The sequence below is a fragment of the Canis lupus genome, chromosome 21, assembly GCF_048164855.1.
Source record: "Canis lupus baileyi chromosome 21, mCanLup2.hap1, whole genome shotgun sequence".
In the NCBI taxonomy this organism is placed as follows: Eukaryota; Metazoa; Chordata; class Mammalia; order Carnivora; family Canidae; genus Canis; species Canis lupus.
The window spans coordinates 11,506,572-11,648,025 of NC_132858.1; the positions used below are offsets into that span (position 1 = coordinate 11,506,572).

Sequence of the window (141,454 nt, forward strand, 5' to 3'; positions counted from 1 at the left end):
GGCCGAGCAGGGAAAGGCTGGGCTGGATGGGGAGGGGGCGGAGGCCTTTGGGACCGTGTTCTGGCGTCACAGGAGCCCGGCCAGGCCAGCCCGGCTGGTGGAATGTCATGGGCCACACTCTCCACTGGGTGCTTGGAGGCCTGGAAATCGGAAGGTCAGGTCCTTCTCCTGAATGGAGACCTTGGTCAAGTCAGTTTCCTTTTCTGCCTCAACAGTCTTGGTAAAATGAGGCACCTGCTCTAGCTCCTTGCGTTAGTCAATAATTAAGCCTGTAGTGTGTGCTACTTTTTGTTTAGTCTTGGGAGACGCAGGGGGATGAAAAGCATGTCTCTCTGCTCTTGTAGAGTACCTATTCCAGTGGGAAGGAGCAGTGAGTCCCACATAAACACACAAAGAAGCAAATTACTCAGACCATGAGAAACGAGATGGTGCGGCCAAGAAAACCTTAGGGGAAGGACCTTCAAGAGGAAGGTGATCAGGTCTGAAGAGGGGATGTTTGAGTGGAGCCAATGGCCAGAGGAACAGCATCCTAAGCTCAAGGAACAGCAAATGCAAAGTCCCCAAGTGGGAACAAGTTTGGCGCATCAGAGGAACAGAAAAACCACTAATGCTGGCATAGGGTGAGGGACAGGGGTAGGAGGTGAGGACAGATGGATAGTCACAGGGGTCAGATTCTCTAATCTTAAGACTAGGTCAGGTGCATGGCAAAGTCTAGAGGTATGTAGTTTGGGGCTGGCGTGGCTCTACGCAGCGTCACGTCCCCAGCTCCTTCCACGTTGCTACTCCACATTCTCAGCACGTGACTTCTCTCCTCATGATCCAATGTGGCTGCTGGAACTCTAGGCATCAAGTCCAGTTCCCAGTTACACAGAAGGATGAATTAAACACAAAGGCAGGCAGCCTTTCTCCTGTTTGGGGCACTGTCTAGTAGTCAACACAACATTTCTGCTCTTATTAGCAGGAATTCTGGGAAATATACTCTTTATTTCAGGTGGTTACGTATCAGCTAAGAATCAAGGGAGGAAGAGGAGACTGGGTATTGGCTTAGACAACAGGCAACCCTGCCACCTGCCTACAAGGTAGAGAGTTCTCATCTAGAGCCCCCCATCCCTGCTGCTTGCACCTCTCCAGCCCACATCCAGTAATACACGACTTACCCCATAAACTTAGTCTTCCCCGTCTTAGAAATTGGTACCATCCCTCTGTTGCCCAAGACATGAATTTGACAACTGTTCCCCCAGCCCTCACAAAGACCCACATCCAACATATCACCAAGGTCCTCCCATTCAGCCCTCAAAATACGTCCTGAATCCATCCTCTTCTCTCCATCCCCCCTGTCACCACCTTAATCAAAGGCCCAGCTCTCCCTTGGCTCACTCCAGCCACAGTGGCCTCCAGATGGTCTTCCTGCTTCGTCACTATCAGTTCTCCACGGAGCAGACATAGTCATCAGTCTAAAAGTCACTGGCTCTGTCTCAAGTCCTTCAGGGGCTTTCAGGATAAAAATAATGAAGTCCCAAATCCATGACATGGTTCTGTGATGACCAGGCTCTTATCTTGTCTCATCTCTCTCACCTGTCTCTCTCTTTTTCTCTCTCCTCCTCTCCCCGCCCCCCCACCCGTACACCGGGCCTTCTTTCAACTCCTCAAACTCCCCAAGCTCCTTTCTCTCACAGGGCCTTTGCACATACGGTTCCCCCCACTGAGAGCACCTCTCCTGCCTCCTTCCCACCTGATTGAATCCTATGTAACAGGGCCTTCTTACCGCCCTACCCCGGAGGAGCTAATTTGCTCCCGCGCCACCCTGTGTATCTCACCAACAGTCATCGCAGTTGCAGATAACCCACTGTTTCAAGGCCGTTCTCCTACCAAAATGTCCACTCCCAGGGGCAGGGAATGTGTCATTTTCACGAAGGGGGGGGGGTGGGTGTGCAACAAACACCGGTTTAATGAATACACTGAACTCTGTCAACCCCTGCCCTCGGGCCAGTGCCAGCTGAGGCCTCCCAACCTAAGGAGGGACACCAAACCTCCTCGAGGGGAGAAAGCATACGTGGTGGGGAGGAGCATGTGGCTTCTACTCCCCGGGCCTGCCTCAGTTTCTCCATCCATGTAAAGGGGACAGTGAACTATAAGGTCCCGAGAGTCCTTGCAATTAGCTTTCATATTGGTAAATAAGAGCAGAGCCCTTGAGTATCTCTGAAAAACCTAGGAGACGTATTTAAATGTGCAGCTACCACTCCGTGAGGTTTGGCTACGCTGGTCGCCGATAAAGCCTGACATCTTGGTGGCTTTAGCACATCAACAATGTATTTCTGGCTCACATCATGTCTGCTGTATGTCAGCTGCTTCATCTGGAACATGTGGCCGCCAAGGTCCGGAGGCAGGGGAGAGAAACTGAGGGAGCGCATACCGGCTCCGACTGCCTTTGCCTGGAAGGGACGGCACAGTTTTCGTGCAGCGTGCACTGGCCCCAAAGAGTCCGGCGGCCTCATCCCAGCTGCAAGGGAGTCTGGGAGACGGGAGAAGCACTTGGAATATTTGGTGGGTCCTGACTGCCTCCAACATGTCCCCACGACGAGAGGTGGCGGGGAGGGGCGGCCTCAGGGCAACACGGGGCAGCCAGCACCTTCCCAGGGCAGGCCCCCCAGCGCACGCTTGCGCTCACGTCCGCAACCTCAGCTGACATTCAGGGACCCCCACTTCTCCTCTCTACCCGCGGAGCATCCAGCTCCTCAGAAACATCTGGAATCCCTCTTTCCCAGTGGGAGACACGGGGCTGGCCACAGATGGTGTCTCGCCAATTCTGGGACATCCTTGGTATGACTAAGGGGACATCTGTTCTCCCTTTGTCTGGAGTGCGGTCAAAGCGAATGAAAAAGGAGAGTGGTCGTTCAACCGAAGAGAACACATTCGACATAGCTAACTCGCTCCGTCTGCCCTTCATCCTCGCACCCGGCCATTCAGTGATGCAGGACGCGTTTCGTACCAGACGCTGGCTGACACTTTGGATGCAGAGCCCCTGGAACGTGCAGAGGAGGGCTGAGGACGCGCGAGCATGGCACAGGGACCTGCCCTCAGCAGCAAGGCTAACCGGCTCGGCGGGACGGATAATCGGAGAGTAGCCGTGATGACGACAAGGATGCTGAAGACCACGGTGACAGCGGTCATTTCCTGAGCGGTTGTGTGCCAGGCACTGGGGTGCTGCGCTGAGCGCCTTACAGACAGGATTGCCTCTGGACCTCAAAACGATCCCAGCGGAGCGATAACGACCATCCCCACTTTCTCAGTAACTTGGTGTCCGAAGGCAGCTTGTGGCAACTGTCTTCTCAGGGAACGTGGCGGTGTCTCCACGGATCAGTTCCCCAGCGTGATTGAGAGCATGGGTCCTCACGGCAGGGCCTCTGAGCCTGGGTCTCCAGCCCTCCTCTGTTTAAAGTAGCTACTCCAGGAGCTCTGTGTAGGTGGCATCAGCCTGTGGGTCAGTGCCCCATCCTTTGCTTCCCCTCTGCCTCTGCCTCTGTCCAAGGCCATATCAACTCTCCCTGGGTCTTAAGATGGTCCCCTATATGGCCTCCTTGGTTGCTCCTCTACCCACCGTGCATATGGCCAGCAGAGGGCCCTTTCCCATGTAGATGACCCTCCCACCCCAGCTACAAAGTGCCGTGACCTGTAGGACAAAGCTCCTTCCACCACCAGGCCTTCCAGGCACTTGCGGTCTGCCACTGCCTGCCTGGAACCCCGGCTCCAGTCCTGCCTTCTCTTGACCCCTCTGGCCTATTTCTCCAATTGTGCCCTGACCCTCAGCTCTCTGAGCCCTCCTTCACCCTGCCCTACCCTAGATCCCTATTTACCCAGTAAATAGTTGTTGAGTGTTGAGCCCATGTTGGTTTTGTCTGCATCTGTAGCATCTACACAGTACCTGACACATCTTGGGTTTTTGGGAAACGGTTGTTGAATTCATGGAGTTAAAATGAGATGAGATGGGACCCTGAGCGATTGTCTCATTGAGAGGTTTCAAACAGGTGGCCCATAGGCTGGTTTCAGCCAGCATCATTTAAAATTCAATTTTAAGCAACTGTCAGCATTTTTAAAGGGGGCGATTCCACAGAGGAATGAATCCCGCTTTCCGACTTCTCTTCAATAATCAGAAGAGCTGCCCCCTCCGCCCCCCTCTTCCAGGACCAACTCTGACAATGATCCCATTGGTTGGAGCTGAGTGGTGGCTGCTTCTTACAAACAGGGCAAAGGTTCTCCGTTCTTCTACAGCTCCTACCCAGCTTACTTCTGTCATTTATGCAACATGTGTCCTGGGCTTCTGTAGGCATTGACATCTTCAGTCATTTAAAATCTTATTTTATGGGATGTCTGGGTGGCTCAGTGGTTGAGCATCTGCCTTTAGCTCAGCGCGCACATGATCCCGGGGTCCTGGGATTGAGTCCTGCATTGGGGTTCCTGCAGGGAGCCTGCTTCTCCCTCTGCGTATGCCTCTGCCTCTCTCTGTGTCTCTTATGAATAAATAAAATCTAAAAAAAACCCAAATAAACCTTATTTTCTGAGTGGACATAGGTGCCTGCTGGGGGTGGTGCACGGTTGCTCTTAGCGGCAAAGCTAGGGCTAGGACCAAGGTCCCTGCCTCACCTTCTCCACGCCCCACTCCCCGCGCGGTGCAATTGGCCCTGCACGCACCCCACACGTGCTTGGAATCTCCGTTTTGGATTTGACTTAAGCTCCTTCTGCTACAAGGTTAGGATGTTTTAGAGCCTTCCTGAGTCTCCATCGGCTCCTCCCATGACCACCCCCAGCGAGCTCCTCGGTGCCCTGAGCTGGGCGTCCAGAGCCACATCCATCACGGACACTGGGCTGTCAGCACGGCCACGTGCCCCACTCAGAGGCCTGAATCCAGAATGGATTTATCCCGGGGGGAGCCCCGTACACTTTTATGTCTTCAATTCATTAGATGTTCTGTCAGCAGCATAAATCAGGGCTGGACCCTCTTCTCGCACACTCGGGAACGGGGAAGACACGCAGGGAACAGATAGGAAAAGCCCGGAGGGCTGGACGGGGCAGATGGTGATTTTACAACCCTTACATTTATCCTTGTGTGTGTGTGTGTGTGTGTGTGTGTGTGTGTAAACCGAAAAGAGGTCTTAGAGAAATCCTAGAGGGGACGAAGAAGGAGAGGATGGATGAGGAGACTGAGATTGGGATTGTGGCTTTCTCATAATCCTACTAGATTCTTCTAACTCCATAGTCAAAAAATCTTCCCTTTTATCCTGCCCAAGCACGCCTAAGGGGAGTGGTCGTCAAAACACAAACAAAAGGGACGCCTGGGAGGCTCAGTGGTGGAGCATCCGCCCGCGGTCCTGGGATCGAGTCCCGCATTGGGCTCCCTGCAGGGAACGTGCTTCTCCCCCTGCCTGTGTCTCTGCCTCTCTTTGCGTCTCTCATGAATAAATAAATAAAATCTTTAAAAAAATGTTGTGTAGGTGTAATGTCCCAGGGCATGCCCCAGCAAACACCCACGGCAAAAAGCTCCATTCTCCATTCTCCTGATGCCAAGAATGCCCCTCCCGCTCCTCCCTCCCTCATCTCCCCTCTCTAGCTCAGGTCCTGCCCAGATTATTCATTTACAAGGCCTCCCCATGGTTTATCCCACTGGAAGACAGCACACGGAGTAATCCTTTTAAAATGTAAAGATGAGTGTGTCACTCCCCAGCCGAAACCCCCAGAGCTCCCACCACATTCAAAATACACCCAAAGTCCCTACCATGGCCAACTGCCCCTGCAAGAGTTAGCTTCTGGCCACCTCTTATGACTTCACTTTTGCCACACAGGCCTTCTTGTATTTATTTACATCAGAACTTATGCAAAGTACTTGTACTTATTTGCATAAGGAACTTGCATGCTCCTACCACAGGGCCTTTGCACTTGCTGTTATATCTTCCTGGAGAGCTCTGCTTCCTTCCGTCCTGGAGGATCATGCCCTCATTTCACTCTGACCTCTGCCCAAATGGCACTGCTTCCTTGGGTCTCCTTGGGTCACCCTGTCCAAAATATTCTCCCCTTTCATGCTCTATCCCTTGTTCTGCTTTCTTTTTATAGCACTTACCACAATCCAACATGTTATATGTGTTTGTGTATTTGTAATATTGCCTCCCTTCCATTAAAAATGTAAGCTCTGTCAGGGCAGGAGTTTTCATGTGTTTGTTCCCTACTGTACTCCAAGAGCTTATAAAAGTGTCTGATGTCTAGCAGGTCCTCACTAAACATTTGTTGAATGAATGAATGAATGAATGTAAGTGTTTTTGCAACTTATCAAACAAAGGGGGCAGGGTTGTACAAGATGAGATGTGGAGAGGGAAAGGCTCAGACCACAGAGGTCCTGGGTGACCCTGGTAGGGAGTTTGGGTTTTGGACTAATTGCAATGAGGAGCTGCTCAAGAATTGAGCATGATTTGGGGTTTTATTTGTTTGTTTCTGTGTTTTTAAAAAATATTTTATTTATTTATTCATGAGAGACAGAGAAAGAGGCAGAGACATAGGCAGAGGGAGAAGCGGTCTCCCTGCGGGGAGCCTGATGCAGGACTTGATCCTGGGACCCCAGTATCATGCCAAAGGCAGATGCTCAACCACTGAGCCACCCAGGGGTCCCACCTACACACCATTTTTATATTATTATTACCTCCACTGAGCCACCCTGCTGTCCAGGAACCACCACAGGCGTGGACTCTCATCTATCTAGCCTCCCCCGCCCATGTTTTCCACACACCTGAAAAGGTATTAGACTCACCCTGGCATGAAGTCAGACTCGTTGGGAGAAATGCCCTTCTCAGGATGGAGAAGGGAGAGGCAGGGATTTTGTTCCTCATATCCCCAGACTCCTTCCCATGTCAGGGCTGCTGCTTCTAGAAGGTGGGTTCCCCCAGCCCGTCTGGTACCTTCGCCTAGAGCTTCACCCTACCATCCTTCCCCGATGCCTATGTTGAAGTCCTAACCCCCAGCGTGACCGTATTCACAGTCAGGGCATTTAGGAGGCAATTAAGGTTAAATGAGGTCATGAGGATGAGGTCCTGACCCAGTAGGATGGGAGAAGAGGAGGAGATGGAGACAGCTGTCTCTACTCCCTGCTCTGGCGCCTCCGCACCCACACAAGGCCAGGTGAGGACACAGGGAGAAGGCAGGTGTCTGCAAGGTGGGAAGACAGCTCTCACCAGGAACCGTCCTGGCGACACCTTGATCTTAGGCTCCCCGGCCTCCAGAACCGTGAGAAATAGCCTAAGTCCCCAGCCCATGGCCGTTCTGTTAGGGCAGCCGGAGCGGACTGGGAGGTCTCGATCATGCGGTAAAAACACTGGGCACACCTCCCGCCCCAGACGTACAGCTGTTGATGAATTTCTTTTTTTTTTTTTATTGATGAATTTCATACACATATCACGTGTTCTACTCTCAGTCTGTATATTACATGCACAGAAAATGTCAGCTTCTCATTTTTAAGATGGAGAAATAAAAACAAAGAGAAGTTTTGCTCTTCTCAGGTACCCCCTTGAATCCTCTTCACCCCACTTCACTTTGGAGAGATTATTTTAGAACGTAACGTCTGTTCTTCAGGAAAGCATTTTCTGACCTACAACTCATTCATTCATTCGTTCATACACTCGGTCACTCATGGAACAAATCCTCATCGAGGACCTACCAGGAATGGAGTAAAATACAGGCTGCATCAGGCACCTGGGTTCTCCTCTTGAAGGCAACGTCTTATGGGCCTCGCTGTAATGCTGTCTCCTCTGTAACTGGCTGTTTAATTACCTGTATACGAGACAAGACATCTTTCTTTCCTTCTTTTTAAGATTTTATTTATTTATTCATGAGAGACACAGAGAGAGAGGCAGAGACACAGGCAGAGGGAGAAGCAGGCTCCCTGCAGGGAGCCCGATGTGGGACTCGATCCCGGGACTCCGGGATCACGACCTGAGCCGAAGGCAGACGTTCCACCACTGTGCCACTCAGGCGTCCCCAAGACATCTACCTTTCCCACCAGAGGACAGAGGCCGTGACAGTCCTCACTCAGTGTTGCCTCTTCGGTCCTTGGCGTATAGAGAGCATTCAGCAAATAGTGTGTGGATGAACCATGAATGAACCACTCAATGCAAAGTGAATGATAGCATTCACTCCCCCTTTTCTCTCCCTTTCTTCGGTTCAGTCTTGCCATGAAAACACGTTGGAGTAGCTCAGGGGCAGGCGGGCAGGCGGGCTGGCCAGCAGAGTGGGAGCGGGCTGGGGAGAGAGATTTGTGAGCAGGGGCCAGGTTAGCAGTGGTTCTATTACATCCCATTAAGCATATGGTCATGATTATAATAAGCACATGAGTTATGGCGAGTGACATATGTTTCTTAAAAAGAAAAAAAAAAAAAAAGGAGTGAGGAGGAAGAGAGAAAGAAACACAGCAAGGCCCAGAAGCAGCCTGGCTGGCTGGGCAGGGGAATGGCCCAGAGGGGGCCTGCTCAGGCCCACAGGGGCCCCTGTGGTTTTTAACTCCTTCCCATCCTGGGCATGGTGTGCAGGGAAAGAGGGACTCCTGGGGGTCCAGTCAGGGTCCAGGGCCTCCAGAGGGGATCTTACCCACCTGTCTGAGAGCCACCAGAGGATGGGGATGTGGTCAGCCCAGCTTGGTGGCCCTGGATCTGGGGCAGGGCCTGGCCCAGAGCAGACATATGGTGTGGGTGCGTATGGAAGGAGAGAGGCAGGGTGGACAAAGGAGAAGAGGAAGGAGAAAAGAAAGGATGAAGGAAAGAAAGAGGGAGGGGAGGGAGGAGAAGGGAGTTTCACAGCTTTCTTATATTCCTGCAGCAGCTGGGCTCCGTGCTGGACACGACGTGGTGTAGCAGGGGAGCCCTGGGTGGGGGTGGGCACCCCTGCGTCCTCCCGGGATTCACCATGCACATCCTGTGTGGTCTTGGACGAGTCACTTTCTTTCTCTTTGTCTCCCCTGCTCTGACTTTATGGGGGCTGCAAACCTCCAGGTGGAAGGAGCACAGAGTCACCTGCCTTCTGGCCTAGCCTCAAAAAGCCCTTAGCAGGACAGGTCCTAATGGATCACCTATTCACCTTCTTTCTCACCCATTTTTTCTGGACCAGAGGCCTGTGTGTCTGTGCTGCCTGACAATGAACTTGCCAGTTTTCTTTCACCTCCCTTTCCTAACCTTCCCCTCGCCCCAAGGTCAAAGGGGATTATAACCAGAGAATCAAAGACCTGAGCATCTTCAGCACACCTTCTTTGACAGAGGAGAAGACCACATCTGGGCAGCAGCAGAGGACAAAGCCTCCTGTTCTGGAAAACTCCACCTCACCCTCTTATCCAGGCTCTGGGAAGATACATCAGTGACTGTTGATGGAGAGCGTGGGACTGGGCGTGAGACCTTGCCCACCCAAACCTGGGCTGTCAGGACGCGCCAAGCCCCATCTCTGAAAATGTGCCCAAGAGCCCGATCACCTACTGAACTGCTCCTTGACTCACTCGAATGGTTTTACACACTCTTACCAGATGAGGAGACGTGGTCTGCTCAAAATGTCACAGCAGCAGGTGGCAGAGCCAGGCTGGGATCAAGCGTCCTCCTCCCTAAGGCCTCTACCCACCACTTCAGAGAAGAGATTGGCTTCTCTCAGCTGGTGTGACTGCGGGCAAATCGGGCTACCTCCTCAGGACTCGATGCCCTCACCTGCAGAAGGCGACCACCCTCAGAGGATGCCTGGAGGGGTAATCACAGCGACACCAGGCACAGAGCTGGGGCAGCAGCATGGGGCTGGGGGCTGGACCAAATTAGAGCTTTCCCGGCCTTTCCCCCCAGGCAGGCTGCTGGACTATCCTGTGTTTTGAAAGATCTTATCTCTTGAACAAACTTTGTTTTAAAGTAATAATTAATTTATTTCCCCCTTCTTATCCCTCCAATAAGCCTGTGGTCATCCTGTGAGATGACCTCCAAGTCCACACTGGGCTGTGGGAAGTCCAGCCACCTCCACAGGAGTCCCCGAGGAGGGGAGCTGTAAGGGCCTTGGATCTGTCGGGCCCCACCGCTACCACCCCTCCCCGGAACCCCTTGCTTAAAGCCCCTGAGAGGTGGTGATGAGGGCAAACGCGGTCACGGGCCACCATGGAGCTCACCTTCTGGGCCTACTTGTGTTCATTTTGCATGGGAGGAACCCGAAGTCAGAGACATCATGTGCCCCCCAGGTCAGGAGTTGGGAAGGGGAGAGGCAGGGCTCCAGCCCTGTCCGACTCCAGAACGAACCCTCTGAATTCCTTCCCATGCCTGAGTCTGGGATTCTGTGATTGAGGTGGGGATGGGTGGGGGGGGGTCCGAGGCACCCCGAGCCTTGCCTGCAGGACTTCCCAGACTAGCAAAGGCCACCCGACTCCAACTGATTTGCCCCAACCTGCAGGGCAGCAATGCAAAGGCACCACAAGGCCCTGTGTGATGCGGCCAAAGGCTGGCAGCCAGGGGGCCCTTGAGCTGAGGGACTTCCGTCTCTGTGCCTCAGTGTCCCCCAGTATCCAACACAGCCGCTAGCTAGGGCTTCAAAGGGCTCTTGTGAGGCTGCCAAGAGCTAGAGGCCAAAATGTCCAGCCAGCATGGCCTGCGGCTAACAAGAAGGGCCCCGGGGCGGCTGCAGGCCTTCTCTGTGCCTTGCCAGGAGGGGGCGGGAGGGGAAGGCGGGGGAGCAGCGCATTCTGGGGGCCTGTCCTGAGAACCCGGGGCCGCCCCGCAGAGTGATGGCCGCAAGGGGACAGACCCGAAGATAAATAAGAACAGTCCGCGTGAGCCGGGGCTCATCTTAACACTAAGCAGAGGGCCCGAGGCTGGACTTGAAAGCCTCCGGGGGAGATGGATGGGCTGCTGCCGAGGCGGGGGCGGCCGGGCGTGGGGGGATGAGTGATGGGGTGTCGGGGCGCTCGGTCCCCGCCAGCGCGAGATGCCGGCCTCTGTCCGGGCCGCCGGGACATGTGCGGGGCCCGCCCCTCCCGCCGCCGGCCGGGATTTATGGCTTCGTTAAGGCCCGGAGAGGGGCCGCGGCCAGGCCTGCGGAGGGAGGGTTTGATGTCAGCCCGGCTGCCCCTGCTGGATTTCCGCCCTGCGCAGCCGAGGGGAAGCCGGGCCGGGCCCCGCGGGGCCGCGGTGACTCGGGTCACGGAGGGAGGGGGCGAGGCCTGGCCTCCTTCCTTAGGTCCCTGAGGATTCGGGGGTGGAGAGGCCCGGGCCTCCAGGTGCCTCCCTCCGTGGAGCGTCCTCCGCCAGCCTCTGCCCCTGCCCCTGTGCTGCCCCAGCGCGCTCGCTCTTCCAGCTTTTCCCTCGCAAGCCCGACGGCCCGGAGTGGGGGCTGCTCTGGAGACGTCCCACCCAGCCTCGCAGCCGTGGCGTCTGTGCCACCTGCTCCGGGAAGGCCTCCGGCCAGGCAGCCTGGAGCCCCTTCCTTCTCAGGGCTCTGGCCCAGCCTCTTCCACGATCACTGGGTCTTTGTCCCTTAAACGACCATGAGCTTGAGGGGCCGGGAACCCATTTTTCTTCACCTTGACATCTCCAGAATGTACTCAGTGGCATTAACCAAATTACCATTTACTGAGCTCTTGCTGGGTGCCAGCGGCCGTGCTAAGTGTTTGACGGGAATGGAAACTGAGGCTCAGAGAACCATTAGCTATGATTCAAACGGAGTCTGTCTGAGTCCAAAACACCAGTGCTCCGACTACTCAGCTAAGCACCAGCCTGGGGCTTAACCAGCAAACGGGGAAGGAGAGGTTTCTCTTTTCCTCTGAGGTCGCCACCCAACCGCCACGGTGCTCATCTGCGTGACAGTCTGACTTGGCGTCTGTCCTCCCATTGGTCCCCATAGCAATCCTGTGAGGTCAGCATATTATGATCACCCATTTCACAGATTGAAAAAACAGATTCAGAAAGGGACATGCCCCCCGCCAAGGTCACAGCCAGAGGGTGGCTGAGCCAGGCCTAATGGACGTTTCCCTCCTACCCCATGCTCAGGAGGACCAACCTCGGGGCTGTGCGGGGACTCTGCAAGTGGACCCCTGGCCCTTCAAGCCGGGGGGAAACAGAGGAACCTTCTAAAGTCCAGGCCTTCCCTAACACATCCCCACTCTGGGAGGGATCGTTCCCTTCGGTGGGATAAATCCTCTGGCGGGCAGCCAGCCTGCTCCCTCCCGAGTCCGGGATGCTCCCAAGTGGGCCTGACTTCCTGCCCACCTTCAGCCCAGGCCTCTGCGCCGGCAGTGGGGCCCCTGCCATATTCCCCTTCCTGTCCCGGCCTGTGGCTCCAGAGTCAGCACAGCTGTCGGGAAGCAGCCTTCTCCCACCACCTCGGCATCCCCAGTGGAGGCTCTGCTTCGAGCCGGGGTGTGGGTGATGGTCCATCAAGGCCGTCGGGGAGGAGTGAAGCCAGGCGAGCTGGTTCCACCTCCAGCCTGCCCCCCCTGTGCCCTCCCCTTCCCTGCGGTTGACAAGTTGGGACTCTCAGCACCTGTCCCAGAAGATTAGTCAAGATCCTGTCCACTCACCACTTAGGAAGGGAGGGAGGCTCGAAGGAGGAAACTGGCAAGACTGCAACCTCTTTGGGACAGGAGCACGGTCAGAAGTTGGGTCTGTCTCTGTCACCCATTTTTTCACCCATTCGCCCATTCACCCACTGTGTGCAGGGCAGGGCTGGTGGGACGCCTACTGTGTGAGGCGCTGTTCTGAGCATCGAGAGGCTGCCGTCCTGAACAAGACAGTTTTCATAGAGCAACAGTCTGGCAGGAAAGATGGACTTTAGACAGATCACGAGAGAATGACGAACTCCCGCCTTGACACATCACTTGCCTCACTGTTCTGCTCAAATGTCACCTCCTCAGAGAGACTTTCCCTGACCTCCAGGCCTAAAATCCCACCCTGTCAATCACCATCTCGTTTATTGATTACTTAATAGCAGCATGTGTGTTTGGTGCTGTGTATTTTTTTATCTACTGTGTTTCCTACAAGGACGAGGTGCCACGAGAGTGGAGATGAGGTTTTCTGGTGCCTGGTCTTCACCACCTGGCAGGTAGTAAGTGCTCAATAAATGCCTGTTGAATGAATGACGAATGGGTGAATGAGAGGAGGCAAAGAAGAGCCTCCTGTGCAGAGGCCAGGATGCCCAAGAGAACTGATCAGGCCCCTCTTAATGTTCTCGAACAGGAGGGTCCCTGGAGGTGGTGGAAGGAGAGAAGGGCGGGGGGTGGGAGTGAATGGGTGACGGGCACTGGGGGTTATTCTGTATGTTAGTAAATTGAACACCAATAAAAAATAAATTAAAAAAAAAAAAAAGGAAGGTCCCTGGAGGCTGCCAGAATGGCACTTGAGGGGGGTGGCATCTTTCAGCAAGCCCTGGTGCCACCACGAAGGGCTGTAGATCTTTGGAGTAAATCCTAGAGCTGCCACCTGCTGCATGAGTGATTGTGGGCAAGCGTTTAACCTCTCTTATTCTCGGTTTTCCTCATCTGCAAAACGGGGATGAATGGAGCAGCTACCCTGCGGGGCAATGGTGAGGACACATGGAATGACAGCTGTGGGGTTTTTTTTTTTTTAGACGAGAACTGACCTGTGGTGAGAGTGTCGCACATCCTGGCATCATAACCCAGTGCTGCCTCTCGTGTCCCACGTAAAATTGAGCCAAGGCTTCAGGAGTTTAAAGAAGTGGGTCCTGGTTGGCTTCAATTTAGGAATGATGGGGTGAAAAGTCGAAAGCACTGAGCGTTAGTCCCTTTCCGGTCTCTCGCTGGACCATATCTGCCGCTCAGCCTCAGTGTCCCCATCTGCTTGAGGAGGCGTCAGCCAGCTTCTCTCCAATGCTGAGGCTCCTCCCCCAGCCCATTCCCAGCCAAGCTCTCCGTTCCCAGAGGCCTTAACTTCCCGTCAGAGACCTCAGGGCCGTGCACAGCCAGGCCTTCACCTCCTGCACGAATATTTTGCACCTTCCCCCAGCCCAGATGTCCTGGAGTCTTGCCTCTTTGGCTCTCTCTGGGCCTGCTCTCTGTCCTTGCTGGCTCCTAGCCAGAAAGCCATTGGCTGTTCCCCATGCCCCTAATGCCTGCCAGGGGCTGCTCTGCCCTGAAAAGCCCTCAGGACCCCCCTCCCCACACATTCCCTAACTCCCATCCACTTTCTGCAGAGGAGGTCATGCCCATACTTGCAGTAATCAATTTCAGGGGGTTGACTCACAGTGTGGGTTGGGAGCTCCTTGGTCTTGAAAAGGGCCCTGCTTGCCCCTCTACCCCCTATCCTGGGGAGACATGCCCCAGGAAAGTGTACACACACACACACACACACACACACACACACACACACACAGAGACAGCCTCAGGAGGGCTGCAAAAGCTTTCCCCCCAAGACAGAGAGCTTGTTCCAGAAACTCAGGACAGTGGGAAGGGGTGGCCGAGGGGCAGGCTCTGGCAGCGGGCCCAGAGCTGTGGTTTCTGACGCTGCCTCTGCCTGGGGGTTGGAGGGGAGCTGGGGGAGGGGGAGGAGGGATGGAGAGGAAGCGCTGAGTCGGCAGCTGAGCAGTGATGTGGAACATCTCGCAGGGCAGACCCCGGGGCCAGGTGACCTGGCTTCTCCTAGTTCGCTGAGCCCCAGGAAGTTACTGTCCTTCCCCAGGCCTATTCTGGCCTCTGCGAAATGTCAGTTCCAGACATCAGGCAGGGTGCGGCCACGCAAAGAGCAGGCCAACTCAGGTCCCGGTCCCAGCCCAGAGTGGAAGGCTGTCCCTTACCCTGTAGAGCTGCCATGAGGATAAGAACTAGTCTGTGGAAAGCATCTACTGTGGAGCCTGGAACACACATCCCTTCCTCGGGGCAGCCTGCCTGAGCCCAGGGTGAGCTCCATGCCCCCCTCCGTGGGCCCTTTCTCCACAGACCCTATCCTTCAGAGCAGTGACTGCTGTCTGTAATCATACATGTATTTATGGGGTGATTGGATGAACGCCCTCCTTCCCCACTAGATTCTAAGGCAGGCACCTGAGCGGGGCATGCAGTAGGAGGTTCTATGAGATCCAATTAGGAAACCAGAACAGGTATTTCAATGGAGGGAATGTAATACAGGGCACTCGTTCTGAAGATGCTGGAAGAGGCCTGAGCAGGATGGTGAGGCATGGCACTGACAAGGAGGGACAGGAGACCGATACTTCCTGAGGTCCAGGGGACCAGAGACGAATGATGACGACAGAGCCTGGGAGTCAGGATTATTGGTAGGGACTTGGACCGTAGTAGTACAGGGGCTGCCCACAAGAGCTGAGACTTGGAAGGAGGGCCTGTCTCCGGGACCTGGAACCATAGAAGTGACCCAGCCACTGCCCAAGATGCCATGAAAGCAGGGGGTTGGGGATAAAGTACCCTGGCTCCTGCCCTCTGGTTCCCAACCTGTTCTTCCCACTGGCCCAGGTGACAGTGGCAAGGGAACCTGGGAGAGATGTAGTTCGGCAGGCTCAGCCCTGAGACACAGAGTAGGATGGAGAGTAGGGGACATATCTGAGAGTGAACAGACAAATGGCAGGCCCAAGCCCCAACTCTCTTATCTGCTCACAAATATGTAGTATTACAAGGCACTGGGCATGGATTTAAGCTCATTTATAAGCTCACTTATTTTTTTTAAGACTTTACATATTTGAGAGAGAGAGAGATTGAGAGAGAATAAGAGAGAGAACACAAGCGGAAGGGAGGAGCAAGCTCCCCACTGAGCAGGGACCCTGATGCTGGGCTCGATCTCAGGACCCCGGGATCATGACCTGAGCCAAAAACAGATGCTCAACCCTGAGCATTTGGCTCACTGAGCCACCCGGGGGCCCCAGATGAATGCATTTAATGAGCATTTGTGTGTAAAGAGAGAAGAGCGGACACACAACAAATGCTGAGGATCCTTGTTAGCGGTGCTGCTGTTGTTAGACTGGCTCGAAAGGACTCAGTTCTGCCGTGATTCTGGGATTTTCCTGACTCCAAGACCTGCACCCCTGCCCTGGCCTACGTGGGCCGAGAGAGCCGGCACCCAGGCCCCAGGATCCCACGGCTGAGAGCAGAGGAGGAAGGGCAGAGGATGAGGGCCCTGGGGCCCCAGCCCCCGCAGAGCCCCTCCATCTGCCCCGGGCTCCGGGCTCCACGGGGAGTCAGCGCTCCCTTTCTGAGCCTGTCAGTCAAACCCAGTCTCTTGGAAGTTCAAGCGTGGCCAAAAGGAAGCAGATTTCAAAACACACCTCTGCTTGCCCCCTCTCCTCCCCCCGCCCCTCATGGCTGCTGATCCGGGCTCCCCGGGGGGCTCCCTTGCCCCTGGCCTGTCCCAGGCAAAGCCCAAACCATACAGATCTGGGGCAGAGGCCCAGGGCGGGTGGTGGGGAAGGAGTGAGGGGGACCCGTGTGGGTCCCAGGCCTGGCTGCGGGCTGTTCCTAGTGGGTGGGTGAGCAACCTGAGACACATCAGCTGCCCCTTCTCCAGGGAGGAGGGACCGTGGGGGCGGCAGGGGAGAGGGGCCTGACCTCTGAACATCAACGAGGCTGAGGGCCCTGCTGTTTTTATTGCTCGATCCCAGCACCAGCACTAAGCGTTAGCTTCTAGAAGAGTCTCCATAAGTTTCTATTGAACGAACGAATGAATGAATGGATGAACATATTCCCTAAGGAATTTATTTCTTCCAACTAAGAAGTCTAACACGGATGCTGAAAATAAAAGCGGGGAGGTGTCGGGCTGGACTGCCCCCCAAGAACCAGAGCCTTTGTCTCAGCTGGAAGTGTGGGGTCAGAGCCCTCGGGCACCATCTTGATTCTGTTGCCTTCTACCTGTGTGACATTGGACAAGCCTCAGTTTTCCTCACCTGCAAGATGGGGAGAGACCCCCCTCCTCCAGAGTGTGCTACGAGGCTGGAACTGAACGAGGTCCTGCAAATAAATCCTAACACAGCCCCCTGTGTGCAATAAAAGGCTTTACAGGTATCGGTGACCGTTGGACGTCACGGAATGAGCCAGAATGTCCTCCTGTGGCGTTGTAAATAGTGTCACAAGCATGGCCAAGGGCCCTAGCGAACAGCCATTGCTTCTTGTAATGTCTTTGCAAAAACAGATGAAAGCGAAGCAATGCCCAGTCACGGAGGCCGCTCTAGAAGGAGCGCCTTGACCTGAGGGTCTGCCCTTCCCAGCTGGTTGGTTACGCCCCCCCTCGCTTTCCTCCCCTGGCACTCCCTCCCTGTCACAGCCCAACCATGAAAGCAGTGACAGCGGGGCCATGCCGCTCACTTTATTGCAGCGGTGTTTTCCATTTGCAGAGTCTCTCTCCAGAATGTACATGGAAATTTTAAAGAAGTGAGTTAATATATGGATGATGTCTTTATTGTCAGGACACTTCCTGAATTAGAAATAAAAGGCTCTGCTGAATTCAATAAAATGACATGGTAGGGGGAGGGGGAATGTTGGTTTTCCTGTGTTGTTTTTTTTTTCTCCCCCAGAATCAAAGCCCTCTTATTGTAGCTAGCTGGAGAGGTGGGGGGGTGGGGGGGTGGGTAAAACTTTCTGAAGTTCAGAGCTTTCGCCGGAAGATTCCTCTGATAACTCAGGAGTAGGTTGGACATTGGTGTTTAGCTTCCCCCAAAGTGAAGCAGAAACCCGCGCCTTCCCGGGAGCAGAGAGCTGGGCTCCCCGGTGCCCAGGATGCCCAGGATGCGGGATGCGGGCTCACCTCTGGCCCTTCCCTGGCCCTTCCCTTCCCTCTGCCCCTAGAGGCCCCCAGCCTAAGAGTCACATGGGAGCAGGGTGCAGACCGTCCCCCCTGCCCTCGGAGTCCCCCTCCCACGGCTGAATCCCCCTTCCCTTCCTCAGGCCCCACCAACCATGCGCCCTTATCTCCAGCACCCCCAGGCAGGGCCCACCCCACCCCCTGCCCTATCCATCTTTTGAGTCTGAAGTCTATGATTCATTAGAAGAGGCTGATGGCAAAGTAGACTGGAAAGACAAAGCCTTGGGGACTTGGTCCCCTGCCCTTGGTCTCTCCGTTGTGCGTGGCCTTGAGAAAGTATTCTCACCTCTCTGTTCCAGTTTCTGCAGCTCTGATGGGAAGGGCCAGCCCAGGGCCTGGAGGCGCTGCTGCTGCTAGGCCCTTCCCCAAGGCCTTGTCATCGTCATCGCTAGGGAAGAAGCAAGGGGGGGAGGGATGGAGCCTGTGGGATGTTGGCAGTGCAAAGAGCCCGGCAGCAGAGAAAGGAGAAACAAAGGGGGGGGGGCATTTTAAGGAACACCTGCTATGCCCCCGGCAACCTTACTCTCCAGAGTCAGAGAGATTAAGTTACTTGGCCAAGGTCACACAGCTAACAAGAGACTCAGATTCAGACCTGGGCTGTCAGACTCCGGGTTCATGGTTAGTGTCTTCCACCCTTGAGAATGTCTCACCAGAAGCCCCACGTGGGCAGGAGTCTTGACAGGCAGGTTATGATGATCCAGGAGTGGGCAGCAGAGAAGCCCCTCGGGGCAGAGCCCTGCTGCGAGGAGGGGTGGGGAGGGAGAGCGGGTCGGGCACAGGCCCCGCAGTGACCCTTCCCCTGGCAGCCCGGCTGTACGCGATGATGGATTCCGCGTCCACCCGGACCACGCAGGTTCTGAGCGCTACCATTTGTCCCTGAGGGAAGCCCCTGGGGTCTGGGAAACAGCCTGTGGACTCAGACACCTGAGTGGGGTCTGTTTCCCGGGGTCCCAGTGTCTCCGAGTCTAATCCTCATGTCCTGGTGGTGGATTTGTCCGCTCACCCTAACCCCCAGTCACTCCCAGTCCCTGCCTTCCCTGCTGCCCTCTGGGTCCCCATTAGACCAAGTGCATGGAGGACCAGGACCCAGAGACAGGGAGCTGGAAAGAGCCACGTTCATTGGCCAGTCTCCTCTGCATGGGGTGGGGCTCCCAGGGTTTGGGACTCCAGCAGGAAGGAGGTGGGTTGCCTGGATGGGGAGGGAGCCCCTGTCACCCCTCATCTGAACAATCCTCAGGGAGCCACAGGGTCTGGCCGAGGAGGGGACACTTTGGCCAAAGTTGCAGCTTTGCCAAGGACAAGAGAGGCTTTGGGTTCCAGCCCTCTGCCCCACTCGTTCCCTCCAGCCACCCCGGGAAGGAACCACGATACCAGGCCCTCTGCGATGAGTCGACCCAACTGCTGAATTCCTTGAGTGAATGAATGACGGCTCTGCTCTGTGCCTTGTTTCCCCCAAGTAAAAAAAAAAATAGGAAGGATGACACCCTTCCTCATACAGTCCCCACTTTGGGACTATAGGACCTTCTCTACCTTCCTCGTTCTAATCTTTCCCTAAAATAGGATGACATCCTGCCTCCTCCTCCCTCTGGCGACCTGGCTCTGTTTTCCATGAAATTTCTAGCTAATCTAAGGAAGGCGTCCTGCGTTCCTAGGCTCCCCTATCCTCCCCGAGGCCTCCCCATCCGGTTCTGCGGAGAAGGTCACACCAGTCTCATGGCGATGGCCAGCCCTGTGGTCACACCCCGACTCCACTGCACCGGAGCCGGCGCCCTCAGGCAGGGTGTCTCCTGCTCCCCGTGTGTGTGACGGCGAGGGCCCCCTGGGTTGTTCGGTGTGTAAGCTGAGCTCCCACGGCCTGAGTCACCCTCTTGATCCACCTGACCAAGAGCCAAGAGACCAGCCTTAGGTTTCAGACCTGGTCACTAAGCTGCTGGGACCTGGGGTACCTACCTCCACATCTTTGTGCCTCGACTTCCCCGTCTGAGCAGTGAACACGTCCCTCCTCCGTTCCACCCACCTCTCCCATTGCCCCAGACACTCAGAGGCGCCAGTGGGGCGGGTTCGGTGGCCGCCGCCTGGGGAGGAGCTCAGTGGCCAGGCCTGGAGGCCCCGAAGAGGCCGCAGAGGTGGGAAGGGAGCTGTGGTGCTGCCGCCCCTCCCAAGCGCTCGCCCCGGGCACATCTGCAGCCCCATCTGGCGCAGCCGGGCCCCACCCGCGCACATGGTCCTGCGGCCAGACCTCCAGCACGCCCTCCCGCACCCCCACCCCGCCTGGCTGCCTTTCCCGCCACCCCCGGATTTATACCCATAATCAGCATATTTAGCAGTTCACCACATTGTAGGCCAAACCATAAATCCATCTCAGGCAGGGCCCTGGGAAAGAGCGCCCCGAGCTTCCGCAGAGCCCCAAGGCTTGCTCCCCGAGGCCTGCTCCCTGAGTCTCCAGGCGGGCAGGGGTGTCAGCTGTGTCCTCAGGTGTCCCTTTGCCGCCAGAGGCTGAGCCGGGCAGCTAAGAGAGCAGAATAATCCAAACGGTGGGAGGAGGACTCAAAGGGAAACATTCTGCTTTCAGGCACTGAGTGACACAGACTGGGCTGGCCCATTCTGTCCTTCTGTTGAGGGGTAAACTGAGACCCGGGTTCAGTCTTGAGTCATCGAGGGCCAGCTCAGCAAGAATGCCAGGATGACCTGTCATGTCTCGAAGGCCTGGCCAATGCAAGTGAACTTCTAATTCTTGAGTCTGGAAGTGGCTATGAATTATGGGCAGGAGGTGGAGTAGGGGGCCTCCCCATGCTTCATCCCCATTTCCAGCTCCGCCCCCATTTCCAGCTCTGGGGTCATGGCAATGGGGGTATGACCCCCTCTGAGACTGTTTCTGCCACATTTATTTCTGGGCTCTCTCCAGCCTCCTGATCCAGCCTCGTAGCCTCCCCGCCTCCCCAGCCCCAAACCTAAAGAGATAGGACCGTTTAGTCACCGATTCTACTCAAAAAAAAAAAAAAAAAAAAAAAAGGAAACAATGCTCTCAGAAAGCTGTTACCAAGAAATGTGCATAGCAGACATCCTGGTGTCCTTAACCCACCCTTGAACCTGACCCCTGCCCTAAAAGGCCAGCTATGAGAAATTTCTGAGCTCTATATGGCCCAGATGGTGCAATATGCACTTTCTGGAGACTTCTCACTAAATCCTGACATCAGCCCCTTGGACAGGTAGGAAGATGATGAAGAAGATGAAGCAGATGGTGTGGGCGAGGAGCAGAGGTAAGGCTGTCTGTTAAGGGATCTGAGCCTTTGTGGCCGTGGGCATCCTGGGTCAGAATGAACCTCCTTCTTCTGCTCTTTGCTGTTCCCTGCAACCCAGCTGGCCTCAAGTGGCCCAGCCTTTCCCGACCCCAAAGGGCACGCCGACCTCCTCATTTTCAGTGCCACCATCTGCACTGTGCCCCCCCCCACCTCCTCCGGGGGTCCTGGGGCATCTACTCACAGAGATGGATACCAACAGGTGACCTCCCCAGCCTGACCAGCAGCCGGATGCCTGGTCTTTCTCCCCAGCAGCCCCGGGTGCTTGTCAGAGCAGGATTTGGGGTCCCAGGCCCTCTGTTCTCTGCTCCATTTGTGCTTTTAACAAGGGTTTGTTGAGCTCCTGCCTCAGGCCTGGCATCGTTCTGGTGATGGAAATAAAATCTTTGGAAAACAATGTCCTCTGTCTTACTATCTTCGTCACAGGCTGTCCCTGGGCCTCCCGTAAGTGTCCACTGATGGACGGAAGCGGGGCTTTACAGAAGTAGAAAAGCCACGCCTGGACCCAGAAGACTGGGGTGAAAGTGCTCCCTTTGCCATTAACTTACCGTGCGACCCTGAACGGGTCTCTCAGGCGCTGGGCCTCAGCCTCCTCATCCGTCAAGTGGGAGACGGGAACTCTCGCAGCCCCTTGAGCGAGTTTTCCTGTTTCACTGTCTCAATTTTCTCCATGCCTCCCTGCCACTTATAACTTTATTAGCTGAATATTATGCTTTAAATAATGGCACTTTTTTCCAATTAAATGAATTTATTTTAAAAGGAAATTTTAAATCACTTCCACAAATGCAAAAACTCAGTATCACTTGCCATGAGAAATAAAAGGTAACCAGAAAAATAAATACAATGAAGACAAAATAATGTTATTAGCGTCATCGGAAATTACTCCCTGCCAAAAGCTGCGGTCCCAGGGCCGTGCTCTCTGCTTTATTCATTCACTTAACGAACGTCCCTTGAGCTCCTTTCATGTGCCAGGCACTGTTCTGATGCTGGAGATAAAGCACTTAAAAGAAACAGACAAAAATCCCTGCTTGCCCGGGGCTCAGGTGCTGGGGGATGGAAGAACACAGGATGTGTCAGGAAATCAAATGGGGGGGGGTGGCCCCCTCATCCTGGAGGGTCAGGAAAGGTCTTGATATGAATTTGAGCTCAGAAGGAAGCAAGGGCCCAAACCATCAGGGTATCTAAAAAAAGAGCATTCAGATGAGAGAAGACAGCATGTGCCAAGGCCCTGAGGCAGGAATGTGCCCGCGTGTCTGGAGAATCATGAGGAGCCCAGTGTGGAGTGAGCTGCAGGGGAACAGTGGGAGCTCAGATCGGAGAAATAACAGGGGGGCTGCTGGTAGCAGCGACAGGTAGGAGTATCCAAGAGGAGCTAAGGATGGCGGAGCCCCAAACGGAGACCTCCTCCCTGGCTTAATGAGAGGGAGAGAAAGGAGTAAAGGAACAACTCTCTGGGTCCGTGACTCAGTGCTGGGAACTGCTGGCTCTTTCTAGCCTCCCAAGTCACCCTGTGGAACCCCAGTGGTGGCCCGCAGTGGCACACATTCCGACTTTCCAGGGACCACACCCCCCCCCCGCCCCTGCCCCCAGGGGTTTTATTTATTTATTCATTAGAGACAGACAGAGGCAGAGACACAGGCAGAGGGAGAAGCAGGCTCCCTGCAGGGAGCCCGATGCAGGACTCGATCCCAGGACCCTGGAACCACGCCCTGAGCCAAAGGCAGAACTTCAACTGCTGAGCCACCCAGGCGTCCCCCAACCTCACATTTCTGTGTCTGCACCTTGTGTCGCCTACCTCCCCGGACAGCCAGCTGCACACTGGTAACTCCAAGCAAAGCCCCTGGAGACCCCCTCTGTTCCAGAGGCCCCGCGAACACAGAGAAGGTGATGGCTCTTGACCAGGGAGGCCCGTCCATCCTTGCACCAACCCCAGCGGGGCAGACCATTACTCCCCCATTTTACGAAGGAGGAAGCTAATGCGTATGGGGGCGGTGGGTGGGGGTTACGACAGGACCGCCTGCTAGGAAGTCATGAGATAGTTGGCCCCCCAAGCTGGACTGGTGGGACCCCTAAATCTTGTCATCGTCCTCCATCCTACATGCCTTACCCTGACAACAATGCTGGTAGCGAACCACAGAGGCTCCTGGTTGAGAAGAGAAGCTCCAGGTTGTGGGGTGAGGGGTTTCTGAGGCTGGGTGGCTGAGTGCCCCTAATCGCTGGGCACCAGACCCTTGCTCAGCTGGAGAAGTCAAAGAAATCAAAGTTCTGAGCTCCCCTTCAGGCAGCCGTCAGAGTAGGGAGACAGCTCTCTTTCCCAAAGCTCTCTTTCCAGAAGGATCCACTCCGGGGGTGGGGAGACAGCCCCCAAAGCCCTCTTTGCAGAAGGATCACTACTGGGGGTGGGGAGACAGCCCCCAAAGCCCTCTTTCCAGAAGGATCCCTACTGGGGGCGGGGAGGCAGGGGAGCCCAGGGCTGGGACTAGTATGAAGCAAGTCAGCACCCAGGGCACAGAGTCGAAGAGCACTCCCTGCAGAGCGGGTGCCAGCACCACGGAGACAAGTGTCTCCTTATATTTTGCTCCCTGGTGTCTGGCTTGCTTCAGCCCAGCCCTTGAACTGGGGCCCTGCCCCCTAGCTTCACCCGAGGCAGAAGGAACTCTGGCCACCCCCCACCCCCTACCACCACCACTCTTTCCAACAGCCCAATGCTTTAGAGTCACAGGCTTGCGGAGGTGACCCTGCTCCTGACTCCGGTTCTGCTTCCTATTCCTGTTCTGTATGATTTTAGGCCATTCCCTCCGCCATACCCCTGGGCCTTGGTTTCCCCACCAGGAAACATGGAAAGTTGAATTAGATTAAATCGCCAGAGCATTAGGATCACTTGCAATACATGCACGGGTGGGGTGGGGGAGCCCTACAGATTTCAGGGCCCCCCTTGCAACCTACCAAACCAGAATCTCAGGGTGGAGGGGCCCAGAAATTAGTATTTTAAGTCTGATGAAGTATCCGGTCTATGAGCTACTTAGAGCTTTCCAGCTCTAGAGAAAAACACCGGCCATGCATGCACGCATGTGTTCATCCAATAAAGCAACATATGTCTTGCGTAGCTAGAGCTGTTCTAGGTCCACAGCTGGCAGGTGGAGGCAGCCACGGTTCTGCACTCGGAGTGCACACCTGATGTTGAGGTGAGAGACAAGAGACAAGGTGAGATGGTTTTAGGTGATAAGATCTGGGAGGTAGAGACACTGTGGTGTGGGGTGGGAGGGGCAGGGCTCCTTTAGGATCCTTAAAGATGCCTCTTTGAGAAAGGACATTTGAGCTGACACCTGGATGACATGACACTCTGGAGGAGGGGTGTTCCAGGCTGTGAGAACAGTCGTGCAAGGGTCCTGGGGCAAGTACAAATCTGGGGCATGGGAGCCAGAGAGAGGCCAGTACAGATGGACTGTGGTGAGGGTAAGGAAGGAGCAGGGTGAGGAGAGCAGGGCCTGGGGCAGGCAGGGGGCGCCTGGGTAAGGCGTTCAGTGGGTTATAGCAGGATGGGATCTTCTTCAACAGATGGCTCCGGGTGCTGGCTGAGAACAGACCAGAAGGGACGCCAGCGGAAGCAGGGAGGTGACCTCAGTTGTCCAGGTGAGAAGGCCTGGTGGCCGGGCTTGGAGGAGGGACAGGTGGGGTGCAGGTCCGATCACACATCCTCTTGGAAGGAGGGTGGACAGAAGTCTTGAATGGACCTACCTGTGCTCCTGCGGAGGGACGTGCGGGGGGCCCTGAGTGACTCAAGGGCAGGGCAGGTCTCACTGGGCCCTGTGCCCCCTTCAGAAGCCAGGCCTGGCGGTGTGTAAGGAAACAGCCCAGCAGAGCACAGCTAATTCCTCATGTGTCCTCAAGATGGCACAATTCCAGCAAATGCAGGAGAAGCTGACAGCGGCCCCTTCGGGGCAGGGGGCTCCCTCCGGCCGGACCAAGGGGTGGTCCAAGTCCAGGGGGCACCCCTCACGCTGCCTCCTAGGTGAAGGGTGCCGCCCGGGGTGGCACAGCGAGCAGCCGTCCTGGAGTCTAAGCTCTGGTTCTCCTGATGATGCTGACCAGTTAGGGGGCTCAAACCGGGCCTGCTAACAGCCCAGGCTTGAGCTGGCGTGGCTGGGCTCAAGCTCAGTGGCCCAGCTCTGGTACGTACCCAGTGTGTGACCCAGGAGGAGCTGCTTCCTCTCTCCACGCCTCAGTTTCCTTGCCTGTAAAATGGGGCAATGACAGCATCCGCCTCACGGGGTTGCTGGGGAGATTAAATGAGCTGACATGAGGAAGGACTCTGGGAGAGGGCCTGGGCCCTGGCTGCCCTCGAGACCCGAGACCCGGAGCGGCTGTGATCAGTGGTGTTGCTGTTAACATTCCCTTCTTTGGTAACTGGACAGGGAGGGAGTTTGGTCTGGGCAGGACGAGGTGTGATGAGGAAGGGCATGTACGCCCTTGGGTGGGCAGGTGGGGGACAGACACCACTTGTGTGCCTGGCCCTGGATGAGCTGGACGCAGAGGGTACAGACAGGCCCTGCTAGAAAAGTTTCATGTCTCAATAGGGGGTGGAGGGGCAGGGAACTTAGCCAGAGAGAATGTTCCCACCCAGCAGGGTGAGTGCTGGCGAGTGGGAACCAGAATGACCTGGGAGGCCCCTGGGAGTAGACTGGCATGGCTGAGGAGGGACCCCACAAACAGACAAGAGGAGGGAGGGAAGGAGGGGACTCCTGGTGTCTCTTGATGTGCCGGGAGACAGGTGGGAGTGGCGGCAGCAGAAGCAGAGCGGGTATTTGCTAGAAAAGCAAAGGGGCCAGTACCTGACAGAGAGAGAGAGAGAAAGAGAGGGTTTGGGGAGGGAGGTTGGGGAGGAAGGGGAGACGTTCAGAGGGCCTGGGGCCAGACGACAGAGCTTGGCATGCTGAGAAGTGAGATTTCAATTTCTCTCACTGGGAGTCCCTGGAAAAATTAATAAGATGATCTACCAATGGCCTATAAAGGGTCAGGTGCTGACACACCATCTCCTGTCATATTCTGAGCCACCATCCTGCCATCAACAGCTAGTATTACCTCTGTGAGGGATGAAGACACTGAGGGCCAGAGAGGGCAAGTGATTTTCTCAAGGTCCCACAGCTGGGAGGTAGTAGAAGCAGGAGTAGAGCCTCGGCTCATGCTCTGGGATACCTTCCTGAAAGTAGGGAGGGTGGGTTCTGGGCTGAGAACTGGGGCCAGGTCTATCGTGGCCCTGGCCTTGCTATGGGACCCTGACTCAGAGCCTCCTGCTCCTTCCGTGGGAAGTGAAGGGGGAGGTGAGGGAGAGGCGGTGGGGAGCGTTGAGAGATGGGCCTGGAGGAGAAGCAAGGCTGGTGGGGCTGGCTGTGACCTGAGCAGGCGCCAGAGGCTGGGTCAGCCTTGCTCTGGGGAGCGACGGTTGGGGTGAGATCCCAGCTCAGGAGCGTCCTGGGAGCCTCGGGGCCTGGCCTGGAGTTAATTAGCCCCGGGAAGGGGAGTGTGCAGGCGGTGACCCTCAGAGGCGGCTGGCGTCCTGCTGGCCCGACACCGGGCCAGCACCCACGACATCCGGCCCACTCCCTGCAGGCCCGAGAGAGGCTCCAAGTGAGGGCCAGAGGTGGGAAGGGCCCAGCTCCAGCCTGGGAGTCAGGGGACCCGGCCTCCAGCCCTGGCTCTGCCCCCGGGCTCCGGGGACCTCAGACCCTGCTCACCTCTTGGCCAGTTTGCCACCCACCTATGCAAGCCGATGGATGCAGCCATCCGCTCCTTGCTCCTTCCGTGGGCCCCCTTCCAGGCCTGAGCGGGTGGGGAAAGGCCAGGGAGATGGGAGGTCCCCTGGGGGGCGCTGTCTGGGCTGTGGGAGGACATGCAGAGTCATCAGACTTGCACTGGGAGGGGACTTTGAGGGACTGGCCTGTGCTTTGAGCTCTTTGGGCTGCTTGGGGTCACAGCAGGGGACGAGGTCAGAGAGGGGTGGAGCTCCTGGCCTTGCTCTATCTGCTTCCAGGCCTGACTCTCCCAGGAGATGCCCTGGAAGCAGGCTTCTACAGCTCAAGGTCAGCCTGAGAATTCCCGACCTCGGCCAGTCCCAGTTCACAAAGAGGGGAGGGGACTTTCTGAAGTGGCACGGCCCAGAGGGGACAGAGGTGAGACAGAAGTGCCAACCTCCACTCCCTTGTCCCCTTAGCTCTAGCATGTAGGGCCCTCGAGAAAGTTCCTTCCTCTATCCAGGTGGGCTCATGCGGGCACAGAAGTCACCCAGAAGTAGGGCCCACCTGGACCACTGGGCACCCCAGACAGCCTCATTTATTCCTCACCCTTTGTCCTTTCTTCCTCAGAGGTCCCGGCTGATGAACTTCTCATTTCGTTTCCATGCAGAGAGCCAGAATCGGTAAGCAAGGGAGGTCCGCACGTGTCCCGAGGCTCCCCGGCAAATACAGGGGGAAAGTCAGCTTAAAAACAAGCGATAACTGGGATGCCTGGGTGGCTCAGTGGTGGAGAGTCTACCTTTGGCTCAGGGCATGACCACGGGGTCCCGGGATCGAGTCCTGCATCTGGGTCCCTGCATGGAGCCTGCTTCTCTCTCTGTCTGTGTCTCTGCCTCTCTCTGTGTCTCTCATGAGTGAATAAATAAGATCCTAAACACACACACACACACACACACACACACACACACACACACACACACAAGCAACCAGAAAGCAAATCAAACCTTTCCTATCAGGGGTGGCCTGGTAAGCTACCTGTGTCCTGTCCTAGCATTATGGCTCCCACCTGGAGGATGAGGAAACCCGCTCACAGAGGTAAGTAGACACTTGGCGTTGCCGGCTGGGACCAGAGCCCAGGCCTCGAGGCTCCACGGTGCACGGTGCACGCCTGCCTGGCTGCAGAACGACTTCTCCCCGGCGCCCCACCTGCTGAGCCAGCAGCATCCGCAGCCGCCCCTTGGGGAGCCTGGACCCGGCGCCCAGAGCCCGGAGCTGCCCCATTTCAGAGACAAGGGCGACACCCGGTGGGCATTTGTGAGCATGACATGCTGCCTCAGGTCACCGGAGCAACCCCGAGGAGGCGGGCGCCCGCTCACTCCCACACTTCCGCCCTCAGTGCATGTTTGCTGAAGACCCGCTCTGTGCCAGGCACCGCCTGAGATGCTGAGAACCTGGAAGGAAGTGTCTACATGTGAATTTTTCACTCAACAGCTGTTGAGCTCGGTGTGGAAAGCAGTGCATACCTGATGTGGAGACACTGGTGGGTTTTAAGCGGAGAGGAGGGAACAATTAGATTTTTGTGTTGTGATTTTGGTCTTCCTCTGGAGTGGAGCAAAGGGCTCAGGACCGGAAGCTATGATCGCAGTTGCTGGGCTGAACTGGGGCAGTAGCCACGGGAGTAGGGGGCAGGAGGGCAGAGAGGGAAAGGTCATCTGTCCTCATCATGGAGTCATGCGGACACAAGCTTACCTTTGCTTTACTTGGTGAGAGGGGAGGAGAACATGTTTCTAGTTGGCTTCAGGAGCCAACCAATTCATTCACAACTATTTATAAAACGCCTGCTATGTGTCAGACATCGTTCTAGAGGCTGGGGATATAGTAGGAAAAAAGGATACAAGGTCTTGCCCTCCTAGAGCTTATACTATAGTAGGGGAAGTCCAACAACAATCTAAAAAGTAAGATAAATGAAGATGGATCAGATAAAGCAGGGCAATGTGCTCAGAGAGACAGTATTTGTAGCAATTCAAAGTAGAGACTTTGGAGGCCAACCTGCTGAATTCTCATATTGCCACTTGACTATGCAGATCTGGAGACAGAGTGTTTCTAGCAGAGGGAGCAGCAAATGCAAAAGCCCTTAGCTGGGAAGGTGCATGGGATATTGGAGAAACAAAAGTGTGAGACTGAAGCATGGGAGGGGAGGAGGTCAGAGACGTAGGCAAGCGGTCAGATAACACACATGGTAATAAGCCTGGAGTTTGTCTGGAGTAACAGGATTCCATAGGGAAGTTTGAAGCAGGAGCAAGACGGGCTCTGATTCACATTTTTAAACAACCACTCTGACGGCTGAGCAGAAAAGATTGTATTGGATGTATCTGGAGATAGAATTGGCTGAGCTACTGATGGATTATAAATGACAGGTGCAGAGGAAAGGGGGGAATCAAAGGGGTGTTCCAGAGGTTGGACTATAGATGATTGGTGCTGTGATTTGCTGAGACAAGGCAGCAGAAGGAACAGGTGTGCAGCAAGAGACCACAGGGAACAAGAGCTCTATGGATGGTCATACACGAAGAGATGAGGCATAAATGCACAGACGCATGAATCTCGGAACGACTGAACGGATCTGGAATTACAAATTTGAGTGTCATCTCATTAAGAAAAGACAAGCCATGGACTGGGAGAAGATACTTACAATTCTATGTCTGGACACATCATGAATTTTCAACAATATCACAATTAATACCACCAATGTCAATACCAGCCCATGATCAATGGAAACGTTAGTATGTTGCAGTCACCAATATCATCATCAATTACAATCAGCATCAGCACCATCATCACCATCACAACCATCAATGTCACCACCATCACCATCCTATCGCCCTCATCATCATCATCACTATTGTAATCATTGCTACCATGACCACCGTCATCAAAATTACCACCACTCTCAGTTTCACTATTAACACCACCAGCAACACGACCATCCCGACCAGTCGTCCATCAACGTTACTATGACTATCACTATAATCACCTCTGTCTCCAACGTCCCCACCTGTACCACTATGGCTATCACCATCACCTTGTCACATGACCATCACCAGCAGTAGCAGCAGCATATCACCATTACCATTCTTGCCATCATCACCATCATCACCATCATGATCTCCATTACGTCACACCATATCACCACCATCTTCCTCCTCATCATGATAGCCAGTGCCATCACTGTCAGCATCGTTACACCATCCCCACCAACCCCTCCATCCCCACCATCCCCACCATCAACTCCTCCACCTCCACCATCACCCCTCCCATCACCACCACTGTATCTGCTACCATTTCCATCACTGTCGTCCTCATCATTATTAACTCTTGAATTTCATCCTTCCAGTAAAGCCAAAAGCGCTTCACCTGTGATCTCACTCATCTGCACTAATCCTTGGTGATGCCGAGCTCACACTTTCTACTTTGCAGATGGGGGTGAGGGGAGACTCCAGCAGGGGTAGGACCTTGTTCAGGACCCAGCCATGGAACAAGAGACAGGTTTTGCTTCTGGCAATGAGGATTTGTGTCAGGGGGTCCTAGAATTTGAAGATGAGTTTGGGGAAAAATCATCCTCAAAATCCAAAGACATTGAACTAATCTTTCTAAGACAAACTTCAAAGGTACAGATTATCTACTGCTAGCAGGACTCCAAAATCCAGTGGCGTCAACAAGATGGAAATTTATCTCTGTCTTGGGCCAGGCTGGCATGGCTGCTCGAGGCTGGGGGAGACCCAAACTTTCTGTCACATTTCTCCATCATCTTCAACATGCAACTTTCGTTCACTGCCCAAGAAAGCTTCCCCAGTTCTCATTGCTATGTCCACATTCCAGGCAGTGGGAGTAGAGGACCAGAAGGCATTCCCATCTCCTGTGGGGATACGACCTGGAGGTCGCACACATCACTTCTCTGCACACCCACTGGCCAGAGAGAGGGGTCTCCCTCCATCCAGAACATAATTTGGATTCTATTAATACTAATTACTATCTTAATAAAATCTGCTGCTTATCCAGTAACTACTAAATGTTAGATTCCATGCCAAGAACATCACACACACCATTTCTAATCTCATGCAGTAGATTCTACTATTCTTTTTATTACCTTCATTTTGCATGTGAGAAAAAGATGCTGTTCAGAAAGCTTAGGACCATAGTCTCTAACATACCTCCCAGACTCTTCTCTAGGGCAGAGAGCTGGCTGACAATCAGACATCAGCAGCCTTGTCTGTTCACTCATCCATCAAATCAAGGTTAAAAGGATCCTCAAGTCAGAAAGCCTGGATTCAAATGCTAATTTGATGACAATAGTGATGATGATAAAAGTGACAGGGTGGTTGTGGTGGTTAGGAGGGTGGTGGTACTGGATTGTCTTGTTCCTCAGCCCCCTCAACCTTTGGCTGCTATCTTGAGGTCTAAGATGGCTGCTGCCTCTCCAGCCATCACATCTGTATTCTAGCCAGGGGGAAGGCAGAAGGCAGGGGCAAGAGGAGGAGGAAAAGGTGCTCTTCTGGCCTTTTAAGGGCACAACCTGGAAATTTTTGAAATAGAACACAGATCACATTCTTTTAAATATAGCAATTATGGATAAAGTTCATTACATGGCTATCTCCCTATACATAAAGACCTGCAAGCAAATTCCTCTCAGATCCAGGAAAACAGTATTTAAAGTTTGTTTTGTTTTGCTTTGTTTGTTTTTAGATTCCAACGTTTAAGAGTGATCATATAATATTTGTCTTTGTCTGACTTCTTTTATTTAGCAAAATGTACTCAAGGTCCATCGATATTGTCAGCAGTGAAATGACAAGTTTTAATTCATTTTTATGAATGAATACTATACTATTGTGTATATGCACCACATCTTCATCCTTTCATCCATCGGTGGACACTTAGGTTGTTCCCATATCTTGGCTATTGAGAATAATGTTGTGATAAACATGGGGGTTCACATATCTTTTTGAGTTAGTGTTTTCATTTTCCTCTGATAAATACCCAGAAGTGGAATTTCTAGATCATATGGTAGTTCTGTTTTTAATTTTGAGCCACCTCCTCACTGTTTTCCATATTTTCCTCCACACTGCACCAGTTTACATTCTCACCAACAGTGCACCAGGGTTCCCATTGCTCCACATCTTTGCCAGCACCCTGTTACCTCTTCTCTTTTTGATGATAGCCATTCTGATGAGTGTGAAGTGGAATTTCATTGTAGTTTTGATTTGCATTTCCCTGGTGCTGAGTGGTGCTGAGCATCTTTTCGCGTACCTATTGGCCATCTGTATGTCTTCTTTGGAAAAATGTCTATTCAGATCTGCTCATTTTTAAATTGGATTGTTAAATTATAAGAATATATTATGAGCAACCAAATGCCAACAAGTTAGGCAATCTGGAAGAAATAGATGAATTCCTCGAAATGTATAAACTACCAAAACTGAAACAGGAAGAAATAGAAAAACTGAACTTACCCCTTAACCAGCAAGGAAATTGAAGCAGTATCAAAAATCTCCCAACAAACAAGAGTCCGGGACTGGTTGCTTCCTAAGGAGAATTCTACCAAACATTTAAAGAATTAATACCTATCGTTCTGAAGCTGTTTTAGAAAATAGAAATGGAAGAAAAACTTCTAAACTCTTCCTATGAAGCCAGCATTACGTTGATCCCAAAACCAAAGACCTCACCAAAAAGGAAAATTATAGACCAATACCCCTGATGAACATGGATGCAAAAATTCTCACCAAGATACTAGCCAATAGGATCCAACAGTACATTAAAAGGATTATTTGCCACTACTAAGTGGGATTTATTCCTGGGATGCAAGGGTGGTTCAACATCAATGTGATACATTCATTAATAAAAGAAAGGCTAAGAATATATGATCCTCTCAATGGATACAGAAAAAGCATTTGACAAAGTACAACATCCTTTCTTGACTGAAACTCTTTGGGAATAGAGGGAACATACCTCAATATCATAAAAACCATCTATGAAAAGTCCACAGTGAATATCATTCTCAATGGGTTAAAACTGAGAGCCACTATCCCCACTGTTGTTCAACATAGTACTAGAAGTCCTAGCCTCAGCAATCAGACAACAACAACAACAACAACAACAACAAAATAAAAGACATCTAAATTGGCAAAGAAGAAGCCAAACTCTCACTCTTCTCAGATGATGTGATACTCTATGTGGAAAACCCAAAAGACTCCACCCTCAAAATTGCTAGAACTCGTAGAGGAATTCAGCAATGTGGCAGGATATAAAATCAGTGCACAGAAATCAGTTGCATTTTTACATGCTAACAATAAGACAGAAGAAAGAGAAATTAAGGAATCAATCCCATTTACAATTGCATCAAAACCCCACAAGTTATCTAGGAATAAACCTAACCAAAGAGCAAAGGCTCTGTACTCTGTAAACTATAGAACACTCATGAAAGAAATTGAGGAAGACACAGAAATGGAAAAATGTTCTATGCCCATGGATTGGAAGAACAAATATTGTTAAAACGTCTATGCTACCTAGGGCAATCCATACATTCAATGCAATCACTATCAAAATAACATCAACTTTTTTCACAGAGCTGAAATAAATAATCCTAAAATTTACATAGAGCCAGAAAAGACCCTGAACAGCCAACAGACCAAGAAAACCAAAGCTAGTGGCATCACAATTTGGGACTTCAAGCTCTATTACAAAGCCGTAATCATCAAAACTCTATGGTACCAGCACAAAAACAGACACATACACTATTAGAATAGACTAGAGAACTCAGAAGTGGACCCTCAACTACTCTTGACAAAGCAGGAAAGAATATCTGATGGCAAAAGGACAGTCTCTTCAACAAATGGCATTAGGAAAACTGAACAGCCACATGCAGAAGAAGGAAACTGGACCATTTTCCTACACCATACACAAAAATAGATTCAAAATGGATGAAAGACCTAAGACCTAAACGTGAGACCAGAATCCATCAAAATCCTAGAGGAGGACACAGGCAGCAACCTCCGTGACCTCAGCCACAGCAACTTCTTGCTAGACATATCTCCAAAGGCAAGGGAAACAAAGGCAAAAGTGAATTATTGGGACTTCATCAAGATAAAAAGCTTTTGCACAACAAAGGAAACAGTTGACAACACCAAAAGACAACTGACAGAATGGGAGAAAATATGGATGAATGTCTTATCAGATAAAGGGCTGGTATCCAAAATCTTTAAAGAACTTATCAGACTCAACACCCAAAGAACAAATAATCCAACCAAGAAATGGGCAGAAGATTCAAACAGACATTTCTCCAAAGAAGACATACAAATGGCCAACGGACACATGAAAAAAATGCTCAACATCACTCAGCATCAGGGAAATAGAAATCAAAACCACAATGAGATACCATCTCACACCAGTCAGAATGGCTAAAATTAACAAGTCAGGAAATGACAGATGTTGGAGAGGATGTGGAGAAAGAGGTACACTCATATACTGTTGGTGGAAATGCAAACTGATGCAGCTGCTGCGGAAAACAGTATGGAGGTTCCTCAAAAAGCTAAAAATGGAGCTAACCTATGACCCAGCAATTGCACTACTAGGGATTTATCCCAAAGATACAAGGGTAGTGATCCAAAGGGGCACCTGCACCCCAATGTTTACAGCAGCAATGTCCACAATAGCCAGACTGTGGAAAGAACCGAGATGTCCCTTGATGGATGAATGGATAAAGAAGTTACGGTTTATATATACAACAGAATATTACTCAGTCTTCAGAAAGGATGAATATTTACCATTTACAGAGACGAGGGTGGAACTGGAGGGTATTATGCGAAGTGAAATAAGTCAATCGTATGATTTCACTCATATGTAGAATTTAAGAAACAAAACAGGATCATAGTGGGAGGAAGGGAAATATAAAACAGGACAAAATGAGAGAGTGACACAAACTATGAGAGACTCTGAATCATAGGAAACAAACAGGGTTGCTGAAGGGGAGGGGGTTAGGGGGATGCGATTATGTCCATCCCAGGGTGATGGACATTAAGGAGGGCACATTTTATAATGAGCACTGGGGTTATATATGATTGATGAACCCCTGACCTCTACTCGAAACTAATAATCAACTTTATGTTAATTAAGTGAATTTAAGTTTAAAAACAGGAGCAAAAGAAAAATAAATTGGATTGCTAATATTTTTTTTTGCTACTTAGTTGCACGAATTCTCTATATATTTTGAGTATTAGTCCCTTACCAGATATGTGATTTGCAATTATTTTCTCCCATTCATCAGATTGCCTTATTTTGTTGACTGGTCTCCTTTGCTGTGCAGAAGCTTATTCTTTAGTTTGATGTGGTCTCATTTATTTTTGCTTTTGTTGCCTTTGCTTTTGGTGTCAGATTAAAAAAATCATCGCTAAGACTAATGTCAAGGAGCACGCTACATATGCTTTCTCCTGAGTTTTCTGGTTTCACGTCTTACTTTCAAGCCTTCAATCTATTTTAAGTTGACTTTTGTGTATGGTGTAAGACAGATTCTTTCTTTTGCATATGGCTGTCCAATTTTCCCAGGACCATTGATTGAAGAGACTGACCCTCCCCCACTGTATATTCTTGGCTCCTTTGTTATAAATTAATTGGCCATACACACATGGGTTTAATCCTGGGCTCTCTATTCTCTTCCATCCATCTATGTGATCTGCAGTTTTCCTTTCCTGTAATGTCTTTGTCTGGTTTTGGTATTAGGGGAATGCTGGCCTCATAGAATGAGTTAGGAGGTATTCCTTCTGCTTCAGTTTTCTTTTACTCTATTTATGGCAAAATTTAGGACACACGGCTATGAATATGAAACTGTATATGTTCATTATAAGGACAATGTTAAAAACAAGTGCCTGTCTACCCAAGCCAGGAATTGTGACCTTGGGATAATGACTAAACCTCTCTCTTCACTTTCCTCTGGTGTCACCCACCATGAATCACAATAAACACATCTCACCTATAAGCCTGTTTCAAGTATCAAATAAATTACATGTTAAAGGCTTGGCACACTGCCCAGGACAAGGGAAGTACTCAAAATAATCATTATCACTAGGACCAGGTCTATAATTTTATGCAGAGATGTATGTAGAGTGTAAAAATCTAACCCATGCCTGAAGCGTTAGATAGTAAATTTTGTCTAGTGAGGTACTACATTCTTTTTGCTCTAAATGGGAAAAAATAATGCATTCCTTACCCATCCAAAATTCCTCACCAACTCCCCAAATGTGATGTGAACATACATGATAATCTACTAAGGGTTTCTGTATAACCTAAAGCAGCTAAAACACCAATTGCCTAATTGTTCAACCCCTCACGGATCCATTAGCTGGTCTGTTTGTCCACAGGGCACATGCGGTGCCAACCTGATGCCCAGGGGTTCCTCGGTGGATGAAAGTTGTGTGTCCACCACCCAAACGATTTCTCAAGCTTTTTCAGAAACACCATGTCATACTCAGGAAATGTGGTAATGCATTCCAGAACCAACCACACGTTTATAATCGTCTTTTATGTTCTTAATATATGAAAAAAATAGTATATCCATTAGGTGGAGGCAAGTGTGTGGCCAAAAGAATGGTTCCATCCTCTTGTCTCCTTCACTACCAGACTTTCTTATAAGTAGATTAGATTTTCTAGGTCTCTTGGCTCCCTCTGTCTCTGCACAGGCTTTTCCTTCCACGAAGAAGACATTTATACTTAATAATGTGGGGACGATGATCATGGTGGCTCATGGCTGCTTAGACGGTGTAGACACTGGCTGTGGATGCCCGTGAAGAACTGCAGAGATGCAATTGGGACTCACACCAGTCTTCTCACTGGATCCACCCACAGCATAAATGTCCTTATGCCACTGTCCTGCAGACTCACAGAGCAGGCTATTTGCTCATTAGAGAATAAATTTGGGGTAAACATTTTTTCAAGTGAGTGTGTGTGTGTGTGTGTGTGTGTTGCCCTCTCTTCAGAAGAATTCTTTTTTTAAAAAAATATTTTATTTATTTATTCATGATAGACACAGAGAGAGATAGAGGCAGAGACATAGGCAGAGGGCGAAGCAGGCTCCATGCAGGGAGCCCGATGAGGGACTCGATCCCGGGTCTCCAGGATCACACTCTGGGCTGAAGGCAGGTGCTAAACCACTGAACCACCCAGGTGTCCCTCTTCAGAAGAATTCTTATTCTGTTATCTACAAAACAGCGTAGAGCAGGGTCACCAGGGGAAGAGGGTGGTGGCCCCAAAGCCCCTCCCCACTGAGCCACCAGAGTGGACTCCAGGCACATCCGCAATGACATAAAGGTGATCAGGACCATAAAGCTCCCTCTGGAAAGCACTGAACCAGGTTTTTTCTATATTTCCAACATTGCAGTGGCTAAAGCACAGTCAGTTTTGGGGATCACCTGCAGGAGGTGATATGGAGCTCTGCTGTGTGACTTGCTTTAACCAGAGGAATGTGGGCAGAAGGGACACACGCTACATCTGAGCAGAAGTTCTGGGATCCATCCTGGGGCTTGGCCATGGCTCTGTTTCCCTCTTCCATGAGAAGAGCATATCCCATATAGGGGCTGATTGTTTCATCTTGAACCTAGGAATGACAAAGACACAAGGAGCAGGGACCACCTGACCCACAGAAGTCTTCAGCAGTCACTCACATACGTGAGAAACAAACCTTTGCTATTATAAGTCAATGAGGTGTTCAGGGTTCTTTGTTACTAGAGCATAACCTCACAAAAGCTGACTAATACAGGGTTAAGAGAGGAGGGGGACACTAGAGAAGATAGATGACCTTTGAAGTTCCTTCTAGGCCCTCATTCTAGACTCCTTGGTTCATTCTCAGTCAATGGGATGTGGATCCTGAAAAAGAAGGCACTTTAAGGGAGGTGCTTTGGCATATTTATCAAGTTTTGAGTCCGGCAGTCCCTGGCCAGCTTTGCCGCTTGCCAGCCGTGGGATCTTACTCAAATTAATTTAAACACTCAGAGCCTTAGCTTTCTTCTCCACGAAATGGAGGTGACCATGTTCCCACCTCAGAGGGGCGGTGTGTGGATGAGATGAGGCAATGAATGCCTTCCATCAGCTGGAGCTGTGGGGGGCTACTCTCCTAGCTGCCCTGTGTCTTTGGAATAGTCTTTCTACATTTGAGAAAATTCTCACCCGACAAGCTCTACCTCCCAAGGTGGGCACAGAACACCCCCATCACCACCAGCCTCCATGCAGCCAGCTCCTCCTTACGGATGCCCCCATGCAAGGCTCAGCTTTGGAGGGAACAGGCCCTGCCAGTGTCTCCCATGCTTTACTGGTGTGACTGGGGTAACCTCCTGGTGGAGTGGTGCTTCCCCCGGGGTGGCAAAGTTGACTTCCTAGAGCCCTGGGGGGCATCGGATAGAGCATGACAACAGTGACAGTTGTCTTATGAGGCCGGCTCTGCAGTAGAGATGAGTCTGACTCTCCAGCCAACTCCAACCCCCTCGCTCAACAAATTAGGGGGTTTTGCAAGTACCTTTTAGTAAAGTTTTCTACATTGACAACTAGATTCCTCTTCTTGGGCTTCTAGTGCCAACTGTAGTTAATATTATTTTGTCACCACTAGAGTCACTGGTCCTTGAGGCCTCCAGACACCAGGGGGACCGTAGGCCAGCAACCATCAGCTCTTAAACCCCACACCCCATTTCCTTTTGTGGGACAAGTGAGGCGTCTGCAGCTGGATCTACTGAGGAGACCTAATTTCATGTCTACCCTAGCCTGGCCCTCATGCCAGGGCCCCACTCTGCTCCTGGGGGCCTGCCTGCATGGAAGCCAGGAGCAGGTAGGAAGCAGGTGGGGACACCCCCCCTTCCAATCCCCTGCCCCCCAACCTTTCCTCTCCTGGTCTCTCTTCTGCTTCTCTGGATTGGCCGCACTGAGTGGTGTGGACACCAGAGGGCAATAGATGCTCATTTTGGAGGGAAGGGTGCAAAGAGGTTTTGTTTGTTTTTGTTGCCACTTCTGTTGGTGACAGAAATGACTTGGGGACAACTAGCAAGTCCATGGTACAGAGCTAGGGTAGCCAATGTTGTGTGTGCACCTTGCAGGTGAGGACACAGACCCAGAGATGTGAAGGGGCGTGCCTCGGGTCTCAGGGTTCAGGAGTTAGCAGAGCAGGACTGGAGCCTAAACCATCTCTCAAGGCGGGGGGAGGGGGGAGTTGCTGTGCTAACCCTGCGGCTTTCATCGGGAGGTGGTGGAGAGAAAGGGAAAACAGAATGGGGTGTCCTGGTCTCCCTCCAAGGTCTCTGCACTGCTGCTGCTACTCAGAAAGCTCTCCGTGTGAACACCAGTCCAACCAGTATCTGTCCAGCCCAGGATTGCAAACCCAGCTGCCGATGGAGGGCAGGCAGCTCACAGAAACAAGAGAAGCAGCTTGGGTGGGCAATGGGGAGTGGCGGGGACTGCGGTCCGCTCGAGGGTATGTATATAGAATAAGTGAAAGGGGCAGCCACACTCAGGCCCCGCCAGCAGTTGCCCTGTCAGAAGGGTGTGTGGATTTTCCTATTTTCCAACAGAAGCCCCAAATCTAAATGTTATGAGAAATTTCCCAATGTTGAAATGCTGGTGACAAATTCAAAGCTTTTTCAACTCATCGCTCCGAGCCTCGCTGTTCTCAACTGTACGATGGGGAGGATGTGTACCCCACTGGCTTCTTGGGCCTCAGGAGTGTTCTCTTTGACCTCAGCCTGATTCAGAGAGGGATCCCACTCTGGTTTTGTGCAACTCTACTCATTGGCAGGTGTAAAATGGCAGTTCCCATCCCTGTGCCCCTTTCTGCAGCATCTCCCTGTCCTCCTTAGGGACTTTTAAGAATCTGGAGACACTGAAGGAGGGTTGCCCTGAGGAGCATTCTCTGTTTTCTGCCCCCAGCAACTCTTACTTGGGCATGAGTGGGTATGGAGGCCACCGTAGATGGACTACAATGTGAGCTACTGACGTTTAAGGAAAAAAATAGTGAGATAGGTTTAGGTTAACTTTATTTTTATTTTTGTATGTAGTTAATATGTTAAATAATTTTTTAAAGATTTTCTTCTTTTTTTCTTTTTTTCAAGATTTTATCTATTTTTCACGAGAGACACATAGAGAGACAGAGACATAAAGGGAGAAGCAGACTCCCTCTGGGGAGCCCAATGCAGGACTTGATCCCAGGACCCCGGGATCACGATCTGAGCCGAAGGCAGATGCTAAACCATTGAGCCACCCAGGCACCCCTTATTTATTTATTTATTTGAGAGAGAGAGAGAGAGAATGAGCAGGGTGAGGGGCAGAGGGAGAGAGAGAATCAGGCTTCTTGCTGAGCAGGGAGCCTATTGTGGGACTCAATCCTAGGCCCCTAGGATCATGCCCTGAGCTGAAGGCAGACGCTTAACCTGCTGAGCCACCCAGGTGCCCCTATTTTACATAATTTTTGTCTCATGTTTTTAAATTTTGTTTCTGTGTGTGGTTCAAAACACATAAAATGGCCAGTAAAATAGTATACATCTCAATAATAAATAAATAAACTAACATATGTTAGGGTGTGAGCCCATGACTCTTTGTGGGTGCCCAACCCCTGCCACAGGGTTGAGCTGATGCCTGAAAAGGGAAACAAAACAAAACAAAACCAGGCATCCAGGGAATTGTGGATGGGGACACATCACTGAATCATCTCAAATAGTTTAAAAAAACCAAAGCTTTATAATATGTGAAGTGCTTCACAAATGCTGGTCATCAAGTAAGTTAAATATAGTCAAAGCCATTTTTTTAGTGGCTATATTTTTCTAATGGCCCATGGTAAGAGCTTACCTGAAAAATGAAGGCTGCCATGACTGTTGTCCTCTTGCCATTGGCATTGTAAGCCTGCAGCGTGCTCCCCTTCACACGCCAGCCTCCCCACTGTGCCAAAAGCCCCCCTGAGGCCAGGACTGGGTGGCATTAACCCTCAGACCTCGAGTTGTAGCAGGGGGCTGGTGGGAGAGGGGATCGGAACAGGGGTCTAAATGCTTTTCACAAAATGACTGAGACGAGCTGTGGGTCAGGCTCTCAGGTGGGAAGACGAGCTGTGGGTCAGGCTCCCCCAGCTACAAACCAGCTCTAAGGAGCTTAGAGTTAAATTTAGAGTTAAATTTGAGCTTAGAGTTCAGATCCTCCCAGAGGAGTCCTTTGGAGAAGCCAGTAAAGGTCAGGGGCCCTGCTGAGTGCAGTCAAATGCACTCTGGTTTGAGAAACTACTATTAACTGCTCTCTGAGTGAGGACAGAGTTTGGGGCAAGACTTGTGCCAGGAAAGGACCATACAGCCCAGCAGTCTGGGGACCAGCATCCTTTCTGCTTCTTAGGCTGGAAGCTGGGTCCCTTCAACTCATTGTGAGTCTTCAGGGATAGACTGCACACAGGCTCAGGGTTGGGTGCTCCGAATGTGAGTACCTGGGTCCTGCCCAATCTGAGCTTCTCCCCTGGGGCTCAGTTTCTGCAACAGCAAACTGGGTTGGTGACAAACTGTCACTTCTCTTTCTTCCATCGCTGACTAGTTGTATGTCCTTGGGCAAGTTACTTGCCTTCTCAGGGTCTCTATTTCCACATCTTAGAAACCGGCATCATAAGAGATAGCCTATAGCTCACAGAAGTCATTGTTAAGAGGATCAAATGAATGGGATTTAAATGTACCATTTTAAAGAGACAGTCTAGATGAAGAGGAAAGGGGTCTTACCTCTAACCTCTATTCTGAGGACTCTCCGAGGAAGGAAGATCCTACATAACCCAAGCACACAAGACTCATTGTCCCTCGGACTTCTGAGTCATCTGTGTGCAAGGAGTTATGCAAGAGACATTATACACCTTTTTCTTTAAATCGGCTTCATTCAGACATTCAGTTCCACCAGAGGAAACTCTCCCCTTATTCTGAGGACCCACTTGGTGCAGATTGTATTTTCCAAAGATGGCTGTGACAGTATTTTCTCTTCTGCAGTCTCTTCTAGAACTTTGCTACCCCCTCATCAAGAGAAGGAGATTATGTCTCCTCTCCTTGAAGAGGATGGGCCTTTGTGAATGCTCCCACTAATAACATATAGAGGAAGTGAGGCTACATGGCTTCGGATGCTAGGTCAGAAAATCCCATGTGCTCCTACCTTGTTCTCTGTTTGCTCTTTAAACCCAGCTGCCTGGGGACACCTGGGTGGCTCAGTGGTTGAGCATCTGCCTTTGGCTCAGGTTATGACCCCAGGGTCCTGGGATGGAGGCCCTCATCGGGCTCCCTTCAGGGAGCCTGCTTCTCCCTCTGCCCATGTCTGTGCCTCTCTCTGTGTGCCCCTCATGAATGAATGAATAAATAAATAAATAAATAAATAAATAAAATGTTAAAAAAATAAAAAGAAGAAGAAAGAAACCCAGCTATCTTGCAGTGAGGAAGCCACAGCAGCCTGCAGAGAGACCTCATGGAGAGGAACTGAGGTTTTGGTCCACAGTTCTAGCTGAGTTCCCAGCTAGCACCTAGCACCAACTTGCTAGCCATGTGAGAGCCCCAATCTGTAAAGGATCCTCCACCTCCAAATGAACCAGCTGACATTGCAGAGAACAGAGATAAGCCTTCCCCAATGAACCTGCCCCAAATTGCAGATCTAGGAGCCATATAAATGATTGGGTGGTTTGTTACAGAGCAATAGGAAACAGACACCATTCTTCCCTCCTTCCTTCCTCCCAGAGTTGTGTAAAAGTCTTGGAGCCTTACCTAGGCCTGGGTACCTGGGTACCAACAAGACTCTGATACCAACTTTCTTGACTACAAGGACCTTCAGGTCTCCTGCTTTGCAGCTCCTGTGCCACCTTTGGGATGGGGGAATCATCTCAGAGGCTGGGACCTGCAAAGCCATACTCTTTTTTTTTTTTTTTTTTTTTTTTAGAGACAGAGCACAAGCAGGGGAGGAAGGGAGGGCAGAGGGAGAGAGAGAATTCAAACAGACTCCATGCTCAGCATGGAGCCCATTGCGGGGCTTGATCTCATGACCACAAGATCATGATCTGAGCCAAAATTAAGAGTTGGACACCTAACTGACTGAGCCACCCAGGCACCCCAAGCCTTTTAAGGTCTTGCCATATCACCATCTCCCCTACCTCCAAGTTGGCCATTTGATAACTTCTCTCAAGTCTTTCTAGGGTAGTTCTTCTTGCTCCTTTTCCCACCTCCCAAACTCTTGGCATCACTTCTGGAATGGACCGAGGAATTCCCCAAAAGGAGTAAGTTGTCTCTCGCTAGAAGCAAATGGCCAAGGCAAATCATGACAAAGCCTGTCCGCTGCTGGGAGACCAAGCTAATTTGATATCTTAGTAAATAATTCAGACAGCCCTCTCCTCAATGACTTAAACTTCCAATATGTACCAGGCAGTGTGCTAGGTGCTGGGGAGACAGGGACAAGCAGCAGGGCCATTCATAGGCCCAGGCAAGAGGGCCACCTGTGTCCACTCAGAACTTACACCCCACTGCCTTCCACAGTTGTGCTTCAGATATCCAAAACCCTACACATCTCTGCCTAAGTGGTTCCAATATGGTTCAGATCCGTCCTTCTGAGAGGACAGAAGCACCCGTAGAGGGGTGACTGGGTGGTAGCTGTGGGTAAGAAGTGTGGACAGAGCTTGGGCACGTGGGCTGAGGTCCTAAGTCCTAGGCCACTTGTATGCACAGGACAGACATGGGGCTGGGAAAAGAATCTGAGTGGATGGGCTGAGAGTGGAGGGGTCAGGGCTAACTCACCCCACACTGCCTCGTTCCTGCACAGAATTCTAAGGAGTCCGAGAATTCTAAATTTGAGCATGGCCCTCTTGGTCATTTTAAAGAATATTTCTCAAGGTAGGAGGATAAACATTTTATTTTATAGTCTAGTAAATGTTGAAATGTAAGGTATGTGGGGCCCAATCTTATATTAACATGTTAGGGGAGTTCTGTGGAACAGGACCATTAGACCCTGAGCTCCTCTAGAGATAGTGGCAGCTGTGGCACCATGGAGGAACTGCAGAGGGTGGTAGGAGAGTATGGCAGAGATTCTAAAATCTGCCTGCGGATGGCCCCTCCGTGTTGCCACAGCTGCCACTATCTCTGACGTGGAGTGACAGACCAGAAGGGGTAGCAGATGGGACTCTTGTGAGTGAAAGTCTGCCTGGAGGGGAAGGGAGGGACTGATGTGATCCAGCTGTTTTGCCAAGTGCCAATCACCATCATATACCCTCAGCTTGAGGGAAGGGACATGGGATAGGGTAGAAGAGGAGGGTATTCTATGCCCATTTTGCATGGGTTGCCTAGGAACCCAGTCCAAGAGTAGCACACTGGTCCTGAAAGTGGTCCCTGGACCAGCATCATTCAGGAGCTTGCTAAGCTCTGGCCCCTTGCCGGAAAGATGGGGTCCCTTTATGGGAAAGACAACAGTGTGGACACTGCTAGGCTTAAAGATCCCCCAGACTCACTCCCCTAACTTGGTGTGAAGATTCTATAAGGAAGACTTTTTACTGGAAAGAGAATGTGTATTGAGCATGCACAGTGTGCAAGAGTGGGCAAACATTTCATGAACGCTACCATGTTTAATCCTCAACAGCCACTGTCATGACGGGTATTCTTATTCCCCAAGTACAGGCTTTTCCCAGAGAAGTTCAGTACCTTGCCTTGGGTCACCAGGCTCCCAGGATGCTACCCAGTTTTCGTGATTCTCAGACCACTCTAACTTCTTCACCATTATGCCCAACAGTGGTTCTCAAACTTGCTTGTGATTTGGAATCACCTAGAGGCCTTGTTAAAAACAAATTGCTAGGCTCTTGCCCCAGAGTTTCCCACTCAGTCCGTCTAGAATGGGGTTCCAAAACACATAGTCCTAACAAGTTCCCAGATGCTGCTGCTGCTGTTGTAGATCCAAAGACCATGCTTTGGGAACCACCATGCTGGGCTGGGATCCAGCTCCCCACCCTACTCCACCCAGGCAAAATGGGCATAATCATACCCTCCCCACAATGGCGTCCTTTGTGAGATGCCAATGAGATAATGGGAGTTAAAGAGCTTTGTCAGCTGCAAGGTGAATGGTCCTGGTCTTAAGGAGGAAAGCTGCCTGAGGCTGGTTCCTGCCTGGGGTCTGGGAGTGCGGAGGGCTGGGATGCAGGTCCTGGCACCACAGCCCAGCCCTCTGGAGATCTTTGCAGCCCATCTTAATTCTGACTCACTTCTTAAGAGAGAAAACCAGCTTCTGGGGCTCAGGCCAGCAGCTCCTCCTGCTACCTGCCTCATCAACCCACGCGTCCTTTCCCACCTCGGGCAGCCTGCTGAGTACAGCCCCAACAGCTGGCTGGCCAGGGCCACTTCTCCAGGGGCCAGTCCAGGCAAGCGGGGGCAGCGAGGAGCTTGTGATTCTGGACTTGGGGCCGGATCCTGCTCCCCGCTAGCCTGGGACTCAAGAGGCCGTGACTCCCCTTCTCTGAGTCTCAGGTAGTTCATCCAAAAAATGGGCGCAACAGGAGTCCCATGGCGTAGAGTCGTGCGAATTTAAGGGCCAGTCCTTTTAACATGGCTTGGCATAGAGCCCGGCCGCTGGCGAGGGCCCAGTCAGTGGTAGTTGTTAGTATTTTCAAAAACTGCCTGGGCCCAGGCCGCCTGCTGATAAAGGCCGGGAGCTGGAACGCAAACCGCTCCCACGCCGCCCGGTCGCACCCGGATACACCCGCCCAGGAATGCCAGCTTGGGGGCCGGAGGCCGCCCGCCCCGGGTGGGGGTTGGCCGGGCAGAGCAGGATTAGGGAGGCGCTGGGGCGGGGAAGGGCGCGCCTGGGGCGGGCGGGGTAGGCCGGGGGAGAACGCGACCCCGGCGGGGCGGCGGGGGGGTGGGGGGCGCTGGGGCGGACGAGGGGGGCCCAGAAGGGGCGGGACTGTTGGGCCGAGCAGTGAGTGGGGCTCCCCTCGCAGCCGGGGCTGGAGCGCGGCCCGGGCGGGCGGGGAGCCAGGCTGCGGCCCCGCAGGGCCGGGGGGCGGGAGGGGCGCGGAGGACCGAGCCCAGGAGGCGGGGCCAGGGCGGGCCGGGGGGCGGGGCCGGGGCGGGGCCGGGGGCGGGGCCGGCGAGCCTCTCCGCGGGAGGCCTGGTGGGCGGAGCCAGGTCGGGCCCCGGCCGCGCACTCCCGCGGGCGGGGGCGGGGCCGGGCCGGGCCGGGGCGTGTCCTCCGGAGGGGCGGGGCCCGGCCCGGCCGCTGCGATCCCCGACGGCCGCCCGTGGGACTGGCGAGCACTGAGCCCGGGGCCGCGCAGTCCGACGCGGACGGGGCGAGCGGGCGACGGCGGGCCTGCGGCGCCGAGCACCCAGCGCAGCCAGCAGGTGAGCGGCAGGGGGGAGGCCGGACGGACGGACTGCAGCGAAGCCAGTTTTCGTCACCCCTGCCGGGCACGGCTCGGGCAGCTTTCTCGGAGCGAGCGACAGGGCCACGGAGCAGCTGGTGGGCGAACAGGAGCCCAAGTCCCCGAGTTCTGATCCCCCAGTTCGGCTCCGTCGTCTACCAGCTGGGCGGCCCCGGGCCCGGCCCTCCCCGCCCTGCTGACTTCTCAGGTTCCATAAACCGGGGAGGCTGAGCCTGGAGAACTACGTGCTCTGGTTGCCCTTTCCCACAAAAACCCCGGAAGGCGAGGGCTGGCAGGTGAGAGCCACAGGTATTCACACGCGCTGCCTGGCTCTCCCTGCCGAGTGGCACTGAGCCAACTGAACTCTCCTGGATCCTTAAGCGGAGTACTTTAAAGCTCACACCACTTCCTCAGTTGGGGCTTGAACCACAAGCCCTGGGGAAGCAGCCTAAAGCAGGGAAATGTCAGTTTCCCCTTCCTCCCAATACTGAGATCCCCCTAAGACTAAAGACTCCCAGCCTCAGCGGGGCTTTTGTCCCCTTCCTGGGGCATTTCCAGGTGAGCTGGCCTGGTAGGCCCTGGTTGGAAACCAGGGGACAAGTTCTTATGGGAGGTGGGTTGGGTTTTGGGGAAAGCAGGGAAAACCCCACCAAACTCTGGGCCCAGAGTCAAGCCCAGGGCCCAGGGCTCTTGCTGCATGCTCGGGGTTGGTTAGTTCATTGGGTTGGAATTTTCTGTTCCTGGTGGTAATGGGTGCCCTGTGCCAGGGCCATAGTAAGCTGGGCAGCCTAGTTCCGCAGGCAAGATCGTAGGCTCTGGTACCAGACCGAGTAGGATTCCACTTCCTCCAAGCTTCAGTTTCCTCATCTGTAAAATGGGAGTCCTGATAGTACCCAAGGGCAGTAGCGAGGATTAAACAGAATAATTCATATACGGTGTTTAGCAAGGTCCCAGACACCCAGTGAGCCTGCACTATATGACAGCTGCTCTGATGCAGATGGGCAGGTGATGGGCTGGCTTCCTGCCTGGGAATGAGCCTGTTTTTGGAGGGCCAGAGGCTGGCTGCAGCCCCTCCTGACCAGAAATTCCCACCTGCCACCTGCATCACTTTGTCCATTTCGGGTTTGGGGAGTGTGTCATCTAGACCAAAGAGTGGGTGAGTTTTCTGTAATAGTGCTTGAGGCTGGCGGTCATCCAGTGAAGTAAACCCAAAAATGTTTACTGAGCACCTACTATATTAGATAGTGCAAGGAGATACAGAGGTGATCTAGCCAGATCTGGGCTCTGCCCTCATTTTGAGTTGCTGACAGTGAGAGGGCTCCCCCACCCCCACCAGGCTCCTGCTGGGGAAGATAACACACACCCAGGGCTTGGGGCCAGATGAGATTTCATGAGTCTGTACTGCTCTGGTGTCTGGGACCCAGCTATTCCACTGAACACTTGGCTTGAGGTGAAGGTGAGGGTCAGTGTGGGCGCCTGTTACCTGTTCAATCAAGGCGGGGCACTGAAGAAGAAAGACTGGGGGTGCTGCATGTCAGCTCCCTGAATGCCCTGGGGAGATGCAACCAGCTAGAAAGTAGTATGGGACTGCAAGCTGCACTATATGGAGGAGATAGTGTATGTGCCTCTGGGAGGGGAGGATGCTTAAAAGCAGTGAGACCCTAGAGAAACCAGGGTAGGGAGAGGGGGAGGGGCTTCCTAGTCCTGGTGACAGGAGCAAGAGTTTCTGCCTGGGCTCCCAAGTCCTGGTTGGGCTTGGATCAGCTTGGGGCCACAGACTCCCCTGTCTAAGCATGTAAACAGTGTAAGATTAGAGTGTGGTGTTGTGGGGAGGAAGAGGGTCAGTAGGTGTGAGGCCCGTGGGGGGAGGAGGAGATGTGCATTTCAGACAGTACTTACTAAGCCAATACTGGGAAGTCTTCCCCACACCCCTCCAGCCCACATGATGAATGACGAAGGATGACACACTGCCCCCATCTTCAGTTGCTGACCTTCTGGGAAGGGATACCAGGGACTCTGATAGGAGACAAAGGGAAAAAAGGATTACAGGGAACTTGCATGGATGAGGTAAAATCTGGGGGTGGGGTGGGGTGGGCAGAAGTGTCTTAAGAATTGGGAAGGTTTCCTCAGCTCCAGTGAAAGCTTTGGGCAGAGGAAAATACCTAGGCAAAAGCACAGGGTCAAGGCGTTCAGGGAATTTTTAAGCAACTGCTAGGCTGATCCCGTCCACCCAAAGGACTGGGATGGCGCAGGGCTGTGAAGGGGGGATGGTAGGTTGGATCAACTCATGGAAGGCCTTCAATGCCAAGGGGAGATGTTTGGATCTGATGCGTAGACAGTGAGAGCCACTGAAGGTTTTTGAGCTAGGGAGTGACATAATCAGAGGGGCACTTTAGGAAAGCAGCCTGCTAGATGTGCTGGGGTGAGGGGCCCAGCGGTCAAGGGAGAATGATCCCGTAGCTATGGTGATGGGGAAGGAGGGGGCTGCAGGCCTGTGGGGATGTCTGCTGCTGGGAGTGAAGGAAGAGGCAGCATCAGAGTGGTGGGACGAGAGCCAGGGCAATGTAGAGAGCAGAGAGAGGACCCCCACATATGACCTGTTTTTCTTCCTATTCCCCCATCCAGCCTCAACCCTGGTGCATAGCAGGGGCTCAGAGGTGCTGGGGAGGGTGATGCATGCTATGGAGTGATAGGGAAGGAGCCGCCCAAGGAGGCCCTGTGCTTACCCATGAAGGGGGGGAGCATCCAGGCCAAGTGGTGGGAGCTTGCACCAGTCAGTTGGTGGGTTTGAGAGCAGGGTGGACGGGGAGCAGTGCCTGTGCCACTCCACCTCCTGGCTATATAGCCCAGGGAGGGCTGCGGTGAAAGCTAGCTGGTGGGGACGGAAATTTCCCATATGTGGGGAGTGAATTTTGGTTGGCTCTTCTGAAATTTCAACAATGTGGGGCAGCCCCTTCTCTTGAATCTTCAGACTTTGGGCCACTGCCTGGAAGCTCCTCCTCCTTCTCATTCCTCCCCACCCTGGGGACCCAGTCCTGTGCCACCTGAAGATGATGCACACACGCACCCAGGGTGAACTGGGTGACTCCTCTCACACGTGTAATAATTGCGCCCACCCCCTCCCCCTTACCTTCGCTTACCCCTCCGGGCCCAAGGCTGAGCAGATCCAAGCCCTGTGCATTCTTCTGGGTTTGGAGTATCTGGGGCCAGCTGGCACCCCCTGGTTTTGGCTTGGCCTTGACCCCTTGATCCAAACCATTATAGTCACTTCTTCCACCCCATGGGAAGCTCCAAGGGGGCGGTTATGATTTAATCAAGAGCATCAAACAGTCAGAAGTTGGCTCAGTGAGAGGTGGGGGTGGGGGAGGGAAGAGCCTGGTCCCCTCTGTGGGACAGGATGGGGCCAGGGCTTGGGGGGTCTGTTTAATCTCAGCAGGAACTGCCCTGCCCACCGGCTTCCCCTCCTCTAAGCCTGGATCTGAGGAGCCAGGAGGGAAGCCCAGAGGTAAACACAAGGAGCAGTGTGGTATGTGTCGCTTCCCTCCTCCCCATATGTCCTCCTGAAGCTGCCTGTCAGGAGCCAACCACAGGCTCAGGACCTCTGTAGCAGGCCCAGTTGGTGTCTGGGGGCTGGCTGGTTCCTGACTCACCCCTGGGGATCCCCCTACACTTTGGTTTTCCTGTCAGCAGCTGATTCACTGTGTGCTGACATGGAGAAGCAGCTGAAAGAGAAGAGGCCTGTATTCTGGTTCTCGGGGTTAGTTCCAACTCTGCCGTTTCCAGGCTATGTAACCCCTGATATGTTCCTTCTCTCTGGGCTTCCCTTCTCTGTTGTGCACATGCCTGTAAGTTACTTGGCTTTTAGGAAGTTATGTGGCCTGGGATCTGTTGTTGGCAAAGTAGGGCACGTGTGAGCACATGCACACACATATGCACACACACACTCAGGGTGAACTGGGTGACTCCGCTCACACATGCAATAATCGCGCCCACCCCCTTACCTTCACTTACCCTACCTGGAGCAACGTCACCTACCTCTGCCTGTCTGTAGATTAGGGAGGTGTCAGGGCCTGATGGCAAAAAGCTGTGGACTCGAGCTGGCATCTGGACACTGCCCCTTCCGAGCTTTGGACTCGAGCTAGCATCTGGACGCTGCCCCTTCTGAGCTTTGTGACTGTGACCCTTTCTGAGCCTCAGTTTCTGAATTTGTAAATTGGAAGATGGGAACAACCTCCTAGGGTGGTGGGAGAGTAAAATGACACAGAGCAGGTGCCTCCTCCGTGTGACCCCAGGCTTTCTGAGGGTGAGTAGGTCTGAATGTGGATGGCAGATTTCTCTGAACCCTTCCTTTCCCTCCTCCCTCCTCTGGGCTTGTCTACACTGAGTCCTTTCCTCTTCTTCCGTTGCTGTTTTGTGGCATATGGAGTGTCTCCGTGAACCCTCCCAGGCAGGGACTGCCTTGTCCATCCTTGTTTCCTTGACTCCTGGCACAAGGCCTGGCACACAGCGGGCTCCTCAGGAAATGATGGTTGAATGAATAAGTAAGTGATTCTCCTCGGGGTGGCCCAGCTCGGTGCCAGATCCTTGGTGACTCCTTGGCAAAAGTGGAGCTGGGAAGCAGGGTCTGGATGCCTGTGCCTTGTCCTTCAAGTCTGCCCATCCTGCTCCTGGAACCTGGGTCCAGGGAGGCGAGCATGGTTTGGCTGGTCTGGGACTGCTTGGGGTAGGGCTTCAGCTTCCGTTGTGAGGCCTGGCCTTTCCCCTCCTGAGAGGGGAACAGCCTGACTTCCTCTGGTTCCAGCCTAGTGAAGGGGCTGCTTTGACCCTTAGTGAACCCTGACTTGGTCAGCAGTTATTTGTGGAAGGTGCTACTGCCCTCTGGGAGGCCCAGCCCTGACAGTCTCTTTGCAGGCCACCAGGTATGTAACTCACTCTCCCCTCTGGCTTCTCTCCCCACAGTGGGGGCTTCTGACTCTCCTTTGGACGCTGTGCCTGACTTTCTTTCTTGTATTGAGGGGTGATCTGGGACAGAAGTTGTTTCTGGACCTTGGCTTATAGAGCTGATGCAGGCGCGTGGACACAGTGCTGGAGTCTTTGTGTTAGGAAGCCTGGGTTCAGTCCTGGCTCTGCTGTGAAGTTGTACAGTGACTTCGTCTAGGGATGTGACTCTCTAGGTTGATTTTCTTATTCTTTGGGCAGTAAGTGCTCCAGAAGCCAGCCTGGGAGTCCAGCTGGGGTTGGCCCAAATTGGGAAAGAACCATAAGCAATGTCACAAACCAAACTGCCTGAGGATGATTCCTGCCTCTGCAGCTTACCTGCTGGGTGAGACCTGTGGCAAGTGTCTTAGCGCCTCATTTCAGGATCTAAAATGGAAATCATAATAGTATTTACCTCATGGGGTTGTTGAGAATGATATGAATTAATATATGTGAAGTACTCATGATAGGTGCCTGGCACATAGTAAGTGCTAATATATATAATATAGTAATATAATATATCATAATATATATAATATAGTAATATATTATATAGTATATAGTATATATAATATATGTAATATAATATTATATATATCAGCTGGCTTTGGTAGTGCTATTATTAATAGGAAGCAGGATTTAAATTTTTTTTCTTTTTTTTTATGATAGTCACAGAGAGAGGGAGAGAGAGAGAGAGGCAGAGACACAGGCAGAGGGAGAAGCAGGCTCCATGCACCGGGAGCCCGACATAGGATTCGATCCCGGGTCTCCAGGATCGCGCCCTGGGCCAAAGGCAGGCGCCAAACCGCTGCGCCACCCAGGGATCCCCAGGAAGCAGGATTTAAATCTCTGAGGGTATGAAAGCTTGGTGAATAGCCTGAGTGTGAGGATCAGGAAACCCCAGCCCGTCCTTTACTTGCCATGTGACCTTGGCCAAGTTACAGCCTTTCTCTGGCTGCAAAACTATTAACTATTATCTTGCATTTGCTGCAATTAGCTTTTGTAAGTGAGGCGCATGTGATGTCACGGTGGGTAGTCGCAGAGCTTTATTCAGAAGGACTCTGGGTGCCTAGCCCATTCTCCTGCGTGGAGACAGACAGCCACTGTAGGTGGGCAGGTCCTGGTGCTGCCATGGGGTCACTGCAGACACAGAATGGCAGAGCTGCCCCCACCCCACGACTGCACTCAAGGCTGAAAAGTAGATGAATAAGTACATTTAATTACACAACAATGGGATTATACAGATCAGATTACAGACTTTTATTTTTTTTTTATTTTTCCCAATTTTCTGAATCTTCTGCAATGATTTCATATTCTTATGCTCAAGAAAGAAGGAACACACACAACAGAGCTATCGAGCAACTACTATACATATTTAAACAGAAATGTATTATTTGAACTTGGAATCACATTCAGATTTTTGTTGTTAATAAATCGTTTTGGTTTTTTTTTGTTTGTTTGTTTGTTTCCCCAAAAGGGGCCAGGATTGGTTTGAAGTGAGTATCAATTTGCCAAGCCGCAAGACTGAAGGAGTGTCTGTGGAGGGAGTGGCTATGCCCGCTGGCCTCAGAGCCTGGGAGACAAGAGGCAGATATGCTTGGAGGTGTCCTCCAACTTCCATCCTGGGGGCCATGCACCCTGAGCGCTGCCTGTTTAGAAAGCTTTCCAACAGTCCTGGACACCAGAGGGCTTAATTTCCTCGTGTGTAAAATAGAGATGATGATGATGATGATGATGATATCCAATTCAGGGCGGTGCTGTAATAATAATAATAATAATAGTAATAATAATAATAATAATAATAATAATAATAATAATAATAATAATAATATATCCAATTCAGGGCGGTGCTGTGAGGATTAAAGGTCCCTAACACACGGTGAGATTTTAGAGCTCCCTCTTCTGAATTCGGAACCCAATGGAAACAGACCACAGACAGCTGGAGCTCCGACAGGCAGCGTCAACACGGAGCAGGCTGGCCGGGGAACGTGGCTTCAGAGCCGGGGCCCACAGGGCTTGCTGACCGTCTGCCCTCGAACTGGCAGAGTTACCTGTCCGGTCGCAGGCGGCGCAGGGCAGGGGCCGGCCTCCCTGCAGGCGCAGGTGGCAGCAGCTCAGGGCGGCGCAGATGGAACGCAGCCTGCAGGCAGCCGGGCTCTGGGGGAGGGGGGCCCTGCGGAGCATGCGCGGTGCGTCTCCTGGCGAGCCAATCACAGAAGCCTCCGTTGGGGTCCGGGAGGTGAAGGGAGGGGGCGGAGCGAGACCCGAGGTGCCCCCCCCCCGGTGGAGGTCCCTCCGTAGGGAAACAAGTGGAGAGGGGAATATATGTTCCCCTGGTGACTACTATAAGGCGCTTTGAACGATGCCAGGTATGCAGGAAGCGCTCAATACATGTTAATTTGTCGTTGCTAATAATCCCGATACACCATGAATAATCCTACTACAGTTGGAAGAGTCACTCTCGCGCTCGCTGTTTTAGGAGATGGTTTATTAGGATGTTGTTGCCCTGTAAGACGACCCGGGTGTGTAGAGGAAATAGAAGCTTTAGCTGGAGGGCGGAGGGCGGAGGGCGGGGGGACGATTGGTTTGTCTGGGGCCCCGCGGACGTGAGTGGGTGGCTAGACCTTGGGTCCCTGTGGGTCACAGAGACAACCCCCCTCGCTGACCTCGGGTGAGCCCACAGCAGAGGAGTCGGGGGTTAGGAGGGCGCGTGGGTCTGGCTGCACTGGACATTCGGAGGCCTTGGTCAAGGCCCCCCGAGCCCCGCTCCTGGCGGGGTGGAGCACGAGCTCCCCGTGGGCCAGGAGGCTGTAGAGCACACTACCCAAATGGTGCCTCTCAGAAGTCCCTAGGGGGCAAGCTGCAACTACGTACGGGCCAGCTCCTCCTCCTGCCTCGGCTCGCCTTTGGGTGAGTGTCTCAACGGCTCACAACCTTGGTTTCCTTCCTCGTGGACTTTGGGGTGGTTGGTGATAACCCGCCCCATGGCTCGCCTGGGGGAGGATTCAATGAGGCAATGGGTCTGGGCAGATGCTGAGCAGTGCCCCCCCCCCCCCCACGCACACACGCAGTGTGCATCCTCAGGGAACCCCAGAGAATGATGTGAAGGCTGCTCCTGCCACCAGAGACAGAGGACTCTGATCCGGGGTGAAGGAGATTTCCAGGGCTGCCCACAGCTCCGGGGGTCAGGAGGGCCTTAGGCTTCAGGGTGCTCCATCCTGGATGGGACTGTCTGAGCCCAGCTTTGACCTGAGTGTTCTTGGCCTAGCGTGGAACTCAGGGGCTTGTGTTTACCCCGACGGGATTGTAGTTAGTGTCACTACCTATCGAGTCTGTTGGACAGCATCCAGCCTTTGCTCCCATACCTAAAGGCTTGGAGAACTCACTATCTTTCCTCTCTGCCCAGATCTGACTCTTAAAAAAAATATGGTATAGAATCTGAGCAAATTCAACCTCCGGTAGCTTCCACTCATGGTCCTGATCATGCTCATTGAGATGATGTCCCTGTGGAATGTGACGCTCTGTGGGGAGAGCAAGCCCCTCTTGTAGCAGAGGCCACCCCAGGCCAGTGGTTCTGATGTAGGAAAGAGGTATTTCTGTCAACTGTTTAAAAACCATTGTCTATCTGAACCAAATGGGCGCGCGTGCACACACACACACACACACACACACACACGGTTGGGATTATACCATATGAACCACTTCCTGCTCTAGGTTAACACTGTAGAGGGAGGTTAACACTGCGGAAGGAGGATTGTTCTGTGATATTCAGTATTCTTCCACAGTGTGTTTCCCAGATCCATAGTGTCACACTATGTGGATCTACCGTGACCCAGTTTAGCATTCTCCTACTGGCGCACATTTAGGCCATTTTGAATTTTTCATTAGCTTCCACATCACTATAGTGACCACCTCGTCCATACGTATATCTTGTGCTCAAATCTAATACTCTCCATGGAGTGAATTCCTGGAAGTGGCTTTTAAACTCATGGTCCGGGGGCACCTGGGTGGCTCAGTGGTTGAGCATCTGCCTTCGGCTCAGGTCATGATCCACACTGGTCCTGGGATCGAGTCCTGCATCGGGCTCCCTGCGTGGAGCCTGCTTCTCTCTCTGCCTGTGTCTCTGCCTCTCTCTGTGTGTCCCTCATGAATAAATTAAAAAATATATAAATAAACTCATGGTCTGAGGACCAGTTCTCAAGACAAAACCTTTTCCCCAATACCCACCAGAATGTACCCCCAAACTTAGCTCCAGCCCCACCAGAGAGAAAGAGGGCATTGTGTCCCTTGGTGCTAGGTGCTTGTGTGTGTGTGTGTGTGTGTGTGTGTGTGTAAGAGACAGAAAGAGAGAGTCAGACAAATGGGCTGCTTTTCCTCTTCAACGAGGACTTTTGACCCTCCTTCTGTCTCCCTTCCAGGAGCCTGTGGTGTCATTAACTAATTATAGGATCTCTTTACTATTTAATGACCTTTCTCCATGGTGACTCCTTCCCAACAGCCTTCTGGGAGCCAGGGAATGGGGAGATGAGTCCGTGGGAGGAAGTTTCTCTGGAGCAGGAGGTGGATCCTGGAGGTGTCAGAGTCTCCCGGAGAGTTTGTTAAAGCACAGATCATACCCCCAGAGTTTCTGATTCCATTGGTCTGGGGTGCAGCCCGGGAACATGCATTGCTAACAGGTTTCTAGGAGATGCTGTTGCTGCTGATCTGGGAACGATGATTTGAGAACCAATGCAGTAGTGGAATGGGGGCAGGGGAGGCTGTGTGGTGAATCTCAGCTCCTGGTGCTGCTGACAGTAGGAACCCTGTCCTGTTGAGTAAAGGCTTGCATGAGGCCTAAACTCACCTTCCGCCTGCCTCCACCTCATCACCTTTTCCAGTATGTGCTGTTATATTATTTATGTACAAGAGGATAAGATGTTTATCACCATCCCCATTTTACAGAAAGGAAAACTGAAGCTCTGACAGGCAAGCTAATATGTCCAAGGCAGCCCTGAAAGCTGTCAGGGGTACTGATACAGGAACCCCACCCTTGTCACCTCCTCCCTTCTTCCCCTCAATACCCACCCACCCACCACCACCACCCCCCGAACTGTGTCACACACTCTGGGCTTCCCTCATGCAGGTCCAGTGAGGGGGCTGGGAAGGCAGCTTCCCCCACACTGTCTCTGAGCCAGGGTCTTGCTCTACTTCTTATTCCCACTCACACCCTTCCACCCCCCACCCCGCCCACAAGTCGTTCAGTAAGGTGACCCTCTAAGATCCAGTGTTCTCCAGTCAGTTCATGTTCCCAGTTATTGTTCTGGGCATTTTTCTGGGAAGCCTCCGAAATGTGCCTAAGCCGTGGCTGCCACCTGGCAGGTACAGCAGAGGAAGTGGGAGAACCCTCATCTGTGGGGCATCTCATCCGTGCCAGGCCCTGCCCTCCTTGCTGCCATGGTGTCAGTCCCCCTCCCTCCAGGCCCATTTTACAGGTGAGGAAATGGAGGTCCCAGGGCTGTAGCAGCTCGCCCAGGGCCACAACTGAAGGTGCAGAGCTGGCCTTCCATTCCCCAACTCCCTGGTCTAGAGTGGCAGTGGATCCTGGACCAAAGGAGCTGGGACTTGGAGGATGGGGAGGAAACCCATGCTCTACCCACTACCCACTAAGAGGGTCAGCCGGAAAAAAATTAAATAAAAAATAAAAAAGAGGGTCAGCCTGAGGGAGCACTTGCTGTGGGAGGGCCCTGGCTTAGCCGGCAGGAGACCCTGTCCAAACGGTGCTCAGCTACCATCTCGGCTGTGTGACCTTGGGAAGGTCACTCCCTTCCTTGGGGTGTCAGGGTTCTCATTTCTGCTAATGATACCTTATGCTTTATAGCTTTTAGCCGTGGACACTTTCTCACGTACCTATTCCCGCGGGCCTCCCCACACCTCATAAAATAGGCAGCAAGGGTATTATTTCTGAGCCCATTTTACAGATAATGACAGGCTGTGGGTGACATGCCCAGGATCCCACAGCTAAGGGGGTGAACCCCTATTGCCTTTGCTCCCCTTCCTGAGCCTGGCCCATCACCCCGAGCTGCCTCCTCAGCAAGGAGGGAGAACTCTGGCCTCCTCTCTGTTCTCAGCCTCCGCACTGGAGATCCCAGGGCTCTTTAGTTGGGCTGGTGGGTTTTGGTTGCGAGGGGCTCCAGGAAAGGACTGGACTGGGATCCTCGTGCTGGGTCAGGAACCTGTGAAGGGAAGACAGGGTGGCTCAGGCCATCCCTGGTACTGACTCCTGCCTGGGCATTTGGGGTCCCTGATGGTGAGCCCCTAATGCCCAAGGAGGTGGGGTCCAGACCAGCTGCCCTCCTACATCAGCCCCTGGTGGCGGGGCGGGGGGGCGGTGGGGAAGAATGTGCCTGCCCTGCCCCCCTGTACTCCTGTAGAATTTTCCAGACTCCCAGCCTGGGGTGCCTGGACCTCACAGCTCTGTCTGAACACCCTCACCCCCTCCTCTGTCCCCTGACTTGAGTCTTCCTCATTTTTCCAGGCCCGGTTCTGACCACCTTCTTCCCTGGGGCCAGCTGTGGTGTGCTGGCCAAGCGGACTCAGCTGTCTCGGGTCTGTCCAGCGGGTGAGCTAGTTAACCGGGTTAGTTCATTCCCCACCCAGGCCATGAGGGCAGGGCTGCGGCTGCTGTGGGTCTGAGCCCGCCCCACCCCCCACCCCCCCCCCCCCCCGGTCCACCTGACTGGCAGGGCTCAGGGTGCTGAGTCTGTGTGGACCGGGGATGGCTGACCTCACCTTCAGGGTCGACCTCAGACTCATGGCTCTCATACTTTGTGACCTCGAGCAAGTCCCCCTATCGTCTCTGAACCTCTGGCTTCCGTCTCCTAAAAATAAGAAAGCTACTTTTCCTCCCTGACCGCTTGTGAGGCTTGCATGTGATAAAGTGTGCAAAACACCTACCACTGATGTCTGGTGGGTTCGAGGCGCTCAGGAAATGCCTATCCCTCCCTCCCCTGCAATCGGCTCAGGCTTCATTCCGCCTCCGCCCACCTAACACCCTAGAGCAGGTGTCTGGTTGGGCCTTGGTCTGAGGCCTGAGCTGTATCTCCTCTAGCCTAGAGGGTGTGCGAGGCTGATAAAGGGGGACAGATTGGGGAGAGGGACAGAATCAGCTGCAAACAGATATGTTTAATCAGGCTCTGCTAGGTCCAAGTTGTGACCCCGGGCACAGGACCCCCCTGAGCCTCAGTTTCCCGACCTGTAGAAGCGAGATACTCCTACCTTCTGTGTTCTCAGGATCACACTGGAGGCTTCCTGGCAGGGTCGGGGTGGGAATGCAGGTGACCTGAAGCCCTGAGTGCAGCCTCCCAGGAGCCTCTCTAGCCTGCCAGGGTTCATTTGTACGTCTGTCTTCCTAATGCCATGCAAACAGTTCCCTCTCCCTCTGGTCACCCCGGGGGCTCACCAGGGTGTTGAGTTCTTGGCTCTGGTCCTGGTGTGCTGGGTCGGTCGTCTGGCGGGGAGCAGCATGTCTGAGGGGCTGGGCCTGAGGGTGGTGGTGGTGTCACTACAGGTCCCCATGTTGAGAACTCTTGGAATGCTTGGCCCCTGGGGCCCTCTGAGGACACAGACCCTTTCCTGTAGTGTCAAACACCTTCCCTTTCCATGTCTGTCCACCCCTCCTCCTAGTACCCTATGGCCCAGAACCTTCTTGCAGTGATAATAATCACACGCTTCCCTTTGTGGTGCTCTACCATTTTTATTCCTCAGACCCTCCACCTCCCTGTAAGATGGGAATGAACTGGCCATCATCTCCCAGAGAGGGCAGGGGGCGTGCCGAGGCCCACTGCTGGGACTCATGGCCTTTCCACCCACCCCCGATCCCCACCTCTCAGCCCTGCTCACAGTCTTGGCTGAATTTTGCCTTGCAGAGGCATGTCCCCTGCAACTGGGAGTGGGAAGCAGGTTGAGAGGAGGTGGAAGTAGCAGAGCCTAGGTCTCCAGGGTGAAGGGTCCTGGGTTCCCGCCCCCGGAGATTGGGGTGCTGCGGGCACAGGGCCTGCCCTGTTCGCAGAGATGGAAACTAAAGTTTCGGGAAGGGCCATGAGTACAGGGTAGAGCGAGTTGGGCTCTGTCCCTTTGTTCTCCTCACCCTCTCAGCCCCCCAGGGCTCTGAGGGCTCAGGTTAGGGAACTCCATGGGGCTGTTTGGGACCTGGCTGATCAGGACTGGGGCTGAGCCACTGTGGGCTGAGGTCAAGTCCAGCTGCTTCGGCATCTGAGGGGTCTGTGAGTGGCTCCAGAACCCCTTCCCGTGATACAGGCCCAGCCTGCTGGGGAAGGGGAGTCTCAGGGGGGCAGGTTATGTCCCTAGCTCTGCCTGGCACTCCCAGAATGGGGGGGAGGCCAAAGCTGAGGAGAATGTGCAGGGGAGGGGATGGGCCGTTGTTGATGGCTGCTGGGGGACACTGTGGGCAAGAACGCAGGGTGTGAGCCTCTCAGGGAGGCCACAGGGAGGCGGGCTCTTGGCCACAGATGGTGAGGGGTGAGCAGGGGGGAGGCGGAGCTGGGCTGGCTACCCGGGCGGCCTGCCTTCCTGGGTGGGTTTTGCCTGAGGTTTCTCCGGGGGCTTCCTGCACAGACCCCAGAGGGCCTGAGGTCTGTGGGTTGGAGATGTGGCTGCGCAGGGGGCTCCCTTCGCCCAGGGTCTGTCTCTTTCTCCCCCCACCCACTCCCACCCACTCATTCTCTGTCTCTCTTTCCTTACCTCTGGGTCTCTGCCCTCTCTTGCCTCTCTCCCCCTGCCCAACCACACCCCCCACCTCAGTCTACCCTCCAAGTACCTCTGAAGCCAGAACGTCTCTCTCGGGGTGCCAAGGACCAAGGCCACCCTGGCTGAGTCTGCCCAGGCTCTGCTCCTGGGCGATCCCAGAGGACCTGACAGCCCCAGGGCCCTCGCTCCATGGATGTGGACCCCTGACAGGCTGTGCCCCAGACGTCAGCTGTCTGGGCTGGTTAAATGGCCCTCGCCCTGCCTGGGAACCTAGGACTTGGGCTCTACTTGCTGTACGGGAGGACTGCCCTTCCTGCCAGCCTCGGAGGCCCTGGAAGCCTACAGCCCACTGTGGATATGGACTTCTCCAGGCCACACCTCCCTGAAGCTGGGAGCCTGCCCCAGGGAAGGCCTGGCGAGCCTGGAACCTGGGGCCCGTGTGCTGGTGAGGTTGCCCTGGACATGCCACATGTCAGAAGCTCTCAAGATGCAAGCAGAGGAGACTTGAGAGCTGGTCTTGGACACAGGGAGAGACGGGGGCAAGGCTCAGAAGATGCCACCAGCAGAGACAGGGCGTCTACAGAAGGGAAGAGGCGGGTGGGGAGGGGTGGACAGAAGGAGAGAGTGTGAGACCCCAGAGAGCCCTGCCCTTTCCTTCTCACCTGGGCTGAGCTGCTTTAGCTGGGTCTCCGCCAGGAAGATCCCCCTCCCCCTGCTCTTGGAATTAAACACTCGCTCCTGCCCTCTACCCTTGGCCCCATCTTTTCTGTGTTTTCACCTAAGGACCCACGAGAGAGAGAGTCCCCATACCCATGCGTGCAACGATTTCCTGTACTGTGTCTCAGTCATCCACCCTCTTTGACTCTGACTCTGTCCCTCTCTCTTCCCATCAGATACCCCTAGAGCCAAAATGGCTCTCAGGCCTAGTGGGGCTAAGAACTGTAGCCTCAGGAGGCAGTACTATTAGCCGCACATCTGTCTGATGCCCACCCTACCTACCTGTGTGGAGGAGATTAGGGCCACCAGGTAGTGCTCTGAGAGAGTCTATGCAGGAGAGTCTCCTGGGAAGGCTGTTTGGAGGAGGTGGCATCTCGGCTGCCCTTTCTCTTTCCTCCTGAACCCAATACCTAGGGAGAGGATGCTGTGACTGAAGAGCCTGCCTGATGCCATGCGGGGTCCCTGACTAGAGTCCCCTTCCTTCTCCCTAGTTGGCTCCTGGGGGCCCACACTTATCACCCAGCCTCAGTCCCGTATGAACCCCAGCCCTGGCCCAGGGCTTAACCCTTTGTTAGCCACCTGCCGCAGGGCTCTGCGATGGCTGTGAGAGCTGCTCTCTGGTGCCTAGTGAGGTTCCAGAGTATCTTCAGTTGGTTGGGTTTGGAGGCTGGGCCGTGAAGCCCAATGAACTTGGGTTGGGCCTTGGCGAGGCTATTTTAGTTTCCTATCATTTATAAATGTGTTTCTGCAGGCTGTGTAGCGTGACGGCAGAGCGTCGAACTGGTGGGGTTCAAGTCCGAGCTCTATGGTCTGTGTGACCTTGGGCAAGTCCCTTTCCCACCCCACACCTCACTTTCTTCACCCATAAACTGGGGTTCACAGCAGTAGTCACCTCATCCGGCCAGGATGAGGCAAGGATGAGCAGAGCCACGCGAAGCACTTAGCACAATCTCTGGCAAGTAGTAACTGCAGAAATGTCAGGTTTTGTTATTCAGGACCCAAGACTATGTTCTGAGGTGCATGTCTTGTGTCTCAGAGGGAGAGCTGGAGGCTGGGTGCTCTTGAAAGTTATTGTGTTGGATTCCACGCATTGTCGTGGGCATGGCTCGGGGTGGGAACCCTGAGTGGCAGTGGCCACTTGGGAGCCCCTGGGAGGGCAGCCCCTCAGGCCTTCTGACCCATGGGCCATCCTAGAGGAGGCATGCTGTCCTCTTTCAGGTCGCCTGTGCTGGTCAGGCCCGGGTGCGTGTCCTGGTGTTTCAGCCTGCCTCTCTGCACCCACTGCCGTCACCGCTGGCTAGTGTGGGGTACGGGTTCTGAAACGCTTGTGTGTGAAGCCTGCAGATGCCTGTCCCTGTCCCTGGTTGCTCTGATTCTGTGAGCTCAGGACCCCAGGAACGGCCCCTCTAACGCCCGGCTCCAGTGACCTGGGTAAGGATGCTTGGTGGTAGGGAGCAGTATCACAAAGTGGGCAGGACACTGGATTCCAGAGTCAGAGGGTCCAGAGGAACACAGGCTCAGCTGGGCCACCATCTGTCCTGTGACAAGGCCCAGTGCCACCACCTTCCTGAGCCCCGGAGGTCCCACTTGTAAAGCAGGGACGATGAGGCCCCTCTCTCCACCTCAGACTGGGGTGGGCCTGAACAAGGCAAGGTTAACGAAGCATCGCTCATGTGGGGTTGCTTCCATAGGCGGTCATGTCATTCATCTGTCCCCCTCTGCCTGACATCTGTTTCATGATCTTGGGGACAACAACCTACCTGGGGCAGTTTGCAGGAAGCTCTGTGTCCTGCATCTCAAGGGATGGTCTTCATGCACACTCTCCTCCTGCCACGGGAGGACGGGCATCATTTTGCCTGACCCTTCCCACAGTCTCCTGTCTCTGTATGCTTCCCTCTGAAGGCTTGGCAAGCTGATTCCTCCTTCCTGGCCAAGCCTTGATGTGCCCATTTTACAGATGAAGACACCGAGGCTCAGGGTTGGTGGGCAACTTGCCAAAAGTCACACAGCTCAGTGAGATAGGGCTTGGCACTGAGGTGTCTCTCAATCCAGAGGCCATACGATGACCTGGTTCATCATTCTCTCCCCTGCCATGGGGCTGGGGAAGGGGCTAAATTCTGAAGGCCTGTCTGGGAATTCAGGTCTTCCTGCTAGAGCCCCTCAAATCTGGGGCTCCTGGACAGCCTCTCAGCTAGTTCTAAATGTCCCTCTAACTTAGGGTTTCCCAAACAATAATGCTGAATGTACCCAGTGCGTTAGGATGGTTGGTTATCTTCTCAGCCCTTGGGAACAGAGGCCTGGGCTGGTCACCTTGGACCAGGTGTGGTTCTGTCTGTCTACCTCAGGGTACCAAACAAATATGTCTACTTGTCTACACGTGAAACAGGTTGGGGAGCCCTGCTGGCTCTAAACAATTCCCTCCCTGCCCCCACCAAACATACTAAGCATGTACATTCCCCGGATGGATGGGGGCTCATGGTCCTCCCTGGACCTCAGTCTCTTTGTCTGAGAAATGGGGATGAAGTAAGTGATGTCAAAAGCATCCTTCTAGTGTTGTGGATCAGAGTGTGTAAGCCCTAGAACCAATGTTGGGAGGGAGCAGGGTCTGCCTGGGGCCCAAATAGCCTGCAAAGAAGGCCAAAAACAGTCCAGAAAGGGAGCTGTGGGGAGGGAGAAGTCAGGGGCTATGGCTCAGCCTCAATTTGAGTCTTTGGCTGTGTGGTGCCAGGTAGGGAGGCTGGAAGGCTTAAAGTGTCTGCTCTTCCTGATGCTGCACCCTCTGTGCCAGTGGCCTCTTCTTCATGGCCTTCTGGGCTCGTGGCCTTAGACAAGTCAGTGAACCTCTGAGTCTCAGTTTCTTTATCTGTTAAGTGGGAATAACAATATCTCGGGGTAGGGGATATTATAGAGAATAAATCAGACAGTGGGAATGGTATGATGCAAACTCCTCTGCCACAGTCTGGCCAGGGGTGGCTGCTGTCTACATTCCTGTGGTACCCCTGGCCTTTTTCCCTCAAATGCCAGAAGTCCACCCCAGCTCCAGGTGTTAAGGTCCTCAAGAGAACCAGAGCCTGTCACCCCGGCCTGTGGGGTCGTGTGGTAGGAGCCTTGGAGTCTCACTGGGCCTCAGAGTCTGCAGCTGTAAGACTAACAGGAGGGCTTGGGGCTTCACAGTCCTGTGATTCCTGGGAGGAGTGAGTGTCTTCTGACCCCGGTTGGCAGAGGTGGTGAGATTTTTACCCCCAGGTAAGAGATGAGACGTGGGAGCTCAGGGAGATTCAGTGGCTCAAGGTCACACAGCTAATAGGAAGCAGAGCTGGGATTCAGACCTAGGTCTTAGGAGGGAAACGTGAGCCTAATCATGTTCGGTGGCCTCGTGATTTTCCTGCTGCCCAGAGAAACAGCTTTTTACTTTTTCTTTTCTGTTTTAACAACAACAACAACAACAAAAGGTAAGAGCAGAGAATGAAAAATACGATAGTGAAGAGGTCAAAAAGCCAGCCCCTGGAGCTAGCTGAGGTTTCAGGAAACATATCACCTGTTACACATGAAAACAAACACAGCCACCTGTGGCCAGCCTCTTTTTTATGGGTGATCAGGACAAAGTCCAGAGAACTGGAGAGCTGAGTGGCTGAGGACTAGCTTGCAGGTGGAGAGCCCACAGGTAGGCGGGCTTCCAGAACAGAGCAGCCAGGCCAGGCTTTCTCATTCTACCTTCTGCCCCAGCAGGCGACTGAGCTCACGTGGTGCGATCAGTTGTCGACTCACCAAACTGGCTAGACCTCTAGGCCTCTGGCAGGCCCCTGAGGCATAGCCAGAGGCTCAGAGACAGAGGCTCTGCCCATGCGCAGGACAGAGGCCCTGTTCCTTAGGTCGCCCAGCCCTGCCCTGTTCAATCCCCACCCTGTGGCCCAGGCCTGCCCTGCTTTACCCTCACCCTCTTGCAGGGGACCAGTAGCCGTCACCAGCAGCCGCCACCCTCTGGCATGGAGGCCTCCAGGCCATGCATACATTTGGAGGCCTAATCAAGCCCCTCAGAGGGCTTTGGACTGTTGGTCGGGAAATCAACAACTAACTTCTGGATAGTAATTGTCATTATTGGTCGCATTTATTTGACACTCCCTGGGTGTCAGGCCCTTGGCAGATGCTAGTTCATATAAGCCCTGCCATAGTTCATTAGTAAGTCCATCTGACAGGTGGGGAAGCTGAGGCACAGTGATGAAGCGATTCCTCGAAGCCACACAGCTGGTAAGATGTGGCAGGTTTGGCATCCTCAGGCAGGGAGAGTGGGAGGAGCGGCCAGGGTGACCAGCATGGACTGAGCCCTACTAGGTACTGGCTGGATTGTGGTTCCTCTTCCTACCTGTGTGTGGTGGGTGGGTTTAGTTTTCCATCTGCTGAGAAAGGGGCAGTGCCACAGTGTTTCCCCAGGTTATGTGGCTGCTTTGCTGCAGCTCCGGGAGGGTTAGGGTGGAGGTGGGGGTAGGGGAACCCAAGGTTGCAGTGTGAGTTTCCTGTACCTGCATGTGCAGAAGGAAGGCCTGGTGAGCCAGGGCAGGGCAGCAGGTGCACTGGGCCCGTCCAAGTCCACCACTGTGTGCTTAGGCTTGATCTTTCGGTGTGACTTGGAGGCTCTTGCTCTCCATCCCCTCTGAGAAACGCAGTGATTTGGAAGGTCTTCTGCAGAGTGGATATTGCTCCCCGGAATAAATGACCCCAGAGGGCGTGAGCCTCCAGGAAGTTGGAGTTGGAGCAGAGGTGCAGGGAGCTTCATGGGAGATTCCCTCAAGCCCACCTACATCTCCTTCTGAGCAGAGGGACCAGGCCGTGCTGGAGACTGGGCTTGTGGCAGTGGGTCTCAACACATTAGAATCCTCTGGAAAACTTAAAAGATCCCAATGCCTGGTCCGTACCCCAGGCCAATTTAATCAAGATCCCAGGGAAGGGGGCCCAGGCATGAGCAAGTTGTACAGCCCCCAGGGTAATCCTGACCTATAGCCGAGATAGGAGATCAGCGGCTGCTCTAAGGCAACTGGGGGATGAGGGAATTAGGAACCTCTTGGCTTTCTAGGGTTTGTGACCCCCTGAAACCTGACAAAGGCATGTGCATCTAGAGAGAGTTCACAGCTTCCACCAGCTTCCACCTCTTTTCTAGAGGAGATTAAAATCCATTCTTGGGAGTAAGCAACCACCCCTTCCCATAAACCAACAATGTCATTTTTAAAGACTGGAAATCTCCAGTTACTGGATCAAGGTTGGTTTGTCCCATCACCTCTAAGCAATCTTTCCTGACCTCCCCAGACACCCACTTCCTTTTCCTTCTTTCCGCAAATACATACGGTGTGCTTAGCCCATGCTTGGAACTGCTTGGGGCTCAGGGATTGTGGCGAATGTGAACGGCCGTCCCCTGGAGGAGCCGTGTTCTAACGGGGGCTCTAGACACACTCGAGAACCCGTAAGCTAATCGCAGTGAGTGGGCCATGTGACAGGCCCCGGTGTCAAGGATGCTGTTCCTTACAGTGGGCAGCGAGCCTCCCTTGCTCCCTCCACCTGTACCCCTCACCCCCACCCCGAGATTCTGGTGACTTGGTCTGGGCAGAGTCAAGGGCCTGGATGTTGGCATGTTTTGATTCTACTGTGCAGCTGGAAGCGAGGCCTGCCGTGTGGATCAGGTGTTCAGGGGAGGCCTCTGGGAGGAGGGAACTTGGCCCATGGGAGGAGGAGGAGCCAGCGGAGGGCTTTGGGGGGAACACTGAGCTGAGAAGCAAGAGAAGAGATCAGCAAGAGAAGAGAGTAGCCTTAGGAATGCGTGTGTGTATGGGAGGGGGAAGTGCTGAGGACAGAGGAGCAGCGGGCAAACCAGGCAAGGCCCTGCCGGCTCCATAGGAGCCTGGATTTTATAGGGACCATGTCGGCTACATCACGGTTACAGGGTTGTAGGCAGGGGAGCGACAAGGTCTGGTTTACAATTTTCAAACCCCTTGCCGTGTGAATAAGGGATTGGGGAGGATAGGAGTGGAACTTGGGACCCTCAGGGAGCTGCCCTGGTCCAGGTGGGAAGTGGGATTTGGGGCCCCGGCAAAGCGCTGGACTAGAGGACACAGTTTTGGGCTGTGGGATGAGAGGGAGCATGGGTGAGTGTGGCTTTCAGGTGTTTGGTCTGGGCCAGCAGGGGGGTCGCGCAGGGGCATCCCCAGCCCCTCCCCCATCTGCAACCCTGCAGCTCTTAGAATCCTTAGCACCAGCCCCCAAGGTATCCTTGAGAGCTTCTGGTTTGGCATTTCCTAAGAGGTGCTCCATGTGGTATTGAGGGCTATTAAGTGTAAAAATCGTTTGAGTTCAGCAGTGCTTGCTGCCGAGCATTCTGGAGATGTTAATAGGCTGATGTGCCGGTGGCTCCTGGGGAGAAGTGGCACTCCACCGACTGGGTAACAGCAATACCTTCTGTTCTTAACAGCGCGTCTTCTAGGACTCGTACTGAGGAGCCACACCCGAAACCACTGCTCCTGTCCCAGCCCGTCGTTGAACAGGTGAGGCGGCAGGCCCAGGGCGGGCAGTCACCGTGCTGTGCCTCGAACCCCGTGCTCTGCTAGAGCAGGGACTGAGCCTGCACCTCCCCACTTTGGGCCTGCAGGTGCCACGGCATCACATAACTCTTTTCCCCCCCACACTGTTTAGGACACGCAAGTTCTAGGATCAGGCTGGAGGGCTGCTACCCCATCCTCCCAAGCCTCCTACCCTACAGGTGCAAATTCACAGGCCCCGACACAGACAAGGGGTTCTCTTGAAGACACCAGCTCTTCCCCAGGCCCACTTCCTATACTCAGGGTCTTCGAGGAAGGTGAAGGAGCCTTGGCAATGGGTCCTGGCAGTTAGGGCTGGCTCTGAGGGTGCTCACCCCACAAAACCCCCACCCCACCCCTTGGGTGAGGACAGAAGAGGCCTGAAAATAGAGTCTCAGCTGACTCAGGGGCAGAGGGTATCAGTCCCCTTTCAGGTGGCTGAGCACTTGAAAGTTCTGGTGTTTTACATGGAAGTGTCTCTTCCCTTCACTCCTCCATCTTTCCATCTCCCCATCTCTCCATCTCTCCTCCATCTCTCCATTCTCCTGTTTACCATCCCTCCAACTAGCCATTGCTCCATCCTTCTATTCCTCTATCTCTTAACTCCCCATCTCCTCATTCCTCCAACCCTCCATCCATCTTTCCATCATCCTACCATCCAGCCATCGCTCCATAGATCCATCCCTCTATCCCTCCATCTCTTCATGCTCATGTCCACCCATTCTTCAATCTAGCCATTGTTCCATCCTTCTTTTGCTCTATCTTTTCATTCCCCATCTATTCATTCCTCCATCCCTCCATCCCTCCATCCAACTATCCATCCATCCAGGCAGCCAGCCAGCCAGCCATCCTTCCATTCCTCTATCTCTTCATTCCCCATCCATTCATTCCTGCATTCCTCCATCAATCTACCCATCATCCCTCCATCTAGTTATCCCTCCATCCCCCATATCCCCATCCATTGCTCCATCCAGCCACCCATCCCATCTTTCATTAGGTAACATTTGCTGGGGGCCCACTTTGTTCTCATAAATAATACATAGTCTTTCCTCTCAAAGTATCACAGTTCACAGGGCAGATGGGACAAATAAGTAGAACATTACTGTACAGCATCAGGAATTAGAATAGCAACTTCCATTTACTGAAAGCCTACCACATGCCAGGCATTTTAGCCACATTATCTAATTTAATCTCTGGACAAATATTCCAAATGGATTTTATTTTCCTACTTTTACAAATGAGTAAGGTGAGGCTCAGAGAGGTTATGTCATTGGTCTGCGATCACACAGCAAGGAGATAAGAGAATCACATTTGTACCCAGGCAGTTGAACACCCGAGCCTGTTCTGGGAACTGATCCAGTCGCCAAAGCTATTGGCAGGAAGCAGAGAGGGAGTGTGGCTAACCAACATGTGTGTTGGCAGGGACAGGCTGACGGTGGTAGAGACAAGGCTGGCTGGAGTAGGAGGTTTCCTGGAGGTGATATCTGAAGTCAGTCTTGAGGAAGGAGTAGGAGTTAGTAAAATATCAGCACAGTAATTTCATTGCATGAATTGATTTGGCGTAAAATTATATATTTGGTCAATTTCAATTGCAGTTGCTTAGAAATGGTCGATTTACCTGCTATACAGTATAACATCAAGTAAGTATGGCCTTCCTATTGCTCAGACAGCTGTCAGTGGCTGTTCTGGAAATTTCCAATAAAATGCGCACGTGTGCCGTTCCCTTGTGTTGTCGGCGGTCCATATAGCTGGCAGGAAAGCCTGGGAAGACCCCCCAGTGTTTACAGAAAGTGCATACATGGAAGCAATACACTGGGAGACATTCCCTTTGTTCAGTTTTGTTGGCAGATGAAATCCTTGCCCCTTACTCCTTCCAGAAGTGCTGATGAAGGCCTGCCCCTGCTCTGGCCCACTGAGCCCCCCTGTGCCAGCACTGACCTCACTATCTGTTTATAGCGGTGGGTTCAGTTGGGGCCCTCACTCTACAGGTGAGGGGCCTGAGGGCCTGGAAGTCCCCCTTCCCTGTGCCCATGTGCTGGCAGAGCCAGTGTTTGAACCCTTATCTGGGGGGCCTTTGTCTTCTCCCTCTTGTCTGCAATTCCTTACATTCAGTTCTTGCCACCAGCTCGCTTTCCCCCAGGATCTCAAGCTGAAGGCGGTCCTGACCCTTGCTGCCTCTTACAGACACTCGTGTGTACCTCATTGGGTCCCCTGCATTGGGGACATCAACCAGGGGGCATGGCTGTGTGCCCCCGCAACTTTATTTAGGGCCATTATGGTGTGAATTTTGCGTGCTACAAAAAATCTTTTTATTTTCCCAACTAGTTAAAAATGCAAAATCTGTTCTTAGTTCACAAGTTGTACAAAAAAAATAGGTGGCGGGTTGGATTTCATTTAGAGACCCAGCTGGCCACCCCTTGCCCTACAGCAGTGCTTATTCCCATCTCATGTATGAGAAGACTGAGCCTCAGATGCCCCCCGACCCCCTGTCCCAGGCCCTCTGAATCCAACTTTGTGGGGGAGGTGGTCCCATCGTGGCACCACCTGGGCATGTTCTCAGCCTGAGCTGACCCCCTGCCCTCCTTGGAACTGCCCATCTTCTGCTCCGTGGTGCTTTGAGGGGGAAAGTCTGGACATGGAGGGAAGAGAGCCTTTGCATCCTTGGATACTGGCTAACGTGCCCTGGAGCCGCCACCCCAAGCTCTGGTTCCCAGCGCCTTCTTCTCCCCCAAGTGATTCCGGGTAGCCTCTGGGTCTGCCCAGATGGGCCAAACTGCCTGCCAGTCCTGGGGCTGCCTGGCTTCTGTTCTAACATCCCAGCTGCCTCCTGGAGAGGATGGGGCAGCCTAAGGGGTGAGGCGGCCTGGGTTCTGTCCTTGCTGGTCAATGTGCTGGTGATTTGGGGCCAGCTCCTTCACCCCTCTGTGCCTCTGTTTGCTCCCAGGACACCAAAGGGGCTTTGCCGGATGCCTAGTACAATTTGTGTGAGTGTCCGAGACCAGCAATGTTGGTCAGAGTCTGGAGCATCAGGGGATACCCACTTAGCACCTCCACTTCCTTTTGCCCACTTGGGAATCCCAGCCATCCCCACAGATCCCTTTATACCGTCAAGCCCACCCCTGCTTGTGAGCTGTGTGACTTGGGTGGTTACTTCACCTCCCTGAGCCTCCCCCTCACCTGCTGGGCACAGGAGGATTAAGGGGGATGCCCGACACAGTGGCTGCCTGGACTCGATGCCATTCGAGGGCAGCTACTCCTCCTCATTCCCTGGGCCCAGAACTGACTCTTGTCCACAAACTTCCCTTTTCTGAGCACTCCCAACCCTGTGAGGCGGCCCTGGCAGCCCAGCCTGAGCAGAGGATGTGGGAGCTGAACGTGTAGAAACTGCTTTCCCGTACCCACGAGAAGCAAGCAGCAGTTGCCAAAGACCGTTTGCTACTTCTCCAATTGCACAAAAACCCAGTGCGCACCACTCGGGCCCTTGGCCGCCGCTAGAGCGTAGTTAGTGAGGTTCTTCCAGTAAAAGGGTGACGTTTCTGTAGACTGCTTGGGGTTCAAGCCTGGGTCAACCACTCGGGGCGTCCCGTGTCACTTACTGGGAGGAGACCCAGCCAGGCACACAGGTCCAGGTAGGAATGAAAAACATGCCTGCTCCATGTGAGAATCTTTCCTCTGCTGCTGTTCTGTTCAGCGCAAGTTTCCGAAGAGCCTGTGGCCTGTCAAGCGCTGTGCTGGAGAACAATAATGCTCCTTTATGTGGACCATCCCCTGCAGGGCTCCCTCGGGCCAGCCTGGGTCCGGGATCACCGATCTCTAGCCCTCCTGACACAGGAGAGTCCTTGTTTTCCCCACTCTGGGTGTGGAGTAGACCCCAGGTGGCATTGCTGAGGCTGGACTTCCCTGACTCCCAAGTCCCAGCTTGGGACCCTTCTTAGACCCAAGCCTTGGACCCTGGTAGACCGGAAGAGCCATTCAGTCAAATCTTCCCATGTAGCACTTGAATCCCCCCAAATGATCTATTCAGACTTTGCTTCCATGCCACTCGTGATGGGGTGCTCATTACTACCCAGACAGCCTTTTCCTTCTCTGGACAGCTTTGTTTTATGTTGTGCCCAAATCTGACCCACAGCAAGGGGTCAGATCTCTAATTGAGATGTCAGAGAACTGGACTCCCTTAAGCCCTCTCCCCTATCCCTGGAGCTATAGAAAGTCAAAGCTGAGCTCCCCCTGGCAAGGATGATGGAAGATTATTATTTCCAGAAAAGGCAGAGGGGACCTCCTTATGGACAGGGGATGTTCACAAGGCTTAGGACTGTGAGTTTTACCCTTTATTACCCTTGCAGGAGGAAGAAGGGGTGAAGCCTGCCCCTCAGCCCTCCTTCCCTCTGCTCTGTGGCCTGCTCCCCACCTCCCCTCCCTTGGGGCCTATGGGAACAGGACTGGGCCTCGTGCCTGCTTCCCTACCCCCAAGCCCAGCTCTGCCCAAGCAGCTGTCCTATGCAGCTGTCCTGGCCTCAGCTGCCCAGCGCTGGCTCCCATCACCCCACAGAGCTGAGAGCTGGCTGCTCTCATTCCTGGATTGTATGGCTTCAGGGAGGGGTGAGGGCAGCCGGCTTGCAGCTCCCCTCTTCCTCCTTGAGTCCCGCCCTGGCCTGTGGTCCATCAGTGCGGAAAGACAGACACCAGCGTGCTCTAGCATGGTTTGTGTTGTTTCAGAAACATGGGTGTATCACCCAGGATGACAGTGAAGAATTGGAAACAGCCGTGTGTCTAACCATCGAGTGTTGGTTACATGCTCTGTGATGTGTCTGTATCTGGGACTTTAACCCCTAGGATCCTTGGGGGCTCCTGCATGGGTTTTATGGGGCCTGAGAACCCCCGGAAATTATATGTAAAATGCTGCCTGTGCATGAATTTTTCTGGAGGAACCTGACCCTCCAAAATGTTAAATGATCAACAGTATGGAATCCTATGCAACATGTAAAGTTATGTTGTAGAACATTCTTCCAGCATACAGAGACAGTATATTGTAGAATGAAAAAAGCAGGTTACAAATCATGCTATATAGTAAGAGCCCAGTTTTGTTTGAGACCATCTGTGAGACACACATGCTACAAGCATAACTACTAAAATGATGACAGTTTTTTTTTTTTTTATCTCTGGGGTGAGATAAAAATTTTTGTTGGATTCATGTTACTCTGCTGGATGTTCTGTCCGTTGGATGTTCTACAAACTTGTTCCTCTACTTGTTCCCATTGTGAGGAAATGGTGGAAGGAGCACTCGGTCCCTTTTCTGAGAGTCTGGACCACCCTCCCTTCTCCCCCAGCAGCCCCCTGGCCCCAGAGGGGGCTGCAGATCCGTGCCACAAGCTGTGGTCTCTTCTCTGGGTCTCCAGCAGTCACCTGCTAGCTTCCTGGCCTCCTAACTTTGACCAGCATCCATGTGGGTATTTCCAAAGCCCTAGAGGATCTTATGTAATTTCCCTCCAGGCTCCATTCCCTCTGGCCTGGTAGAGGGGCCAGGCCAGACTCCAACTGTCAAAACATCAAGCAACCGAGATGGCCTATAGGCCTACCCTGCCTAGCTGTGTGGCTTTGGGCCAGTCATTCAACCTCTCTGGGCCTCAAGGCGCCATAAAATGGGACCTTATGTTAGCACCTCCCTCTGAGATTGCTGCAAGGACAAGCTGGGATGATTTGGGGCTGCTGGGTCACTGATGCCCATCAGCTTTGTTCCCTTTCCTCTTGGCCCTGACCTACCTGTCTCCTCTCTTCTCGCCAGGGAGCTCCAGGACCGGCAGGATGGGGTCAGCCTGTATCAAAGTCACCAAGTACTTTCTCTTCCTCTTCAACTTGCTCTTCTTTGTAAGTATGACCAGCACCAGCCGACCACCTCCAGCAGAGACTCTTCCCTTGGGCAGCCCAGTCTGAGACCCTGCAGAGGCTCCAGGCCCAGGATGGTGGTGGTAGGGGGTGGTGGGTGGGGGCTGAAGCAGACCATTGCAAATGGAAGTGGGTGGGGCCAGCCAGGAGATCTCCTGGAACTTGCATTCCAGCTGGTTCTGTGGCAGGGCCCTGGGTACCTCTCTGAGCTGTCCCCTCTCCTGGAGCACTAAGGTCCTGGCTAGTCGGGGTTGGAGGTGGGCGTGGATGGGGAAGAGCCCCCTGGGTGTCCCCTCACTCATCCGCAGAGGGTTCCCTGAAATCTTTCGTGCCCTGTGCTGGCTCCCCTGCTCTCCTGCGCCCCCTCTGAAGAATTTGCTGTTATGATCCTAGATTTCAGCAGCCCCTTCCCCCCACCCCCACTGGGGGGGTTGTACCCTCACCTCCCAGACCGTGTGCAAGAGAGGCAGGCTTGAGGCCAGAGTGGGGACACAGTCCCCCTTCCCCAGACCCACCCTGGCAGGCCTCACCGAGTCCCTGAGCCCCAGGGCCGCCCAGATGGAAGCCTGGTGTCCATCTGGAGCTGGTTTTCCTCAATTTTCCTCTCAGGCCTGGCACTGACTGACTCCTTTTGCTTGCAGTTGCCAGGATGATGATGTGTGTGTTTGAGTGTGTATGTGAGTGAGAGTATGTGTGTGAGTGTATGAGTGTGGACACATGAGTGTATGAGTATGGATGTGTGTATGAGTGTATGAGCAATCGGTGTGTGAGTGTGGGGGGTAGGGAGGAGACTGATGCATGTGTGAGAGTACATGTTAGTGTGCACGTGTGTGAAAGTACATGCGTGTGTATCTGTGAATGTATGTGATGGGGCAGGGGGGAGAGTGATGCATGTGTGTGTGCATGCATGTGTGTGAGTGCATGTGTGTGAATGTGCGTGTATACATGAGTGTGTAAGTGTGATGGGGCAGCAGGGAGTGGCCCAAGAGGCCTTCCTGGGCCCCGGGGGGCTTGGGGGCTGTGTCTCCTCTGTGTTGGTGGTTCAACCTCTAGCATTTAAAAATCAGGCTGAAAAACAGGATGTTTTTATTATGATCTGATTTTATTTTAAAAAACTATACACACATATGAAGATATTTTGAGAGGAGAAGATGCCTCTTCTGACAGGGATTCTTGAGAATTTGGATTTTCTTCTGCATGCCTCTCTACATTTTCCAAATTTTCCACAATGGACATGATTTCCTGGGGAAAAGGCATTACATAGGGTTGTAGACAGTTTGGGAAGTAATCGTTCTTAATTCCCCCTCTAACTATAACCCAACACACAGGTGCTTACAAGTGTGCTCCTGGCACATGCAAACCCACACACGTGCACGTGCACACGCATGCATCCAGACCTGCCCTGCCGGTTGTCCACACTGGCTCTGGCCCCAGCCCCCTCCTCGGGGACAGTGCTGAGGCCTTGTGTGGCTGTCATCCAGCCAGATCTGGAAGCCACCTAGGGCAGGGCCTGGGCACCTAGGCTTCTCTGGCTTGACAGTCAGCTCCCTCCTGGCTGGGCCAGGGCTCTGGGAAATGGTTGCCCATACAGCCGGAGCCAAGCCTTCCCTGGCAAGTGCGTAGCTCCTGGGCCTCAGCCTGGCTTCAAGGCCACCTGGTCAGGACTGGGGAACAGGAGGGTCGGAATGCTGTGCTTCTATCCCTGGGACCCTAGGGATTGGAGCGAGGAGTCTAGGCTATGGCCTAGGAGGTGCGGGGGCTTGCAGCCCAGGGGCACAGCCTGTTCACCCCATGCAGTGAGAGGGAGGGGATAGAGACTTTGCAGAGAAAGGAAACAGGGTTGATGGTTTTGGCCAAGGAGTCCCTTCTCATCCTGCTCCTAGCCTGCCCCGTGGAGCCAGGACTGGAAAAGCTTGTCTCTGGCCAGAGCTTCGGGGGCTGGCTGGCGGGAGTCAGGTGTTAACTCCCTGTGTGCTGGGGCCCAGGATGGCCCCCCAGGATGTGGGGATGGGTGGGGCGGGAGAGGGCAAAGGAGAGACTTACAGGGACATTGTGCATTTGTCCACTCTTTCGCTCATCACCCATTCGCCAACGGGATATTTGACATCTCTGTATTCAGACCCCGATTGTGGGTGCCAGGTGGACACGCCAACAGAAGAGCCATGGTTTCTGCACTTGGGGCTGTATTCTGGGGGTGCGGGATGATGTGGGCTCCAGTCAAGTACTTATTCAAATGGATGATAAAAAGGCGGTTGTGCTAGGTGCTGGGCATGAAGGATACGGCCCCCAGGAGAGCAGAGAATAGGGCAGTTGACCCTGTCGGGATGGTCAGCAAAAGCTCCCTGGAGTTGTAGGTGTGGCGGGGCCGGAGCAGGAGAGGAGAGGGGAGTTCTGGGAGAAGCAGCAAAAGTCCAGCGTGGGGGAGTGGGGCAGAGGGTGGCTCCCCGGGATGCAGGCCGCACCCGCCTTCCAGGAAGGATTCTGGTCTTCGTTTTATGCACAGTGGGAAGTGGTTACATGATCAGACTTGTGGTTTGGAAAGTTCGCTCTGGCTGCTGTGTGTGCTCGTGTGTGCGTACGTGTACACGTGTACATCCTTGCCTGCACCCCTTCCCGGCCCCAAACTCCCCGCAAAATTGCCTCATCAGCTATTCTTAGGTTCACAGAAGCCCAGAGGCTGCTGATGCTGTTCTGGGGAAAGACGCTGGCGTGAGGGTCCTGGCTCCTGGCTGAGCCCGTCGGGAGATTCTGGTGGAGCTGAGGGGTGGTTCATGTGGGGGGTGCCCCATGGTTCCAGTCTTGGTTCACAGAGAAAGAGGGGGCCCTAGTGTCTCCCCCTGTTTTTTTTGGCCGCCTGGCTGGGCCTTTCTCCGGCTGGCCTACAGCCTCCTGGCTGGTCCAGCCATACCAGATGGCAGTCGTTGAACATGAGACCCACAGAGGGACCGACAGGCCAGTGCCTTTTTGGGTGCTTTGAGGCCAGCTGAGGAGGTTAGCTGGGCAGTCCTGGATTTCCATCGACTTGGGGCTGTGTTTGCCCAGAGGGTATTTTCTGCCCTACCCTGTGAGAGCAGAGGTGGGCAGGTGAGGGGCTGCCATAGGGCTCTGAGGTACACAGGAGCAGACTGTGGGCCGGACGCCTGGCCATTGGCCAACCGTGCCATGAGGTGCAGGCTTGGGGTGGGCAGGGCCTCGAGAATCATTGGGAACCAGACTCCCAGGTTCTGTAAAGTCCCCCTTCATCCCAGCAAGCTGTGTCACCTGAGAGGAACCTTTCCCCTCAAAAGCACCTCAGAAGCCTCCCTGTCCCCAGAGACTGACTTTCCAGGTGAAGGCCCAGGACCGGTCCCAAGGGTCCCTGCTGCTAGTGTGCCACCATCTGGCCTGGCTTCCAGCCCCTCGTGGATGGACTGGGTGACCTCTGGCAAGGTTGGGGCCTCTGTTTCCCCCATCTGTAGCATGAGGACAGTAACAGGGTCCACCTGGCAAGGGGGGAGGTGGCGTCAAGTGGCCTGCCGGGAGACAGGAGAGATGTAGGGTCATCATCAGAGATGTAGGGTCATCATCAGCTGCGGTTGTTTTTAAGGGGCCCAGAGGAGCGTAGGGTGAGTGAGGTCCTCGCTTGGGGATGAGAAGTGGCACCACGCTGTGCCTCAGGGCTTTGCTCCCTTTAAAAAGCAAAAAAAAAAAAAAAAAAAAAAAATCACAATACCCATCCCGCCTTTATTTAAAAGGTTGATATTTTATCATGGATTTTAAAATTAATTCTGGTTTTTAAAAAATAATTACTGTAAATTCTTATTAATCTTGGTTGCTGAGTTTTTGGTTTTCATTTTTTATTTTTTGGCATCCTCTTAATTTTTATGCCCAGGGCAAGCATCCTGTTTGCCTTACTCTGGGCCTGGCTCTGGCTTTAATGATGATACTGGCTAGAGCAAGGCTGATGGAGCCCCTTGGGCTGGGGTGCTCACACCACCCCGCAGGCTTTGTCAGTAGCTGCTGGCCTTGCAGAGTAGGGGATGATGGCTGAGGTGGGGACCCGGAGCCTGTGATAGAGGTGGGTGGTGACGTGCTAGGACTCTCAAGGTGGCTGATTCCTGAGGTGGGCTCAGGCCAGGCCCTGGGAGAAGGGCAGCACTGTGGGCCTGATGCAGGATCCTCTACTCCCCAAGGGAACCTGGGCCTTTGCCCACACTGCAGGCTCTTCCCAGCCTTAGCTGGCTTGGTGGGATGTGGATCTTGGCTGGGTTCCAGCTGGGGAGATAGGCTCAGGCTGTGGGCCTTGCAGATTAGGGGAAGAGGGAGGAAGCAGGGAATCCCTGGGCCTACCCCTGCCGCTCGCCCCACACCTGCCTTTCTATTCCTGCCTTTCCAGTGGGTTCATGAGCTCATTCCTTTCCTGAGCATTTAGCTTATAGGCCCCTGGACATACAGAGCTGCGTGCAACCTGACCCTGACCTCAGGGAGCTCACAGTCCACCAGAGAGAGACACACACAGAGCACATTAAATCCAGTGGGAGAGGGGATCCCTGGGTGGCTCAGTGGTTCAGCCCACTGAGTGGCTCAGTGCCTTCAGCCCAGGGCGTGATCCTGGAGTCCCGGGATCGAGTCCCACATCAGGCTCCCTGCATGGGGCCTGCTTCTCCCTCTGCCTGTGTCTCTGCCTCTCTCTGTGTGTGTCTGTCATGAGTAAATAAATAAAATCTTTAAAAAAAAAATCCAGTGGGAGAGGCACCTGGGTGGCTCAGGTCATGATTCTGGGATCCTGGGATCGAGTCCCACATCAGGCTTCCTGCATGGAGCCTGCTTCTCCCTCTGCCTATGTATCTGCCTCTCTCTCTCTGTCTCTCATGAATAAATAAATAAAATCTAAAAAAAAAAAAAAAAAGAAAGAAAGAAAGAAAGAAAGAAAAAAAAAAGCCAGCAGGAATGGCTATTAAGAAGGGTCCAAAGGTAGTTACCACAGAGTAGGGGATCCTCTGTCTGCCTGGGGGGGTCAGGAGCTCTGAACAGCAAGTGGGCTTTGTTGTTCAAGTCCATGGAAGGATTTCTCCAGAGCTTGTTTGGGATGTCCTCAGCCCCTGAGCCAGGCTAGGGTGGAGGGGATGAGCATGGGAGAGGGCCAGGAGGTAAAGTAGAAAGGTACTCCTGGGAGGAGGCTGCACCCCTCAAAGCTAAGAGGCATGGTCTGACCATGTATGGGCATGAGGTAGGGGAGATGGAGGCAGAAGGGGCTCCCCACGCATGGCCCTACTGTGTGGTTGGTGGTGCGTACCAGGACTGGGGGTGTGGGAGTACCTGAGGATGGAGGTGGTGCTCCCCCCCATGTCCTCCCTGGCTGCAGGGGCAGCTGGGCAGGGCCCCCTCAGGCCCCCATTCACTGCTCCTTCTCCTTCCAGATCCTGGGCGCGGTGATCCTGGGTTTCGGGGTGTGGATCCTGGCCGACAGGAGCAGTTTCATCTCTGTGCTACGTAAGGGTCCCTCTGTTCCCCCACCCCTCACCTCCCGCCCCGCCCAGCTGGCTCTGGAGCGGTGGGCCTGGGCAGCAGGCAGGGCAGCTCCTGAGACGTGAGCCTCAAAGCCAGTCACTCTTCCAGCTGACCTCAGGGCCTTGCCCAGGTCCTGTGCTGACCACTCTGCTGTGGGCCCCTCTGCAGGGTTTTTCGGAAAGAATTTTCTCTCCCTCCCCACACAAAGCTGCTGTTGTCTGAAGAACACTGGGGGTTGAGGGAGTCTTGCTCTCCCATCGGGGCCCTTTCCCCGCAGCCCTGACCTTGAGAAAGCCTCTTACATTCCCTGTCCCTCCGTTTGCCAGCTCAGCAAGATGTGGGCAACAGCCCCTCCCCAGTCATTCAGGGAAGTGTAGGAAAGGCCGGGAAAGACTGATTGTCAGGAGTTGATGGTGTGCCTACTGTGCGCCTGGTGCCAGCTAGATGCGTCAGGCCTGTGGACCGAGGGGAAGTCACCAGCCCAGCCTCCGTTGTTTGTGCTCATTGTGTGCCAAGCCCGGGGCCCAGCATTTTGCACATGAAAATTGCCTTAATCCCACAACAGCCCTGCAAGGTATTCTAGTCCCACCTTACAAATGAAGAGATGTGGCTCAGAGAAGTGATGCCCCTGGCTCGTGTTCACAGAGCGTCAGTGATAGGTGTGAGACTTGAACCCCTAGAGCTTTGATCCTAAATGCTGCCCGTGGTAGGGGGAACCCAGCATGGAAGCCCCTTCTCTCACTATTGAAGCAGAAGGAAAGAAGCCCAAAGCACTCCTGCATAGACGACGAGAGCCTTTCCAGGTCTACTCACAGCCTCCCCCAGGAAGCCTGCCAGGCTTGCTGCACTGATCTCATGGGCACCCTGAGGTGGAAGGGAGGCACAGCTGAGGGCCCCAAGTAGCACAGTGATGCCACTCCCCTCAGTGAGTGCATCCTTGGCTCACTTCCCTCCCAGCTGCCGCTGAGGCAGCAGGTTTGGCCTCAGGCCCACGACAGCTGCTTGATTTGAATAAAGCGGAACCAGGCTAGGATGGGTGATGGAGAGGCCACACCTGTCACTGTGGCCCCAGGGGGCCAGGCCTCCCCTCAGACCTGAAAGGAAGCAAGGATGGTCCACCCTCCAGCCACATCCGATGCAGCCTGGGGCTGGCTGTTAGTTCTGCCTCCTTCTGGGGGGCTGCAGACTGGGGGCTTGGGTCTGCATTTCCCACCCCTGCTCCCTATGCCTTCCCAGTGGGGGACACTTGCTCCTCCGCTCTGATTAGGACCAGGCTCCCCCACTTCCTGGCTGTGGCCCACACCCAGTGGGCCCTGAACCGTGGGGCAAAGTCTCAAGGCCCAGCTCACCTGCTGCATCTCTGTCCTCTGCACTTCGCCCCCGGCCGCAGGAACCCTCCTGCTGCCCTTCTGGCCTCCTCCCTGTTTAGTTCGCAAACTCTTGAGCTGCCAGGATCTAGAGGTCCCCTAGATGCACCCGGAATGTTTGCACAAATACAAGGGCCCTGGGCCCACCCCAAGGGATTTGACTCCATTGGTGTGTGGGTGGTGGGCCTGGAGCACTGTCGTTTTTTAAAAACTCCCCAGGTGATTTCCCAGGCAGCCAGGGTGCAGAAGCACTGATCTAGCAGAAGGAAAGATTTGCTAAGAGTCACACAGCACATAAGGGCCAGGGCTGTGACCCAGGACTCCTGACCTGCTCTGATCCAGGCCTGCGTGACACAGCTCTTCCCTCACCTAACTGAAGCCTCACTGAGTCCACAGGGTGAGGTGTCTCTGTCCCCATTAAACAGTGCAGGAAACTGCAGCCACAGAGAGGGAAAGTAACTCATCCCAGGACACACAGCCAGGGGCTGGAGCTGGGATATGAACCAGGCGGCATGGCTCCTGAGCTCCCACACTCCGAGCCCCTGTACTGCAGGGTTCCATAGGTGTCACGCATTCCTGCCTTAACCAGAGGGAGCAAGCGCCATGGTGTGGAGCAGACTCTAGGGCTGGGCTGCCGAGGTTCAGATCCTGGCTCTGCTGCCTGCTAGCTGGGTGATCCTGGGCCAGTTACTTCACCTCTCTCTGCCTCTTCATCTGGAAAATGGGAGTAGGAATAGAGTATATCCCATAAGGTTATGGCGAAAAATTAAATGAGTTAATATACAAGAAGCATTTAGAACAGCTCCTCCTAAATAGTCACCCCTACGTAAGTGATTGTTAAATTGATAATGACATTTTTAGGAAGGAGGATTTAGTTCGATTTTAAAGAGAAAGAAACAGAGGCCAGCGAGGCCAGCGAACAGCTTGCCCGCATTCAGAGCCGGTTAGCAGCAGAGCTGGGATTAGACCCCCTATGTTGTTGCCTCGGGTCTCTTTCATATTGGGCCGCTTCTACCTCGCTGGCACCTGCCGGGCCCGGCAAGACCAAGATGTTTCTGCCATGCACAGCGGAGGGCCCCCCCTTCCTAAGTCAGGTTGCTCAGATTGGGGCCAGCCTGAGACTCCGGGTGAGGTCAAGGACTGGCGTCCACTAGATGTTCTGAGAAGCCGAGACCCCGCGGCCGGGCTGGCCTCCTGGGGGAGAACCTGAGTTGGTGGTCTCAGCCCTGGGGTCTTGCCTGCTGCCCTCCCGCCCCCCTGGCGCTCCCCGCTGGGCTTCAGGGCTCTTAGGGACAAATTAGATTGTAAATCTACCCTCAGCGGCCTGTTGTGGAAATAAAGCAGATGATTCGGATAAAGGGCCTTGTTCTGGCTGGCACACAGCGGATTCCAGGCCGTGCCAAGTTCCTTTTCTCTGGGAGTAGTCCCTGGGAGGAACCCGAACCCGGGAAGCTTAGAAAAAGTAGCACTGGGTGGCTTCCTCCTGACCATGCTGATTGCTGAGAGCAGGGCTGTCAGGGCCTGGAATGAAAGTGGGGGTTCAGTGCCAGGAACCCCCCACTCTCCCCCCAGCAGGGCACTGTCTCCTCCTGCCCACATCCCCGCCTGCCTGGGGGCTCCTGCAGAAGAGCTGGGCGGGAGGCAGCCTTGCCCTGGCACCCTGAGAGCAGAGTGGGCTGGCCAGGGCCCTTCCTGAGCTCCAGAACATCCTGTCTGACCAGGAAGTGGAGCCAAATCAGGCCCTCCTCTCCACCCACCCTTCAGCTTTGTAGTTACTTCTTTAGGGCAGGAACACCCCTGGGTGGCCCGGGGTGGGGCCCTCAGCTTTCCGAGGCCCCCCAGGTTGCTGGCCAGTGTTCTCCTTGCTGACGTCACTCCTGCCAGCTCTGGACATGCCCCCCTTAGGAGAGCACAATAATTTGCAGATTCCAGGTGGTCTTGCAGGAAAAGTCTGTCCAGTTGTGATGGACCCAGGAACCTACATCCCTAAGAGGTTCCCCTGATCTGCTAATGCACTCCAGGATGCTCTCCAGCTTTCTGGAAACATCCTGCCCCAGCTGCCTCCTGAGGGTGCAGGGGCTGTGGTGGGAGGAGTCTGCAGCCCCCTGCCAGTGGGGGAGGCACATTGACCCTGGCGCTCCTGGCATATGACCACCCCTGGGTAGAGCGCACCTCGTCCAGGTGGGCTGAGAGTGGGGGTGAGCCACGACCTGTTCTGGCAGGGGATGTGCTGGGCTTCTTGGGAAATGCTGGTCCAGTGCCCCGACCTCCACCCACCTGGTGGGCTCTGTCTGCCCACGGCCCTGAAGAGGGTCCCTTGCCATTGGGCCCCTCCCTCCATGCCTGAAGCATGTCACCTGTCGGACTCACGGTGGCCCGTTCTGTCTCCTTCAAATACATCAGCCTCACTCCTTCCTCCTTGCTGTTCCCACTGCCTGGAACTCCTCCCCCTCTCAGATCTTCACTAGGGCTGCGTCCCCATTCTCCTCTCAGCTCAAATGTCACCTGCTCAGTCCAGCCTTCCCCAGCCACCAGCCCACTCCCTGCCCCACGGCTCTCTACATGGAGCCGGCCTCTGTGTCTGTGTGCAGCTCTTCCCACAACCAGGAGATCTGTTCCAGGCACTTATTGTCTCTATGCCCCCACCCCACTGAATGGCAGCTCCTTGGTGTGGGGACCTCCTCACTCCAACTTCTGTATCCCCAGCAGCCAGCACCCAGTCTGGCCCACGGTGGGCACCTGGTAAACTGGTTAGCTGAATGAATACGCGCCTGTGTCAATAGGTGTGTCCCATGCGTCAGGGGAAGGAGCCTGCAGGTCTCTAAATCCCAGCCCCGCCCTGGGCCCCCACCTCTCTGAGCCTCAGTGAAATGGCTGGGCCAGTGCCTACCAGACAGAGCTATGTCAGAGCTGGGGTTGGTGTGTGTGGAGCCCTAGGGACACAGGGAGTGGGTGGGACAGCCTGGTATTTACCGTTATAGGGACAGGGAGGAAAGCAGGCCTTTAAAGCCTGTGACCTCAGCAGGGGGTGAACCTTCCAGGCTGTGGTTCATTCATTCAGCACACCTTTCGGGCGACACTTTGCTGTGCCAGACGCTGTTAGGAGTGCGGTATAGCTAGGGGCTCAGCAGGGATCAAAGTCCCTGTCCTTGTCCAGTTCACCTCGAAAGGTGGGGTCGCAGACAAGAACAGCAGTAAAACGTAGCTTTTGCAATCCTAAACACCAAGGAGAAAATTAAGAGGACTGGGGATTAGGATAGATTGGGGGTGGAAGGGAGAGAGGGCACACATCCACAGGAGGGATGCGGGGGGAGGGAGCAGGGTCCCCGTGGGTGGGGCAGGGGTGGGGGGCTGACCCCAGTGCTCTGACTCCAAGGGGAGCGGTCCCAGACCTTGGGGCCCTGCTCCTGGTGGTGTGCCTGGCTGATCAAATGCCCTTCTTTCCACCCCAGAGACCTCCTCCAACTCCCTCAAGGTGGGGGCCTGTGTTTTCATCGGTGTGGGTGCCGTCACCATGTTCATGGGCTTCCTGGGCTGCATCGGTGCCATCAAGGAGGTCCGCTGCCTGCTGGGGCTGGTGAGTTCCCTGTTCACCAGTGGGGCCTATGCTACCCTGGGCCAGCTGTGAGGTGGGGGCACCTGCAGGGGGCCATGCAGCTGACTCCATGCTGCTCTGTGTTCCAGTACTTTGCCTTCCTCCTCCTCATGCTCATCGTCCAGGTGGCCGCTGGAGTCCTCTTCTACTTCAGCACAGGCAAGGTAAGCATCCTTCTGGCTGGGCTGGGCTGGGCTGAGGGAGAGACAAAAAGGCCTCTTAGTTGTCACAGACAAACTCATGAGGTGCCCAGCAACTCCCTGCCCCACCACCCTGGGTCCTTCGGTCCCTGTGACCTGCTGGGATATAAGGGGGGACAGCATCTTGGGTGGAGTCGCTGCTGGGCCTGCACACAGCTCTACCCCAGCACTTTGTAGCTGTGGGGCAGCGGGGAAGCCACTCGCCTCTCCGTGCCTGTCTCACCTTTCTGCAAACGAGGGACAGTGATAAATTTGACTTCCAACGTTCTGGCGAGGATTCCGTGAGATTATCTTAGTAAAACACAGCACAGTGCTTGACATGGTAAACGCCCAATAAATGTTGTTTTTCTTGTTTTTATTCAAGCACCTCAGCAAGTACTAAATCCATGTCACTCATCCACAGATGAGGCCCAGGGAGGAGACTGTCAAGAAAGAGATTAGTTTTGTGGGGCACCTGGGTGGCTCAGTAGGTTAAGCGTCTGCCTTTGGCTCAGGTCATGATCCTGGGGTCCTAGGATGGAGCCCCGCATTGGGCTCTCTGCTCGTTGCGGAGCCTGCTTCTCCCTCTCTCTCTGTCTACTGTTCTCTCCAGCTTGTGCTCCCTCTCGCTCTGTCAAATTAAAACAAAAAATTAGTTTTGTATCACAGAGAAGGCACTCAGCTTTAAGAAATAGAAAATCAGGCTGACTGCGGCTTCAACTCTAAAGACATTTGCTGTCGACTTAACCAGAAGTTGGGTTGGACTCTCAGGGACCATGCTTCCCACTCTCTGTTCAGTATCCTCATCATGCCGCTTGCTTCTTCACACCACTCACCTCATGGTCACAAGACAGCTGCCACAGCACCAGGCACAACATCTGTACTGGTGTAGCCAGAAGAAAGGGCAAGGGGCAGTGCCAGCCACCCCCCGCCCTTTTATCTGAAAAGCAAGTCCTCCAACAGTCTTGGCTAGACTGGGTCACAAAGGCACCCCTGGCTTCAGGGGGACTCTAAGGACAGAGGCATAAGGGAGAAGAGAAGCTGGGAATAGCCACTGGGTGAGACAGTCAATGGTGACTGTCAAGGTGACCCCCTATGGAACACCTACTGTGTGCACATGGCATCTTCTGGAGGCTTTACACACATTGTCTCATCCTCACGGCAGCTGTGCCCTGTGTTAGGTTGACAGAGGGAGACAGATACTCAGAGAGGTTAGAGCAATAACATCACAAGAACTAAAATCCTCAGCACCCTTGCAGTTGACTCAGGGCACACCCTATACTACTGAGTACAGTGCCGACCACTTTACTTTCATTCTTTCATGGATGCTCTCCATGCCTCCCCTGTCAGGGTAGCATGAGACTCCCCATCCAGCAGGGGAGGGGCAAAGGCACCCAGCCTGCCAGGGGCCGGGCCAGGCAGGGGCACAGACTCCAGGACTTAGACCCATGGCACACGGCCCGTGACCCAGCGGACCCTAGGACACCCGCCTTCCTCCAGCACTACGGTTCTCATCCACCGACTACGCAATCAGAGCAGGTGGCTAGTGGGTTCATTTCACCACTGGAAGGTCCAGTTGCCTCAGATCACCCTTAGAAGGAAGGTGGGAGGGCAAGTGGGGGGCTCAGCCAGTGAACAGCAGAGCCCGGATTTGAACCCAGGCAGCTTGCCTTCTGGGTTCATCAGGGTGAATTTGTCATTGCCGTGGTTCCAACCTGAGTCTGCTCTACTTATCTGTCATCCACGCCCAGCCTGCTTCTCAGGAGAATACAGCTGAGTTCCAGCACAGGGACAGGGTAACTAAAATCATAACAAGAGGTTGGAGTGCACACCGGAGGAGGAAAAGCCATGTCCCGGAAGCCAGGGCACTGGATATTGTCACTGAGGGCTAACTTGAATACTGAGCTTCCCAGCAGCCAAGGCTAAAGGGGAAATAGCAGTTTCAGTAGATGAAAGGAAGCTCTCTTGGCTGTCAGACAGGAAGCTGGTGTTTAAGGGAGGGAAACTCTTTTTCTCCGTGAAAGGATTGTGAGATCCAGTCTTTTGATTTCTGCCCCTTGGCACCTGGGGCTTCTCTGGGACCCAATTAGGGTGGACAAGAACTGGGCCCTGGTGAGCTGGTTTCTATGACTCAGGGGTCTTGGGCGGTCCACCTTCCCACAGTAATAAAGATGGCATCCATCTCTCGGATGCCAACCACATGTCAGGAGCTGGGCTGGTAACTTGATACACATTTCAGTTTCACAAGCGGTTTCCAGTGTAAGAAACTGAGGCCGGGAAAAGCAAAATGGCTTGTGGCCACAGCCACATGTAGCTTGGATGCGTCAGAGTGGAGCATTCCTTCCCCATCCCTCTGACCCAAGGCCCATGCCTCCCTCTACAGCACGCTGCCTCCCTGTGGGCTGTATAATCTGCTTGGCCGACGACCAGCAGCTATGCCTCGGAGGCGTCCCGCGGCCCCTGAGCAAGGCTGGTGTGGCGAATCAGGACTCCGGACTGCAGTCCAGACTGTCTGCCGTACCCGCCCCCCACATTCCCTCCTGCTTTCCCCTCCCCACCAGGCTCCGTGCCTCATGCCCCCTGGTCCCAGCCCAGCTCACCTGGGCCCACCTCTTCTGCAAGGCACAGGGACATTTCCTGGCTCTGCGGGGGAGGTTCTGGCACCATTCTCTGCCCGAGTTGGAATGAATGATTTATTTTTTCTCTCCCAGCACACTGTAAATCCCGCTGGGAGACTAAACATGTCCTTGATGATGTTTATTCCCACAGATGAGGTCCAGCTGGGGAGGTGGGCCTTGGTGGGGCCTGGAGGAAGAGGCCTTTTAAAGGCAATGGGCTGGCCTCCTCGCCCCCCCCCCCCCCCCCCGCACTGTCCAGGCCTCCTGGGCAGGTGGGAGGGCCTGAGCTGCTGGGTTCCCCTCGTCTCCCCAAGTTTTCTCCCGGGATGGCACTGGTCCTTCCTGCCCCGCGTTCCCATCGGCCATTGTCCCCAGGGCAGCAACAGCGGTGGGGTGGGGGACAGGGGAACGGTGGGACCAGGCACATGGCCTCTCAGGCCCTGGGTTCTGTGTCCATAAGTTGAGGGGAGGGCTGCTGGGCCCCCACTCCCACCCAGGGTTGAAGTGAGCACAGCCAGCAACACTTTTATAAGATGGAATGGTGGCCTAGGCCTCGACTCTAGAACCAAACGGCCCCCCTATGTTGGAATCACCTCTCGGAGGCCCTCGGCAAGTGACTCAGCCTCTCCGCTCCACTTGCCTCGCGGGTCAAACAGCAGTAACCACACAGGTCCACTCCCCCTCTGAGCTGCAATTCTGAAATCTAAAAACCACTCCGAAAAGCCGAAATGGCATTTGCAGCTTATTTGATGGCAAAATCAAACCCAAACAGAGCAAGGCTATTTCTGGCCTCTGTGTACCCCATTTAGGTGGCCCTCGGGAACTATGAATGGGAGAGAGTTCGGGGTGTGACACAGACCCCAATCCCTTTCTAAAATTGGAACATTGCTCAGCGCCACAGCACGCTGGGCCCGAGGGCTGTCTCACAGCTCTGTGCTGCGGATCTGAGAGCGACGCCGTATGGGAAGGGCGTAGTGCAGCGCCTGGCCCGGGGCAGATATTTGCTGGCATCATTGCAAGGGTTTATACTGTGATGTTCACCATCATTAACTTCCTTGATGCTTAGTGAGGGCTCAGTAAATGGCAGCCGTTCCTGTTGTCACTGGTGTTAGGATTAGCAAGAGCCGTAGGGGCCAGGATTAGGGAGTGGAGGTTCCTCTGCCTCTTTCCTCCTCTGACTATCCAGCCCCTGTTCTGTGGCCCAAGTCTGGGCTTCCGGGGCCCTGCGTTCTAGGGTGAGCTCTGCCATTGGTTGCTCATGGGCTCGGACGACATAGCCAGCCTCTCTGAGTCTCAGCTGGCATCTTGGGCCTTTCCCAGCTCGACACTGGGATTCGGACTCTCCAGGAGGTGGAGAGTGGGAGAGGGTCAGGAGGGAGGAAGCAAGCACACTCTGCTGGGCATGTGCTGGGCACTGGCCTTGGCACGCTCATGCAGGTCATACTGCTCACCTGCCCCACAGCCCGCACAGGTGAGGCCTCTGGGACTTTGGTGGGTTATGTCAGGGCCTTGGGCCGAAGGCCTGGGGGCTGAGGTTTGGAGGGCAAAGGGCTCGCGTGGGCTGGGTGAACGCTGGGGGTTGAGGTGGTGACAGTGGCCAAGCCGCACCTCTGTGTGCCTCCCAGGGAGGATGGTCAGGGAGCTCTATGATGCCCTCCCCCCTCTTTCCTTTATTCACCTAAGGAGCTCAGAATAGCCAGTGGGCACGTGCCTGCCCTAACTTACAGGTGGTAAGACAGGTTCCCCGAGGACAATGCCTTCTGTGACATGCCTGCTCCCCGTGAGGGAAACTTCCTGATCCCCTGGCCAGGGCTGCTACCAGCCTTGGGGCGGGGGGCAGCTGGAGCCAGGACAGAGAGAGGTGACCTTCGTCTTCCCTTTTGGGAAAGAAAAGAAGGCATCCAGGTGGTCCTTCTGGAAGGGGATCATGGAGAGCAGTGAGATGGAGATTGTTAAGGCCCCGGGTGCTGGGTGCTAGGTGCCTACATGGCTCCCTGGCTGTGGAGGGTGGGGCCTGAGTTGGGCCCCGCCCTCACGGAGCCTACTGGGGCCTGGGGACTTCTGGGGTAGCTGATTGTGTACATATGCAGCCCGATTTCAGGAAAGGCTCAGGTGGTGACTAAGAGTAAACATGCCACCTCCCCCTTCTGCATCCACCATCGCCCTCATGTCCTATCAGGATCCCAGGCTGAAGCCTCAGACCCACTGTATCTGCATTCTGGCAAAGCTCTTGGCGACATATCCTGTGGGAGCCCCGGGAGAGAACAGGAGGGTGTGGGTCCATTTCATTGCTTGGAGAGCCACCTTGTTCTCGAGGGCAATTTGATGCATTTGCATAAAGAGTGTGGAGAGAGCTCTGGACATCATCCCAAGAAGTGGTCAGAGGAGCCAGAGAGGAGGGGGCGAAGGGAGACTAGTCTGGTCTTGAATATCCAAATGGTTTGTCCTAGGAGAGAGCGACCTGATTTGTTTGGTATGATCCCCTCTGGGACTTGGGAGGGAGTGAAGAGGAGAGAACTCAACATTAATGAGTGGAAGTCATTGGAGCTCAATTTAAAATAAAGTGCATATATCAAGAGCGTCCCCACCCCTGCGATGTGCCACTCTGTGAGGTCCTGAATTCCCCGTACAGGGAGCCTTTAAGCAAAGCCTGGAAAAAATATGGGAAGGACTCTTAACATTTGCATGATATGCTACATTCAGAGGTCTCTTCTAATCATCCTCTGCGTGAAAAGTCACACTGCAGGTGAAATGAAAACACAGCATCGTGGTACTGGGGAGTCACCCCAGAGGATGGTGCCGTCTGGGGTCAGGTGGAGATAGTGGGTGGTTTGCTGTGGTTGAGATCTCAGGCTTCTGGGGCTGGAAGTATCAGGGTTACAGCCCTGTCTCTGCTGTTTGCTAGCTGTGTGGTCGTAGGAAATTTAAGCCCACTTTTGGAACCTGCTTTCTTTTCTGGGAAATGGGGAGGATGGTAGTTCCAGGGCTGGCTTCCTAGGCCTGTGATCTGGGCAGTTACATAGCGTCCTCCACTTAGAAGGATCCATGCTTGGTTTATACTCAGATGCTACTGTGTTGAAATTCTTAGTCATTTTTAAGCAAGGGACCATGCATTTTCATTTTGCACTGGGCTGCAATTATGCTGCTGGTCCTGGGCAGGCCTTTTTTTTTTTTTTTTTCCTGGGCAAGACTCTTCATTGCATTGATAATAACGCAACTGGCCTGAGCCGACTGGAGGCTCAGCTGGTCCAGATTTCCAAAGGCTGCCACCAGGACTCTGCCCCTCTCCATCCTGTGCTCCTGCTCTCCTCCGTCGGCTCCCTTCTCAGGCAGGCAGTCCCCCAGCGGAGCCTCAGGTGGCCACCAGCCACAAAGGCCCTCATCTCGCCAGATTAGCAGAAATAGGAGGTCACTTTTAACCTGCCCATCCTTGAACCACTCGCTGTGCCTAGGATGGAGAAGGCGCCAAGTGGCGACCTGGGACTCGCCCGTGTCAGTGAGGGGAGCAGGGCTTCCCAGGCTCGTGGAGGAATCGAGGGGGTGGTTGCCCCTCAGGAAAGGAAGTGCTGTTTCAAGAAGGGAGCATCTGGTGCCCACCAGGTGGAAACCACAGAGGCAGGCCCCGCAGGGATGAAGTGAGAGAGTGAGCATCTCCCCACTCCCCACTCCCCGTTCCTTGCTCTCTCTTGTCTCAGGAACTACCTGGTTGCCAGGGTGACCTCCCTGAGCTCCCAACATGGGCTCCTGGGCATTGGGATCCCAAGGCATCAGCTCTGAGCTGAACCAGCTCCCACAGCGGTGATCCCTATGGCTGGGCTCTGTCTCTCACCCACATTCAGGTCTGCAGGATGGTGTGGTGTTTCCATGGAAACCACCCAGCCTCAGTGGAAACCACCCGGCTCCATCCCTTTTCTCATTTCAGGGGGCCTGAAAGAGGGAAGTCTGGGCTGCGTGGCAACCACACAGAGGTATAAATAGAGACTAGGTCCGCGGGGGAGGGCAGGTAGGACAGCTGTGAGACAGGCGGCTCTCCATGCAAATGCCTCCGGGGGCCACCCCCCTCCTCCTTTCCACGCTTCAGGGATCATCCACCCACCACCCACCCGGGAGGAGAGGTGGAGCAGAGATGGTCGGGGCAGAGAGACCCGGGACCCATGGGAGCCAGCCCCAGCTGTATGACGTAGCAGCTTCTCCGGGCCCTCCTTCACGGGGCCCTGACCTCCTTCAGGGTGTGGCCAAGTGGTTTAAGTGCTGATGGAGCTTAAAGGGTCACAAACTGGGTTCTGGGTCCCGATCCCAGCTCTTCCCTATGTTGGCTGTGTGACCTCCGCCAAGTTAATCAACCTCTCTGGGCCCCGTTTTCCACATCTCTAAAATGAGGGAATGAGGTACCTACCGAGGCCCTAGGTCTGTTCTGAGGATTAAAATGAATTGATGCACTGAAAGTGCTAAGTGCGGGCCTATAACAAGGGTTTGGCAAAAGTTGGCCACCGCTATGGTGATTAATCACCCAGAGGGAAGCTGTGTGCGTCGTCGTAAAGCTCTGTGAGTAAAACAGAGTGCCATGCTGGGAGTTCTATGAAGAGGGAGAAAGGCAAAGGGCAGTCCTGGGGGGGGGGGGGCATTTCCCAGGGTTAGTGGAGGGAGGGGGCGAGGAGCCAGGGCTGCGGGTCCATCCGGAGGATGTGGGTTCTCTGAGGGCTGCGTTTGTGAGCTGCCTGTGGGGTGCTGGCGGAAGCCCGCTCGCTGCCTTGTGAGCCGGGCCCTGAAAACCCCTGCCTGGAAGTACCTGTCCTACATCCTAATTCCCCTTTCCCCTGAACCGGAGGAGGGGGGGCAAGTTTGCAGACGTCCCCTTGGTGGCCGGGCCCCTCACCCTGGGGCTCTGTGGTGACAGCAGGTGGCTGTCCCTAGCTTCTTCATGCTGGCGTGCCAGGAAGGCCCCTGAGCAAGGTCCACGGGAGCAGCCAGGCGGGCCCAGGCTGGGTCTGGCTCTTGGGGGGCCCCCCTGGCTCCCACCTGGGGCACGGGCCCCCGTTGTCAGGTCTCAAGGCAGGTTTCGGTTTTACCTCCCTTTGCAACTTGTTCCTGAAAAGCTGCCGCAGTGAGATCCCCTGTTGAGAGCACCACTGAGGGACCTTTGGTTCCCCGCACCCCTCACCCGCCTTCTTGGGAAATCATTGTTCCCTTGGTGTGGGGTTAAGGTAGAGTGGGCGCTTCTCTCCCGCACCGAGGGACCCTGAATTCCCAAGCCTGGTGGAAGACCAGCACAGTCAGGATTTGGGTTTTGTGGGGCCCGGGGGCAGGCATGAGGATTAACTGGGAGAGCGTGGGAGCACCACCCCCACCCGGTGTGTAGCGTATGGCAGTGACCGTGCACCACACATCTGCCGTGGCCAGGCTTCTCCAGAGACGGTCCTTGCTCCCCTGGATCAGACATTCTAGTGGAGGGGACAGATAATATACCCTGAACACAAAAGAGCATGCAATGGCAGTGCCACGGAAGGAAAAGACAGCACGCCTACCCTTGCAGGTGGAGGAGGGTCAGGGAGGGGGTGGTGGAGGGGGTGGAGAAGGGGTGTGTTCTGTCGAGTGGTCCAGGAAGGCCTTTCTGACAACGTGACTGAAGGAAGTGGAGGGGTGAGCCGTGTTAATGTTTGGGGGAAGAGGATACAGGTGGTGGGCATAGCAAGTGCAAAGGTCCTGTGACAGGAGTGCCACCTCGCAGGAAGCCAGCAAGGAGATCTGTGTTATTGAAGCAAAAGGAGCAAAAAACAGAAAATGAAAAAAAAAAAAAAAAAAAAAAAAAAAAACAGAAAATGAGGTTTGGGAAAAGCAGGGTCCAAACAACGTAGGGCCTTGCGGGCCGTTGCCAGGATGTTGGCATTCTCCCCGAGACGGATGAGAGCAGCGACATGCAGAGATTCACATTTAAAGGGTCCCCCAGCCGCCGAGTGCCACTTAGACTATAGCGCAGGAGCAGTTGGCTCTAACGACACTGGGCTTGGTGTGGTGGCCAGGGGGGCTGGCACCCAGGAGGTGCTAGGAAAGTAGTTGCAATGGACGTTGGTCCATTCGACTGTCAGTATGTCCCCAGGGATGGGGTGGGTGACGAGGGAGGCCGTTTAAGTAGATGTGACCAAAAGTGGGGCACGAGTTTCAGGAAATCCGACCTTGACTCTTGTTCTCCCCTCTGCAGCTAAAGCAAGAGATGGGCAGCATCGTGATGAAGCTCATCCAGGACTACAAGGACGGCCAAGAGGACAGACTGCAGGAGGCCTGGGACTACGTGCAGGCTCAGGTACGTAGGTGGCGGGGGTGGGGTGGCGTGAGGATCCCGGCCTGATGGGTCTGGGTCTGGGCGTGCATGCGCCTGACAACAGTATGCCGGTGGGTGGGTGTCTGTTAGGGACAAGGGGCCTCTGCAGAGTCCCCCTGCCTGGCACCCGGCTAAGCACAGTCCCTCACGCGGGGGGCCCTGGGTCTTGGAGGCTGCCCGTGGCTCACTGTGCTGTGGTCTGTGGCGGAGGGCGAGGGCCCTCATCTCAAGTCAGGCTGGGGAGTCCGTCCTGGGGGTTAAGGAACTGGGTGCCCAGGCCGACATGCTGAGTCTGAGTGAGAGCTACCTCTGGGAGGGTATTGACGTGATGTGCCCATGGGAACCTCCTGGGGTGAAAGGAATGTTCTATCTACATCCTGATCCAACTTGCAGTTATGCCAGTATGTGTGTAAAAATTCATCAGGCTGTTTGTGCACTTTAGTGTATGTGTATTATACCTCAGTTAAAGTGAGAGAGAGACAGACTGACTGAATGACTGATTGGCAGAATGACTGACTGAATAAATGAATCAATGAATGATTGACAGACTGACAGAATGACTGACAGGTTGAATGAATGGTTGACAGAATGATTGAAGACTTCTGACTGAAGACTGAGTGAATGAACGAATGTTTGATGGAATGGCTGACTGACTGAATGACTGAATGAATAATTGACAGAATGACAGAATGACTGACTGACAGACTGAATGAGTGACTGATAGAATGAATGGATGGATGGATGATGGCCTGACTGGCAGACAAGATGACTGATGGACAGAATTGACTGACTAAATGAATGAATGAATGAATGGATACATGAATACATGAATGATGGACTGAGTGAGACAGAATGAATGACCGACTGAGTGAGTGAATGAAGGAATGATGAATGAATAGGTAGATGGATGGATGATGGACTGACTGGCAGACAAAATGACTAAGTGACTGACAGAATGACTGACTGAGTGACTGGCTGACAGAATGACTGACTGAGTGACTGGCTGACAGAATGACTGGCTGACAGAGAGACTGACTGACAGAATGACTGACAGAATGACTGACTGACAGAATGACTGGCTGACAGAGAGACTGACAGAATGACTGACAGTGACTGGCTGACAGAATGACTGACAGAATGACTGACAGAGTGGCTGACAGAATGACTGACTGAGTGACTGGCTGACAGAATGACAGAATGACTGACAGTGACTGGCTGACTGACTGACTGACTGACAGACAGAAGACTGACTGGCCCACTGGGTTCCCAGCCTGCCCTGATGGTGAGCCGGTGGCCGCGCACACAAAGGGGCCCCGGGGCCCAGGTCCCAGATGCTGTGCGCCCCGCTGCCTCCCACGTTCGGCCTGACCCACAGTTGCCGACTCTCGGGGACCCTCGGGGACAGCTGGTGCGCGCCCTGGGCGGGGCTTCCCGCGGCACCAAGGCCTCCGGGTCACTCCCGTGTGCCGGGCGCTGCCGGGGATGGTGCCGCTGCCCGAGGCTGCTCCCGCCTGTAAAATGGGGCTACGGCTCGTGCTCGCCCGACCGTGGCACCTGCGCGGCGCTCCTGGGGCACGCGGGTGACGAGGGTTTACCGGCCACACGCGGCCACGGAGGACGGATCTTGGCAGAGGGCCAAGGAGGGCTCCTACTTCTGCCCAGTGCGAGGTGCCAGCCTCCCTGCCAGAGGGGGGCAGCCAAGTGTCTCCCTGAAGTGGGAACAGGAGAAAGGAACCTTCTGGAGCAGCTGCCTGGCGCCCCAGAACGCCTGAGCGTGCTTGGCTCGCCCCCTGCTGGCCGCCCAGAGATGGGAGGGAAGCAGGTGGAGGATAGCCCCACGCCCTCGGGCAATGGCATGGAGTGTATCCATGTGAGTCCCCTTAATCCTCCCGGAGACCCTGGCAGAGTGGCTCGTGTCATCCCATTCTCCACGTGAGGAAGCCAGGCCTGGCGGCTCGCCCGGGCGCAGGGCACCGGCCCTCCCTGACTCGGTTCCACCTGCCCCTGGTGGACTTGGCCTCTCAGATCCCAGTCCCATCAGCATTTCAAGCCCAGACGTGATCCAAAGCCCTCGGGGTCCCCTTCACGAGCCCCACAGAGGCCCCTTCCAGCACAGGGAGCCCAGAAGGGCCTCTCCCCTTCTGGAACTAGACCATTTTCTCTTCTAAAAGGCACAATTGACCATAACTCCTTTTCACCTTGGCAACCAGGAAGCTCAGAGCCAAATCCCCAGCATGTACACAGCAGCTCGATGTGGAGCTGGTTCCTGTGCTCTCCGGGTGGGGCCCGGATACCTGGCCTGCCCCGTAACCACCGTGTCCTCCCAACAGCCCTTTGACTTCGGAACCTTGGTTACCCCATTTTGCAGACGAGGAGACTTGAGGAAAGCACTTAAACCAAAGTTAAGCCGCTGGCGGATGGCAAGGCTGGGATTCGAACCCAGTAGCCAGACTCTAGACCCTGCACTCTTTTTTTTAAGCAGTTTTGTTTTTTTAAAGTAGGTTCCACAGCCACCCTGGGGCTTGAACTCACGGCCCCGAGATCAAGTGTTGCATGCTCCACCCACCGAGCCAGCCAGGCGCCCCTAGACCCCACACTCTTACCTGTGTGTCCTTCGCCCTTCATGTGTCCACACGTCCGTGTTCTCTTTGCACCGCAACGGTCCCTCCTGTCCTGCCTTTACTTTCCTGCTCCTGACTTCTCTGTTTCTTGCTGTTTTCATATTTATGGTGCGTGTTTCCTGAAAGCCCCTTCAAGTTCCCTGTGGCTCCCAGAAGCCAAAGTGAAGCCTAAACGCTAATCCTGGCGGTTCGGCTGGGACGAGTGGGGTGGCAGGGGCGGCGGCGGGCGGGGGGGGGGGGGCAGCCCTGAGAGGGACAGATGTGAGTCCCCGTCCTGGGGGACCCCGCCTCTGCCAGTGGGCGTGAGCGGCCTGTGTCCCCCGCAGGTGAGGTGCTGCGGCTGGGCCAGCTTCTACAACTGGACGGACAATGCCGAGCTCATGAACCGCACCAATGTCACCTACCCCTGCTCCTGCGAGGATAAGAGGGAGGCCGACGACAGCTTCCTGGTGCGGAAGGGCTTCTGTGAGGCTTTCAACAGCACCAGGACCGAGAGTGGAAACAACCCCGAGTACTGGCCCGTGTACCGTGAGGTGTGTGCGAGGCCGGAGTGGGGATGGGGTGGGGGGGTGGGGGGCACCTGTGCCTTCAGGTACTCAGGCCCCTCGGCTTCTCCTCCCTTCTTCCCTCCCCTCCACCCAGAACCTCTCTCCGCAGGCCCTCTGGGCTGGGGTGGGCCCTCTTGGGCTTCTGCGTCTATGGGGCAAGGGGTGACGTGACCGTGTGCTCCCCTTCTAGGGCTGCATGAAGAAGGTGCAGGCGTGGCTTCAGGAGAACGTGGGCATCATCCTGGGCGTGTGTGTGGGCGTCGCTGTCATCGAGGTCTGAGTCCCTCCCCCCTCCAGCTGCCCCCCCCCCTCCAGCTCTGCCCTCTGGGATTGGCCCTGCCTCCTCAGGGAGGCTGAGCTCCATCCCCTTCTAGAGGCCCCAGAGCAGGCCTGGCCTGACCACTGCCCCCCACCCCAGGGGGCTCCCCTACTGCTGAAACCCCAGGCTGGTCACAAGGCTTTAGTTGTGGATCTGCTTAATCCCACTCAAAGCCTGTGAAGCTCAAGGACCTGGACCATGAGATGCTGTTCTGGGGCCTCCGGGGGACCGGGTGGCCCTGCCTCCCTCTGACTCTTGCCCTCTCCCTCCGTAGCTCCTGGGGATGCTCCTGTCCATCTGCTTGTGCCGGCACGTCCATTCTGAAGACTACAGCAAGGTCCCCAAGTACTGAGGCACCTGCTGTCTCCCACCTCCCTGCCTGCCCCCAGGCTCAGGGCTCCTCAGGATCTCCCTGGCTCTCCTCCAGGCTCACCCCCCACCTCAGTCGCCCGTACCCATCCTGTGCCGGCTGGAGGTGGGGGGCTTCCTGGGGCCTGGACCCATCTCCCCACCTTTCTGTCTCCAGACTTGAGCCCCAGCTGCCAAGCTATTCTGTGGCTCCTCCGCTTATTGCCCGCCAGGATTCCCTTAGCAACCCAGAGAAAATGCTCCCGAGGCATCCCTGCACAGGTAGACTGGGTCTCTACCTGCCTTGGGATCTGTGTGTATTGGATGGGGGAAAATGTATTAAACTTTGGGGTGGGGGTGGGGGTCAGATAAGGCACCCTGGGCTTCAGGGGACTGCCCACTGCGTGGGTAAACTCTTTTGTCCACTCTAAGGCTTCTCTCTTTGGTTTCTACATTTTCATTGAAGGTAGTGGGAGAGGGTGGGCCTTACCTGACACGAGTAGGAGGAGCAACCCTTCTGCAGGCCAGCTCCAGCCTCACCCGGGCAGCTCAGACCAACCTAGGCCACGTGATAAGCCGGGCCGAAGAGGGGCCGCCTGGACCGGGGCTCCGGACTGGCTCTGGGCTGCCTAGGGAATCCCGGGGGTGAACGCTTGGGGCCCGGAACAGAGCTGGTCCTGCATTTGCCAGGATCCCGAGCTGCCCAGGGAAGTGAGAAGGATGCTCTCCCCCAGGAGAAGCTGAGGCTGGCCTGTCCTTTGCCCCCTGGGGAATGGGTGGGTGAGGCTGTGCCCTGCGAGGGAGTGCGGAGGGGCTCTGTGCATAGTTCCGTAAAACATGTTTGCGATGTGACAGCTAACTATTAAAGAGGATTTGTAACAATCCAGCTTGCTGCCTGGCGGTGCTGCTTCTGGCGTCCAGAGGAGGAGGGACTGGAAAGAGCCAGGCCCCCCGGGAAGTGGGGCCGCAGGAAGGCGATGGTCGCGAGGTGTTTCTGCAGAGCCCACCAGGTGGCGCTGCTGCCCCAGCCTGGGAGCCTGGCCGAGCCCCAGTGACTCCCTGGCTTCTCCAGGCCCCCGCCCAGCCCCAGCCCCAGCCCCAGCCCCAGCCCCGGGCCGGCTCTCACTCCAGCTGGAGCGCTGGTGAAAATGCAGGTTCCAGGCCTGGAGGATTCTGAGGCAGCAGATCTGGGATGGGGACAAAGAGTCTGCATTTTTAGCAGCCCTCCCAGGTGATTCCTGAATCCTGATTCTGAGATTCTTGGGCCCTGCCTGATAAGATGGAGCTACAGATGCCCCCCCCCCATAGACCCCCTTCTGCCCCCTGGTGATCCCCCAAGAGAGACAGGGCAGGGGGAGCAGGCCAGACAGCCCTGTCTTCAGCGAGCGGTGGTGGGGCACACCTTAGGGACAGTCCAACTGTCGATCTGAACCTAATTGGTTTCTTGCAAGAGATTTTTGTGGCTGATACTGTGGCCTGTGGAAGGCACAGGGGACGCCCCTGGGGGTCGAAGGACCCTTACGCTCCACGGACCCTGTTCTCTGCTGCAGTCAGAGACCCTCCCCGGAGCTCACCCAAGGCAGAGAGGGAGTCATGCCAGTTTATTTTATTTATAACCTGCCTCATTCCACAGGGAAGTACATGTAATAAAACAGGAAACATAACAGGGAAAATATAAGCTTACAAGGAAGCATAAACATGGGTGAGATAAGTCCAGCCAAGTTGCCCAACCTGGTGATTGCGAATCCATGCTGTGCTCATCCCACCTTCTCCACCACTGTGCTCGCAGCAGACATCACTAGTTGATCGCCGTTCTCATTTCCTTAGCCGGGATGCACGCTGGCCATGTTCCAAGCTGATATCACTCACGGCAGCCTCGAATCCTTCCCAATTCAGTACCGTCCACCAATCTCGTTGGCATGTAAAGTGAAAGCAATTACCTTTGACAGCTCTAGTGGCTGAGTTGAGTCATATGTAATTTTGCCTCTGAGCTTCCTGGTGGTCAAAGCAAAAAGGGAAACTTTCTCAGTTATAGCTCTCATTTCCCAAGGTTTCCTTAGCTTAGCTACCAGGGGGAACGTGACTGGCTGGAATGTGGAATTAAAGGCCACCCTCAAACACACAAACTCTGGTATCCCTTCACGACTGGAGCAAAAAGCACCCATGAGCCTACTGTGCCTGACCTTGTGCTGGTTGTGGGCAGTGAGGACCGAAGCCGTGCATCTACCTGCCGAGGAGGAGCCAGGAAGGCCAGTGAATGCGCACAAAGCAATTGGGTGACGATCTTACAAAGTAATTGGTGCTTGAAGAGCATCTGCTCTGTTCTAGTCCCGCTGACATATGTTAACTGATTTACTTGCTATAATGCTAGGAGGTGTGGGTCCATTATCCCCAGTTTACAGATAAGGACGATGAACAAAAGGGTTAAATAATTTTGTCTCCTGCAGAGAAGAGCAGGAACCACACCCTGGCCATCTGGTTGTGCAGTCCGCGGGCTGAGGTGGCGTCGCCTGAGGGAGTCACGAGCTGTCCCACATCTACTGTCGGCCTCCTCCGGCCCACAGGGGGACCCGCGTGCCACCCTTGCCCTGATGACGGCCTTGTAGGGGGAGAAAGGCTGAGTTAGGAGACAAAGCTTGGTCCCTGGCTGTGGACCAGACTCCCCGGGCAGACAAGGAGATCCGAGTCTTCAGGTGGGCGCGGGGCTGTGTGGGGTGGGGACACAGTCTGATTCAGCCCAGAGGTCCCTTGGTGCCCACGCAACTGTCCCATGTCATCAGCAGGTCTCGGGGAGGGCTTCCCTGAGAAGGGCTTGGGCCGTGGGTAGGGCAGGCCTGGGTCCAAAAGGGGGCTTCGCTGCTGTGTAGTCACATGATCCCGGGCAAGCCTCTTGGCCCCTGGGGACCTCCCTGTCCTCGTCCGAATGCCAGGATGTTGACAGGGTTGTGGGACGCTCGGGTGCTGGGAAGGAGGTAGGAGCCTCAGCAAGGTGCCTGGCTCCCTGGGAACCCTGAACCAGAGTGAGCAACCCTATTCCTTGGCTTTGCCCATCCTGCCGTGTTCCTGGCTTTCCAGTCTCCGTGGCAGACTGTGGCAGGACACGGCTGCGGGGGTCCTGCGCAGGGTGACGGTCTGCAGCAGGTGGGGTGTGAGGCGCACGGGGTGTGATGGGGCGGGAGAGAGCAGGCCAACAGATGAGGGGCTTTCCTGCCCTTTGGGGGTGCCTGCTGTGGGGAGCTCCGGCATAAGGCCTGGAGAGGAGGGTGCAAGGGGGCCGGTGGGTTCCCAACGGGGGTCTCTGCCCACGTGAGCTCTCAGGGTTCCATCAGGCACCTGGCTTTGGAGATAATACCCACCCATCATGAACACAGAGAAGCCGGGGGCCCCTGTCTCCCCTCCTTCCCCCACTTTAGGCCTGGGCGGGGGGAGAATGGGATTCTGGGATGGACAACGAGAGCCCCCACCCTAAGAGCAGCAGCAGACGTCAAGTGGCCAAGAATGGGGCACCGAGTAATGGGTCCCTCTGATGCCCAGGGGTTTGGGGCTGAGACTGGAAGTCTCGAGAAGGCTGGGGAGCAGGGGGTGGGAGGCCTGAGATGACCACTGTACCAGGCCACCTGCTGACCCCCAACCTAAACAGGACCAGCTGAGGGGTGTCAGCCTCGGATCGCCTCTCTGGCCTTGGGTTGTCTCCCTCCTGGGTGGGCAGAGCGAAGGGGAAGGAGGAAGATGCTCCCTAACCTACTGTTGAGGGTCCTGCCATCTTCACCCTCAGAGAGGGTACAGGGAGCGTGTCAGGTTGGCTCTTCAGAACAACAGGGGGTCCAGGGACCTGGGTTTGGATCTCGCTGTACCTCCGTCTTCTCATGTGACCCTGGGCCCCAGAGAGCAGGGGTGAGCTCAAACTTGTGCTTGCAAAATAAATACCGTAAAGAAGGCTGAGAAAATGTCAGAAGTTATTAAGAGAGTGGGCTGATCCCCCAGCCCGCTTCCTCCCGAGGCTTGTCCCAGTGCCTCGCAGCTGGAAAGTGCCAGAGCCAGGACTGGGACGGCACAGATCTGACTCTGAGATGTCCTCCTGCCTCCACCGCCTCCCAGGCTTCCTGGGACGATTCCCAGGCTGGGTTGTGTTGTCAGACCATGGGCCTAAGTTCAGTAACATCTGGTCATCGTGAGCACGGAGGCTGCCGGGCCCCTCACTCCTACCTCCTGGGGAGGTCCCGGTTTCTACTGCCTTCCTTGCCCCCTGCCTCCCCCAGGCTTGAGAGATTCATGGGGAGAGAGCACAGTCCGGCTTCTCTAATTCCTGAGTTGGCCCCTATAGCCAGTCACCCATCCCAAGCCCACCTGGGGCTTCCATCCTTCTTGCCTCCCTGCTTGGGCTGCTGAGCCATCTGAAGGGCGACCAGGCCTTCAGTGGGGGGACAGGGCACCCCCAGGCTGTCATCTCTGTCATGAAGGTCCAGGCCAAGGGATATGCCACTCAGATGACTGGCACAGGGGCCCCATAATGGCCTGGTTGCTGAGACAGAGGGCAGGAAGGCCCAAGGGTGCCCCTGGGTAGAGTCCCTGCTGGTCCCAGGGAGCAGCATAGGTGGGTACCAGCTCGGGGTCTTTGGGGGAGCCAATGGCGGTGTGCAGGAAGTGTCCAGGAAGGGGGGCCGTCTGGCATGGATGCTGGCAATGGGCATAGGCGCCAGACTCGAACTGGAATAAAGTCCTTCTGTGCGGATTGGCAGGAGGTGCAGGGGGGCCTAGGGGTTGGCCGGGGGAGGATTGTTGTCAACCAGGAGAGAAATATTCCGGTATTTTAATGACTGCCATGGCTGCATAGGCGAGCACCGCCGAACGTCCGCCCAGCGTGTGTGTGCACGCACGCAGGCCCTGCCTCCCCTGAGGACGCAGTCCATTCCTAGCTGTGAGGGAACCCAGATCTTCTCCTCAGACGGAGCCGTACCTGGCCAGGGTTGGGCAGGCACGAAGGGGCAAATGTCCGCCAGCCTGGAATGTTCCAGACCCCCCTGGGAGACCCCAATCCTGCCTGCTTCCTAGCAGAGCCTCCTCCGCTCCCTCCCTGGGGTCTTACAAGTGAGCAAGTTACCCAGGCTGAGGAGCAGCATGGTGAAGGCGGCGCATGCCACTAATGACACGCCAGCCACCAGGGCGTTGTCTCCCAGGCCGGGCCAGGACTGCCACCACTTCCTTTCCCTGCAGGGGGACAGAGACCTCGGGGCAGATACCTGGCGGCCCTCTGGGGTCCCTGGAACCTGTGGGCTAGGCTTCATTTGCTCACCATTTGTTTGTGGTTTCACTCATTCATTCATTCGTTCGTTCATTCATTCCGTGAATACTTAAATGGGCACCTACTATGTGCCGGGCACTGTTCTAGGCTCTTGAGAACACAGCGGTCAAAGAAAAGCAGATCCCTGGGATCCCTGGGTGGCGCAGCAGTTTGGCGCCTGCCTTTGGCCCAGGGCGCGATCCTGGAGACCCGGGATCGAATCCCACGTCGGGCTCCCGGTGCATGGAGCCTGCTTCTCTCTCTGCCTGTGTCTCTGCCTCTCTCTCTCTGTGTGACTATCATAAATAAATAAAAATTAAAAAAAATATATATATATTTAAAAAAAAAAAAAAAGAAAAGCAGATCCCTGACCTTTTGGCACCTGTATTCTGATGCCTACACGGAATCTGGCACCCTCACCTGTACTCACCTACGCACCCAGACGGGCACACGTGCCGCACACGCATGCAACCACCACCACTGCTGACAGCCCAGTCCACGCCGAATGTTGCTGTGGGACCCCCGGGGCCCACCCAGAGCCTCTGGCATCCTGTGGAAGGAAGTAGCATAATGAACAGCGAGTGGACAAACAGGAAAGGGTGCGGAAGCGCTCACGCTCAGCCCCTTCCCCTCCAGCCACACTCCACAGGAATCAGCACCCCCCTGGCTGCCCCTTCCCAACGGAAACCAATCGAATCAACCAGCTCCTGCGCTCAGGAGTAACAAGCCAAGTAACCTCGCCGACTCCTCTGTGACACAGAGGCTGTAAGTCCAAACTCCCGGCGTTACCGTGGGAATTGCATGAGGTAACGGACACCAGGAGCTGCTGCTTCCCATGACCTGTCCTGGGCTTCGGCGGGATCCCCCATTCCCTGGCGGTGGCCCTGCCTGGAACTTGGTGCCTCCAGGGCAGGAACTGGGGCAGGAAGCCATCTGTGCCCACCCCTGCCCGGTGGGGTGGAGCCTCCTTGCTTCTGGGGGAGGCCTGGCAGGTGGGAGGGGCCGGTTGGCTAATGCAGGCCATCTGAGCTGTGAGTGGCCGCCCCCACCCCCAGCTGCCCCCTCTGAGGTCATTTCCCCAGCACCTGCCTTCTGGGCTGGGCTGGTTCCCACGGTGTCACCTCAGATGCCTCAAGTAGGCCCCCTGGGAACAGGAATGGGCTTCCTGCAGGATGCTGGCCGTGCTGGAAGTGCAGAGGGGCTGCAGGGGAGGGAAGGATGGAAGGTGGGGTGGAAAGAGGCCACTGAGAACCAGGACCGTAGGGGTCAGAGGGTGCTGGTGGCAGCTGACAAGTGAAGAGCTCTAGCCTCTGCCCGTGCATCACACACCCGGGTGAGCCCCACTTGTGGCTTCTGGGGTGACAGCAGCCCTGTGTTCCCAGCAGCCAATCTTCTTGGTGCTGGTTTACGGAGGACTCTGGGCCGAGGGGCCAGGAGGTATCCTGTGTCCAGCAGGACGGGAGGAGAGAGCCCCTTTCCCAGGGGGGCCGGGCTCCAAGCTTCAGGGAGCCCACGAGGAGGGAGGGAGTGCAGCAGTGAAAGGATGCTGCGACCAGGACCCCAGCCAGAGCCCAGGAAAGAGCCAGGCCAGCTCTGCAGGGGGAGGCGTGCCTTGGGCAGCAGACACAGGCCGGGCAGGGCAGCCGGAGGAGAGAGAGTGGGAAGCCAGCGGGCGTGGGCCGGCGCATGTCCTGGTCCCTGTCTCCTTCCCAGTCCTCAACATCACCATCCGCTGGCCCAGCTGCATTGTGTGCTGCAGGCTGCCTCTCGGCACCGATCTAGGAGGCGTTGTTCACACTGTAGTCTAAATAAGCGGCCCCCCTGGAGTTGGCAGCGAACAATAACCAGAACCACCGCACCTGAGAGCCTCGCATCCACGGCCACACAGTGGGGACGCGGGGATTGGCCCCTGGAGCTCGTGGCTCTGCGTCCAGTGCCCTCTCCACCGGGGAGGCCAATGGGAATACAGAGCCCTGGCTCAGAAAATTTGCTGAGGAGCTGGGCCCTTTTCAAAGAGGCTCAACTCAATGAGATCTGACCTTTCATCCATCCATCTGTGCAGGAACTAAGGGGCGCCCACTGAATGCCAGGCTCTGCGGAGGGAATCAGGGCACAGCCAGGTGAAGGAAGTCCCTGGTGTTGCGGAGCTGGTGGTCTAGAGAGGAGACACAGGCAAGAAACACAAAGTTAAACCTCAAGATGTACCCTGTGTCAGAGACAGCCGGTCACAGCTCTGTCCCTACCCGCCAGTAAATGCACAGGAGATGACCGAAGAAGCCTGTCCCCAGATGGCTCTTGTCACCCCACGTCCTCATTGCCTGGGGTCCCCGGGGGGCTGCCACTCCCCAGGAGGCTGGCTGGCCGAGGGTTCAAGGAGGCACAAGAACCAATCAAAATGTGGATAAAGGGGCGCCTGCGTGGCTCAGTGGTTGAGCGTCTGCCTTTGGCTCAGGTTGTGATCCCGAAGTCCCGGGATCGAGTTCCACATGGGGCTCCCTGCATGGAGACTGCTTCTTCCTCTGCCTGTCTCTCTCTCTCTCTCTCTCTCTCTCTCTCTCTCTCTCTGTATGTCTCATGAATAAATAAATAAAATCTTTAAAAAAATACATGGATATCAATGTCATGGTGTCTCGTGGATTCCACGTGGGCAGAATGACCTTTTCCAGGCGGCCGAGGGAAACTAAAGCTTGCGATGGTCTAAAGACCACCTTTGGGGTTGGGATAGATTGATGAGGTTCCTTAGTGGACAGCTGGGGCTGCCTGTGGGGAGGGGTGTCCTGGGGTGTTGCGTGCGTTTCCTTCCTCTGAGCACTGAGGGGGTGCAGGCATCAGGTCCCCAGGACTCCACGTGTGGCATATGTGCAGCCTGCCCTGTTTAGACTCTGGTCTCCATCTCCGGAGGGTTAGAGAGTTTGCAGGTGGCAACCTGCCTCTGCCTACAGGTAGGAGATGGAGCGGTGAAGCCATCTGGGAGAGCCACGGGCTTTGCTGAGGTGGGATCATGAACTGCCCTGGGGATCAAGAGTCCCGCGTCCTGTCCCAGGGGTCCTCTGTGGTGGCTCCGTCACTTATTGGCAGAAATGGTCACTCTCTTCCCCTTCTTGTGTCATTGCCCTTGGCAACGAGTGTGACTGTGCAGCCTGCTCTTCCCTGAGTCTTGGCTGGCCTTGTGCCTTGCCGTGGCCAATCGGATGTGGGGAGGGGACAGTGAGTCAATCCTGAGCCCAAGTCTCAAGAGGCTTCATACCCTCCCTCTGCTCCCCAAATTCAGCCACTGCCCATGAAGAATTCTGACCCTGCCCAGGTGAGCCTGCTGCAGGTTGAGAGGCAAGTGGCCCCGTCACCTCATTACCCCAGCCCACCCTCAGACACAGAGCCACCCAGCTCACCTCTGGCCAGCCACAGATGTAAGAGGAGGACTGTAGGATCACCCAGCAGGTGAACCTTCATTTTCGATCTGCAGAATCATGAGCCGTGGTTGTTTTCGGCCCTTACATTTGGGGCCAGTTATTACACGGCGTAGCTGGCTGATACGGTTGTTGGGCTTAGAGAAGAATAATGATGACAGCAATCACTTGCAGAGGGTCCTTGGCCCACCAGGCCCATTTCCGAGCTCTTGGAGAGATCACCTCATTCACTCCTCCCATTGCCTCCTCCCAGTGGCTCTGAGAGTTGGAACTTGGATCCTCCCTTTACAGATAAGAAACCAGAGTGTGGGCCAAGACCCTCGTCTATGGCGGGGCTGCCTGAATCGTAAGAGGCAGAGACAAGATTGAAACCCGAGTCTGTCTTCATGGACTCAGCCCGGAGTCACCTTCCCCGACGAGCCTCAATGTCAGAGCAAGCCAGCAGCACGGAGAGAGGGTGTAATGTATTCTGCACACAGGGGCTGACGTCACTAAGAATGTTCTCAGCCTTCCGTCCCCCAAGAATTATGTTGCATCTCACCCCCAGCCAGTGCCTCTAATTCCAGTGTGCTTTTAGAAGAAAGACAAAAGCACAGATGTTGGGATCATTTATCTCTTCTTTAATTCAACCTCCTCTTTAATCAGCAAATATTTATTGAGCACCTGTCATGAGCCCATTTCCATAATGTTCTTTTGTTCGTGACACCTCCTGGACCCCTATTGCGTGCCAGGCCCTCACTCAGCGCGTGTGACTGTTACGGGGACGCTGTGGTTGTTAGGATCATCCCTCCCTCCACTTCACAGATGGAAAAGCTGAGGTTCCAGAGAAGGGCACTGGCCACCCTGAGGCCACCAAACTGCTAAGTGGCCAGGACGGGATTCCAGCCCAGGTGTGGCCAAATTAAGGCAGGACCTCTGCTTTCTCCATCAGCACAGCTGTGGCTTTTTATTAAAAGGATTTCGACATTTCCCCGGGGCTCTGTGTATGGCAGGTAGTGGGGCTGGAGGGCCCCAAGAGAGATGGGGTGTCATAAAATGTTCCCTGACTCCAAGAGCTGGTCGGCCCCCTGTGTGCTGCTCAGGCCCTGGGTGATGCCACGGGCGCAGCAGGCCCAGGAGGAAGGGATGTGTGCTGGGGGTAGAGAGAACCACAGGCTCCAGCCCACTCTCCTTGTGTCTAGCCGACAAGTCACCGCCACCCTTGGTCCCTGCCTGCCCCACCCCTGTGCTTCGCTACTGGACTGCAGCCATCAGCCAGCACCAGGCTCTGGGCACGGAGCCCTGGCCCTCCTGGCTGACCTGTTTACAAATGGGGAGTTCAGAAACAGTCTGGGCTGCCGCCTCCTCCCAGGGCAATCCCTGGGATGGGGGCATAGCTGTAGGCCTCCGGGGTTTCTCAGAGCCCAGCCCCTGCAGAGGCTGCCTCCTCCAGGCTGGCAGCTGACCCCATGCAGGTGTCCTGGTCCATCAGAATCTAGCTGTGAGGAACCCTCTGGCGGCCCAGCAACTCTAGCAGGTGTGACTGTGGGAGCTGGAGGGGAGCAGAGCTGAGAGGCTCTCCCCCCAGGAGGGCAGAGGGTCATCCAGACAACGGAGGGGGGATCTTATCCCTGAACCACACATGGCTGTCCTCTCCCCTGGGGGGAAACATGGGGTGCTAGAAGGACCCCTGCCTGCACTGGGGGCCCTCATCGGCTGAGAAACCACAGACCACTCACTCTACCTCTCTGGGCCTCCATGTCCTCCTTGTGAAAGTGGACAGAGAATGCTCGGAGCCACGTGCCAGGCGGACACTAGTAACTCGTGCCGAGCCCGTGCTCAGCACGTTGCACACTGTCTTCGTTATTGCCCCAGACAACACGAAGACCTCGGGATTCTTGGCATCATCCCCATCTTGCAGATGAGAAATCCGAGGAGGCTCGGAGCAGGGAAGTAAGCTTCCCAGGGTCACGTAGCTGGTGAGCCAGTGGCCACAGGCTGCCTGAACTTGGCCACCCCACCCGCCAGTCCCGGGGCTCTGCCGCATGGCTGTCGGCCTTGCTTCCCGGGGAGGTGACAGTCACAGGTGCCAGGACACCCTGGCCGGTGTGCCAGCCCCTGGTCGGGGCCTGCTGCCCCACCCACCTGCCTGATCTCGAGGAGCAAGTCGCCAGCCCCTGAGCCCCCTTCGTGTCCTGAACTCCTCTGCTATCCCGCTCAGAAATGAGTTGTGCTCCCCCCGTCTCTGGAACCATCTCCCCCTGTTCTCCTGGCTAAGCCTGCTTTTCCCTCCAATCGGCCTTCAGGCAGCTTGCATGTCACGTCCCTGGATGACATGGGTGGCTTCGCTGTGCACCCCCCCCCACACACACACCGTGGCCTTCTCCTGAAGAAGAAAGCACTGCCTCCTCTCTGCCCACATCCGGGCCATGGGTTCAAATCCAGACTCTGCCCCTCCCGAGCTGTGCAAACACCAGCAAGCAGGTCGCTTTCAGCTCCTCCCTGCAGAAACGGGCATAATCGTAGCCTCCCCTTGTGGTGGCCACAAAGGCCAAGTCAGTTAGCCCAGGGGTGGCCTTAGAATGGCTGCCTGTCCTGAGCAAGCGCTGGATGTCTGGCCCCCACTTCACTTTCCCCGTTGGAGCTTTCCTGAGTGTGAATTGTATGTGACCGCTGGTTAGAGTTCCTGCCTTCCTCCCAGACTCCGAGTTCCTCGGAGGGTGGAGAGAGCTTCTGGCTCGTTCCTCGCCCTGCCCCCAGCTGGAGCACAATGCCTGGCACAGAGAGGGCAGCTAAGACATATTTGTTGCGTGAATGAATGGTTACATGGGTGCGTGACTACAGCGGACCCCGTTCTCAGCGTCAGAATGAGATCAGGTGATTGGGGAATGCAGGCAACAGTGCTTACCCACGGTTGCCTGATTTAACAGCCACTTAAGCCTTTTCTTAGAGATCTGGATTCCTGGGCCTCACCCTCTGGAGATTCTCATTCCCTGATTGTGAGGGGCTCCGGGAGCCTGCGGTTTTAACAAGCACCTCTGATTCGTAGACACAGGCAGTTTGAGAAATGCTGGTTTAGAACAAAGCTCAAAGAGGAAATCCATAGAAGAGGGAGGCAGATACACCGTTAACATGGCCCAGAGGCTTGAGGCGAGGGTGTCCCCCTGTCTGAGGGGGTGGGACAGGGAGAAGACCCTGGAGGGCTTCCTGAAGGAGGTGGCCCTGGGGCCAACCTTGAGGATTGGGAACAAAGATGCAAGGGTCAGGGGTGTCCAGCTCCCTCCTCACAATGACCCCATCTAGAAGACAGAGGAAGGTGGCATAGGCCCAAGTCCATTACCCATGGACCCAAGTCCAGGGTTCTGTGAATCAGGATGCCATGCCCCAAGGGAACATCCAAGTGTGATGGCGGGTCTGCTCCATTGGAGAGGGAATGGGGTCCAGGCAGCACTTTGCAAAGGAAGCTGAGACAGGAAAAAGCCTCAGACCAGTGACTAGGCCAGTGGGCCCTGCCTGGAGGAGATTGCCCTGGCTCTGGGAGGGCGGGGGGAGGACCCGGGGCAGGGGTCAGTGGTCATGGTCAATATTCCTCATTTCCATCATGGCCCATCCAGAGCTGTATAGCAGGCATTAAGACTGCTGTTGGTGAAGGCATTGAGACTGTATCCCGGACACAGGGAAGACAACACCCATCTTGGGAAAGGTGGGAGGGCAGGGGCAGGGGCATTTTATTGATAAGTGTTGACCGTGAACTTGGCCTCCTGAAGTCCAGCCTCCAGGAAAGCCACTGTACACCGAGGTCTCCATTCAGGCCTGAGTCTGCGAGTGTGTGTGTGTGTGTGTGTCCCCGCAGGTGCACTGTAGGGCTCCTGAATGTGTGTAGGGACGTTGTCTTCACCACTCTATCCTGAGTGTCTACCACAGTGGCTGGCATGTAGTGTGTGCTCGATGAATGATCGGATGAGGTGCAGCGGCCCCCTACGTGTCATCGCCACAGTTCCGGGTAAGATGGAATTTGGGTCTGTAGGGCTGCCTAACAGCCTGCAGGCAGGGCAGGACCTGCTCGGACCTTTAGAGCCTAGCTGTTTGGAGAGACAGGAAGCATGCATGTGCAGGAGATAGAGAGCCTAGAGAGCCACCTTCGATGGCCAAGGATTTCATGGAGATGAGCAGTATTTGCCAGGCAGGCGTCGCATGTGCTAAGGCCTAGAGGTGTAAGACGCTCTTCTAGGACCTGGGGCCTGCAGTGTACAGATGGGGAGACTTTTCTTCGAAACGTCACTCTGGTTGCTGTGTGGGGAAGGATTGGAGAGAGGCTTGAGTTGGGGCAGAGACAGCGATCTAAGCAAGAGATGTCTCCTGCCAGTTGCAGGAGGGGAGGTGAGGAGGGTGAGCAACCCTGGGACTGAGGGATTCCCCAGCATGCGGGATTATCAGCTCTGAAACCAGGAAAGTCCCTGGCAAATCCAATGGGGTTGTTACCCCGAGGGTGGGTGTGTCCTCAGAGCAAGGGGCCAACTGGGAGTAGCAGGAGTTAGAGAAGGCTCCCAGGTTCAGTGTGGGCAGCTGAGTGAAACACCATTTACTGGGCTTGGAGACCCAGACCCTGAAGGAAGGGCATGATGGGGAGGGGGGCAGCACAGACAAGGAGTCATGGTGGAAGGAGAGCAAGGCCAAGAACAGATTAATGACACCCCCCTGCTAAGGGAATGAGGGTCAGGTGGCTAGAGAGGAGGAGAGATCTTATCACAAGGATTTCTTTGGAGGGAGATCTGATTGGATTTCTGCCCCTGTGAAGGGGGAGAGCCTTGGTCAGTAGCTTCCTCTGGGTGCAGAGACAAGGGTCACAAGGATCATGTGTCTCCAGGGGGTGGGGCACATGGTGGACTGGACAGAGTTGGTTCCCACCAGGATGATCTGAAAGGACCAGAAAGAGGCTGCTATGTGCTAGGATGAGCGGGAGGAGGCACTTTGGAGGTGAGATGGGCCGGGACACCCAGAACTCATCAGAGTATAGGACACATGCGTTTCCTGTGGACCAAACATGGGCCTTGTCTGCCAAGGTATTCCACAAGCCACAGATCATCATCATCATCATCATCATCATCATCATCACCAGAGTTGTGTGGTCTAGCAAATTTGGGGAACAGGAAACAGAGAGTCTGTGGACCTGGAAAGCCAGAGAAAAGGAGGCGCATGGCCCATGTATGGGAGGCACAGGCGAATGTTCCTGGTTGGGAAGGGCCTCTCAGGACCCTACAGTCAGTCCTACTCTCTGCAGGGCCCTGTGAACAGAGCCAGTTCACAACAGACCCAGCGAAGTCAACTTTTCATTCCCTCCACCTCTCCCTCTCCCTAAGCAGCCTGGCAGCCTCCGAAATAGCAAGGAGCAGGACAGGGAAGGGGGGGGCAGAGGAGCAAGGACACATGCAGGGGTGAAGGAAGGCCAAACCGGCTTCAGGGCTCGCTGGCTGTGGAGGACAGCAGGGCAGAAGTACAAAATCTCATCTACGTGCGAGGCTGTGATGGATTACCTGGGACCAGATGTTTTTCATAGTTGACCTGACTCTGTGTTTGCAACTTAAAGGGACCGAAGAGTTTTTGTCACCTAACAGACATCAGAACACTTGGGGCACTACCTGAGTAGTGAGTGTTCATCCAGGAACGGAGGAAGAACTTATTCCCAAGAATGAATCATAAAGAGACATCGGGAGACAAGAATACGGTTGCTCTCCGCTTCCAGCCCATGGGTTCGGATCAAGCAAGGCACTGGTTTCAACCATCGTGGGTGTGAATCTGTCTCCCCTGCTACAATGGGAGCTCTTTGCGGGCAGGCCTTGTCAAGGTCAGCCCTGTCCCTCAGGTACCTGGCCCCATGTGGAGGTTAATTTCCTCCCTTCCTTCCACCTGACCCTGTGTGCTCAGGAGGGGTGGCGTCAGGCACCTGTGAGAGGGTAGCCCAAGCTCGTGGAAGTGGGCAGAGATTTGGCCCATCCCTGCTGGCATCTTCCCAGTGTCAGTCACATAAATCAGACAGCGCATCAACCAGCGAGGAAATAAACAGGCCATCAGACAGTCGAACATCCATCAGGGGATGGTTGGACACCAGCCTGGCCAATCAGATGCATAGACCAACTCATGATCACTCTGCACTCAATCTGATGTGGAAATCACTTTCCCGAGCCCGCTCCCAGGACTCTGAGAATGTCTCTCCTCTCCCTGAGCCCCTACCCCACCCCCACCAGCCCCAGAGGCCTGGTCTCGGGTGCTCCTGGCACAGTGCCCATCCCTGATCAGCAACTTGGCAGCCTCCTAGCTGCTGGCTCCAGTGCTACCCCTCCTCCTTCCTCTCCTTCCCAAGGTGGGAGCTTCAGGCTCTGCCAAAGCATTACTAAGAGTGAGGGTGACATCATCCTCCTGGTCCCACCCCATCCTGGCCCCGCTTACCCTTCACCCTTGGCTGCCCCTGAGAATATGACACATCCTGGGTGGGGGAGGGGGCCGTCCCTTGGGATGGACACCCGCCCGAAGGTCCTCAGGCCCAGGCTCAACACTCAGACTGCCCTTTCTCTCTCTCCAGCTGGAGGCTTTTCTGTCTTGCTGGAGCAGAGACCAAGCCAGACAGATCGACATGCATCCAGCTGGGTGGCCCTGGATAAGAGACTTTATCTCTTTGGGCTTCATCTCTAAAACAAGGAGGATAATTAGCCCTGCTTCAGAGCAGAGAGGGAAATGTGAGGCTCTAATGAGGTCCCGTCCATCAGGGAAAAGAACTTTGGTCTATCTTGATTGCCTGTGGGATATTTGTTCCTAAGATGCATATTTACACATACCACTACCACCAAAAATAAAGTAACAGTAGTGAAGGCATGTGTAGAGTACATTTGGGAAACAATGCAAAACCCCCTCTTACCCCCATCTGCCCAACCTTACCTCAGATTTTCACAACGAACACAAGTTTTTATTGGTATTCTTATTATCAAAATATATGATTACTATAAAAAGCCACAACGGAAGCAAGTGTAAAGCTGAAGATGAAGTTCCTCAGCTCACTTAAAAATATAAACAAGTAACAAGAGCCCATACATACATAAACACGTTTGAAAATTAGTCAAACACAACTTCTAGAAATGAAAAATGGCATCCTTGAAACTGCAAAATTCAAGGTATGAGCCAAATAGATTACGTAAAGCTGAAGACAGAATTAGTAAACTATAAGATAGAGCTGCAGAAATTCTCCTGAGCACAGCTCAAAGAGGAAGAGAGTTGAAGAATATAAAGGAGAAGTAAAAAGATGTGGAGGATAGAGTACAGAGATCTAACTCGTGCCATTAGAATACTAGACAGAAAGGAGAGTATAGGGAAGAGGCAATATTTGATGAGATTGTAACTGAAAACTTTCAAGAGCTGTTGAAAGATGGAAATCTTACATCCAGAAAACCCAATAATTCCTAAGCACTAAAAGTGAAATCCACAGCTACCCACATTCAAGTAAATCAGCAAAGGTAAAGGACAGAGAAAGAGGGAGATATTATGAAAGCAGCCAAAGAGACATATATATTGCCTCTAATGGAATGGCATTTAAGCAGATGGAGCAGACTTTCCAACAGCGACAATTTAATCCAGAAGATAGCAGAATGGTATTTTGAGCATATTTGAAATTTATATTGCTGAAATTAAATAGCTGTTTACCTAGAATTCTCCTTCTAATGAATCTACTTTTCAAGAACAAAGGTGTAATAAAATGAGAGAGCTCTCCACCAACAGACTTCCAGAGACCCTCCTCCAAGTCAAGAGACCCTCCTCCAAGTCAAGAAGAAGACAAGGATATCTGCTCTCACCACTTCTGTCTAATGTCGTCTTGGAGTCTCTCGCCAGAGCAATCAGGCAAGAAAAAGAAACTCAAGGCATCCAGATTGGAAAGGAAAAAGCAAAACTATCTTTATTTGCAGATGATATATTCTTGTTTATAAATTATCCTAAAGAATCAACTCAAAAACTATTAGAAGTAATAGACAAATTCAGCAAGGTTGCAGGATACAAGATCTATGTACAAAAATTTATTGTATTTTTACATATAGGCAACGAATAGCCCAAAAATGGATGTAAGAAAATAATTCCATTGCATAAAAATAAAATAAAATAAAAATACTTAGGAATACACTTAACAAAAGATAGGAAAAAATTGGATTCTGAAGAATGACAAAACATTACTGAAATAAAGTAAGGAAGACTGAAATAAATGGGAAGATCTCTACTGTCCATGGATTGAAGCCCTAGTATTGCTAAGATGGCAATATGCTCCAAACTGAATTACAAATTCAATGCAACCTCTATCAAAAGCCCAGCTGGCTGTTTTATAAAAATTGACAAACCGATCCTAAAATTCATATGGATTTTTAAGGGACCTAAAGTCACTAAAACAAAGTTGGAAAAGAACAAAGTTGGGGGTGGGGCTCACAGTTCCTGATTTTAAAACTTACTAGAAAACTATAGCAATCAAGACAATGTGGTGTTGGTATAAGGACAGACATATAGACCAATGGAACAGAATTGAGAGTCCAGAAATAAACCAGCACATTTATGGAAAATAGTACCAAGATGACTCGATGGAGAAAGAATAGTCTTTTTAACGAATGGTGTTAGGACAACTGGATATCCACATGCAAAAGAATGAAGATGGGCCACTTCCTTATACCATACATGAAAGTTAACTTAAAATGGATCGTAAAACTACATGTAAGAACTAAAACTGTGAATCTCTTAGAAGAAAACACTGGTATAAATCTTAGTGACTGTGGGTTAGGCAAAACCTTCTTTGATACAACAGTGATAGCACAAGCAACAAAAAGAAAAATACACAAATCAAATTTCAGCAAAATTTAAAACTTTTGTGCTTGAAAGGATACCATCAAGAAAGTGAAAAGGCAAATACAGCATGGGACAATATATTTGCAAATCAAATACAGTGAATAAAGAACTAGTATCCGGACTATGTAAAGAACTTTTCCAACTCAATATTAAAAAGACACATAATCAAAAAAATTAAATAAAAATAAATAAATAAATAAAAAGACACATAATCCAGTTGAAAAATAGGACTTTAATAGACATTTCTGCAGAAAATATGTACAAGTGACCAACGAGTACATGAAAACAGAAGTACATGCTCAACATAATTAACCATCAAGGAAATGCAAATCAAAACTACAATGAATACCATTTCACACACACTCAGATGCCTATAATTTTTTAATATTTTTAGAAAGAAGAAAGAAAATATCAAGTATTAGTGAGAACTGTAGAAAATAGAACCCTCATTTATTGTTGATGAGAATGTAAAATAGTGCAGCCACTTTGGAAAACAGTTTGGCAGTGTCTCAAAATATAATATGTGGAGTTACCATATGACCCAGCAATTCCACTCCTAGATATATACCCTAGAGAAATGAAAACATACATTTATACAAAAAGTTGTACATAAATGTTTATAGCAGCATTACTCATAATAGCTAAAACTGGAAAAAACCCAAATGTCCTTTGGCTAATAAATGGATAAATAAAATGTAGTATATTCATTCAATGGAACATTATTTGGCAATAAAAAGCAACGAAGTACTAATACAGGTTATAATACAATGACCCTTGAAACTATTATGCTAAGTGGGAGAAGCCAGTCACATACAAAAACCCCACACTTAATATGATTCCATTTATGTGAAATGTTCAGAATGGGCAAACCTATAGAGACAGAAAAGAGATTAGTGGTTGCCTATGTCTTGGGGATTTGGGGGGAAATGTGGATTGACTGCTAATGGTTACAAGCTTTCTTATTGAGGTGATAAAAATGTTCAAAATTGGTTGTTGTGATGGTTGTGCAACTCTGTGAATATACTTAAAACCATTGAAATGTGTACTTTAAAGGATTTTTTTAAAGATTTTTATTTATTTATTTACGAGAGACACAGAGAGAAAGAGAGGCAGAGACACAGGCAGAGGGAGAAGCAGGCTCCAGGCAGGTTGCTGGACGTGGGACTCGATCCCGGGTCTCCAGGATCACGCCCTAGGCTGAAGGCGGCGCTAAACCGCTGAGCCACCCGGGCTGCCCTGAAATGTGTACTTTAAATGGATGAATTATATGGCATACAAATTACAGTTTAATAAAAGATTTTTTAAAAATATATTCTAAGCAGAAAGGAAAATACCTGAGGTGGAAGGCCTGAGATGAGCAAAAGAATGGTGAGCAAAGATTACGATAAATATGCGGTTAAATTCAAAACACAATGACTGTGTAACACAAAGCTAATAATGTTTTATTTGGGGGAATGGAATATAACAAGGTGGAACATATTTAGCTTTGTTATGCTGAGTAAGAATGTGAAAATATTAAGGGTAACAAGCAATAAAATAAAGAAAATTGCTTAACTAGTAGAGAGGGAAATGGAACTCAATACACATGGAAATCTGAACCTCATCTTATCAGTGGCTATCGAAGCAGATCCTGCAGCAGCTGTACCTATGGGTAGAGTTTCATAGAGAAGGCAAAACTTACTATAAACCAAACAGGCCATAAAGTACAAGATATTGGGGCATTGGCAGGTAACACTACTTTTTGTTCCTATTGTTTGTTTTTCTCCCAAATATGTTTTTCAGTGAGGATCAAATCCATATGAATCTACTTAAGAGAAGCATAGGAAGAAAGAGAGAGAGAAAAGAAGGAAGGAAGGGAGGAAGGAAGAAGAAAGAAAGGAAGGAAGGAATGGGGGGAAGGAAAGAAAAAAGAAAAAGGGAAAAGAAAAGAAATGCAAAGATGTACAAATAACACAATACAATGGTGGGACAAACCCAAATATATCAGTAATCACAATCACTATAAATGGACTAAATGTTCTGGTTAAAAGACAAAGTTTTCAAACTAAATTCAAAATTAAATTACAGCTCTAAGCTAGTTATTTTTAATCTTTAAGATACATTTGCTTGTGTGTTTTTTTAAATAGCAGTTTTATTCACATACCACACAATTTAAAGTGTACAGTTCAATGGTTTTTAGTATATTCACAGAGTGTGCAGCCTCCAATTTTAGAACACCCTCATCACTCCAATAAGATACCCCAAGCACACTAGCAATCACTCTCCATTTCCCTCAAAATTTTTCAGTCCTAGGTAATCACTACTTTCTAATTTTTGTCTCTATAGGTTTGTCTATTCTGGATATTTCACTGTAATGGAGTCACACAGTATGTGGTATTTTGTGACTGGCTTATCTCACTTAGCATGATCTCTCCCAGGTTTGCCTGTGTGGTAGCATTTCTCAGTACTCCATTCCTTTTTACTGCCAAAAAAAAATATCCCATTGAATGGATATACATTTTATCTATCCATTCATCAGCCAAAGGACATTTAGGTTGTTTCTGCTTTTGGCTATTAGAAATAATGTTGCTATGAGCATTCATGGCAGTTTTTGTGTGGACACATTTTATTTTTCATATGTTTTGTGTGGATATATGTTTTCTAGGACTAGAATTGTTAGATCACATGAGGAAGTGACAGATTTTTCCAATTCCCATTAGAAATATGTGAGGGCTTCAATGTCTCCACATTCTCTCCAGGACTTGTTATTACCTGGCTAATTAATCTAACCATTAAAATGATAATGCATCGTGGCCCCAATCGGGGTTTTATTACAGGAATGTAAGGTTGGCTTAACATTCAAAATTCAAAGTAATTTTTCATATTATCAAATGAAAAAAGAAAAGTCATTTGATTATCTGAATGGAAGCAGTAAGAGCATTTGTCAAATCCAATATCCATTCTTTATAAAAAAAAAAACTCTCAGGAATATAATAGAATAGAACAATAGAATTGAATAGAACTTCCTCAACATGATAAAGGGTAACTATTTAAAAAAAATCCACAATCAACATCATACTTAATGATCATAAAACTGAATTTTTTCCCTCTAAGATGAGGTTCAAGTCAAAGATGTCCACTGTCACCATTTCAATTCAACATTTTACTGGAGGTTCTAGCTGGTGCATTCAGGCAAGAAAAAGAAATAAAAGATATCCTCCTTAGAAAGAAAGAACTAAAAGTGTCTCTGGTTTGCAGATGACTTTGTGATCTCTGCAACAAATCCTCTGGAATCTACAAAAACACTACTATAACTACATGAATTAAGAAAAGTGGCAGGATATAAGATCAATATACAATAATCAATTATGTCTATATTCTAGCCACAATAGACAATTGAAACAAAAAAATATAATTTACAATCATATCAAAAAATATGAAATCCTTAGAGCTATATCTGAGAAAAGATGTGAAAAACCTGTACACTGAAACATATTGCTGAGAGATGTTAAAGAAGAACTAAATAAATGGAGAGATGTACTGTGTTTATGGATTGGAGCTCAATATTGTTGAGATGTCAATTCATTCCAGATTGATCTATGATTCAATTCAATCCCAGTCACAATCCTGGCAAGCTGTTTTTGCAAAGATTGACAAGCTGATTCGTGCATTCAGTTGGACATACGAACAAACTAGGATAGCTAAAGCAATTTTGGAAAAGAACAAAGTTGGAGGACTTACACTATCTCATTTCAAGGCTTGTCTATAGCTATGGTGATTAAAACAGTGTGATATTAGCATGAGAACAAGCGAATAGATCAATGGAACAAATAGTCTCTAACTAGACCTACATATATATAGTTTATTGCTTTTGAACAAAGGTACAAAGTCACTTCAGTTGAGAAGGGAGAGTTGCTGAGAGTTTAGCTGAGCTACTCCACTGTATTGCTGCCTCAGCATCGATTTTGTTTGACCTGCGGGGACCTTAAACTGATACTCCCTCCTCACCCCCGCCAACTGCAAGTGGGCACCCTAGATAACAGCTGACAACATCACATGCAAATGTCAGCTCCTGATATGACTCTTGCAACTGCCCTTATGATCTTTGATTTCTGTTGCCACCTAGGGTCCTTCCCTTGTGTGCCCCTGGATGAGCTAAGAACCCCTCCCCCACCATGGAGCTTACCAAAACCCCACTATCTTGCTCTGAATTGACCATTCCATCTTAGCCCGGGAACTCCAAAGCACTCTACCCACTTACGCTAAGAAAGACAAATGCCCCAGGTTTTGCCTTTCTCTCTCTGATTGCGCTCTGTTTTGACCTCCCAGTATGGCCTCTTGGGGCATACCCTGTACCTCCTCCAGGACTGTGGATAATAATTTGTGTCTATTTCAGTTTGTGCTGTGGTTTGCTGTTGAATCTTGACTCACCATCTGGCACTCTGTGCTCCACTTAAATGTTAAGTTAACAAGTCATAACGATATTCTTGTCCACATGTGATGCTGGAACTATTGAATGTCCATATTTTAAAAATTAATTTTGATCCATACCTCACACCATATATAAAAACTCTCTCAAAATGGATAGCAGACCTAAATGGAAAATACATAGAATTATGCAATTTCTCAAAGAATACAAGAGAAGATGCGTGTGACCTTGGGCCATTCAAGAAATGACTGGAAACTGGACTTCAAAAAATTAAGAACTTTTGCCTTTTAAAAGGCATTGTGAAGAGAATGAAAAGACGATTCACAAACAGGAAGAAAATGTTTGCTAATCACATATCTGAGAAAGGTCTTCTATCTAGAACACATAAAGAATTCTTAAAACTCAACAAATAAAAGTTAGAAATGGGCAAACAACTTGAACAGATACCTCTCCAAGGGAAATATACAATACAGATGTCAAATAGCACATAAAAAGATGCCCAATGTCATTAGCCAAATAGGGAAATGTCTTAGTTAACCAAGGAAATGCTCTTATATACCTATTAGAATGTGTAAAATGTGAGAGATAGACCATACCAAGTGTTGGTGAGAATATGTCAGAACTCTCACACACTGTTGGTGGGGATATAAAATGGGCCACCCACGGTGGAAAATAAATTGACAGTTTCTTAAAACGTTAAATATATACCAGCTATACAACCCAGCCATTCTGCTTCTATTTACCAGGAGAAATGAAAGTATGTTTCATTCAAAAATGTATAATCAATATTCATGACAGCTTTGTGTTTACAGTAGCCCAATAGTAACAATGTCCACTGAAAATTGAAAGGATAAAAAAATTCTGGTATATTCATACACTGGAATATTACTCAGCAATAAAAAGAAATAAATTATTGATACACATGGCAAATTAGATGAACTTCAAAGTAATTATGCTGAGTGAAAGAAGTCAGATAGCAAAAAGTATATGTTGTATAATTCCATTTTATAGAATTCGAGAAAATGCAGACAAATGTACAGAGACATAAAGCAGATCATTAGTTACCTGAAGGAAATGTGGGGGAGAGGTAGGGAGGGATGATCAAATGGCATAAGGAAACTTTTGGGAAATGATAGATATGCTCACTCTCATGAAAGCAGTGATGGTTCCACAGATGCATACGTATTTCAAAAGTCATCATATTGTACATGTAGTATACATAAAGTTAATTTATGATGATTACATTTCTATTAAGCTGCTAAATTAATCAGAAGATATTATCTACTACCTCTAAATACAAAATTAAATTATATAGCATGAATGAACATTTAGGAAAATAAAACTTAAAAATTGGCAACAGAAGAAATATGAAGCAAAGCGGTGCCCTCTGAAGGTCACAGGGGACCCCTGATCAGAATTGTCTTAGTACCACAAATGAAACCCAAACCAAAGTTTCAGATTCTTCACTGTTGAAAACACCAGGCTCAGACAGCTTTACAGGCAAGTTTCAGATAATTCCAGTCTTGCACAAAATATCCAGAGGTCAGAAAAGTGAAGGTAATCCCCAACTCATTTTTATGAGACAAGTAAAACCTTAATACCCACGCCAGACAACGATACAATGAAAAAGAAAACTAACTCACTCATAAACATAGGGACGAAACTCCAGATAAAATGCTAGCAAATGGAATCTTCTAATGAACAGAAATGACAACACGTTGTGTTCAGTGTATCCCAGGAATGCAAAGTTGGTTTGACTTCGGAAGATAGATTAATGCAGTTTAGCGCAATCCACAAGTCAAAGGAGACAGCCACATGACAAGCTCAATGGATGCAGAAACAGAGTGCAATAACTTTCCACATCCATTCATGAAAAATCTCTTGGGATGCCGGGAAGAGAAGAAATGCTTCTTTAGCCTAGTAAGCAGTATCCACAGAAACCCTATCACAGGCATTATAAGCAGGAAGAATGATTGAAAACGTTTGCTTTAAAATTGGCCATAAGACAAAGATGCTTGCTAACATCACTTTTCATGAATACTACATTGGAGGTCCCAGCCAGCACCACAAGACAGAAAAGAAGATAAGGTAAAAATGTTTAAAAATGAAAGGATATATTGGGCAGCCTGGGTGGCTCAGCGGTTTAGCGCTGCCTTCAGCCCAGGGTGTGATCCTGGAGACCCGGGATCGAGTCCCATGTTGGGCTCCCTGCATGGAGCCTGCTTCTCCCTCTGTGTGTGTGTGTGTGTGTGTGTGTGTGTGTGTGTGTGTCTCATAATAAATAAATAAAATCTTTAAAAAAAAGAAAGGATATAAATATTGAAAGGAAAGACAAAATATGAAGTGCTTGCAAATGATGTGATTGTTTCATGGATGACCCAAAAGAATTCACAGATAGGGCACAGCTGACGCTTGAACAGTGCAGGGGCTCTGACGTCCAGCCCCCCTTTGCAGTCAAAAAAGTTCTGTGTAGAACTTTTGACTCCCCCCAAAACTGAACTACTAATACCCTACTGTTGACTGGAAGCCTTACTGAGAACATAGTCGATTAACACATGGTTTGTATGGGATATGCATTAAATACTGTATTTTTTTACAATAAAGGGAGCTAGAGAAAAGAAAATATTTAAAAAATCATAAGGAAGAGAAAACACATTTGTAGTTCTGGACTGTATATATTGGAGGGAAAAATCCACATAGAACCCACGCAGTTCAAACTCGTGTTGTTTAAGGGTCAGCTGATTTAGGATTAACAGGAGAATTTAGCAAGGTTGCTGGATACAAAATCAACATAGAAAAATCCTTCATGTTCCTCTGTCCCAGAACCCTTAGAAAATGCGAATAAGGAGGGCAGTGTGTATAGTCGTTGCCACCGGGTCAGGTACCCAGCTCACGTCTTGGCCTAGAGAGCCGCAGGGAGGCAGCCTGACCCTCACCCTAATATCCACGAGGTGGATCACGATCAGGCCGCAGGAGACAAGGCACCACTGGGGCCAGAGGCTGGAGAGAGACATTTTCCATCTGGAAGCACTTTACTGGCGGCCTGGGAATGAGCAGAACTGAGAGCCACGAAGAAGAGATAGGAAACGCCGGTGTGGACAGTGGCTGGAGGTGGGAGAGTGCCAGGGGCGGGTGTGGGCTGCGGCCTGCACGGTGGCCTCTCACCTCCTCCCACGCTCCTTCCTGTGCTCCTCCCTGGGCTCAGCAGGGCCATCCACTCGGATCCCAGCCCCACCCAGTCCTGGGGGCTCCTGGGCGAGCTGGGGGCCTTCCGGCCTGTCTGCTGGAGGAAACCTCTGCGAAGTGTTTTACTGCGGGGACCCAGGGCAGCTGCGATCCAGGGCTGAGTGCTGACCGGGGACTCGGGAAGGAAGAGGGAAGGTGCCTGGATGTTTGAACAGCTGGGGTGGATCAGGGGCTGCCATCCCCTGCTCCCCTCCCCACCCCCTCCTTCCCGGCTCAGGTGCCTCTTCCTACCTGGGGTTCTGGCTGTCTGTTCCTGGAGCTTTATGACTGCAGGGCATTTTCTGCCCTCCGGCAGACTGGGGGTCTGGGGGTAAGGGGCTCATGAGCGTATGGGCAGAGGGTGCTCTGGGTTTTCACAGAGAGCTGGGTTGGAGGCCCAGCCAAAACCAAACACACAAGTACATGTAGATCCATCAGAAGTCCCGGCTAACTTGCAGAGCATAATGTACAAAGGATACCTTCTCAGCAAGGGATACAGGGCAGTTCAGTCTCCCATCTCCCAGTTCCCCATGGAGACAGGCCTGGGAGAGTGGCAATTAGACCTGGAACTTTGGAGATCCCCAGAGAGGGCTCTTGCAGCCCCAAGCTCCAATCACATCTCCCCCCAAAACCCAGCCTGAATTCCTTATATGGTTGCAAAAAATGGTCTTTCAGAATTCCTGGCTCCTGAATGTAGCATCTACCGAAACCTAGCACATTTATTGGTCTTGCTTATCCTTCACGGATGCATTATAAGGACTGAGCATCTCCAGGGATGGTCACCCTGCAGCCACCTGCCGGGGACTGTGGCCCTGAGTTCTCTCCCACGTTACAAGGCCTGGGAGGGGCTGACCTCGTGAGGTTCCACGTGGCCCACACAAAACCATGTTCTCAGAGTGTCCCCTGCAGTGACCAGAGTCGCTTTCAGCGAGAGCCCTCAAATGACATGCGACTCCCCAGGAAATCTCAGAGATGGTGGAACAGAATCGCCCAAACGTAAGGGGCAGAGAGTGTTCGGCACAGGTGGCCTAGAGCAACAGGATCGCTTAGAAAGACCGTGAAGGAACAACTTGCCCCTGCCGGCCACCGCTCGGTGGGAGTCTCTAAAGGGACACACGGTTAGTGCAGGTCTCAACCACACAGCCCCCCAGCTATGTAAGCTTGCCAGGCCTCAGTCCTCCCCTCAGTAAAGGGGGGACAGTGACTCTGATTCGTGGAGTCATGAATATCAGACGAGGGCGCTCACATTCTGGGTTTGCTGCCCACCTGCTGCCATGGTGGGCGAGGCTGGAAACCCTCGTGCTAGGCCTGGCCATCCCAGATTGCCTGGGTTTCCTGCCTCCAGGAGGATGGCATCCTTGCCACTGCTTTGCCAGGGCTTTCCAGCCCCATAAAGCAGGCAGCTCCTGGAGTGTGGGGATGGGGTGGCAGTAGGGCTGGGGCCGGGTGGGCCAGATGGATTTGCTGGCTTCACCTGCAGCCTCCTGCCTGGGTCGGGGTGGTGGGGAGGCTCCAAAGGAAGGGATCTCACAGGAGAAGCTAGGGGCATGAGGGTCACAGCCTGTGTTCAGGTCAAGGTTCTGAGTCCCCAGGAGAAACATAAAAGCTGGGGCACCTGGATGGCTCAGTCGGTGAAGCATCTGCCTTGGGCTCAGGTCATGATCTCGGGGTCCTGGGATCAAGCCCCGAATCAGGCTCCCTGCTCAGCGGGGAAGTCTGCTTCTGTCTCTCCCTCTGTACCCTCACCTCCACTCATGCTCTCTCTTTCTCTAGTGGTCTCTCAAATAAATAAATCTTAAAAAAAAAAAAAAAAAAAAGAAACATAAAAGCTGGACTCTCAGTTCTGTTTCTCCCTGGCTGCTTCCCTCTGCCCTTATTCTTTTTTTTTTTATTTTTTTTTTTTTTTTTATTTTTTATTTTTTTTATTGGTGTTCAATTTACTAACATACAGAATAACACCCAGTGCCCGTCACCCATTCACTCCCACCCCCCGCCCTCCTCCCCTTCTACCACCCCTAGTTCGTTTCCCAGAGTTAGCAGTCTTTACGTTCTGTCTCCCTTTCTGATATTTCCCACCCATTTCTTCTCCCTTCCCTTATTTTCCCTTTCACTATTGTTTATATTCCCCAAATGAATGAGAACATATAATGTTTGTCCTTCTCCGACTGACTTACTTCACTCAGCATAATACCCTCCAGTTCCACCCACGTTGAAGCAAATGGTGGGTATTTGTCATTTCTAATAGCTGAGTAATATTCCATTGTATACATAAACCACATCTTCTTTATCCATTTACCCCAAAGATACAAATGCAATGAAACGCCGGGACACCTGCACCCCGATGTTTCTAGCAGCAATGGCCACTATAGCCAAACTGTGGAAGGAGCCTCGGTGTCCTCTGCCCTTATTCTGTCTGGCTCAGTACTTCTCTCCTGCCTCCACTTATGCAGACGGACATGGTGGCAATACCCTCATGGCCACTCAGGGCAGACCCTCCCTGGCCATGCGACAGTGCTCCGGTGGGGTTTCCTGCCCTCTATGAACTTAGGGAACCCAGGTCTGATCAGACCATACCTGATGCCCCCTTCCTTCCAACCCCCCTGGTGAAGGCAACCACAACATGTCACTTGGATCAAGGACTCCTAGGGCCCAAAGCCTGGCGGAGACAGTGACTCCTGCTTGGAGCTCTGGGTAAGGAGTTGCCAGGGCAGGGGCTCCTGGAGAAGCCAGGGCCTTTCAGGGCTGGGAGTCCCCCAGAAGCCCTGTATTTCTCTTCCTTCTGTGCCGAGCCAGGACCCTGGTGCTAGACCTTGCCTTGGGACCACCGAGCTGTGCCTGTGTGGTCTGGGGTACAGTCATTCATGCCTCAGCGGTGGAGAAGTTGAGCCTCAGTTTGGCCACTGCCTAGCTGTGCAACCTGGGACAAGTCAGCCTCTCTGTGCCTCAACTGTCTCATCTGTCAAATGGCCACGACAATGCTCAATTTATGAGATGAGAGCTAAAGTATGCAGTGTGTCTGACACAGAACAGCATAAGGAAGTGGGCCCTGTGGTCACTGGCTCAGCTCTCGTGCTGGGTAACCCGGTTCCCAGAGTGCCAGCCTTTCTTCTGTCCCGAAAGGGCACTGCCTATGCCCAGCTTCCCCCTTGGCCCACTCCAGGACCAGGGCAGAAGTGTGGGCTGTCTCGACAGCACTGGGTCCTGGGAAATACGCTGCTTAAATTCTAACCTTGGCTCTAAGCTTATTAGCTGGGGGTCTTGGGAAATTGTCTCGTCTTTCCACACCTCACTTTTCTATCTGCAAAATGGTGCCCACCACAGACGGTGGTTTGGGTGGAATGACAGTGTGTGTCAAGTCTCAGCCCATGAAGCACGTGCACCACTTGCTACATGTTTGGCTTTTACTCCATCCCCAGAGTCTCCTGCTCCCTTGCCAGACGCCTCTGTGGCCTGGTTGGGTCTGGTCTAGGCCGGGGAAGGCCAGGGAAGGGGGCATCAGGTATGGTCCGATCAGACCTGGGTTCCCCAAGTTCATAGCGCCCTCCCCTCCAGCCTCCCAGGAGACTGAACACCTCTCAGGCTCTTTTCCACACGAGGCAGAGATCAGGTCAAGAGGTGCTGGGTGAAAGGAAATTGCAGACAGGGAGATGCTCTGTCGTTTTTAACCTTTCCAACTAGTTGGTTTCCATGCTCTACTGGCTGGTAAATATATTTATTATCACCCCGAGTTATCAGTCTGGCTCAGCTATATTGCTTGCCCACTATACATGCTCTGGTATTAGGTTAAGTGTGTATGTTGGTGGCTGGGGGTGGGGGGCGGCAAAGTGATTCAGATGGCACGTCCCCCGCCCCCTCAAGGAGCTCAGGAGGAGAAGAGAGACACACAGCCCCCTCACTCAATGCATCGTCAGACAACGTAATGTGTGTGAGGGGAGGGGAGTGAGTAAACTTTTGTGGGGAGAAAACAAATGGTTAACTCTTGCTGAGGTTGGTAGAGGCAGGGGAAATCTTAGAAGACCTCCTGAGGGAGGCATCCTTGGAGTTGAATATTGGAGAGCAGGTGGGATTTCTTCTGGGCGAAGAGGACTGGAGTATTCCAGGGGAAGGGGCAGGGGCAAACACATGCAGCCTTGAAGTGTGGGCTGTGTTTGGGGGCATACAGGACTTGCTGGAGGAAGCACTTACCGTGAAACCAGAGAAGGCACCACACTCTTGATCCCCAGAGTGAAGTGATGGTAGGGCACAGGTGGACCCAGATTTCCTCCCTGAACCAGGGCCTCTGGGCCCAGCTCCTCAGTTGATAAGATGGGGGTAAATCCTATCTTCCTCCCAGGACTGCTAAGAGGAATAAAAAGAAGTGGGCATGGAGGGCTCCTGGCTCACTGTGAGGACTCCTGAAAGCTGGTCTTTCCACTGCTTCTCTTCTGTTTCACCTGCTTCCCAACCGCAGCTGTGTCTCAACTGCTGATTCAGCAGAACTGGAGTTAGCTGTGGACTTAGCCCTCACTGTAGGGGAAGCTCTGGACTGCAGGGGCACCCTTAGGTCCAGTCAACAAAGGCTTTTTGCGATATCACAGTATGCAGCAGGCTGGTCCCCTGAAGGGATAAAATGGTAGGCCTGGTTCATGCAGAGTTCTCAGTAAGTGGAGAGTGGGGCAGAGAGGTAGCTGGATGAGAGAAGGGGTGGAGGAGGATAGAGACAGAAGGAGGGAGGACAGAGAAGGCTGGTTGGCTAGATGAGGGATAAAGGGCGGAGGGATGGGTAGGAGAAGGAGGGAGGGGTGAAGGAGGGGGAAGGGATGAAGGATAAAAGGATGGGTGGAGGAATAGAGAGATGGATGGGTAAAGGGATGGGAGGGTGGAAGGGGAAGGGGACGGCAGGATAAGGGATGCAGAGGTTGAGGGAGGCATGGGGAGGTGGGGAATGGATGGGTGGGTGGATGGATGGCTGATCGGATGGGTGTTAGCCGTTGGATAGATAGATGGATTGATGGTAGGATGGGTGAATGGTGGCATGGAAGGAGAGAGGGAAAGATGACTGGTTGGCTGGGTGAAGGGAGAAAGGGGGGAAGGACTAGGGAGAGAAGAAGGGAGGGATGGATGAAGACAGAAAGGGAGGGAATGGAGGAATGAAAGGATAGATTGAGGAAGACGGTGAGGTGGAAAGAGAGAGGGATAGATGAATATAGGGAAGGGTGAATAAAGGGCCGGAAGGGGGGGGGATAAAGGGAGAGGGATGGATGATGGGTGGGTGATGCGGTGGAGAAATGGACGGAGAGACAGATGTCTGGTCATCCTCTAAGGAGCTCACCTTTACCTGTCCCCGCAGGTACGGACGGAGGCCATGCGCCTGCTTGATGTCTGTTTGATTTTAGAGTGTGTGTTTGCTTCATTGAAACCAGCGCACACAGTCGTGCTTTGGAAAGTACGGGGGCCCCCGCAAATGCTAAACCATCCCATTTTACCTCCTTCTTGGTCAGGAGTGGGAGGCGCCCCGAGAAAGACAAAGAGGAGAGAGGCAGGGACGTCTGCTGAGGGAGGAAGGAGAGGCCAGCTCAGCTGCTCAGTGTAAACTTCCCACCCCGGTGGCATATGGGGAACATGTGGCCCTTTCCTTCCTGGCACCAGAGAAACGTCATGCCAGGAATGCTGGCAGCGGAGGGCACAGAGCATTCCAGAGGGAACAGTTGGCAGTTGGGCAGGAGGCAAGAGTTTGACGCCACAGCCTGGAGCCTGGCTCTGGAGCAGGGCCCGAGAGACTGCAGGAAGCTGAGATGAGATGGGCCGAGGCTCGCCAGGCTCCGGGGCTCCAGGCCTCGCCCCTCCAGGCCTCCAGCGGGGACCAGGCCCCCACTCCCCCAGGCCCTCGGAGCCCACCTGGCTTTAAGGAGTCAGCAACGTGGAAAGAGCCCCAGACTTGGCTCCACTCCCCCACCCACTTATCACGGGACCTCGAACTTGTCACTCCTTTCTGGGCCTCAGCTTGCACACAGTTTCTGCATCATTCCAAACACCATCTTGCCCACCGGAGCTAGTCGGCGATGAGGTCTCTATCACCAAGGAAGAAAAAACGAGCCGTGGATATGGAGCTTGCCAGAGAGTGTGACGTTTTTCGTGTCAAAAACGGTCCATTATCTTGAAATCATGCCCACCTTCCCCTTACATTTTTGGCATTAAAGAGTGCCATTTCTTTTTTTTTTTTTCTTTTTAAAGATTTTATTTTATTTATTTGACAGAGAGAGAGAGAGAGAGTACATAAGCAGGAGGAGTGGCAGGCAGAGGGAGAAGCAGGCTCCCCATTGACCAGGGAGCCCAACGTGGGGCTCGATCCCAGGACCCTGGGATCATGACCGGAGCAGAAGGCAGATGCCCTATCCACTGAGCCAGCCAGGGGCCCTGAGTGCCATTTCTTTTATGAAAAAGGGTCTATTAATGGTAATCTTATCAGATAACCCTCCCTTTATTGTGATATATGCCTGGGTACACAAAACCCCAAATTGTGAGCCACTAAACCAGATAATTCCTAAAGGACTTTCCAGAGCTAAGAGGGTTCTTAGATATACCCCCTCCCCTCTTGGGCTGTGACTGGAGACCTTGATGCCTATAACTTCCCTCTCCAACCTTCCACCCGTCCCCCAAGAGGCTGCATTGGCCTTGAGGTTCAGGTGCAGGGGGTACTCTGGGCCAGGACTGGGTCTTGCTTTCAATAAGCCCTCTGAGCACTGACATCTGATGCTCAGCACCCCTCCACCAACCCCCAAGCCAGCACAAGGAAGGGAGGAAGCCGTTCTCTCCTCTAGTGGATCTGTGACCAGACTCCCAAGAGGTGCCCCGAGGATTCCAGACAGTGCAAGTGTGGTCTGACGGCTGTGGCCTGTGACTTCTGCTGCATCTGGAGAGAGTCAAGCCCAAGTTGAGCTGGGTGGGCCAGACCACAGAGGACAAGAGTGCAGGCTGGTTGGCCTCAGGACGTGTGGTCTGGCTGGTGTGACCCCAGTGCTCACAGGCCCATCAGATGGAAGAGGGTGGGGCTCCATTAGAGGCAGCGGGAGCACCCCGACTGCACCGTTTCTCCCTCCGGCAGATGGCAGGCAGGTTGGGGGGCGAGGGAGGCTGCAGACAGGCAGGGCTCTGGCTTCCTGGATCTGAGAGCTTGCTCTCATTTATTATTTAGTAAATATGTCTTAATCACTGACTAAGGGATGTGTAAAGCACCCCAGAGGGTGGGGTGGGAGTCTGTGTCCGTGTGTTTGTGTGGGTTCTGCATGCGTGTCTGTGTGTGTGCGTGTGTGCATATGTGCATGTCTGCACGGATGTGCGTCCCTGTGTGTGGGTGGGGAAAGGGGCTCTGAGATGGGTCAGGTGGGGCCTCTGGGCTCCAAGGGGCCTGGTTCCAGCAGGTAGGGGGTGGGGAGACCAGCCAATCCCTGATCACAGGAGCACATGCAGAGGATGTTGGCAGAAATTCCAGGCCCTGAGCCAGAGTCGCCAGCAAGGCGGACTCCAGGGTGTCAGGAGCCTTTACTTACCTAAGCAGCCTCATCGTCCCTGGAAGAGGGGACAATGTGGAATGGCATAAGTTTCTATTTTTTTAAATTTAGTTTTTTAATTGGTGCTACACACAGGTACAAAAATGTGGATAGTTTGGAAGGATGTCAGGGAAAAGTCAGCCTCCCATACCCCCCCCCCCACTCCCCAGTTTCTCCCTTCAAAGTTACAGGCTTCCCCTGAATCTGCATTCATGGGAAAGGCCATCATATCCTGTCCCAGGGGTGAAGACAGTGCTAAAGCATCTCATATAGATGGAGAAACTGAGCCTTAGAACCCCCAGGGGCTCAGGATTCTCTGGGTCAAACTCCTTCCTTCCACAGACTAGGAGAGAGATAGGGAGAGGCCTTGAACTGACAAAGAAGGCGGGGCGGGGGGGGGGGGGGGGTTGGGCCGGGGCTGGAACCCTTGACTCCTGACTCCCACCCGGCATTCTTTCTCCTGAGCACACTGCTTCCCTAGCTATTGAGCAGAGACAGGTGGGACCCCTAAGAGAGCCTGGGATATGGTCAGTGCTGGGACCCTCCCCAGACCAGGGCCACACCCTTAGCAAGACTCTGATCAGTGAAGGCTTCCTGGGTCTGAGCCAAAGCAGGAGCCTGTGGCCGGGGCCCCCAGGCTGGGCATCCCGGGATGGCTGGGGAAGGCCCACTTCCTCATCTGCCTCCATCTCGCACCAGACTCCTTGTGGGTGTGGGGTATTGAGAGGGGGGCCCCACTCTAAATGGCTTGTCATTGCTGGCAGGTGTGGTGTCCTCTCTGGGTGGCCTCTGTGTCATCACTCACCAAGCTGAGACTCCCAGGCCAGCTGTGAGGATGCAGAGACATTAAGCCCATACATCGCTTAGTTCTGGCCCTGGCACACATGCAGTGCTCCATCTCAGAATGAAGATGAATGTTAGAGGCTATTAGAATATTAGAATATTGCAATGGTTGCCCCCCACCTGTGTTGCCACCTACACCCTGGGCTTGATTTCTCTCCATGGCACTTGTCAACATTTGACATTCTAGATCTTTTACTCATTTCTTTATCATCTCTACCCCCTAGAGGGTGGGGATCTCTACTTGTCTTTGTTCACTACAAATCCCCAGCACCCAGAACGGTGTCCGACATGGAGGAGATGCTCCGTGCAAGCTCGTTGAATGAATGAATGAATGAATGAATGAGCGAATGAACGAAGCATTTCAGCTTCCAGCTTGAACATCCTTCGGGGGTCTGATAAGGCGTCAGGGACTGCCTGAGGGAGCGAGGGGGAGAGCAGAAGTGAGTTCACCCTGAAGAACGTTAGGGTCTGACCAGTCATCAAGAAGGTTCTCAGCTCCATCAAAGGTGACAGGGACCCTCCTGGGCAGAGAAGCTGGGGGAAGGACTCCCAGGGCCTAGCTAGGTTTCCTGATGCTCAGGATGTGGCCGCCCTCCAGACCAGGTGAGGGACAGGCCCCAGAGCACCTTTTCCCCAGGAACCCTGGGCCCCGAAGCCTGGGACAGCAGTGAGAAGTCTGTCTGCCCTGTGGCTCTAAGCCCCCACTCGTGTTCCCACGGTCTCTGTGAGTCTGCTGTCCTGGCACTTGCCCCACAGCCTGCCTAGCTGGGGGTCTCCCCCACTGCTTGGGGGTTCGAGCAGGAGCTGATTGGTCATTGTTTGCTTGGCCCTAACCCTGAGTGCCGCGGGGACTCAGGATGTTGGAGGTGTGGGTGAGGGAACAAAGGTAGAAGCGCCTCCCGCCTCCCGTCCCCAAGAAGGCAGCCTCTGCACCAGCCACCTCAGGACTCACTGCCTGCCTCCTGCCCCTTGGCCACTTACTCCTTTAAGGGGAGCCTCTGGGAGGCTCGCAAAGGCCCATCTGTGGGCTCAGATCCTGCAATTCCTTCCCTCTCTTTCCTCCCCACCCCCAGGATGGGGCTTAGCCCCTCTTTCTTCCTTCACCTCCCATTAAAATAAACAACCATTTAATGGGATTTCCTCAAGGTGCCTTCCCCTCCATGGTCAGCCCCAACCTGGGCTTAGAAAACTGGCTTTCCACCCCTGGGTTTTCTTTTTAATTGTCCTTTCCTTTGACTTGTTGGCAGGGGGAGGGGGAGTTGTGGAGAGGGGGAAATGCAGCTGGGCCTGGAGCTGCTTCGGAAATGAGGTGAGAGCCAGCCCCCTACCCCCACCCCCAAGCTGGGCAAGGATGAAGTCAAGAGGCTGGTGAATGTTCTAGGGCAACCACCCCTGGCCCCTGGGTGGGCTTGTTCCCTGTGGCAGGGAAGATGGGAAAAGAGGGGAGATTCTTGGGCTTCCTTCCAGCTCTCCTCAACCCACCTCGCCTTTGATCTTGCTTCTGCTACAGCTTCAGTTGTCAAGGCTGCTCTGTTGTGTTGCTGTGTGACCTGGGAAGGTCTTCTAACCTCTCTGGTTTCTTATTTTACCTTCTGGCGGTGACAAGGCAGAAAGGGCATTGGACTCCCGGTACCATCACTGTCCTTTTGAAATCTGTCCATTGCTCGTCGTGTCCACTAGTCGGTTCATTTAGCAAAAGTTTTCTGGGTCTCAGGATGTGCTGGGCTAGGTGCTGGGGATATGGGGGTGACAAGGCACAGAGCCAGCCCGAGGGGAGTCAGATGGTGGGGGGTGGGAGGACAAAGGGAATTCACTGTGAGCAGGGCTCTGGATGGAAGGGAGGCAGAGCACTCAGGGACATGCAGAAGGGTCCTGAGAGGGCAGGGAGGGCTCGAATTTGAAAGACAATCAACAGTTGCCAGTATGAGAAAGTTGGCATCAGATCCCAAGACCTCTTTGCCCTATGGCCACAGTACTTCATGCATCTTCTCATGGGAGGTCCTGGCTTCCTGGTTTCCATCTTGCCTGATGAACTCATCCCATTACAACCATCTGTCAGTGTCACTAGGTCTTGAATTAGACAGGGTTCTCTGGAGAAACAAAACCAGTAGGAGACTGGTTTCACACACACACACACACACACACACACCTATATATGTATGGCATATGGCATATGCATATATATATATATAGAGAGAGAGAGAGAGAGAGGTGGCATATATATACATATATATATATATAAAGAGAGAGAGAGAGAGAGCATATATATGGAAAGATTTATTATAAGCAATTGGCTCATGCAATTATGGAGGCTGAAAAAATCCCATAATCTGTCATGTGCAAGCTAGAGATCCAAGAAGGGCAGTGGTAATTTAGAAACTGTCTGAAGGCCTGAGAACCAGTCAGTGGCCCTGAGGGCAGGAGACAATGTTCCAACTCAAGCAATCTGGCAGGAAGGACCAGATTTGTTCTTCCTCCTTTTTTTTTTTTTTGTTCTATTCAGGCTCTCAGTGGATTAGATGATGCCCACCCACTGCTTTACCCAGCCCACTGATTCAAATGCTAATTCTATCCAGAAATACCCTTCTAGATTCACTCAGAAATCATGTTCACCAAATATCTGGACAACCTGTTATCAGTCAAACTGACACATAGGATTTTATTTACACACACTCTTTTATTTACTTCCTTTCTGGTAACCACCTTCTATCTCCCTCTCCTTCTAGAGCCAACTTAGAGACCTACCATGACCCACCATGTCAAAGACACTCTTGCCAATTCTTTCCCGTATCCCCCCTCTTCCATTTATCTTTTGTACTTGCCTAAAAAATTCCAGTCTTTTTTTTTTTAAAAGATTTTATTCATTCATTCATGAGAAACACGGGGGGAGAGAGAGAGAGAGGCAGAGACACAGACAGAGGGAGAAGCAGGCTCCACGCAGGGAGCCTGACATGGGACTCGATCTCAGGACTCCAGGATCACGCCCTGGCCAAAGGCAGATGCTTAACTGCTGAGCCACCCAGGGATCCCCCAAAATTCCAGTCTTAGGTGAGTGAATTCATAGTACTCACAAAGCCTTCATGTACCTTGGGAGCCCCAGTCTCACAATACCTATTCCATTTTCTGCTGCTGTGTAACAAAACACCCAAAACTTGTTAGCATAAAATGATATTTAACTCACAAATCTGTAATTTGTGGCTAGGCTCACTTTTGTTCCATCCAGGTGCTTAGATAGCTCAGCTGAAGATTGGAGGATCCACCTCCAAGGCACTCACTTGCATGGCTAAGCCAGTGTTGCTCTCAGCTAAGAACTTGGAAAACAGTGTGGGTGTGAGTTGGGAGAGTGGCCAGGGATGATAAAGCAAATGGGGGAGAAATGTTTACAATAAGTAGATTTGAGTAAAGGATACATGAGTGTTCTTTGTAGCATCTTTATGTTTGCAACTTTTTTGTGCGGAAATTTGAAATTACTTCCGAATAAAAATTAAGCAAAAGAAGTATAATCCATAAATCCCAAACACTGGAAATTTTGTGGTTATTGTTATTATAATGGATGTCACAATGGCCAAAGACCAGACTGGATTCTGCATTAGTTCAATCTGTGGAAAAATGTTGAAACTTATTTTATGGTCCAGTAGAATCATTCTGGCAAATTCCATGTGCCCTTGAAAATAATTCTGTCATGGGATGCCTGGGTGGCTCAGCGGTTGAGTGGTTGAGTGCTCTGCCTTCAGCTCAGGTCATGATCCTGGGGTCCTGGGATCGTGTCCTACATCGGGCTCCCTGCATGGAGCCTGCTTCTCCCTCTGCCTATGTCTCTGCCTCTCTCTCTGTCTCTCATGAATAAATAAATAAAATCTTTAAAAAAAGAATTCTGTAATTACTTCATGGATTTTTATGTGTATCAGACATTGCTTGTTAATCATGTTGTTCGTATCTCTCCATACTTATTGGTTTGTAGGTTTTTTTTTTTTTTTTTTTTTTTTTGCCCACTATGTTGTATAAGCCACGGAAGAATGTATATTAAAATCTCTCACCAGTTATTGATTTATCTATTTCTTTTTGTAATTCTCTATTTTTTTTGTTTATGTATTACTAGGTGCAAATAAAAAACAGACATCAGCAGCAAAATGAACCAAACAAAGCAACTCTCCTCCACTGTCCTCTCCTGCCTCTCTCACAGCCAATCACTCTTCTCAAAAGACTTGGCTACATCTGGATCTGGGCAGCTCAGTGTTGGCCTGAGGACCAACAGCATGAGCACCAGCTGGGAGTTTGGTGGAAAAGCAAGTTCTCGACTCTACTCCAGACCTGCCAAATTAAACCCCTGGTGGATGGGGCTCAGGAATATGTTCAAACAAGATAGTCAGTTCCTAGGCATGCTACATATTTGAGGAGCACTCAACTTCATTGTTTGCCTTGTCTGTGCCTTCCATTTATTCCTCTCCCCATCCAGTCCGGCTTCTGCCCCTTCCTCTTCCCAAAGTGATGGCTCTCATCAGGCTCAAAAAATGATATTCTAGCTACTAAGTCCAATACGAATTTTATCCATTAGCAGTGTTCCACCTGTTGACCATTTTCTCCCTAATTTTAGAGAACATTTTTTCATATTCCGTAAAAATAATATATATGCTTATACAAAAGTTACTTACAGAATATGGACCTGAATAATGCAAAGAACCACCCCAAACCTTATCACCAAGAAGCAACTGTTATTAACATTTGATTACTATAATTTGAGACATGCCTTTATGTATATATATAGGGAGAGAAGGAGAGTTAGATAATAGAAAAATAAAGAAGTATACTATAATAATATGGGATGACAAATTTCTATTTTTAGGTAAAAAAATACTAAGTTTAGTTTTACTTGACTTTAACAGTATGAAAATGAATCCATTGGGGGGAAAAGAGATGACTTAATTTTAAAAACGATATTTTGACTGGATACCATAAGGCTAAAGAGGAAACACTGTACACAGACACTTTTTTCTCATTACTTTGTTCTTCAGGGGGTCCAGGTGAACCATTCTAAAACTACTTTACATGTATACTAGGGCTGAACAAATAAGTATGTATATTCTAGATTATTAGAGCCAGGTTATCTGCTGCCAAAGAAAGAAGTTACAAATAAGTAAGGCGGGGAGGCTAGAATGAATGTTGTAATCTTGGATTTCGCTCAAGATATCGGTATAAACACATCTCTATTATATATATATACATTATATATATATATGCATATATATATATACACACACACACAAATAGATAAGGAAATAAATACACTTTTGTGTGTGTACATATGTTTCCCAGCTGTGTCTACTGAAAGGACCTGGAAGCAGTGACACCCCAAAAGCAACAGGCACACCTAGCATTCAGATCTTGACTTCTAAATACCATCCTCCAACAAAAGGAACCAGGAATCTCTGAAGAAATGGCTGATTCTAATGCTGAAACAGATAATATACGATGAGGCTGGAGCATCATCTAGTACCAGAAGGTCAGAAAGTCCTTACAAAAACGAAACAAACAAAACAAAAAAACGGAAACATGTCAAAAGGACACAGGGTGCCCAATGTCATAAGTCATCAGGAAATTGGAAAGTAAAACAATGAGTACCATGACACTCCTGTTAGAATGGCTAAAATCTAAAATGCTGCCAACACCAAATGCTGGCAAGAATGTGGAAATCAGGAGCTCTCATTTGCTGTTGGTGGGAATTCAAAAGTTACGACCATTTTGGAAGACAGTGGTTTCTTACAAAGCTAAACATAATCTTACCAAATGATTCAGCAATTGTTGTTCTTAGACATTTATCCAATTTATTGGAAAATTTTGTCACATAAAAATTGCACACGAGTATTTAGAGCAGTTTTATTTGTAATTTGCAAAACTTGGAAGCAACCAAGATATTCCAACAGGTGAGTGGATAGGTGGATGGATAAAGAAACGAATACATCCAAACAATAAGATATTATTTAGTAATAAAGAGCTAAGCTATGTAGCTACAAAGAGACATACAGGAACCTTAAATGTATATTTCTAAGCAAGAGGAGCCAGTCTGAAAAGCTATACACTATATGATTCCACCTAAATGACATTCTGGAAAAGGCAAAAGCACGAAGACAATAAAAGATCAGTGGTTGCCTGGGTCTGGGGGAGGGAGGGATGAATAGGTGTAGCATAAGGGATTTTTAGGGTAGTGAAACTATTCTGCGTGGTACTATAATGGTGGCTATTTGTCATTATACATTTGTTGAAACCCATAGAATGTACAACAATGAGAGTGAACCCTAATGCAAACGAGGACTTTAGTTAATAATGATGTGTATTGACTCACTGGTTGTAACAAACACACCACACTAATGCAAGGTATTAATAATGGAAGAAATGGAGGTGGGGAGGGGGAGGAGTAAGTGGGAACTCTCTGTATTCTTCACTCAGTTTTTCTGTAAAACTGGAGCTGCTCTAAAATATTAACTAGTACAAAGAAAAAGGACACTGGGGCCACCCTGGTAAAGCTGCCAATGGTTAAGCCTGGAATAATTTGGGCAACAAAATAGATAATGATAGTATTGGTTATAACCCAAAGAATTACATAAATATTCATGAGGCCATACTGACATAAACAAATGATTGACTAGATAAATAAATGCCGGAGGAGGGACAAATCTTCCTAATACAGAATGCCAAGTAATAATGTAGGATGAACAAGGGCAATTGGAAATTATCATTTGAACACAAGAGTAATAATTATTGCAGTATCTCTCCAAAAATATTTATTAATTACTGTAGTGGTTTGAGTATGTTCCAACAAATTCTTTCATACTCTTCTCTCTAGAAAGTGGTCATTAATTCCTCTTCTTTTGAATAAGGGCTGGACTTAGAGTATGGAAAGGGAAAAATAGTTTCTTTTTGCAGAGACCTGGCAGACCACACTTTAACCAAATGACCAAAGATAATGTCACCAGTAATAAGTCATGTTGATAGCGTGTACCTACTGATATGACACGAAAAGGGCACTTGAACTTTTTAGTATTCTTCCCCCAAAGTCTAGAGTGTCAGTCTGATCATAAGAAAACATCAGACAAACTCAAATTGGAAGGCAGTCTACAAAATATTTGAGCATGGCTCTGCAAAACTGTCAAGGTCATGAGAGATGAGAAGGGACTGAGAAACGTCACATGTTTAAAGAGACTAAGGAGGCAGGAGAGCTAAATGTACTGTGCTTTGCTAGATTGGATCCTGGATCAGAAAAAGGGGATTAGTAGGAAATTTGGTGAAGTCCAAATAAAGTCTGTACTTTAATAGTATTGTACCAACATCAGTGTCTTAGCTTGGACACGTATGGCATGGTTGGGTAAGACATGATCATCAAGGAAAGCTGGGGGAGAGTATTAGGAAAAAATTTCGAGACTTCTCTGTAAATCTGAAATTATTTCAAAATAAAAAGCTTGGGCAGCCCCGGTGGCACAGTGGTTTAGCGCTGCCTGCAGCCCAGGGTGTGATCCTGGAGACCTGGGATCGAGTCCCACGTCGGGCTCCCTGCATGGAGCCTGCTTCTCCCTCTGCCTGTGTCTCTGCCTCTCTCTCTGTATGTCTCTCATGAATAAATAAATAAAATCTTTAAAAAAATAAAATAAAAAGCTTAAAAATAAATCAGAAGAAACTGCTAAATTTCAGATAAAGTCCTTTTTAACTACCAATGGTATTAGTTTCTATCAGGCCATTTGAAGTCAAGAAATATGGCCACATAAAATATGAATTATGAGAGTAGAATAATTCTGGTATTTTTAAAGTGCCATTTTCCCAACTTTATTCCAAATACCTATTGATTCTTGCTGTGCAAAATGAGGAAATCACCACATTCCCACTCGCTCTCACTTTCTGTCCTCTACATCCCAATTTTTGTTAGTCACATTAATATTACTTATTTTATTATTGGTGTTTACAGCATTTACACTGTGCTCAATACTCCAAATCCACAAAGATTTTCATTTCTATATTTAAATGGATTCAGTGCTTATCAGGAATTTGTTTACTGTGCCTTCTCCATTCTGAGCTATTTATTTTAAGAAATCCTTTGCTGGGGCATCTGGGTGGCTCGGGGGGTTGAGCATCTGCCTCTTGATTTTGGCTCAAATCATGATCTCAGGGTCCTGGGATTGAGCCCCAAGGCAGGCTCTGGGCTTGGCAGGGAGTCTGCTTGAGAATTTTCTCCCTCTTCCTCCTCCCCTTCCCTCAAAAATAAATAATCTTAAGAAAAGAAAATAAAAAAGAAATCCTTTGCTGGCTAGATTTTATTGCCCAATTGTCTGTTTCAAGAGGGACTAAGAGGCGCTCATTCTCAAAGCTCTTGGTTGCTTGGGAATGTCTGTCTGTGGTCTTTTTTTTTTTTTTTTTTTTTATAATGATATTTTTTTTTATTGGTGTTCAATTTACTATGTCTGTGGTCTTCATAGTTGAAGGAAACATCTCTGGGTATAAATTTACAATTTCTGTCCTTCAAGACCTTGCAGATATTGCCCACAGACCCTGGCACGGTATAGGTCTGCGAGGTCTGCAGCCAGCCCGATTTCTCCTATTGTGTGACTCAAGCTAGATTTTTGCCTGGATGCTAGTATAATTCTCTCTTCAGTCTTGAAGTTCAGAAACTTCATTAGAATATCAGGCTTTATCCTGATAGCCCTGAATCCGTTTGGTGTCATCACATTCAGATCTTTGCATCAGGGAAGTCTTTCCCCATTCTGTCTGAATATTTTTCACCTTTCTTCCATTTCATTTTTCAGAAACACCGTGCGAGTATTCTCTCTTTCTGGTCTATCCTCCATGTCTTTTAGTCTTTCTTGTAACTACTTGTTATGGGCTGAGTTGGGGCTCCCCAAGGAGATATGTTGATGTCCTAACCACCCCGTACCTCAGAATGTGGCCTTATCGGAAGATAGGGTTGTTGCAGAGTTGAGTTGAGGCCCTTCACCAATAAGGAATCCTTTTAAGAAGGGGGGACACTGAGAGAAGAATGCATGTGACAATAGTGGCAGATAGGAGGCTTGCAGCTGCAGGCCAGGGGTCACCAAGCCATCACCAGGAGCAGGAGAGAGCCGTGGATCAGATTTTTCCTCCCACCCCTCAGGAGGAGCCAATGCTGCTAACACCTGGATTTTCAGCTTCTGACTTCCAGAACCACGGGAGAATACATCTCTGTTGCTTTAAGACATCCAGTTTAGGATACTTCATTACAGCAGCCCTAGGAAAATAATATACTATTTTTATATATTTGTTCCTTTCCATTTATTTTTGGTGGTTTTCTGCAGGTGTTTGCCTGCTACGTGCCCCTCTCTGTTCTTTGTTTATTCTGAGTTGGGGTTGTGTTTTGTTTTGTTTTTCCGATATGTTTTTTCATTTCTAAACGGCTTTATTTGTTACTCCCAGTTCTTTCCTGAATGACTCCAATTCAATCTCTTTCTGTCTATGCCCTTTCCATAACTCTTTAAGGAACCTTGGAAACTTCTTAGTTCAGAGAGCTCAGACCACCTACGATCTCTGTGAGTGCATGGAGAGCTATGTGCTTGAACTCTCCCTCACTTTTGTTTTTGTTTTTGTTTTTTGTAGTAATTCCTCCTGTGATGTAAGCTTTTTTGCCTTTTGCTTATGTTCCTTACCTCCATTTCCTTTTTTTTTTTTTTTTTTGGTCCCATGAGGGTTCCTTTGTGATCGTCATTCACCTTAGAACAGTCCAGCTGTTTGTTGAAGGATGATGTTGAGAGGAGCAGGGTAGGTAATCTGGGGAGTGATTGGGTGTGTGCTCTCCAACACACTCTTACTAAATCCTTCATTTCCTTTCCAAGTGCATAGTACCCCCACCCCACCCCCATTTCTCTCTCTCTCTCTCTCTCTCTTTTAAAAGATTTTATTTATTTATTTATTCATGAGAGACACAGAGAGGGAGAGAGAGAGGCAGAGAAAGAGGCAGAAGGAGAAGCAGGCTCCATGCAGGGAGCCGGAGTGGGACTTGATCCCGGGTCCCCAGGATCATGCCCTGGGCTGAGGTGGTGCTAAACTGCTGAGCCACCAGGGCTGCCCCCCACCCCCATTTCTATGCTCAGGTTCCAAGACTCTCAGCAAAGACCTCTAGGCTGCAGGGCACCAGAACTGGAATCTGTGATTTCTACCTGTCTCCCTCCTTCTCTGCCTCACTAGCAATGTCCCCATGCTGGGCAGAGAGAGAGGTGAGTCAGCAAGCAAGCTCTCTCCCTGCCCCCACATCACCCTGTGACATTGAACTGGGTCTGGATGGGGACGTGACTGACACGGCCATTGCCTGAACTCAGCCCAGGCCCCTGACATCCACAGGCCTCTTCACTGTGCCATCTGGAGGGACACTCGTGTCTTCCTGTGGGCTGTTTTCTCTCTTGTTTGAGATCATATTTTATAGCACTTGGAAAGTATTCTTTATGTTTTAATAAGAGATGGAGGTCTTGTCCTTTTTAAAATTTTCTTCTTCTAATTCATTGCTTTTTCCACTGAGCTTTGAGTTAAGGAGAGTAAATAGGCCTTCAATATGCTATTTAAAATTCCAGCATCTTGGAAAGCTCTCTTCCCTTGGCATCTAGGACCCAAAATACATGCTTAATTTTCCTCTTTTCTTGCAGGCCACCCCTCTTTGGTGTCTCTTGCCCCATCGTTCTGTATCTAGCCATGCAGTGTAGGCCGAAAGACCACACAGCTGGTAAGGGGAGGTGCCAGGATTCTCAGTCCAGGCACAGGGCTCCATTACTCAGGTGGACCTCTTGGTGTGACTTAGTTACCACTGGGCACTGTCACCCTGCAGGTCCACAGAACGCTATGCCATCCTCATTCCCTCCTCAGGTCAGAGTCCCAGAGATAATAACCAGGGCCTCACACAGTGGAGACACTTGTCCCACCTCCTTCCTGCAGTTGCAGGGCTGGTGGGGAGGGTCTATTGGCTTCCAGGAAACTTGGATATTGATTCACCTGTGACATTACAGGGATTGCAGTGAAAGGAGCATCAGTTTCAGAATATAAACAAGATGCTGTGCCAGCCAGGGTCCCACTGAGAGGTCCTGGGGTTCCTGACCCCACACACTCAACCAAGGAATAGATTTAACAGGGTCCCATGGCAGTGAGGATGCGGAATGAGCCCCACTGCCTGGGACCTGCACTTAAGCCCAACTGTGCCATTTATTGATCCATGGGACACCTTGGGAATCACCATCTCCTCCTGCCTCTGTGACTCCATTTGTGCAAGGGCTGGGGTGGCTGGAGGGATCCATGAGTCCCTGCTGGCACTGGTGCTCTGGGGTTCTGGGTTCCCCTCCAAGCCTCTCCTGAGGGCTCACCCTGCTCCCCATTCCTTCTGTAATTCATCTT

General features: G+C 52.5%; 1 protein-coding gene and 3 long non-coding RNA genes across 13 annotated transcripts; 1 reads left to right on the plus strand and 3 right to left on the minus strand.

Annotated features, from left to right (window-relative positions):
* Positions 1-44,991: 44,991 nt before the first annotated feature.
* Positions 44,992-97,406, plus strand: CD82 (CD82 molecule). Of its 10 annotated transcripts, none has more exons than XM_072790516.1 (11): positions 46,098-46,211; positions 57,723-57,806; positions 67,128-67,200; positions 73,016-73,098; positions 78,516-78,588; positions 83,426-83,550; positions 83,658-83,732; positions 92,565-92,666; positions 95,632-95,838; positions 96,044-96,127; positions 96,447-97,406. In XM_072790516.1, exons 4-11 carry the CDS (start codon positions 73,036-73,038, stop codon positions 96,522-96,524), a joined length of 807 nt encoding a protein of 268 aa, XP_072646617.1. In that variant the 5' UTR covers positions 46,098-46,211; positions 57,723-57,806; positions 67,128-67,200; positions 73,016-73,035; the 3' UTR covers positions 96,525-97,406. The 10 variants fall into 10 exon arrangements, 7 of the variants coding, with proteins under 7 accessions (XP_072646621.1, XP_072646620.1, XP_072646617.1 ...); XR_012013793.1 differs by lacking the exon at positions 46,098-46,211 and adding an exon at positions 53,541-53,577; XR_012013792.1 differs by lacking the exons at positions 46,098-46,211; positions 67,128-67,200 and adding an exon at positions 44,992-45,335.
* Positions 52,448-53,398, minus strand: LOC140612662 (uncharacterized). Its single transcript, XR_012013796.1, has 2 exons — positions 53,260-53,398; positions 52,448-52,965 (listed from the first exon to the last, which is right to left on the minus strand). It is a non-coding gene; the product is annotated as an uncharacterized lncRNA (long non-coding RNA).
* On the minus strand, positions 83,602-86,479 carry LOC140612661 (uncharacterized). Its single transcript, XR_012013795.1, has 4 exons — positions 86,348-86,479; positions 84,856-84,919; positions 84,223-84,378; positions 83,602-83,763 (listed from the first exon to the last, which is right to left on the minus strand). It is a non-coding gene; the product is annotated as an uncharacterized lncRNA (long non-coding RNA).
* Positions 97,407-98,108: 702 nt separating the features above from the next.
* Positions 98,109-102,097, minus strand: LOC140613311 (uncharacterized). The gene is made up of 2 exons (XR_012014463.1): positions 101,888-102,097; positions 98,109-98,430 (listed from the first exon to the last, which is right to left on the minus strand). It is a non-coding gene; the product is annotated as an uncharacterized lncRNA (long non-coding RNA).
* Between the last annotated feature and the right edge of the window lie 39,357 nt (positions 102,098-141,454).

Bases quoted from the DNA above. Each gene is read 5' to 3' on its own strand.
- CD82 (XM_072790513.1), top strand. From the start codon at position 93,964: ATGGTGAGCCGGTGGCCGCGCACACAAAGGGGCCCCGGGGCCCAGGTC. The intron at 94,555-95,631 runs GTGAGTCCCCTT...TGTCCCCCGCAG, and splicing joins ATGGCATGGAGTGTATCCAT to GTGAGGTGCTGCGGCTGGGC. The intron at 96,128-96,446 runs GTCTGAGTCCCT...CTCCCTCCGTAG, and splicing joins TGGGCGTCGCTGTCATCGAG to CTCCTGGGGATGCTCCTGTC.